The sequence below is a fragment of the Amia ocellicauda genome, chromosome 1 (assembly GCF_036373705.1).
Source record: "Amia ocellicauda isolate fAmiCal2 chromosome 1, fAmiCal2.hap1, whole genome shotgun sequence".
NCBI lineage: Eukaryota > Metazoa > Chordata > Actinopteri > Amiiformes > Amiidae > Amia > Amia ocellicauda.
In genome coordinates, this window is record NC_089850.1 from 20,020,891 (window position 1) to 20,130,755 (window position 109,865).

At 42.2% G+C, this 109,865-nt stretch overlaps 3 protein-coding genes across 3 annotated transcripts in view; 1 reads left to right on the forward strand and 2 right to left on the reverse strand.

Moving 5' to 3' along the window:
- Positions 1-1,088: 1,088 nt before the first annotated feature.
- On the forward strand, positions 1,089-51,868 carry LOC136735044 (tyrosine-protein phosphatase non-receptor type 14). The gene is made up of 19 exons (XM_066698002.1): positions 1,089-1,492; positions 20,607-20,921; positions 28,706-28,875; positions 33,806-33,903; positions 34,140-34,207; positions 35,435-35,505; positions 35,635-35,722; positions 36,064-36,152; positions 36,643-36,730; positions 37,687-37,769; positions 38,551-38,608; positions 40,056-40,134; positions 40,692-42,238; positions 44,067-44,207; positions 45,698-45,916; positions 47,877-48,005; positions 48,118-48,352; positions 48,793-48,956; positions 49,253-51,868. The coding sequence occupies exons 2-19, from the start codon at positions 20,748-20,750 to the stop codon at positions 49,379-49,381; spliced, it is 3,630 nt and encodes a 1,209-aa protein (XP_066554099.1). The 5' UTR covers positions 1,089-1,492; positions 20,607-20,747; the 3' UTR covers positions 49,382-51,868.
- Positions 51,869-53,600: 1,732 nt separating this feature from the next.
- On the reverse strand, positions 53,601-73,684 carry smyd2a (SET and MYND domain containing 2a). Its single transcript, XM_066698017.1, has 12 exons — positions 73,329-73,684; positions 63,854-63,917; positions 62,638-62,748; positions 62,148-62,208; positions 59,494-59,618; positions 58,862-58,929; positions 57,714-57,816; positions 56,592-56,702; positions 56,279-56,399; positions 54,744-54,918; positions 54,462-54,570; positions 53,601-53,816 (listed from the first exon to the last, which is right to left on the reverse strand). Exons 1-12 carry the CDS (start codon positions 73,502-73,504, stop codon positions 53,733-53,735), a joined length of 1,308 nt encoding a protein of 435 aa, XP_066554114.1. The 5' UTR covers positions 73,505-73,684; the 3' UTR covers positions 53,601-53,732.
- A 27,401-nt stretch (positions 73,685-101,085) lies between these two features.
- Positions 101,086-109,865, reverse strand: part of prox1a (prospero homeobox 1a) — a 42,639-nt gene continuing 33,859 nt past the window's right edge. Inside the window, exon 5 of the mRNA XM_066698027.1 lies at positions 101,086-107,147. Coding sequence (XP_066554124.1) covers positions 106,962-107,147 — 186 coding nt within the window. The 3' untranslated portion in view covers positions 101,086-106,961. The remainder of the gene's footprint in view (positions 107,148-109,865) is intronic.

Consider the following 109,865-nt stretch of genomic DNA (forward strand, 5'->3'; position numbering starts at 1 on the left):
TATAGCAAGGTAGCCACAGAGCGCTTCACAGATTGTAACAATTAATACAATCAATCACTCTATTTGTGCCGCCTGACAGAAGGACATCACACTAGATGTAACAAACACAATTTCTCAGTGCCGTGCACAGGAAAGATATTGTCTTAATGTAGGGATATTGAGGTGTGTACAATACGTTCCTTCATTTCTGTTTGTTTGTGCTTCACTTGAACATTTATAGTCTCGGCAGTGCTGTGCTCAGTGTAGGGCTGCTGGTTCAGAATTACTGCTCTGTTAATCACTCTGACTGGGGAGAAAACAAAACTAGAAAAATCAACAACAAAAGGCTTGCAGGTATAGTAGTAAGCTGCTTCTGCAGGACTAAGTGTTGGACAAGCCAAGACTTGCCGCCTTGAAGTTGCGTACATTTCACCCAAGGTGCAAGGCAAGGCTGAGGAATGTCAAATCAAGCAGGTTTTAGAAAGGGGAACACAATCAAAAGCACCTTGAAGCGTTTTTGAAATGGTACATTTATCCTTGGCAATCATGTAGGCCAGACAGTAAACAGAGGCCCCAACCTTTCAGAGCTGAAATCAGACTGGTACTGACTATGAGTTGTTATTTGAGCCATCGCAGCTGTGTTCCCTTCGCAAAGAGCAGGGCGCTATACTCACTGGTGCCCGGGCATCAGTGCATTTATATCTAGGTATTAAATCGTCTCTGAAATGTCAGGTTTTCTAACCCCAAACTTTGAAAAGGTGCTGGTCAGAAAGAGAATGCCACAAAGGGGTAAGAATAGTAAAAACCCTTCAGCTTGAGTGAGACGTGTGCAAATGAATAAAAAGACTCCTGAGCATTAGAAAAGTGACATGTGTCCACATAAGTGGAGTGAAAGAGGCATCTGCTGCAGAATAGACCCAACATAAAACCCCGAAGCTGGAGCTGGGGTGCACAGACAGCTGCCATTGGGGAAAGGTGCTTTTGGGTGTCCTGTAGGCAAAGCTTTACAATAGGAGAGGGCTGCAGCGCTTTGTCTGTCCGTGAAGAAAAGCCGCTCCGTTTGCGTCACATTCCTGGGATTCCTCCGTCCTGATGTCAGGAGGGGCCGGGTCACTCCCTCCGGGCTCCGGGTGGGTTCGTGTGGGAAATTAACATATTGTAAGTTGTGCGGGATCCAGGCAGGAGACACGCAGGCGCTGGGAAGCACCCGCGGACTCCTCGACCTCCGCTCCCCGCACTTGAATGGCACACAGCGGCGCCCATATTGGGTTCGTCCCCGAAAGGCGCTTTGGATCTGGGAAGTAGAGTTGGGTTGTTTTTTTTTGGGGGGGAAAGGCGGCTCCTGGCTTTGCGCCGCCGCAGGAGACGGGCTTGTGTGCGGGTCGGCTCTGGCTGCTCGCCGTCCGGAGGGGCGGGATCCTCCGCGGGGCTCCGGGCTCGCTTTTCCGAGGCTTGGGAGACGCTTGGCGGGATTTGTGCTCCGGAGCCACGCAGGGAGATGTGAGCAGTCCCGGTGAGTGCGGCGGTCACGGCTGTTTCTGTGGAAGTTGTGTGTGTTGGGGAGGGTTTTGTTGTCGTTTTTGTTGTTTTATGAACTGAAAACAAGCGGGATGTTGAGACTGGAAAGCGAAACTCGTCCCCCCGGTGCGTCGTCCTCTGCAGCCCGGGACGGGTGTTGATGCGTCGGGCTGTTTGTGTGCAAAACTCTCCGCAGACACCCCGGCTGTGTAGCGCATCAATAAGGGTATCTGTCCGACTGGAGTTGCACGAAGTTATTTTTATTTTCAGCTTGGTCTCTATATTTATGTGTGATATATATGGTGAGCCACTTTCTTTAACACGCGTTAAATGTCCCACGTTGAAGAAGCCTTTAGATTGGTTTACATTTGTTTTGCCTAAAGTTTCCTCCAAATCATTCTGATTTGGAGGAAACTTTAGGCAAAACAAATGTAAACCAATCTAAATGCCTCTTCATCTTTGAGGATACACTGTGCGTTTTAAGTGTCTTTCTAAAATGCTATATGCTATAATATTTACACTGACTTGAACTTTAAATGTCATGTGTAACCATTATCAGCCGAGTTGTTATTGTTGTGGTTGTTATTGTCTGTGTGTGAGATCATCAGCTCCATGGCTCCCAGGCGGGGGTCTTGTCTCTGCCCTCTTTTGATAGAGCTAATCAAGAGCTGACACCAACAGACAGCACCCCCACTGGGTTTGCATACTTCTGAGAGCCCCTTATTGAGAAGATCCATGATCAAAACATGCACCGGTGTAGCAGAACCATCATGGCCAATTAAAACCAAAACAGTCCGATCTCCTAACAGATCTCAGTTTGTTGTAACGTAGGAGATTGATGTGGTTCATGTCAAAACACTGTAAATGAACCTTTTGGGACTTTTTTTTGGGGGGTGGGGTGGGGTGGGGGGGGGGATCAGTGTGATATTTGCCAGATGGCTCTTTTTTGGCACAGGTTATTTCGGGTGAAGAGTAGAGCCCCGCAGCGTTGTCTGCATGGTGACAAGTTATTTAAGGTCACCAAAGAGCCTTGTGGATACGCTTCCACGACAAGGTCCATCAGGGCGAATAGGACCGAATGCCCGATTGCTTTGTCCAGTTGTTCTCCTCTTGTGTTGGGCTGTTTCGGTTTGCTGCAGTTGGTGTCACTTACACACATGTACACCTTTTGTAAAGAAAATATAAGTAGAAGTGGTTGTAGTTGAGTAACCGAGCGAGTGAACAATACTGGTGGATGTGCTCCTCTGTCTTGTAACGTATCTCCAGTTCTGGTAGGAGTTGGTGTTCACTGTTTTATCCCTGTGAAGAAAGGACGATTTCCACACACGCTGTATGGCACCAGAAGGGTTAAAGTGCAGATCTTATGAACTAGGCAATTATTTCAGAAGGCAAGTTGAACCAGAACCTGTTACATCCTGTCTTTCTGTGTCGATTGCATGTTTAGCACATAACAGTGGGGCCTGCAAAAGCACTGGCGGAGCGCCCACATGTTTCTGAACTCCTAATTGTGTTTTAAGACCCTGTGCTCTGCTTCAGTAATCACTGCTAACACATGTTGGAAAACCCTGAACATTTTCAGTGCAGTTGTGTTATCAAATAATAAAACAAAGCTGCATGTGATGGATTGGAAGTGGACAACCTTAACCTTTACTGTACAGTTAAATATGTATATTTATTCTGTACAAAAAGCTTCCTGCTCCCTGATATTGAATTATTTCCCCCATGTCTTCGCCATTATCAGAAAGCATCCCATTTCAGATGTATGTCCCTCAACCTCCAATGCTCAAACGTGACATTTGATTTGTCTAATGTGAACACAATGGATGTCTGTTATTTTAAACCTGTGATTTCCACTCACTCACTTGTTGTTCCCCGTCCTCGCAGTGCACTTGCTTGGGGTTTGTTCTCCTTTGTTGACGGGTCTAAATGCTTTCCCTCTCTTACAGTATTACACAGAAACCGTTCCTTCTGACAGGACTCCTCAAAGACACGAGTGTGGCTTACAGAAGGCACATGGCCTGTCTTTGAAATATGTAGCCTCTGGGTGTTTTTAATTGCACCTTACCCTTTAATTTGAGCTCTGTGTGTCTCTAATCTTCTGCAGGCGGGGGGGAGGGGGGATTCCATTCCTCAGGTAGAAAACAAAGCACTCGAATTCCCAACCTGTGTCCTTGGGTGTCCCAGTGAGACCCACAATGAGAATAAAGACTGGTCTTGGGTGGCAGTTTGACCTGTACCTTCATTTACAAGCGGCACTAGCTGTACTTATGCAGCAGAAGACTCAACGCCTGTCTTGTCAGTATTGATATTGTAACCCCAGGCGTCTCTCCACAAAGTAAATGAGGCATTTCTAGTATCTTGTAGCCTCTGAAATCCACTTTATATCTTTTGAAGTGGAGATCAACATTTCTGATGTCAGTGTGTAAATTAAGGGGGTCTCTGGGTAGAGAGCGTTCCCTCAAGCAGAAGAGTTTAATATGTTTGCATTATAATAGGCCCCCATTATTGATCAGATCTATTGTTATATTTCTTAGCAGACCCCCTTTTCCAGGGTGACTTACAATTAAATCGCCCTGGATAGCATTTATCCCATTATTTGTATATTTTATAGCTGGGAGTAATCTCGGTACAGTATCTTGCACAAGGATACAAAAGCAGTGTCCCCCACCTGTGATTGAACCCACAACCCTCTGCTCCAGAGCCCAGACCACTGCTCGTCAATAAATACCTACATTAAATGGTGCTGAGAGTGAATCTTGGAAAAGAGCATTGTCTACTTGCTGGCAGATATTGGAGTCTGCTGTGAATCCATTGGAAAAAAGGAATACAAAATGGTGAAGAATCACATAATACTCTCTAATTTAAGTTTAAAAGCATAGATGCTCTTTTTTGTTTTTGTTTGATTCAATAAGGAGAGTTTAAAATGTAAATATGTGCCTCTAAGTGTCAGTATTTGAGCCGTTTTGTTATGAAGCTCACAATCTGTTGGCATGAATAGGCGCCGTGCCTCTGAGCTGCACTAGAAGCCGAGCATAACAGCCCAGACTTTCTGCCCCATATTTCCTGTGATTTGGTGTTATGACCATAAACCCTGACCTCCGCCCTCCCTTTCCTCTCCAAACTAGTAATAGTCTGTGCTTTTTCTCTCTGTCTTGGTTTCTATTTTTGGAAGCTGCTCTGACTCCTTATTCAGAACTCGCTGCTCTACTCCTCGAGCCATCTTTTTATCCCCCGTTTTTTTTGGTGAAGGAGAAGGTCGGGTGAAAGAACTCGCTCTGGAAAAAAACACACACCGCCGTGGTTTTCTGGAACGTTTGTATTTTCCTCCAGCTCTTACATTTTCTTTGAAAAGAAGATGCCAGCTTGTTCTTTCATACCCACACAGGCTGGATAGTGTAGTTAGAAAGTTAATTTACTTCCTCCTACGAATCTTGAGAAAGGAGGCTGAATCCTGGCTCAATCTTACAGAAATTCCAAACTTTCCGGCCGTTAACACCTTTTTTTTTTTTCTCCCCCCCTTCCTCCTTTGTCTTAAGATTCGTGATTCTGCCTGCAAGCTTGTTTTCAGCAGAGTCCTCTTAATTTGCCTAAACTCAGAGCTTCCCCCACACCCTCGCTTCTCTCCTCACATTCTCCAAAGGCGATGTTGAAACCTTCAGAGCGTTTTGGTATTTTGGGACTTTTTTTTTTTTTTTTTTTTTCCTTCCCTTGACTGTAAGCGACAGAAGTTGACTGCACACCGCTGACTGTGCCTGCCATTGTTTCCCACAAGCCCCTCCCCAGCGATCGCTCCTCCAGACGCTGAGCACAGGGGTGCTGTTTACAACAGGATAACCCTCTGAGCGGGCCCTGATTGGAGTGCATCTGTGGTTAGCGCTCATTAACATAACTCCTGGGTCAATGACATGACGTGCATTTTTTGTGTCCGAAGCCATTATTTTCCTAAACATTTATTAAATAAATACATGTAATATATAAAAGGATTGTATGATATCTACTTTATATGGAACCAATTTCATTTTATTTAAATATAATACATTTTGTGAGTTTTGGTGTTCCGAAGCCCCAAAATGTCAGATGGTGCAACCGTCCGAACATATATGCAGAAAACAAATTTGTAGTAAAAAGGTTATTTTACTCAATACAATTCTTAATCAAATAGTGTGGCATAATTGTATGTTAAATTACTTACAAATTATTAAAAGTTGTGAAACACTGCCATGTTAAATGTATTCTGTTTAAAAACAGAACTTTTGTCCGAACAATGTTCATGTCAATTGGCGCAACCCATAAAATAAACATTTGAATGTAATATCACTTTAAGAAAACTATGAACAGGATATGGCATCACAAAAGAAGACCCCAAATGACCCCTGTGCTGCAGATTAGCAATTTTCTCACAAATATTTGATAATTTGACATTTGTGAGCCATGCTGAGGGTGGGTCAAGTTACGTCAGGTGGTATGACCCCTGGAAAACTACAAAACTAAAATAGTTTTGTAGCAATTTATGTTTTATTTAAAAAATGTATACACTTTACTTCAATGCCAAAAGTTAATATAGGTGTCCAAGTTTTTTTAGATTTGAAATGAGTTTGAAAAGTCAGGTGGCGCAACAATAAGTCAAATGGTGCAACCAGAATTACAGTTACACCAATGGAAAAAAGTCATGTTAATTCATGTTTTTGAATATATTAAATACATTTGAATGATCATAATAATCTTTCTGTATGATTTTAAGTTAATTAAGTGCATCTATTGTAATTCATTTTTGTTTCAAAAGAGACACCTGAACTAAATAAATTAACCCAGCATCTCATTGTGAGCCTCCAGTCCACAGTGACAGAGTCATACATGAAAGAATGTTTGATAGTTAATGTATGTAATGCACTGAATTTATGGCCAGGCTTGTGATTTCATACATTTCATATAGCAAACGTATTTTTAAAATATTTTCAAAGGTGTTTTCACTATTTTATGTGTGTTCAGAAAATAATGCCTTTTATATTTCATGAAAATTCAGTGATTTTGATTTATATTTTTGAATTTTGTGGTACAAATTTTGTCAAAACTTTTCCGCATAGGTTAGGTTATTTCAATTGCACATTATTCCATCATTTATTATGCTATTTTCACCCAACAATGTCTACAAATTTCAGTCTGAGTGGTATTTCAACATTACATTTTCATCTCAAAATGTTCCTTACACTTTAATGGAGGAAAAGGTCAAAACTTTCAATTTCAAAAAAGAAAAAATGGGTAGTAGTGTAATATAGTTTATCTGATCATGAACAACTATGCAGACAATTATAGTATATTTGTCTATTTTCATTTGAAAGGTGTCGCATACCTGTATTCCTTATAATGTGCATATTAAAAATGTAATATAAAAAAATATATAAAAACGTAGTCTAAGAAGTTTAAAACAAGCGAAGATGGGGGTGACTTAAAAACCAAAAGAAACCAGAATAGAATCCATGAACTTTGCATGTGATAATCAGTTGTTATTGAGCATGTCAGGTGGCACAACCAGTCATGGTCAGGTGGTGTAACCAGCAAATTTGTATTTTAAAACATCAACTTTTATTGCAACTGCAAAGTTAAGTCATAAATATAGCTTTAACACCTTGTATAATGTATACAAGTCATTTTTACAGTTTTAAAAAGTTTTTCTTTCTCCCTATGGGACATTGGATACTTAAAGACATAAATAAGTGTCCGTTTCTAAGAAATGTGATAAAAAGCCCCATAAATAAAGACTTTAAAGAGAATTTTACTATGTCTTATGTATTTTAGACAGTACAATGATTCATGTGTACTTGTATCCAGTTGTAGGAAATACTTTATTAATTTAAAAACATATAAAAGTTTGAGCCACCTGACATTTCTTGGGTAGTAAAACCAGAAATCTTATAAATAAAAAAAAGCCATCTTAAAAGCTATAAAACAAACAAGAATACACAAAATACATTCTTGTGAACATAAAAATGTATTTTACATTCATTTTGCTGTGCTTTTTTTTTTTCATTTTGAAAACCTTATTTGTGATTGACCCTCCTCTGTACTGACAGCGGCTCACTCTCCTCTCAGTGGAATGTGTAAAGAATAACCTTGAGACGGAGGGCAGGGGGAGCGAATGAAAAATAAAAAAGCTTGAGCAGACATCGAATTGGAGACCGTTGGGCAGTGTGTGTGTGGGCAGTACAGATGATAGCACATGCCTATCTGGAATTCTTTAATAAAATCCTCCTAAGAAGGGATAGCTATATGTTCAGAGGTGATAAAAAAAGTGAATGTCAATTTGGAATGGGAATTTCACAGTGTAGAAATTGTAATTGTCACTCCACTGAAAGTATTGCTCCTTCACTGGAGGGTGCCTGTCGCTCTTATTATTATTTCAGGCAAATTACAATGCATACCTGCCACGAAGCCACAGCTTTGTAGTCCATCTGACAATCTTGGACGTTGGGCAATGTTTACTCTGAATGTGGATTTATAGCCTATATCATTAAAAGGACAGGGGGGAGGGGAGAACAACAACCCAAGAACAGGAAAAAAAAAAATTGTCCACTAATACACTAACTACACTACTACCAAGAGGGTTTGAAACTACAAAAAGTTTTTCTGGGGGGGGGGGGGTTATACCAATACCCTATGCATTTGTTTTTCATTTTCTTTTAATAAGTCATTAATGGAGTGACTGGAAGCGATTTTTTTTTTTTGTGTTCTCTGCTGTGTCTGTTCAATAGAGTTTTATGAAACCGTCCTCATTGCTAATGTGGGAGCTACTGTAGGAAGGCTGGCATTGTCAAACAACCAGGAAACTGAGGCACAAGAGATCTAACCTGCTGGGTTATCTGAGCACACAGGCCTGCCGATTTAAACTGCTCATTTATACTGGGGACTGGACTGGAATGAACTATTGTGCACAGTGCTAGATGCGTCCAGTGCCTCTGCTCTCCGCTGAATACTTTCTTGACTCGGGACGCAGGAGACTGTGAGCGTCTCCCAAAGTGGATCTGTCCTGTTCCTGTAACAGTGGTGAAGCAGACTGGAGTTTCTCCAGCTTGCATGATAATTACTGGCAGCTGGGTAAAGAGAATCACACTCTACCTGCTGCCTCCCCGGAGGATGGATCAGGTTACGGCGAGTGACTACTGGAAGGTAATGCAGGTGATTGTAAAAGTGGAGTGTGAGAGGATTGTCAGAGAGGGTGATTTTATGATTATTGAGCGCTTTAAAAGCCCCGCTTGTCAATGCAGGCGAGTCTCTCCAGGATTCTTTTTCTTTTCTTGAAACCTTTGAAACAAAAATATATACATAAAAAAACCATTCAAGCAAAACATTAATCCATTGTATTTTTTCCCTCTACCTCTCTCTCCTTTCCCCTCCTCTTTTCAGTTTGGTAATTGTATAGTGTACCTTCTTTTCTTTTTTCTTCCACATCCACACAGTAGTGGGAGATTAAATTGCACAATTCAGGGATGTCCTGCTATACGGATCTGCAGACTGAATGGGACTTCTGGCATGCCTCCCCGAGGTTCCCCCCTCCACCTCCCTTGGATTTAGGGGTCCTCAGAAGCTCTGTGTGGCTATTACCCAAAAGGACCCACTCCCCCTGCGGTGATGACATTAGCAGGCCAGGCCGGCGGCCTTTTAAGCCTTCTGCGCTTCTCCCTGCTGTGCTGGAGCTGCTGTTTGGAGGGATTTGTTAAGACACGCTGCTGCTTATTAGCATGGGTGTAAAAAGGAGAAGAAAAGAAAAAACAAAGCAAAGACAAATATCGCATAGCTGCTGGAGGTGTGGAGCAACATCCCCACATCTGCTGGGCTTGGTAACGTCAGTGGCATGCCAGCATAATTATATGGTGCAAAGTGCAAGCAAACGGCAGATGGGCACTGCTTTAAACGGAAGCAGCCAGGGGCGTTGGGATTTGTCAGGTTTCCAGACCCATTGAGTCTCCCCTGAGACTTCAGATGAGAAACCGGGTTCTCTCTCGGTGCTTTAAATCCCAGACCATTGTATGGCATGATTTTATTTATTATGATTTGTTTCTCTGGGCAGAACATGTCTTTTAAGTTACTTATTCAATAATTTCAGCGGAAGGAAGGAAACTCTGTGAAATTAGGAAGCATTGTCTTGCTGTTCAATGCTCCACTTGTCTTCTGTCAAGTTTGTTTGCAGCAGGTTTCAGCATTTAACCCATAAACCACTATTAACCACCACTATGTTGAGCTGTTTTTCTCTCGGACAATCGTGAATCAAGGCTTGTGGTCCCTTTTCTCTTTGCTGATGTTCCCCTGGAGACGGAGCGAACAGTTACTCACCCCTTCCAGTAATTTATTAGTTTCCATTATCAAAATCCAAGGGGAAAACTGTTGGAAAGAATTAGCGTGAGAGCTTTGAAAGCATGTTTTTTTTGTCGCTGGATCCCAGGTAAAGGGTGTTTGCATTTATGACTGCATAAAACCAATGCTACCATATAATTAATTTCCTCAATGTTTCTCAGAAGTTACTGGAAATCTGGATAGAGTTAATAATGGGCTTGCATATTCCAAGCATGTGTAATGCGGTTTGGGCCCTCAGCACCAGATCTAATGTGTCCTTGGCCTTGGCTTGCTTACGTGATGTGTGTGCCGAGTCTCGAGGTTCCTTGTGTGGCAGCTTCAGTCCTCAGTTAGCCCACATCGGTCACATGCTGCTTTAACTTGCAGAACTTCTAAATGTGCATGCCTCATACATATCAGTGCTTCTGGAGCAGTAAAGCTGTGGATATAATCTAGCCCAGAGTTGAGTTAATTTACCCACAAACCAGCCTTCCCATGGAATTCCCCTTTGTGTGTGTGTGTGTATTGTATAAATGTTACTCAACTGCATTTAACCACATTTGATTTAACCATCGCTTAAAAGTAGCAAAGCACTGTGGGCCACCTGCAGTCTTCTCCACAGCTGAGTCACGGCACTTTAAATGATGCATGGTTATACAACACCTGGAGAAGCAGACCAATCACAAGCTTGGCTTCATGCTTTACATTCCAGGGGGAGTGTTGCAGAGGGAAAAAAAGTTGGAAGCAAATCTTGCAGGGATGGATTGTGAAGTGTGTGTGTGTGTGTGTGTGTGTGTGTGTGTGTGTGTGTGTGTGTGTGTGTGTCTGAAAAGGCCTCCCCACTTCCCTCCCCCTCTTTTTATCTGAAAGGATTACTGTGTTATTAGCAGATAACAACAAGGATTGCTCATGGCAGGATATGATGCAAACTCTACAATCAATGTATAAATCATTAGACTCCCGTATAGTAGAGAGCTCTAGGCATTAGAGTCCACCAACACTCTTAAGGTATGCATTTTAGATGCCCAAGGGAGGAGTGTGCAGTCTTTCTGTTCTGTGTTCTTGCGTGTGTGTAAAATGGAGGGTTTAATCAGTATTTTTCAATTAGCATTGGATGATTTAAGACCTGGAATCATACAGGTGTTTTGACTTCAATTAAGTAATTAAGGCCTCAGGTGGGATGAAAAACTGAAACCACTTTGACACATGGGGACTGTAATGAATTTCCCATCCCTGTCAGACCTACACAGAAGACCACATCAACAGGAACAGTGAGGGGTCAGATTTCCCATAGGCAAACCTTGACTATGAAGCTTCATTTGAGAAAGTAAATGCTGCTTGCCTTTGAAAATGGTGAAAGTCATTTAATTTTCCCACTTCAAATAAATTTGAGGGGTTGGGGGGAATATCCTCAATCTGTCTAATAACTGTTTGTATTGGAGGGAATGTCATTGTCCCCTTCCCAGGCCACTTCTCTCCGTGCTTCTGCTGAAATAGGGTTTACAATACCTCCAATCTGCAGTGAGGATTCGGACGTCATGTTGCTTACAAGCAAGTGGTGTTGAACTGAGGAGGCCAATGTTGTCTTCAAAGATGCACATGAGTCTAATTAACCTCTGGTTGCCGCGCCTGTACATCTGTCTCTGGTGCTAAACGTGACATCAGCATGTGCTGCCAATACAGAGAAAATTACAGTTGATTTTTATTTGACAGACCTCAGCGGGGTTAAAAGGGGGTTCTCTAGATATAAAATCTCCCAGCTGGCTTTCGTGTCTGCTGCTGTGTGTACACGAGCAGCTCCGACTGAACAGCGAAGGTCAAGAAATTAGGTTGAAGACATAGGGGTAATTGTCTCTGTGAAAAGAAAAATGCCTTGCACATTACACACTACAGCAGAATATGTACAGACATGGTCTTCTTTCTAAAATTTGTAAACTTTCTTTACCTGATTTCAAGGCCTTGTCGACACTCAGTCCAAACCGTGCACCAACAGTCTGAACTGAAATTTCTTGAACTCCATTTGTTATTCTGTAGTGGCTCATTATTGTATTCATATATTTATTTTTATTTATTTTTTTACTGACGGTGACTAAACTAAATCGCTTTATAAATAATAATAAAAAACAAGAAACTAGAAAAAATGCAGTCAGTGATTTGCATGTTATTTGGGTTACAGATTGAAGTCCTCAATCCTAATTGGATCTGTGCTGGGACTTAGTAGTTCATAGCTTCTGAGGCAGGAGTGGGGATTCAGGGTTTTGAATTGGGGTGGGGGAAGATTGTGAGTGGTGAAGCAGATTTAATGAATGCCAGAATGGGAAACTTTGCATTTCTTTGTGCATTTGCAAGGGCTTCTTTTGGTTTCTACCTCTCCTGCTGCTAAGAAAGTAAAAAAACAAAACAAACAAGAAAAAAAACCTGAAGCTGGAACAACCTGATAACAGCAGAAAGGGCTTCAGTCTGGGATGAGACCTGGATTGATAGTAACTTCCTCATAATGAGCAGGAAGCAAGACTGCAGACTTCCAGCTAGTACTGGTGCTTGGGGGAGGGGGATTTTAACAAAAAAAAAAAAGTATAGTAGTTACAGTACATTGAGGTGCAGGGAAACTGGTCTTTCTGGGGGTACATGAGTATATAATTTGTATAATGTCTTTTGGAACAAACCGCTGAATATCTGCTCACCGTCCTTGCACTGCTTGAGCCGGTGACGGGACTGCACAGGCTGAATTCATCCATGACTCACGGTGCCAGGCCTTTAGAAATTGGTGATTAATTTAGGCACATTTGGTGACTTAGGTGATATATTAAACTATTGTGGGACCAGGGCTGGAGAGCAGAGCTGTATGGCTAAGCAGTTAAAATGTTTTCGGTCGATGTTTATGGTAGGGATGCCCCAGGTGCCTGCCATTTTTATAGGCCTCTTTCTTTAATCCAACACCTGCTTAAGATCCAAGGAAGAGAGCAATTCTGACCAATTAAATACACTTATTAGTCAAACAAAGTGGTTAAAAACTCTGGGGGGACACAATAAACAACACATTGCATTACACACCTCAAGGACTGGATCCTGTGGCTGTTTGTGTCATTGAATTAGGAATTTGTGATTGTACGGTAGACTGTAAACCAAAGTGTTGCACATGTTGGCAGCTGCTTATTTTCCTTCACTGACCACAGTTTTGCACGTCCCTGCAGGGACTGAACTGACACTTCTGTTCAGGCTTACTGCTGCTAAAAGGTATTTCTGTAGTTAAAAGAGCTCCACCCCTTATTATTTCCTCTTTAATGTAAAGGAACTTTGCATGCTAAATTGTCTGTTGGGTGTGACTAATGTATGCGTCCTAATAAAACATCAAACCGGGTAACATGTGGGTCTGTTTACTGTCCCGTTGCCTTGGGTTACACCGCTTGTAAATCTGTGCTATGGCTTGTGACGTACAAACACTGAAAAATATGTAATCAAAGCCAGATACTTTTTTCCCTTTACATATGAGAGAGAGAGAGAGATGGTATTGTGCTGTACCTCTTCCATTGGCCCTACGCATAGCTTCTGCATGCCTCAGAAAGTTCTGGGTGCTGGGTAGACAAGAGGGGTGGGGGTGGGGTTGGTTATTCAACCTTGTAATGGGTGTTTACTTCTTCTCACCTTCTGAATTTAAATCTCCTCACATCTGGCAGATTAAGGAAATCCTCCCATGTCTCAGTCCTGTTACTTACCTAGATTAATACTGGGTTAGCCTGGGTAGTCAGTTCGTGAGTCAGTGGATGATTTACTGTTAAAGTGTAAATTATATTATATGGGGTAGGTTGAACCCTCTTCCATGTGTAGGGGAGTGACATCTCTGTTGCAGGCTTGTGTACACATTGACCCCTGTTACACACACACTCACACACGTCGCACACGTTTGGGTGATGTCTGATGACTCGTTGAATTCCCATGAGTCGGACACTTCAGTCCCCTCGAGTTCATGACACCCTCCCCATTACTGCTCCCAACCAGGGGGACAACTGAGGGAAGAACAGAGAGCAGCAGAATAAGGCAGATGGCAAGCAAAAGGCTTTTGAAGTCCTGCATTTCACAGACTGCAATGAATGAACACAGTGTCACTTCAAAGCAGGCAAGTGGTGTTCAGCTAAAGTTGTAAATCTTGTGTGTGTGTGTGTATTTTGTTTTTTTGTGGGGGTGAATCACCTTCTCTGTTCCCCTACTGATAGAGTGGTCATTTGGGCAAAAGGCCTGTTTCTTTACGTAACAGGTCTTCCCTGAGCAGGATCTGGTGAACTAATGTGTCTCAGCCCAGCATTTATTTTAAGAGTATAGTGACCGCTTATTGCATATATGGGTTTGCGTTCAATGTCCTTGTAATGCAAATGTCTACATAAAAAGCTTGAGCCTTTTATTTTTTCCTTTATTTCCACAATGCTATTAAAAGTTAATGCATTTGTTGTTATTTTTATTTTTGAATAGCTCTGTTGTGTTTCCAGTAGTTGTAAAGTCTTAAAACTTTGTGCCTTTTGTGTGTTTTTGTCTCTTTGCTCTTTAGACAGATGTCTAAATATATAGAGAGATCTAGAGAAATCTCTTCTTTTAATAGCATCCACTTTGCTTTTCATCCCTTCAAACAGAAAAATATCTTGTGCTTTGTCTTCTTTGTGCCTAATGGCAAACTAAGTTCAAACAAGATGTGTTCTGTTCTGTTCTGGACATCCTGTAACAATTCTCTCTGCCAGATGTTCCGGCCCGGCTGTGTGTGGGTGCACAAAGTTGACTTGTTCTTTTATTTATTTCTGCTTAAGTGCAGGACTGAGATTAAATAAAATAGTTCCAGAAATGCATTGAACTTTTTTTTGTCTGCACTGAAGAAATGTACCGTGATGCAATATGGAATACAACGTTGGTATTATTGAAGTTATTAAAGGAGTCTATTATTCAGAGTAAATAAGAATTCCCAAATGAACAGTGAAGAAGGCCTCAGGTCAGAGAGTAGAGCTGGACTGTGGACTGAAGCGTTAATTGACTGTTGCCCTTGCATCCTGGCAGACGGCACACAGTTGTCTGAAGATGGTCTGGGATTGTCTGTCTCTCTATCTTATCTGTATCTGACCTCTGACCTCTGTGTGCCAAGAACTGGAGAGTAAAAGTTTAGATGAATTAGAAATAACACTATGTATATTTATATGTATTTTTAATCTCTGTCTTCAGTGTCAGTCCTCCGTGCAGTGGATTTGACCTGACTCCTTGAATGGCATCTAGCCGTAGTACACAGGTTGCACCAAAATGCATGTTCATTACTGATTTAAACAGGTATTAAAAAAGCAAATGTTGAGTCCAAATATCATTGCACATTTCTCCCACTTCTCCATTGTTCTGCGTGTGGTTTTACAGCCCCTGCGATAATGTTTGTTCTCTGTTTTCCTTTGTCCTGCTGTGACTCCTTTTGTGAGGTTCGTTGTTTGTTTTTCTTTTTAAAAGATGTTCCCCTATTTGAACTTTGCACCTGGCTTTACTCAGTGTTGGGAATTTACTGGGGGGTGGGGGAAGGTAAACAAAGGATTGTGGGGGGTTGCCGTTGCATCTTGAGCAACAAAAAACCCAGGGGCAACAGGGAGGTTCTAACGAACTGAACAGAAGACACTGCCTTAGTACTGAAGGGGGTACAGATGACATTGACATACCGAGCCATACTGAGAAATACAGACGAATAAAAAAAATACATTAAAAAAACTCCCCTTGTATTTTCCACACCACATAATTACAAAGTGCAAATGTATACGCTGTGTTTATGTGAGTTGGAAATAAATCGCACCAGGCAGAAGTGTTGCCTCTATGTAGTCCGGGTGATGGTCGGATGTCTTAACATTTTGCTGGACTGTGGATGGGGTTCTGAGCAGGGGGGTGCAACTGCTGGACCTCTTTAGTCAGTGGCATTACAGGACAATCTACAGTGATGTGCAGGGGATACTAAAAGGCCCGAGTTGACAAACCGGTGGGAACATGGGTGTCTTAGCACCGTCCCAGAGTAGACTTCAAGTCTTCAGGTCCAGGTACAAATCTTCAGTGTTTGGATTGATTTGAAATCAGAATCCAAATTCTGTTTGGTATCCAGAAAGGTCACTCGGAGCAGTAGAATATGCGATGTACGTCTTACAAAATAAATAAATAATCTTCATCAACAAGGTGCTATAAATAACCAATGCAGGTTATTTTAATCATGCAATTTCCTGAAATAATATTTTAACTGTGAAGCTGGGTGACATTCAGACCATGTAGTTAATATTTGCTTTCTATGAAGGTACACTTTTAACACTAGCATTTTAGGTGATGCTAAACACTGTTTGTCTCTGTGAATTGGCTAGCACCTGTCTAGTGTAATGATGTATGGTGTGAATGGCTGGCAGTATTCCTTATTCAGTCTTTTAAATACTAGTAGAAGGCAGCGGCCCTGATGATCGCAGTACTTTTGTGTGCAAGAGGCATGTTTATACATGCTGTATGCAATCATTGTTTAGAGGTAGAGGGGGGTACCTTATCCCAAACAATATTTATAAATGAGCAAGTAAAATAAATAAATGAATAATTGGAGGGGAAAAAAACAATAGGAAGCGTTTATGATGTTTAAGGTTGCTACTGTTTCCACACAAATTAATTTTTTCAGTCTTCGAAAGCAGAGGTTAATTTAGGCCGCTCTCCCCTTTTACACACTACACACTGCAGTCATCGAATGTGTTGTTAGCTGCCATGTTTGTATTTTGTCTACAGGTGAAATGTGAAACCACGACTTTTTCTTTACCAGCAATCCCAGCCATTTTGGAAGTTTAAGTGGTTTACTTCGACTGATGGATACTATTGAATGCTTTAGTAGCACAGTTCCCACTCTGTCGCAGGATCACAGCTGGTTTGATGTGGCAGACCCTCGACACAAGGCCGCGGTTTTGCCAGAAGTGCTACAAAGCAGTACAGAATCACAACCAATAGACAAATGTTTTACATGCACAAAGCTGGCAAAAGCAGCTCATAATGGCTATGTTTGTGTGTTTGTGTTTCTTGCCTTGGGTACCTCTGTAAGCAGGCCTTGGATATTGTACTATCTTAAGAAGCAGAGTAGGTCTCGTGTTTGTGTGAGAACTTTAAAGGGACAGGTTTAAAAGGGCCCGGCTGCTGTTTAGTTATGCCCCGCCTGAGAGGTTAAGTCATTAAGCCCTGTCCTACTTAAGGAAAAAGGTAAACTAACTGTTTTCCATGGAAATGTTTCTTCTAAAATTCCCAGAAAATGCTATTAGGAGACATTGTTAGGAGTCTTTCAAACAGTACTTAGTTGTGAGTTGTAGTGCACTTGTAACTGCATTTCAGGTTTGAAATGGAAGGGAGGGATAATGGACAGCTCTGAGGACAAGAGAGGATGATCCTAAATCAGAGAGAGAGGAGTGTATTGTGGGTGTATGATTGCTTACTTTTTTCACAGTTATGTCTGTGAAACATTTTCCATCACGCTTAAACCTTCAATGTTTCTTTAAATGTTCTGGAAATGCAAGCGTACATTGTGCGTCCAAAAATGCACTGTCCTAAATGACAAGAAAACATGGAGAAATATAGATCTCTATGTGGCACGCATTATAATACAGGTTCAGAGGGACCTGTAGTGTGTACATAGATATGTAGGCCACAGTTGACATTTTCTCCATTGGTATAGTGGTAAGAGAACTTGCATCAGCATCCTTTGTAAAACAAACTTCACTAATTGTTTTAGTATAATACTTGCCATCACAAGGTACTGATTTCAATTCCCTTTGGCACCACTTTGAAGAGGAGCTAAATACTTTTGAAGGGTGGCTTCTAATGTCTTATGTTGGAAAGTTCCTGATGATTTTAATTCTGTTACTGAGCTATAGGTTACATAATTTATTATGTTTTCCATGTACATTTGATGATGGATTTAGTCAGAAAAAAGGCAAGTGAGAATGGATGTTGTTTGTGCCTTTGCACACCCTGTGTTCTGTTGCATTTTTCCATCAGGTGTGTTTGTTTAGCCCTGAAAAGAATCTGGGATGCGGTCCAGAGCCACAGCATTCCCCAACAAGAAGCAACACATTCCCACATTTTTCAAATCCCCTTCTTTTGAATTGCCATGCATTTGTTTACTTAAAAAAATAAAAATGAAAAAAAAAAGACAAGAAACAACATCATTTGGAAAGTCATTTGAGATTAATTCTTGTTATATGGCCCTGTGGGAAAAGGAAGTTTGTTTTTTTTTGTTTTTTTTTTGGTATTATTATTACAATAATGTATATGATTATAGAAGTATGCTATCATCCCAGGTCATTAGATGTTTTTATTTATAGACCTACTGAACCAAAGAAGGTGACTATGTTTGTGCAAGTAATACTACTGTACTTTTGTCATGCTTTAAAACATTTCTTGTGTAAACTGTAAGTCGCCATAGATAATGACTATATAATAATAATAATAATAATAATAATAATAATAATAATAGTAATATTTCTTATGTAAGGAATTCCTGCAAACCAAAGCGACAGGCAACTGTTTTGGTCCACTGTGCTGGTTTGGATGAGGGTAGTTCATTCATGCAAGAATCTCAGATTAGAAAACTACCAATGTAAATGATGAAATAAACAGTTTGTAGGCTGCAAAGCAGAGTGATGGGGTCACAGGCTGTGCGGTTCCATTTTGAATCGGCAAGATTAGATCGCACTGATACACGAGAACCATTGCTTTTGTCCAATTCTGTCTGACTTAAATCTGGTCCATTCCAGTTCCGGTTCTGTAATGCTGACATTGTTCCATTCCAGTTCCGAAAAAGAGCTGGAATGGACCTGAAATCAACTGAAGGAACTCCCCTCTGTGAATCTGAGACCACCGCCAGTAAAGATGATTCACTGTGGATCAGTGCTCGCTTTGGCATTTGTTTCCAGAAAGGATTAAGCTAAAGACCATGCAATTATAGAGAAGCATCTTGCCCGAGTATTCATCTCTCTTAAAAAATAAATAAGTACATAAAAAGTTCTTGGAGCTAGTCATTGCACATCAGCATGTTTTTCTAAGGTCTATGGGTTGTAGAATTCTGGAATACTATGGTGGAGTTACGTAATAAATAAATACATAAAATCATAGTTTTGTTTTTTGCTGTAATGTGTCTTAGATAACAGGATATTTTCCCCATACATCAAAGTGCCCATGGCTCTTATTAACATTTAAAGATTAGTTTGTTGATTAATCCTGTGCCAAAGATCAAAGTATTTGTAGTATTTACAGTAGCCGAGTTTGTTTTTGTTACAGTGTTATGTCTTAAGCAGTTATTATTATTAATTAACTTCTAAACTCACCTCGTTGTGGTGTGTGACGCTTGTATAATTGTGACATTCATCTCATCTATCCATCAAGGTGTTTTGCCCAGCCAGAACGTCAAATGCAACATGGCTACAGACCTTTTTTTTTTTTCCCCCCGTTTCTTTTGGATTTACATCTTCAAAAAAATGTTTTGTGTTGCCTCCTTGTGAACTTCTATGGCCTATGCAGTGTACGTCTCTAGACAGCTACACTACACAGCACACACCTAGCAGGTAATGTCTGACGAGAATCTCAGGTGCTCTTGCGAGTCTCCTGATTGAAAATCATTGATCACTGGTGGTAAAACATCTGCGTTTTCTCACTGGAAACATCAGTTATCTTCAAAGACCGTGGGATAAGGCTGTGGCTCTTGCTTCTAGCTGGGACCCAAACCCGAGGGTCCAGGTAACTGTTCACCCCTGTTAATGACGTATCAAGAGTTTGCAGCCCTTCTTCACTTTGAAGGGTTAAGCAGCAACCCCAGTCTGCGTTACTCTGACAGAGTATGATATGAATATTGAGTTTGTGTTTTGGAACTGATCTCCATTCAAGTTTTTCTTATTGCTGAAATAATGCACCTTCGTGAGGGCACTTCACACAGTGCGCAATCGTGACTGTGTTGGTTAGGCAGAGTGCCCAGCCACAAGGCCCAGCCACAGGGTGATATCTCACCTGCAACGAAACTACTTTCCTGGCCTGTCAATATCCTTTTCTTCACCACAGAGTCAGTTTATAATTAGATCTTGAGATGAGAGGAGATCACCTGTTTAAAACCATGCCTCGACCATAATGAACTGTTTTACAGTAAGAAATTGCTCATGGAAACTGCTCTTCAGTTTGTTTTGAAGATAAGGATGTCAGGAATCCTTACATTTCAAAATATATATTTGTTTCTCCGGTTAAGTGTCCTATCAGATGTGTTCTGTGGATGATTTTTCTATTGTACGGCCATTTCCAGTAGATTAGATCTGCAAAATTTGGCTGCTGACAGGCCTTTGAATAGCGGGAGGAAAGTATAGAGGCGCAGAAGAAGGTCCACAGTGCGGTGCAATAACTTCGCCCATGGGCGCTAAAGCAGGGCATGACTCGACTTTGTTCCTCCACCTCACTCCCTGGCGTAATTAATTGAATTACTGCATCACTGATTTATTTGTTCATTCATTCATCCACCTCTTCATTCCTGCCACAAGGCATTCAGTGTGGCAGCTGGCTTAAAACAACCACAACAACAACCCTGACCAAAGACACAAAGCCACTCTGACTGCAGTTGTGCACTTTAATCCCTGGCTCTTGCTGTTCTCTTGAGGTGTCCGAAAAGTCACCCTGGGTAAGAGCATCTGCTGAGAAAAATAAATTGTAACCAGAGAACTTTCTCTCCTCCTCTCCCCCTCTCTCTCTCTCTCTCTCTCTCTCTCCTCTCTCTCCCTCACTACTAGGCCTGTGGGATCATTGCAGCAGTTGGGAATGGGCTAGTCATTTGGGTCTGCAGGGCGTAACTTGCGAGTGCAGCAGAAGGGCTCGGAGACCGCAGCAGGAGAGTGGGGGGGTGGGGGCGCGTTGCCGCGCTGCCCTCAGCCATGCCTTTCCGCCTGAAGTTGCGGCGCACCCGGCGCTACAATGTCCTGAGCAAGAACTGCTTCGTCACGCGCATCCGCCTGCTGGATGACAACGTGATCGAGTGCACGCTGTCTGTGGAGAGCACCGGTCAGGAGTGCCTGGAGGCCGTGGCCCAGAGGCTGGAGCTGCGAGAGGTGAGGCCTGGAGGAGACCCCCATCCCCAATTTATTTATGATTGATTCTATTATCAATTTGTTCACGATAGCGATGGCTTCAGATATCCCCCAACGCAGAACCCATAGAATTTTTCTGGATCCCATTTAATGATGTTAGACCAATGTAGTAGCTGAGAGCTGAGCTGGAATGAAATCGAGAAGAGACTGCACAAATCTGCTACCCGCGCCCCCCACCTAACAAGGAATTAATTTAGACCCCCTCGGTCTGGTTTCATGAACTTAATAGGATTAATTAAACACTTCTCCCCGTGCCTGAAATCCCACAGATTTCAAGGGATCAGCACTGGAAATGAACAAACAAAACAAACAAGTCTAATTGAGAGAATAATTAAATTAATTAAAGTAATTTGCCAGCCGAGTGCTCCAGTTGAATGATTTTGTTCTTTTGGAATAAACAGATGGTGTATTTTGAATGTATGATCTCATAAATGTGTAAGGAAAACCCATAATCATCAATACAACAAAGTTTTTCAATATCATTTAGAAATAATGCAAAAATAAAGCAAAAAAACAAACAAACAAACAAACAATTATAAAATAAGGGTCTCCTATAGACTCATGGAGGCATCTCTTGCAAGAGGTTTTGCAGGCAATCCAGCTGTGTTGTGACCACATCGGCCCTGGTGGCTTCATGCAGTAACTCGAACTTATAATTCAAATTTAATCCACCCATCATTTTGTTAGCTATTCGTTCAGTCCAAAGCATTTTTTTTAACACAGTATGGTAAAGTGGTAACAAAAGCATTGTGAAGAGAGACAATTCGTGTTTTAAACACTGAAGAAAACGTTTAAACCAGTCTCTGACAGCGCAGCTAAGACAAAGAAAAAAACTAAAAAACATGGATTTATTTTTAATAAGAGTTGGGATTTTTCTTTTATTATATGGTATTTTTCTTCAAAATCTACAATCCAGAAATTACATGCTCTCTCTGTACAGCACTGGTCTCGTTTAAGAACTTAAGCCCTACACAATTCCCTCAGTGATGGATGGCAATTCAACACTTGACAAGTGAAACAGGGTAGTTACTGTGATAACACAAACACAAGGTGCTAAATGGAGCAATTTGAGTTGAAGATTATGTGCACCAGTTCTGTTTTATTTAGGTTGATTTTGTGAAGCTTTGCCCTACAGTTCTCAGAAACCACAGGGGGCTTTAGTATAGGCTGCTGGGAGTCCCATCGCTAATCCCATGGGTCTCTCTGAATTGCTGTGGTTAACACTCCTCTGATGATTAGCTCTCTCTAGCTCTATTTTGTATTCTTTCTATTAAACTTGTTACCAGTTTATTTCAGCTTCTGCCCCAATATAGCTGCTGATCTCTCTTGGTTTAAGTTTGAGTTAGACTTCACAGACTCGGGCCCAAACACTCTTGGGTGGGTTCTTGCTGTTTGCACACCATTTAGGCGAGGACTTCTGGAAGCATAGTATTCCTGGCAGGTTCTGAGAAAGCTGCACAAAGATCATGCAGGAAGAACAGACTAGCCAGTCACTGGCTGCATGTGTAACGGGATGTATGTAAGGACCCTTCATTAACGAGGAACGAGTTACAAGTTAGCAGTGAGTAACAGGGCGTATCTGACTTGAGGTCCCACAGAGTCGTGGTATTTCTTGCTCCCTCTGAACCAGTTAACTCCTTACCTGCTTTAGTCATAGGTCTCATGTTTTCGATGTTACCATAGTGTCCAAGGTATTCTGACTAGGGTTCAGAGTAGGGTTGGGCAATATTAAAAATTACATATCGCTGATAATGGATGTGCAAACATCGTGATATCCGATATTAACAGGGGTTAACTGTTGCATGTTGTGATATTTTGATAGTCGGTGGCAGTAGAATAGACTACGACAACATGTTTAGTCATTAATCCTGTATTTTTTATATGACTGTTATTTGTGTATTTTAATCACATTACATGTTTTATATTTGTTTATTTAGTTTTTTCTTCAATATAAAGCTGTGCTTAATACCCTGTAGCTGCACTAGAAACTACAAGTTGTGGTGTGAGACAGAGGTCAAGGTGTCTGTCAGGGTTACAGCTGTAGCATCAACATTTCCATAGCAATGGTCTCTGTTTGCAGATAATACTCTTGCATTGATGTTTGTTCAGTTAAAAATCTACGTGGGACTACTTCTTATTAAACATATTGAAAGATATATAACATGTATGTGTAAAGCTTTTTCTGTTGAATACACTAACTGAGATGTGTAATTATGGTCTTCCATGAGCAAGAGCTGTGAGAATAAAGTGTCATTATAAGTTTGACTGCTCATAGCCTGTTAAACAGGAAAATACATTTGGACATTTTTTTCCTTTCATAGTCATCACGTTTTGATAATATGATCGGGTATTTGGCTCCATTTAAGATTTTTTTAGCGAACTTAAAGTTCTTGCCACGGTACATCCACACACAACAAAACTGAAAGCGCACTTTTGTTACTTTTTCTTCTTAAGTTACACATCATTCTTTTAAATATGATTTTTATTCCAAAAAGGTGCAGCGCCCCCACCCCCCAAATCTACCCTGGAGATGTATTTTCCCCCCCGCAGCCACACATTGCTCTACTCCCCCCGTAGCCGTGAAGTGCAAATTAAACTGCTGCGGTTATAAGTCTCTCTGCACTAGGGTTATGCTGATAGATGATATTATCGTATATTGATGATGATGACTGTCATTATCGTCAATATATGATAATATCTATTGGCACAACCCTAGTGCAGAGAGACCTATAACCGCAGCAGGGTTGAGGATCTCCAGAAACAGGGCAGCCCTCCTCCATGCCTAAGGTAGTCTCTAATTCAGCTCTATGCTTGAGCTATTCTGGTGTTTGTTGCGTTAACTCCTTCTCCTTTTCAAAAATAAGCTCACAAGAGGCAGGCTTGTATTTTGAAGAGGAGATACAGGGTGTGAGCGAATTCGGCCTTTTTGAAACTCAACCCTCAAAAAGCAGCCCTCAAGTAAACTAGCCTGCTTGTGAGGTATTCTCATTATGGCTGTTTTTAATTTGCTTATTTTTATTTTACAACCACAGTTTAAAGGCCCGCACCGGTTCCTGTGTTATGTGTATTGTAGTTCCGATAAACTGGCCTCACAGATCAAAGAGAACTTCATCGTGTAATACATACACTTCCTGTCCCCCCACCCCCATCGTGTCTTAATCATGTTTCGACTGCACACATTTTCCCATATTTATATGTGTGTGCGTGTGTGTGTGTGGTTTTGACTGCTGTGTGTGTAACCTCTGTCGTGGAGGTGGCTGTGATCTGAGACAGGAACAGTGGCCGTGCAGGAGCTACACTGATGGAAGCAGTGGGCAGTTCAAGTGATATTGTGATGCTCGATTCTGGGGAAGCTGTGTTTACTCGCACCATGTTGTGAAATTTACCAGGCGTCGGCAGCGCAATAAATAAACCCCAACCCCCCCCCCGGCCAGATGCCCGAAAGGCCTCCCCTTCCACACCCTGCCCTGGCCAGGACAGACATGAGATCACCCTCCTGTCTCAGTCGCTCTGAGCTCGCACTGGGCCAATAAGCAGCAGCAGCAGGCAAAAACACCCATATTGCCGAGCCCCCTGGGTTGACTCATTTTAAACTTTGTTTTCTTCCCCATGATGAGACCTGATACCAAAGCCACATGTCACTCAGCAACAAATTAAATACATAAATAAAGATCTAGCTCTATTTTGTATTCTTTCTATTAAACTTGTTACCAGTTTATTTCATGTATTGCTTGCTTCTGCCCCAATATAGCTGCTGATCTCCCTTGGTTTAAGTTTGAGTCTGCGATGGACCGAGAGTTAAAAGCGGGAGTTGGTCCAGGGTCAAGCTACGGCCTCCCAAAAGTGCTGTATCCATGTCAACATGGATGGAGTTGATGGCTTCGCTTCAGAGCAAGAGAGTCAGCTTCACCTCAGGTGCTATTTGGAATGCACTAAGGACATTTGACCAACTCAGTTTGTGTCTTATGGAGTTACAATTGTTACAAGATACCCATTATTTTGTACGTTTTCCCATTTATACAGCTGGTCATTTACTAGAGCAATCTAGGGTACAACACCTGGGATTGAACCCACAACCCTGTGTGCTGGAGTCCAGAGCCCTAAACACCACTCCACACTACTGCCCTGTTCCTGCTGCCGCCACGCTGTCTATACTGTTATGTCCAGCTGTGGCTACTCAGTTGACTAGCCAGCTGTGTGATATTCAGTGGGTCTGTGGCCCCGCTCCTGCAGGATCAGGGGTTCACTGCCACATTAATACGTGGAGGGAGCACAAGTTGCTTGATTGCCTGCCCCATAAATTGTGCAAGTAGATATACAGCCTCACTCCTAGATGCACTAGTAGAGCAGCCGGCCTTGCTATTGTAAGCGGAGGGTGTAAGAGTTGACCTCTGTAGCCCCGCTTTGTATATGCTGATTGCAGACAGTTCCTGGTAGCGTGTGACTGTGGTCCTCGCTCCTGGACAGCCCAGGTTAGTCCCAAGGGGCCTCTGTGGCTCCTGTCTGGAGTTGTGTTTGCCGAGGCCCCCTAGCGGTCACCTCGGGGCAGGCTCCCTTATCTGCTCACAACCTATCGTTTTCAATGCAAACTAAATATCCTGTTGGCCGTCTGCAGTGGTTACTAGACTGTTGATGTTTGTGTCCTATCCCAGTAGACTCAACACAGTAGGCAGTGCTATCAAACAGAGCATGTAGTTCATTCCTGTGCCATGGCTGCAGATGCCTGGCATTTCTGCACAGCTCAGACAGGGCAGGCTAGCCAGCAAGACTCAGAGCAGCACATGAAAGCCATAGATAGACAGATGGATAGACTCATAGATGGATGGATGGATGGATACAGTCTGGAAAACAAGGGCGAAACAAGACGTTGCCACTTGACACCTTTGCATCACAAGCTAATCAGTGTGGCTATAATAAATGCTTGCCAAAATCTGTTCATCCTAAATTTGTGCAAGTGAGAGAGCCTACATGTAAATATTCTTAATAAAAGCTTGATTTTAAATTTGTGGCATTTCATTTAGTGATCTGTATTGATTAACGATGCAAGGGTGACCAACCTTAAAATCTGTATACTTTGAGACAAGTTGCTTTACACTGAAATAAATCAATACCTGAATTTACTGATTAATTGATTTATTTCAGTTTTAGGGCAACTTCTCATTCCTGTCTTGAAGTGTTCATCTTGGGTTGACTGACCCCTTCACAGCATTGAAAGATAGGTTTGATCAAATGGGTGTCTGCAGGTTTTGATTCTGCAGCTAAATAAATCACTAGATTGCTGAGGCTGGGAAGGGAAGGGAAAATTATCAAAACTATTAAATACGTTTTTGTTGAAGTGAAATAATTAAATCCCAGAAACGTGTGTAGCAGCATTTTACCATTGGTTACAGCACCTTGAGGAGTGGCCTGGTTGCGTCACTCTAAACATTGACTGTCTTGCTTAGCTTTGCTTTCCTACTGACTCAGTTCAACTGAATGTAGATTTGTATGGGCCTAGTATGAAATGTGGGAGTTAGCGATGAGCAGTATTTGAATTAAAACCTATATATTTGAAAAAAATCTGCTATAATTACCATCTGTGCATAAAGCCACTTGTGGAATCTAAAAAACGAAAACATGCAATTGACATATGGGGGGGCGAGTCTGGAAAATGTATTTATTCCTCTAGTGGGGGAGGGCACTCACAGAATACCTGGCTTTCAGCTGAAGACCAGCTAAAGCATTTTTTGTGTGGAGATTTATTATATTTAAAAAAAAAAAAAAAAAAAAAAAAAAGTGTGTATGTGTGTGTGTGTGTATATATATACACTCACCTAAAGGATTATTAGGAACACCTGTTCAATTTCTCATTAATGCAATTATCTAACCAACCAATCACATGGCAGTTGCTTCAATGCATTTAGGGGTGTGGTCCTGGTCAAGACAATCTCCTGAACTCCAAACTGAATGTCTGAATGGGAAAGAAAGGTGATTTAAGCCATTTTGAGCGTGGCATGGTTGTTGGTGCCAGACGGGCCGGTCTGAGTATTTCACAATCTGCTCAGTTACTGGGATTTTCACGCACAACCATTTCTAGGGTTTACAAAGAATGGTGTGAAAAGGGAAAAACATCCAGTATGTGGCAGTCCTGTGGGCGAAAATGCCTTGTTGATGCTAGAGGTCAGAGGAGAATGGGCCGACTGATTCAAGCTGATAGAAGAGCAACTTTGACTGAAATAACCACTCGTTACAACCGAGGTATGCAGCAAAGCATTTGTGAAGCCACAACACGTACAACCTTGAGGCGGATGGGCTACAACAGCAGAAGACCCCACCGGGTACCACTCATCTCCACTACAAATAGGAAAAAGAGGCTACAATTTGCACAAGCTCACCAAAATTGGACAGTTGAAGACTGGAAAAATGTTGCCTGGTCTGATGAGTCTCGATTTCTGTTGAGACATTCAGATGGTAGAGTCAGAATTTGGCGTAAACAGAATGAGAACATGGATCCATCGTGCCTTGTTACCACTGTGCAGGCTGGTGGTGGTGGTGTAATGGTGTGGGGGATGTTTTCTTGGCACACTTTAGGCCCCTTAGTGCCAATTGGGCATCGTTTAAATGCATTAAGGCAGTTCTGAAGGCGAAAGGGGGTCAAACACAGTATTAGTATGGTGTTCCTAATAATCCTTTAGGTGAGTGTATACCGACCAGCCATAACATTATGACCACCTGCCTAATATTGTGTAGGTCCCCCTTTTGCCGCCAAAACAGCCCTGACCCGTCGAGGCATGGACTGCACTAGACCTCTGAAGGTGTGCTGTGGTATCTGGCACCAAGACGTTAGCAGCAGATCCTTTAAGTCCTGTAAGTTGCGAGGTGGGGCCTCCATGGATGGGACTTGTTTGTCCAGCACATCCCACAGATGCTCGATTGGATTGAGATCTGGGGAATTTCAAGTCAACACCTTGAACTCGTGATTCATCAGACCAGGCCACCTTCTTCCATTGCTCCGTGGTCCAGTTCTGATGCTCACGTGCCCATTGTAGGCGCTTTCGGCAGTGGACAGGGGTCAGCATGGGCACCCTGACTGGTCTGCGGCTACGCAGCCCCATACGCAACAAACTGCGATGCACTGTGTGTTCTGACACCTTTCTATCAGAACCAGCATTCACTTTTTCAGCAATTTGAGCTACAGTAGCTCGTCTGTTGGATCGGACCACACGGTCCAGCCTTCGCTCCCCACGTGCATCAATGAGCCTTGGCCGCCCATGACCCTGTCGCCGGTTCACCGCTTTTCCTTCCTTGGACCACTTTTGATAGGTACTGACCACTGCAGACCGGGAACACCCCACAAGAGCTGCAGTTTTGGAGATGCTCTGACCCAGTCGTCTAGCCATCACAATGTGGCCCTTGTCAAAGTCGCTCAGATCCTTACGCTGCCCATTTTTCCTGCTTCTGACACCTCAATTTTGAGGACAAAATGTTCACTTACTGCCTAATATATCCCACCCACTGACAGGTGCCATGATAACGAGATTATCAGTGTTATTCACTTCACCTGTCAGTGGTCATAATGTTATGGCTGATCGGTGTATATATGATATATATTCTTAATATTATTATTGGTAGTAGTAATTTTTTTTTGCTGCCCAGTTTTGGAATGCCCAGTCCAGTTCTTAATCAAACCTTACTGCTCACCTTTTTTTTTCTTCCTCACTTGGTTATGTCATTTTAATGTGTTGCTTTGTTTTTTTTTTTTTCAGACAAACTATTTTGGTCTGTGGTTCCACAGCAAATCCCAGCTCCAGCGATGGGTGGAGTTGGAGAAACCCCTGAAGAAGCAGGTGGACAAATTTGGTAACGAGCCCCTGCTTTTCTTCGGCGTGATGCTTTATGTGCCGAACGTTTCCCGACTCGAGCAGGAGGTCACGAGGTACGTCGTTCAATTAAAACCCTTTGATCGTGACTTCATGAACCCTGCATAAATAAAGCAAGGGTACTGTGGTGAGCTAGTCTGGGCTTTATCTTGATTTACTTTACAGTGCTGGGTTCCTGTGCTTTGTTTTTCAGTGCATTACACTCCCATATATTTGTTTATAATATTAACAACCTCTTTTTTCCGGTATGTGTGACAAACTGTAAAAAGATACAAATCTAGCAAATGAATCCATGGATCTAGCGAAGAGAAATATGTATACCCTCCCCCTTTTAAATATAATCCTTATTTGTTTAAATAACTTTTCATTATCTGTGTGAAAAGCGAGGCACCTCATATGGGTATGGGGTGACCGCTTGATAATAGAAAATGGTATTTGTAGCCCAGGTCAAAAATTTATGTTTGTTGTACACCTATGAAATGGCTCTAAAAGATGCAGAATGTGCCATTTAAATTTTCTTTCTTCTCTTTGCCCTCCTTCCTTGCAATAAGGCCTGGAGGGGTTAGACAGGGGTGGAACTGGACTGACTATTCTTAAACGTTGAGCCCAAAACAATAAATAGAAAACTACAAACCGTTACTCGGTGGCGGCTTGCTTTCTTTTTTGGATGCTTCTTTCTTCTGCTCATAAAAAATATCCGCTGGCTATCAAGTACAGGTTTTGTACTTTGCGATTGTCAGGTGGGTCACTGTTTTGAATAAGTCCAACCCTGGTGGCGTTATGGCCCCATATTGGGTTTCATAAGGGTGGATGGATGGATGGTCTCTCATATGCCTGCTGCTCTTGTAGCCTTCTCGTCTGTAGATAACAACATGTTGCCTTAATAAAAATAAAAAGTTAAAAGTTAAGTAACAAAACGGATCCACAGAATAGACAGCCGGCTTTTAAGGAAAAGAAAGTCGCTGGCATCCTCAGGTGCATCTTGGCAAATATTCCTGGAATTCCTGCTCCTGCCAGCGAGCGCGGGACCGAGAGTGGCATGGCGGTGGGAGGACAATCGGGAGCGCTGTGCCGGGAGTTTAAAAGAGGCGTTTGTTTAGAGGCCCTTGTGCGGTTGGAAATCTCAGAAGAATGTCTGGCTCCAGCCTCAGTGTAGGAGGATGCAAAATTCCTGTGTGCTGAAGTGTTATAGCCTTTCCTTCTCTCTCCTATCTCGGCTCCCTCCAGTGCCAGTCCACCGTCTCGGCTCAGCTCAGACAAAGGAGAGAAACTCAATAAAACAAATCCTCCTGGCCTCTTAGAGACCAGAAAAGACCAGGGCAAACCAGGGTCTGTAACACACAATTCTTAGAGGGAGAAGTGGAAGCTTTTTTGTGAAATCCATTTTGCACTTGTCTTCAAATCTATCGGTAGTGCATGGCAAAAAATAAAAGAAGATTCTAAATAAGAGTTGAAGGTATCGATTCATGTACAAATGTGTGATGTATGAAAGTGTATACAGGGCCACTTATTATAATTGTCAATCCATGGCTCTGATTACAATTAATCCAATTATAGGTTGTCAAAAAAAACAAGTCTGGTAAATTACACAAGGCCTGATCCCAGTCATTTGCTAGAGAGTAATTCCTCAAATAGAACTTACCAAAAAAAAAAAAAGTATCAGCTTGCAGCCTGCACCAGAAGCCAACTTTAGTTTTTTTTTTTTTTTTTCCCGTGTTTTTTTTTTTTCCACTTTGGGCTGTTGTCTTTCATCTATTCCTTTTTCCTTCTTTTTCCCCACTTTATTTTTTTTTTTTTTTTTTAAGACTCTTTGAAATCGACCCGAGATTTAGTCGGCATGCCGCCTGTGTTACCGTTGAAGGAATGCGCAGTGAGCAACATGCCTGCCTGCAGGTCTGTACACGACACTGTGTGCAGGTACAGACACGCGCCGCGGCCTGTGATTTGCACAGAATTCGGAGATGTGAAAACAAAGGACAGCTCAGCAATATCATCCATGCGGGGCTTTAAACAGTTGTAATCTGAAAATATTCACACTCTGAAACTGCGCTTCTCTGTGATTTCTTTCAAGAAATACTGTTCGTTAAGGACTCAGTTACCAGTGATCTCCTTTTCAGAGTTTGTTGATTTGTTTGTTTGTTTTCAGACATGGCTTTCTCTTTGTTACAACAAATTCAGAAAAAAACAATTCTTGATTGATGAGCTTGGCCTACCATCTGTAGGAGCAGTAAAAATAAACTTTTAATGAGCTTTTAATTGTGTCTGAAGTGCTGAAGGAGATGTAGGGCCTACCACTGTTTCATTTCTCAACAAATTTGTACCGCCTACTTCAGAATATTTATAATTGTATTTATTTTGCCCTGTATTTTAAGAATGCTGAGCATTCTTAATTATTCTCGTGTTCCTCACACTTCTCCAAAACGCTTTGTGATCTGAGGTTTCCATAACAGTGTAGGATGTTGATATTAACTGAGAAACAAAAGCCAAATGGAAGTCTTGGTTTGTTTGTTTGTTTTCAGTGCTGCTGCATTTCGGCTCCGGTCTTTAACAGCCAGTTCAGCACTGGCACCGCATGCCTGTGGTTTGCGGTTGTCAGACACATTCTGTCAGGCTGTTTGTTTGTTATGCTCTGTTTTCGTGGGTATCAAGTCTGTGCCCGCCACACGGAGGAGCAGTACAAGCGGACACCGCAGGCGGATTGTCCTGGAATGCAGGGTAATTATATCTGCGTTGCTGAGTCTCGAGGTACGCTGACTCGTGCTCCAGACAGCACGCTAGCAGGCATTAAAAGGCCCATGAACCCACAGTTGAGTACCACGCCGTATAGGATATATAGCATCGTGATGAACTAAATATTTTCTCTGCCCCTTTAACATGCTTTTGTAATTTGAAAGAGTATTGGCTTCGGGTCTTCTGTGGCTGGGTGTCTGGAGCTGCTCCTTATCGCTGAATAAATGCTGTTTAGAAATTGCAGACAGACACTTGCTGCCTGTCTAGTTTTGAACGCCGTCCAGAGAAAATTCCTTTCCTGTTGCTTGTTGCTGTATTAATGTACCGCTTACAATTGAAACACTTGGATTCTTGACGCCTGTGTGTGTGTGTGTGTGTGTGTGTGTGTGTTGCATACATATTACCTCTTTGTCAAGGGGGCTCAATTTAACACATTTCTATGTACCTCTGTCTTGTATGTTTACATTCACACACATTTCCAAATTCTTCCGTGTGTTTGCCACCTGTGGCCATCCGCTGTTTAATCGGATACCCTTGACATTGCTGCTTTGTTCAGGCACGTTATCTGGGCTCTACTCCTACGGCTGTACAGATGGTCCCTTTTACACACCCCGCTGATTTAAAAACAAAGAACTTCTCACACTTTTTAACATAATCGGCTCCAGGTCTCAGTCAGGTCCTTTTGGCGGAATCGGGTGTTGCGTGCTGGGAATGGGGAACAATTAAAAGAACACAGGGCGTTAATACAGAACGCAATAAATCTGTCAAGTGACTGAAAACCGTTACATTGTGATTGAATGCGCTTCTTTATTTAGTGACCACTATGACCCAGCCCTCTGCATTTGTATGGTTTATTTGTATTGAATTTCTAAGGGCTATTTTCAAACCATTTTATTATTAAATTACTATTGATGGCGTTAAGCCCAAAGTACCTAAACCTTATTAAAGTGTGTATGTGTGTGTCTAGCATCAACCTTTAAAACACAGGCCACATGACAGAGTTGTTTACGATGCAGTTTTTCATTTGAGTAACTTTTCATTCTTGGAGTGGCTTTCTGACAAATAGACATTCATAGAAATATATATATTTTAAAAATTGCAACAACAAAAAGTTCAATATGATATTTCCTTACGGTTTCTCACGGTTTCCTATTGATATTCTCATCTTTTTATGGGTTCCTATTGATACACCATCTTTGTCCGAGGAAGCCACTATCTTCAGTTGAATCCAGGTGAAATTGGGAGGGAAATCCCTAAACAATGTTTTTAAAGCTGATGTCTACAAGTTCTGTGTCCCGCTTATCTTATCTCTGGTACTCAGGTACTGTACAGGTACTCAGTATTGAGATCTCAGAGCACAGCCAGAAGGAGAAGGATTTATGAGCTCCACAAATAAGATATGAATGACAGTTTGAGTCGCATACATGTGTTCTTCTGAATCTCTGATTCAAGCTGTGGTCGGAGGGCGGCTTCTGATACATGGGAGTGCGTCAGGGTAATGTACATGCACAGTGTCATTTTGTACCAACTTTGGGTTTTTATTTATCTAGTTATTTATTTACATTTTTCTGTTTGTTGTTCCTGATGAGTCCTGGACGTGTGTGATATCTCCACAGCAGAATCCCATAAAGATTTTTATATAACTCCCCCCAATCAGTTGTAACCTTTGATCTTTGTCTGTATTTAACGCTTGTTCCAGATCTGGTTTCATACCATTTCTAAGAGGCATTCAAAGACAATTGATACCTCTCCACCTCTTGTCCAGTACAAATACTGCCGGCTATGTCAGACACACAGCGCGGGGCGTTTTTTTGAGTCACGACAATAAACGGAGGCTGTTGAGGGCATATGACTCAACACAATCCTGCTGGGTTTAAGTGATTTAAGGACTAAACGTTGTCATTAATAGGGAGATTTTCCTTCAAGATCAGGTGGATCCACAAAGCTCCCAAATTGACTCTGTAAATTACACCTTTGTTGTTTTTTACTGATGAGAACAGCTGCCATGTGAACAAGGAGAGTTTCGGGGGAGCAGCTCACAGAAAGTAAAACGCAAAAACAAACAAGGATGATCCACTGTACACTTCTGAACAGAGTTTCTTGATTTTCCATTATATTTTTCCACAATCCCACTTTCTGTGATTGAGAACAGGCTAATGTTAGCAGCAGTTTACAGAGCCCTTGCTATTGGGAAGACACACCCACATTTTCTCTCTGTCTTTGTTAGTAACCCTGTGTGCATTTGTGCTTCTGTAGATATCAGTATTACCTCCAGGTGAAGAAGGAAGTCCTGGACGGGAGGCTACCGTGCACCGTTGAGCAGGGCATCAGGCTTGCTGGACTCGCTGTGCAAGGTAGGCTGGGCCTCAGAGGGAGTAGGCAAAAGCCACTGGTCTCCTTCCTCCAGAGCTGGAGATTTCAACATAGACCTGAACTTATCTGTACACCAGTCAAGAGCCTGTCCTTTAAAAAAAACATACAAAAGAAAAATAACATTGTTTGCTTTTAAGTCCCGTTTCACTGACCCATGATTAACTGTGAATTGATCTTTATTTACTTAATCTTGCATTTTTTTTTTTTTTGCCCTCAGCTGACTTTGGAGACTTCAACCAGTTTCAGTCGCAGGATTTCCTCAGGGAATACGTTCTCTTTCCAGTGGTAAGGACCGCAAACTGACCTAAAAGGGTTTGTTTTCATTTTTGTGACACAGGAAGTGTGTTAATCAATTACAACATGTGGGTTTTTGAGATTGTGAACCAATGATCTTTTACACAATATACCTTTTGTCTCTTATCTCATTCACAAAAACAGGTCGTAAAGGAAAAAATGATTCTCGTAGGTTTTCTGAACAAATGCCTTAGTTTGCAAACTCATCGGCCCCCTGGCTTTCTGCGGCTGTGATGTTCAGAATATTCCTCAGTACAAAAACGCTGCTCAGCTTGATGTACGCGCTGTCTATTCAGTGTCAACATCACGCCCTTGAGCAGGAATACGCACACAGCATATTATTGAAATAGGTTTCTGTTATTTTCTTAATTGTCTATCCATTCCTTAAACTGTGTGCACTTTTCTCTTCCATAAAATGTTAATGTGATGTTCATTTGACTGTTGTTTGAATGCGTATTCACTATACACACACACAAAAGATAAAAGGGATTATTAGTCTGTCTTGTCTGCTGCAGGGGTTTGTGTACTAATACTGTGCCTTCCTTTTATTTTGTGGAGTATTAACGTCTTTCTTTTACAAGGAAGAATTTGAAAATATTTACATCAAAAGTTAATCGACTACACTCAAGGACAGCAGTCATTCGTCAGTCTGGCCTTCTCTGTACATGAAAGACAGAACAGAACGCATACCTCCTAGAAGCAAACTTTTATTAAAGGGACAGATGAATTTTGGGTGGGGGGAAAAACAATATATTTATATTAAGAATGCTTTGTCAGCACATCTCAGGTGTCTTATGACTTAAATTCATGCTAGGAAGGTGAGAAGGGTACACTGTAAAGAGCAGCAGCCCTGTGCTCCAAGTGCGCCATACAGGTGTGTTTCTGCCTCCAGGCACGAATTCTGCCGTCTCTCATTATCTCGCCTCAGACCTTGCATACCTGTCTTGCAGAAACAAACAAGGAGGCCCTGTGCTGGGAGAGGGAGGGGGAGGGGAGTGATTTCATTTTTCATCTCTCAGCAGATGCCCTTACCCTCTAAATAAGTCACTAGATACACACATTTCACAAAACCTATAACAATAAGCGCAATATACTAATATATACAATATATAATTGAAGTTTGTTAAATTAAGGTCAGGTACAAAATACAGAGCCGGGTTGTGTTAAAGGGGTTGGGGCTGTAGAGCCTTTTATACATTTCTCGTGTTTTTGTTTCAGAAATGGACCCAAGATGAAGAAGTTTTAGAAGAGCTGACTCAGAAAGTGGCCGAGGAACACAAGAGTCACTGGTAAAGAAGTTTATTGTCATGCTTGTTATGTTCCTCTGCTACTGCGCTGCTCCAACACTGACACTGAGACCTGGTGTTACCTTTTTGTGCATCATTTTGATGTATTATTTTCTATTTGCCCTCATGCAGTCGGATGCCTCCTGCAGATGCCGAGCTCCTCTACATTAGAGAAGTGGAAAGGCTTGAGGGATTTGGGCAAGAAAGCTTTACTGCCAAGGTATGAACCAGGCCTATTGTGGACCCTGGGGTGTCCTGGGTATCCACACAGATGTACCCACATGGAGATTGCTGATCCTTCTCTCTGGAGTATGACTTCTAAAGTTTGATTGATTGTTGTAATAAAATTATTATATTTCAGTTGGCTTCCGTGTTGTTTTGAAACTGATAGCCACCCCTGCCCGTTTCCTCTTCCTTCGTTCTGGCCAGTGAGGCAGCCCTGCCTATAGTTTCCACGATTTGCCAACAACACATTTCTCTTGCAAACTGTAACCGGGTGAACTTGTGTTCTTTGCTTATGTTCTTGACTTTTATTTATTTATTTATTTTTCCCCACTATAGGATAACTTGGCCAATGACATTTACCTTGGAGTTTCCTTCATGGGAGTGTTTGTCAAGCACAGAAGTGGGAGATCAACCATTGTGTACAGGTAAAGTCACATGGGGCACACATCTATATTGAGAGTAATGTTTTTCACTGCTGCCTCTCTTAAGACTAAAGATGATAGGAGAAGCAGTTGAGTTGTTCCTACCCTTTGACTTAGGCTGCTGCTTGCAAAGTGAATCATGACTATGGGCTGATTAGAAGATTCCCCAAAAGGAAAGGATAACCGATCTCTCCAAAGATTAATGTGAGGTGCGCAGTAAAAGCATAAACCAATGCAGAAGAACAGGCATAGTCTACAAATATATTGAATCAACAAAACTTCCTGTAGATCCCAATATTTATTCTTCTACAACAGGGATCAGAAGTTACCCTTAGTACGCACATTCATGAAACCATGAGAAGCACCCTAGAGGATCCGATCCTTTATAGAAGTTATTCCTGTCTGAGAGCCTTACTTGTGTCACTGGGGTCCTGCTCTCAAGGACATGTGGCTTTCTGGAAGCATGGGAAAAACTGCTGTGCTGTGCTTGTAGGTGGAATGACGTCGGCAACATCACGCACAACAAGTCTGCCATCACCGTGGAGCTCGCAAACAAAGAGGAGACCGTGCTCTTTCACACAGTGAGTGTTTTGTCTAGAGGGCCCGACTCGAACCCATGTTTAGAGACTCTTGTAATCTTGTGGGAAAACTCGGGAGGGGGAGGAGCATATTGGTGGCTTTTGTTCAGTCTGGTTTTGTCAGGAGACGCGTTTCACAATCGGCGTGGTGAGGGGGAAAGTGTTCAGTTAACCTCTACAGCCAGTCTTCTAATATGAAAGAGTTTTTTTTCCTTTTTACTTACTGTTAAAATCAGCCTAGAAAAAAAGTCTGAACAATAAAAACAGTCACTTCCAGAGCTTTATATGTATGAGGAAATCCCACTTTTTGGCTTAAATGTGCCGCCTAGTCCTTCCATCTTTACCTACTCCTGTGTTGTACAGCCACACTCAAGTCTTAAAAATACAGAGTGATGCCATTTTCAGCATCTGGTTAATTTGTCCCTGCGGTTCATGTTTTGACTGAATGTTGCTTTGGGGGAGTCATCATAGTAAGCCGCTTGAAAGAAATAGTGTAAGAACCTTTTGAACTGTTGTCAAGCAGGTGTCACTTATGTGTCATAGTAATTGTTAGTAATGCCCTCTAATCGCTTTTTAGAGTTCTGTGCACCTCGGGAGGAATGCAGAAGTAGCTCAATATTTGTTAATAATTCAAGAAGACACTGAGACCACATTCCTTTCAGACAATTAGGAATCTTAAAGTTTCTGCTGTTGACTCTAGCGTGGCAAAAGTAGAACCAAGGAGGGTGTCAATGAGAGGCCCTAAAATAAAATGAGGTTGAAAAAACTAAAATAATAACATCAAAAGCAACTACCCCTTGATAAATGTTGCTGCTTATGAGAAAAGGAGATGTCTGTGTAAGATATAGGTTTAATGCGAGGGAAGGAAAACTTAACCTGCCTGAAGATATTGTCCAGCAAAAAAAAAAAAAAAGTGCCACAGGGAGTTTTTTTTCATGTTTTTTTTGTTTCCTTTCTAGGATGACATGGAAATGGCCAAATACATTTCCAGGCTGTTTGCTGCCAGACACAAATTCTACAAACAGAACAAAATATGTACAGAGTGAGTGTCCATCATTGCAGTGGCCTTTGTCACTATATAAATAAATCTCTCTGTATATTTGCATCCTATCTGAAACACTTGCTAAACTCCAGGATCTTTTTCAGTGGGTCCAGTGGGAAGATTTATATCAGTGATCAGTGACCAAATGGCTTTTCTTATTTATTTTTGTGTTGCTCCTATGATGGCGCTTGGGCTTTGCGCTTTTCAATCTTTCCCCTCCCAAAGTTTCCGCAGACTTTCTTTTGTGTTTACTTCCTTCCCTCAGCTAACCGCGTTCCCTGTCGCCGTTCCCCTCAGGGTTTAATTTTGGAACAAACATAGTGTTGTAGAAAAACGCAAATATGCAAACCAGTTAGAAACCAACTCGAACTGACTGGTTTTGGTAACGCTTGTGCTGCAACCTAGAAAAGAACCCAACCCTTTAGAGAGAGTGAAAATAAACAAATACACATCATTGCTGTAGTAGTGGTCTTTATAATGTAAGGTGCCATGAAGCCATTCTGCTCCCACAATTTGTTACAGCCTCAAATAAACAGAAGTGTAGTGACAATGGTAACCATCAGAAAACCTCTTTGTGCTTTCCTCACAATGTCCCTGTGCAGCTACAGTGTGTGGCGCTACACTGTGGACTGAGCAATACCTCTTATCCATCCCTGTATCTTCTCTATCTGCCTGCCTGCTTGCCTTGGCTTATCTTATCCTTTTTCTAATGATGATTATAATGATGATTTTTATTATTATTAAGAAAAGGCAGTGTGACGGTTTGTTTTGGTCTCCACAGGCGGCCCCATTCCCCCGCACAGATCAGGAGAAGACCCACATGGAGCCGTTCCTCTCTGGTATGTCTCTCGCAGCTCGTCCCAGGACTGAATATTTCCTGCTCACAATCGCATTAGCGAGCAAGAGCCCGGAGAAGGGGGGGGCAGCTACGTGTTTAATCTTCAGCCAATCGAAGATGCATTGTTTAACTCCTAGTGATACAGAAGCAAGCTGCCCAGTGACTGTCAGTGACTATCAGGTGTGGTCTGCCACTGAGGTATGGATCGCAGATGACAAACGTCTGGTTTTCAAACCGGTCCTGGAGTACCCCTTGCCCTGCTGGTTTTTGTTCCAACTGAGGTCTTAATTGCTTAATTGAATCCTTAATTGACTTAACATACCATTCAATTAAATAAGACCTAGGTTGGAACAAGAAACAGCAGGGCAGGGGGTACTCCAGGATTGGTTTGAAAACACCTGGTCTGCTCTATCACCTTTACATGTATAAGTAGTAGAAAGTGGATTCTGCCAAAAATGTATTCCTGCGACAGGGGAACAGGTTGTGATTGACAGGCGTAAGTCAAAGTTTTGATGTGGTCCAGCCCCTAGTCTTTTTAGGGTTAAGGACTCGTCATTTGGAGCCTGAGGGTACGAGTGAATTACAGTGCATGGATTTCCTTTGGGATATTCAACCCTGAACAACCCTGCAGTTGGCAGCCAAAGTCCTGCGTTGACAAAGGAATCGGTTATTTAGCCTTTCCTCCTACTTTTTTTGTCTTCTTCTGGTCAAACACTGAGAAACAATTGTTCCGTATTTAGAACCAGTTATAACCCAGCCATGGCCCACAATCCTCTTTTGGTGGATAATTTGTTACATTGTTGTTTTTTGTGTTCTTTAACCCTTTAGTTGTTTCCAGATAGACTTTCTTACTGTTCCGTTTGTGAAATAGTGACCAATGAATTTAAACCCTGAACTTGTTTGGTTGGAAAGCATTTATCTACCCCTGTAATTTTGTCCTTGGCACTTGGATATGTTGATAGTGGATGTTTTGTAAGATATTTTTGGTTTGGATTTAACATACATGCTTTTTCTTGTAGGCGTTCCAAAGGCATATTCATTTGGTACCCAAATTACTTTTCTTTCCATTAATACAATATCAGAGGTTGCCTAATACATAGCTAACATTTAGATTTGTATTTTGGTTTTGTGAGCTTTTTAGAGGTGTAGGGTGTGAAGAAGACTGACGAGAGGGGGATGAGTTTCAAGTGACCATGTCAAAGACAGGAGAACAGATAGATGGCTTTTGAAATGTACTTTGCACTGTCAATTTATTTTTAATACGCATTTCAGATTGAGACACGATACAAAACTGTCAGCTCCAGTCTTCTGCAGGATGGTAGTGAGAGAAAGCTGGAGATTTTTTAAATCGTGTGGCCAAATATTTTTTCGGTTGAAACAAAATGAAAATGGGGAAAAAAGACATAAGCAAAGGTTTAATTTTAAATGATGTTCTTTCTGTCTTTCAGCCTAGGCCTCCATCGTACATCCTCCAGCCGATGCATTCCCAGTATGGAGAACATTACCAAGAAACACAGAGTTCTCAAGGTATGTCTCTCCTTTGAATCCGTATCTTCAGCCACTGTGTCGGAATGGCTTCCTCCCTTAGCATCACTCTGATGTAGGTACCCAGTATTTGGGTGTTATTTCCAAAGGGGCTCAGCACTTGCTCCTCACCAGCTCCTCCTTCGAATACTCTGTTCTGTCCTGATTACGTTAACAGTGTGCGGTAGCGCTTGGTGCTTTGGACTCGTGACTGAAGGGTTGTGGGTCCAAACCCCTGGTGAGACGCTGCTATTATGCTCTTGAGAAAGAAACTTTACGCAGATTGCTCCAGTTAAAAACTTGGCTGTATTAATGGGCTCTAGAATTTGTAAATCTCTCTGGATTAAAGTGTCTGCCAAATTAATACAAATAAATACTTTATTTCACAGAGTCATAGATCGTAGGAAAACTGAATTCAAATTAATGTTTTTAGAATAACTACATGCAGCTCAGATGTGTATCACTACTTTGTTCATGAAATTTGCAGCCGTTCTAAAATCTGTGTTGCTTGTTTTGGGTCTGAAATGACAAAACTAAACTTCTTTTCTCCCCCCCACCAGACAGCATATTCATTGACGACATCAACCCGTATTACAAGTCTCAGACGAGCCTGGACAGGTGTCCGGTGGACTATGGCTTCATGAACGGCACGGTGCCCAACGGCAGCGTGTATAGCACCCCCAGCATGAACTCCCTCAACCACTCGGGCTACATGCAGGCGTCGCCCATGTCCTCCTGCCTCAGCATCCCAGGCAGCGAGGGCATCATGAGGCAGGACTACATCCCCAGCCACCGGCACAGCACCATCATCCCGCCCTCGTACCGGCCCACCCCAGAGTACGAGACCGTCATGCGCCAGAAGAGGGGCGTGGTGCCCATGGACTGCCACAGCCAGTCGCTGCGCAACCTCAACATCAGCAACACCTTTGCGTACCGGCAGCCTGAGGGCATGGTGTATAGCCAGCCAGAAATGCGCGAGAGGGCGCAGTACCCCGGCCCCTATGGCCCACCGCTTAGCTACAGCAAACCGGTGCAGGCCTCCGCCCAGGTCAACGCCCCCGGCGGCTCAGCCCCAGCCAACCAGGCGGCCTCCCCCAGCGCCATATCGCACACGGTCAGCACCCCCGAGCTGGCCAACACCAAGCAGCAGGGGGGAGGGCAGGGCTACAGCACGGCGCACATGCTGAGGAACCACTTCTCCCGGCCACCGCCCCCGTACCCCCGCTTCCGCCCGGCTACCAGCACCCCAGACCTGGCCAGTCACCGGCACAAGTACATCAGTGGCAGCAGCCCTGAGCTGGTGACCCGCAAGGTGCAGCTCTCTGTCAAGACCTTCCAGCTGGACAGCTCCCCTGTGGTGCGCCAGTCCCCGCAGGAGGTCAGCGAGCCCCTCACGGCCGCCAAGCACCACTCTGCAGTCAACAAGCGGCACAGCCTGGAGGTGATCAGCAGCATGGTGCGCGGCATGGAGGCCATGGCCATGAAGACGCTGAATGCTCCGCTGCCCCGCAGGAACACGCTGAGGGAGCAGGTGCAGCCGCAGCCCCAGGAAGAGCCCCTGCAGAAGGGCCCGGAGGCCGCGGCCGCCCCCCAGCAGTACCGGCACAAGAAGACGCTGTCTAACGCCACCATGCTGATCCACAGCAGCGACAGCGAGGAGGAGGAGGAGGAGGAGGAGGAGGAAGAGGAGGAGGAGGAAGAGACGCCAGACTATGACGTGCGGATACCGGGGCTCAACGATGACATCAGCGCGCAGCTCCAGGCCGCCCTCGCCAAGCTCCCCAACAAGCCCCCCCCGGAATACCCCGGCCCCCGCAAGTCCGTCAGCAATGGCACCCTGCGGCACGAGAGGGGCCCTCCCGGCCCCCCAGCCCCGGAGGAAGCCGCTGCCAGGGCGAGGCAGAGCAGAGCCGGACACAGTCAGGTCGGCACGCTGTCCCGCTCCGAGCAGGTCCCCCTCAATGGGTCCCTCCTGGGGCCGTCCCTCTCGGAGCCTGACCTCACCAGTGTGAAGGAGCGGGTCAAGAAAGAGCCCGTCAAGGAGAGGCCCGTCTCGGAGATGTTCTCGATAGAAGACAGCATCGTGGAGAGAGAGATCATGCAGAGGGTACGTCCCCTTTGTCTTGTTTCATTAACCCTGTTGATGTTATTTCGATAGTCAAAGAGACCGCAATAAGACATTGAGACAGACGGAGCCATTCCTGATTTTAAGACCTCCAGGGCTCCTGTATATCTGAATATCTGGAGTCAAAATAATATTGGTTTTAAATATGTTTTTATTTATTAGGCATAAAGTGAAGTTCTACCACCATGAATTAACAGGAAGGTCTTCAGTTCAGTACCTGATCTTTACCCTCATTAGTAAATTAGTTCAAATGCAGTCTTTCGTGTGTTACAAAACCACAGAACCACTGACTATTTAAACGTATGCCTTGTGTTATTAAAATGGCGTTCTCTGGAGGCTTTTTGATGTAGAAAGGCCTGGAGGTGATTTTGTGCTGACTGAGGTCAATTGGAGCCTCAGGATCCTGCAAGAAAAAATAAAAATATTGTCCGGCTTTCAAACCAAACTCAAAATAGTGTCTTAAATAGTGTTTTAAACCCGGGGTGTAAAAACAACACGTGCTCAGTGCCTCGGTGATGCAGCTCTCCTGGGGGGAGAGAGGCCTGGTCTGCCAACACCGTGGTCCTTCCCGTGCCCCGGGAATGGCCCAATCTGGCTCAGACTTCTCTGCTGGCTGAGGCCTTCCCTCCCAGATTAGCCTCAGCCCCGTGCTCTGATTGAATTGTTTATTGTGTTCTAACTCAAGCCCTTCCCAAAGGGGGAGATGATTGAATCTTAGTAAAAATTGCCTTGAAATGATTGTGGCAACCTTTATTAGCAGGCTTGGATTTTCTTTTTTTTTTCTTTTCTTTTTTTGCAATAACGAATGATAGTTCCAAAAGCAAGTTATCTCTTTTAAACAGACAGCCTCGTTTTCGGTAATTGAAACCAATCTTCATACAAACCAATTGTGTGTGTGTCCTTCCATTCTTTAAAATGCTAATCAGTCATGTGTCATGTTTATCTGTAAAGGATTTCCTAGTAAGTGAAAAGATTAAGTTACCCATCGGGTCACAGACTCTGATTATCAGTAATCTTGGACTATGACACCTCAGGTACCACTGGTTGTCTAAGATTAGTGCTGATCTGTGTTGAGCCGGGGGATTAGTTGGAGTTGTGAGAATTTAACGTTCTTGAAAGTTGTCATCGGAACAGATCATTTTGACCCTCAGCGATTAATATAAATAACTACAATTAATAGAAAGATACATTTTTTTTATTAGTCTTTTGAGTAACATGCTCCCTGTCGAAGCAACCTGCCTCTTCAAAATAAGTATCTGCGAACAATGAAACTCTTTAAACATGCCTAACATAACCCCCGGTACATGGTCGTCTTTGGAGAGATTCCCTTTGTGAGTAAATTGGGATATTTGCATGCTTTTCTGCTGATAATAGGTGAAAATTAACAGTCCATATGCCTTAGGTGTGAGGAAATGCTTGGCTGTCACTGAAAGTCAGGACGTTTTGGCAGGGGGGGTGCTTTTCTAGCACTAACAACGGTGTCAGCAGCAATTAGGAGCAAATCCATTCTGGCAGACTCTCGGAGGGCTACTTAAAATTAGCAGAGATTACCTTCCATAATCCCACCTGCACCGATGAAGTGGGTCAGCGCTGAATTAAAAACTCGAGTTTCATGCGCTAAACAGCTCAGACGAGGGTGGCAACTCTAGAGGAGCTGAGGTTTGCGTGCCAGTCTTGCTTGTGTGTACAGACTTCTCTGCCGTTGGTTGTGGAAGTCAGATCTGCGGTGCTTGAAGAACAGGCTGAGCGGCTCGTTGCGTTTCACTGTGGTGGCCCGTGATTTCAGATGTCTCTCTTCTTTACCCCGAAGACCATGGAGAAGCAGAAGATGGCCATGGATTCCCTGAAGAGGCCGCTCATGATGGCAGCTCTGAATGGCCTGTATGTGGCAAGGATGCCCTTGCCAGAGACCCAACAGGAAGAAGCCTCCAAAGTGACAACAGACGAGAGGGTAAGGCCTTGGGTTCCGCGTCTCCGTTAGAAGAGTTCTGGCTATTTGTGCCAACGTTCCGCTTCTTTAAAGTTGCATATTATAAATTTTTCAGGTTTAACAATTCAATAGCAGAATGTTTTTATGGCTGTTGTAGATGTCACCCCTGTTCATAGATGCACTGTGTTTTCAAAAGTTTGGAAAGAAACTGCCATGAGTTGGGCTTTGAACATGCTGGATTTAAAATGTTATTTATTAATCTCTGCAGTGTGGCTGTAAGGAGTCTGGCATGTTGAGAAAAGAATTGCAGGAGGGAAACCATTAACCATTACATGAATATTAGATTCAGTCTCGCGAACCCCATACATCTCGATGAAGGGCAGTTAAAAAAGTAAGGATCTGAGAGTATGAACACATTTGTTTTAAGCTGCAGAAGAAGCATTTCTATGAAAGGAATTGCCCGTTATATAGGCGCAGATATTTAAGCAGACTTTTTTTGTTTTCTCCTCTACATCACCTTGACTGTTTCTGAGTTTCAGGAATGCATGGTATTCATGTGGTTATCAAGGAGTGTTTTATTGGTCAAGCATGCAAACATGGCAGTATCTTTTCTGGGCCTGCTGTCTCCTTGAGGGGATTTTTGAAGTTTAAATTTAAAATAAAATATTTTTGCACAGAACTGTGATTTTTGTTTTAAGCAGGTTTAATTGTATTAGCAGTAGCATTATTATTGTTGAATTTTTAGTTTGCGGTGGGCCTGTTTTTAGTTTAGTTTTGTCTTGCCTATCTGTAAGCAGATATTTGTAATTTCTTGTTTTATTATTAATCAAATACAAGCATTTTTTATGTTCAGAATCACTGGCGTAATCCAAGCAGCCAAGGGGCGGCCCTTGACCCACAGTGCTGCATTTCTCCAGCAAAGGGAGGCAGTTTTAAGTACATTTATCTGCAAAACCACATTGTCCTGCTTACTTTACGAGCCATGCCTTGCCTCGGTTATCTATTTCACCGACACCTTGGGACTGTGATAGGTCTGTGATGAATGAACCTGTTAGGGGTGCTGAACATCTCCACCAGCACTGAATGATGTCAGCATTGATAGCTGCTGCTGCACTGCTTTTCTGTTAGACTGAAACAAGTCTGCAGTAGGCTGATGCTGCTGTAATGTATATTTGTATTGTGATCCAGAACTGAATGTGTGCATCCTCAGTATTTGTGATGTCCCTGAAATAGAAGGTCAGTTGAACACCTCATTTAAGAAAAAAAGATAGAGAATGGCTTGGCTGAGCTGCCCTGCCGTGTTCCCTATTTCCCTGCCAGGTCTGGCATTTTAAAACTTCCCAAAAGTTTGTGCCCTCAGAAACCCCCACAGGCTGTGACTGCTTGCAGAGAGACGAGAACTCAGTCAACCAATCGGAGTTCGTGGACATTCTTAGAACTGTGCCCACGTGTCAGTGGACATTCTAAGCATCTTAAGAACTTGTACTTCCTGTCTTTTATCCCCCCCACAGTGTAAGGTTCTGCAGCGGAGGCTGGATGAGGAGAGAGTGTTCACGGAGTACGAGCAGATCCCCAAGAAGAAAGTGGACTGTGTCGTCACCACGGCAACCCTGCCGGAAAACGCAGAGCGCAACCGGTTCCGGGATGTGGTGGCCTACGAGGACAACCGGGTGGAGCTGGTGCCGACCAAGGAGAACAACACGGGCTACATCAACGCCTCTCACATCAAGGTGCGCTGGGTGGGAATGGGCAGGTAGACTAGGAGGGTTAGGCAGGTGCTGAATTAAGACAAGTAGACAAATGCATAATAATATGATACCATAATCTCCCCATCCACAGAGTGGACAAGAACTGATGCTGCTGCTGTTCTTTTCTTGCAAGAAAAATAATATAAATTGACATGACGTGGCCTGACAATAGATGAAGAGATTGTGATTGTGCCAGATAATGTGTTTTCAGTCTGTCCGCTATTCTTGGTTGCAGACGTGTTTCGGACGTGTTTGTGCTCCTTGAGCGCAGTGTGAGTTTCTGCATTCTTACTGCCTGTGTTTATTACGCTGTGCAAATCTACAGCTGAATAATGAACAGTGAAGGGGTCACGTTGCCTTCTCAAGAGGGAACTGACACTAACACAGCAGCAACTGCTAGCCTTTAGGTCCCATTTGTATGTGATTATGTATTCAGATTAATACATACATATATATAAATGACTAATGTAGTAGAACAATTATATTTTTTTGGAAAACTGTTCTCCAGCCTGCTTTTGCAGTTCATGCCTCTTTGCTAGAAGTAAATAAATGAGCCCTGACTCAGCGCACTGATGCATTACTTGGGATCTTGCATAAACCTCTTATTTTTAAATCGGAACAAAAAAATAAAAACATTCAGTTTTTGTTATAGCAGCTGCCTTTGTTTGTGATCACGAGTTCATGGAAGCAAATTACAGTAAGGTACAGTAAGCACAGTAAGGTTCAGTAAGTTGCAGTAAGCACATGTGATTTTGCAGGACAGCTGTAGCCACTAGATTATGGCAACATAAACAAAGGAATTATTTAAACAAAATTATAATAAACGTATTGGAAAGACTCCCACACAACGACATGCAAAACTCTGAATGTCCCATTCTTCTGCACAGCTGAAATAAAAACCTTTCAGTGTGGGAATGTTTCTGTGTTGTTAAATAAATGGACACAATCCAATAAGTGTCCTGCAACAACAAGATGTCATTCTCATCAGACAGCGGTTCTTATTTGCGTACTAGTGAGAGATCCCCTGGGAGAAGGTTGCCGTGCTCTAGGTGGGTGATTTTGACGGTGACTGTGAAGTTTGTTCAGCAGCCAGGAAGCCCTGTTTGCTCACAATGGCAGCTGTATGGTCCTCAGTTGTGTTGTAGCTGGGGATTCATTGCGTGCCGAGACTCGGGTACAGACAGCTGGAGCTTTATGACTGGTTTTAATGACCCTGTTAAATCGACCCCACTGGAGACTAATGGGCTTGAATGGGACCGTGAGCACTGAAGGCTAGTTATATTAACTATAATTGTAATCGTTGTAGTAATGAAGTAATAAATATTTGATAACCAAAACAACAGCAGCAGAAACCTGTTTCCAGTCTCGTTAGAGAGCCCTGTTGATGGGAGGTTTGGTAAAGGTCTGGAATGAAATAAAAAGTTAAAATCCTAATAATAAGTAATTGGAGAGTGTTGCTTTAAAGTGCGGCCAACACAGTCCAGCAGCTTGCGTTGCCTTTATGGAGGCGCCAGGATGCTGCCTGGCTGGTGTCGACTGGCGCGCTGCACCCATTCTTACAGCTGGGGCCCGGGGCATCGAGCTGTGTGACCTGGGCCACAGCAGGGGCCTCGCCGGGGGGTGGGGGGCTTCGTGCTCTCCCTGACAGCCTCAGCCGTCAAGATGGCATTAAGACTGACAAACTACCAGACAGAACAGGACCCTTTTCCTGGTGCTGAGCTTTAGGAGTTGGAAGTTTTTTTTTTTTTTTCGGAGGTGTGCTAAACAGGTAACAAGGCAATCCATACATTTGCACTATCCTGTCATTCAAAAGCAATAGGGGTCTTTGTGGAACAATACAAGATCATGACCCTAAACATACAGCCAGACTGGTAGCAGGCAGTGCTGTGTGAAGGTGTGCTCGCGATTGCTCACATCAGCTGTGCTTTTCTCCTCCTCCCAGATGACCATCAGAGGTGAGGCATGGCACTACATCGCCACTCAGGGGCCGCTGCCAAATACCTGCCAGGATTTCTGGCAGATGATCTGGGAGCAGGGGGTGAATGTCATCGCCATGGTAACTGCGGAAGAGGTATGTGGAGTCTTTCGGAAAAAGGTATCGGAAGCGATGCAAGAAAAAAAAATGTGTGTGTGGATGAAAATCTCGAGTGTTTTACTCGTGCTTGTTGTTTTTTGGATGGCAGGAGGGAGGCCGACCCAAGAGCCACAGGTACTGGCCTAAGCTGGGCTCCAAACACAACTCCGCCACGTACGGCAAGTTCAAAGTGACGACCAAGTTCCGCACGGATTCCGTCTGCTTTGCAACGACGGGGTTGAAGGTCAAGCATCTTCTGTCTGGGCAGGAGAGGACGGTGTGGCACCTGCAGTACACTGACTGGCCTGACCATGGCTCCCCCGAGGATGTGCAGGGATTCCTCTGTAAGATTCACGTCTTTAACAGTTACATAAGAACATAAGAAAGTTTACAATCGAGAGGAGGCCATTCGACCCATCGTGCTCGTTTGGTGTCCATTAATAACTAAGTGATCCAAGGATCCTATCCAGTCTATTTTTAAATGTTCCCAAATTTTCAACTTCAACCACATCGCTGGGGAGTTTGTTCCAGATGTGGCGATTCTCTGTGTAAAGAAGTGTCTCCTGGTTTCTGTCTTCAATGCCTTGTAGCCCAATTTCCATTTGTGTCCCCTGCCCGTGTGTCTGTATGTCTTTCTCTTTTATTGTTTCCACTTACTGTTTTATTTTTTTCCCCTCCACTGTGAGAATTTCTTAATGTTTTTCCTTGCTCACCATTTTGTATCAAACTCCTTAATCCGCAATAATAAAAGTTGATTGACGTGTGTCGTATTTTTGAACCCCAGCCTACCTGGAGGAGATCCAGTCCGTGCGGCGCCACACCAACAGCATGCTGGACACCTCCAAAAGCATAAAGCCCCCCGTTGTGGTGCACTGCAGCGCCGGGGTGGGCCGCACCGGGGTGGTCATCCTCACCGAGCTGATGATCAGCTGCTTGGAGCACAACCAGGTAGGCGTCCCTGATGACATCATCGGAAGCAGCAGCCTAGCATGTGGCCTCTGAGTTGATCAAACACCCCATGAGGTCAAGGAAAAGTAGCAGCTTTCTCAGGAAGGGTCTATTATTAATATTATTATTAATAATACCATTAGATATTGATTAAACAAAGATGCAGCTTGGGGTCAGGAAGTAGACAAGTTGTTGATGTGCTGATGTAATAAAACAAAAATGGACAAGTGTCTGTCTATAGATTTAGATCTAATATATATATAATTGTCATGTTTTTTTTTACCCCTTTCCTGCAGAACCTGGAGGTTCCTGCGATGCTGGGGGCGCTTAGGCAGCAGCGCATGCTCCTGGTCCAGACCGTCTCCCAGTACACGTTCGTCTACCAGGTTCTCATCCAGTTCCTCAAGAACTCCCGGCTGATATAGGCCGGCGAGAGGATTTCATTCCCCTGATGGCTGATGGTCTCACTGTTTTACAGGCCAACCTATAGCTGTGTTCTCAACACAACTTTGAACTTGGGCCAAAGTCTGCATTTTTAAATCATTCAGTTCTTTTCTTCATTATTTTTGTATGCTATGAAAACATTTAGTTTCCTTTTCTAAAACTAGTTCCCCTCTGAAAGTCCATTCTTTATATAGACCATTATATTATAGTCTGTTCTCATCGCCTAGTTCTTTGTTCCACATTTCAAAATATTATTCAAAGATAAAAAAATAAATGTTATTTTTTTAAGAGACATAACTATCACAGCTCCCTTTTAAGCCACTTAAAATCCCAAATTTAAAATCTGAGGTCAACTATATTTGTTTTAGCATTTCAAACGAGACTGCAAAAGAATAAAATCTTGCAACACTTATTCCTAGTACCTGATAGGAAGCAAAGCTAGCCTGTTCAAAATGAACGCAGCTGTGTGTTGTGGATAGGCTTTTGTTCCTGACAACCATTAGACTATCCAGACACTTATTTTGGGACCCTGTTAAACGACAAGAGAAATATATATTTATATTTATTTTATATTACTGTAGGGAACTGGCTTATGAAATTTGTGTTGTAAAAACAGGTAAAGAAATACACAAGTGTTTTAGATGTAAATATTAATTGTGAACAGCAGGGGTCAGTAGAGACCGGCAGTCGGACTCCAGTTCAGCGTGGATTGCAGTGCCTCCACAGACGCCTCCCCGAGATCTTATTTTCCAAACCTTTGAAATCGACTCGCCAAATACAAGTTGTTACATAATAAGCACCTATCAACTGTCACGACATTTCATTGCATTTTTTAAAGTAGCATCGTTTTGTATTTCATAATTTATTTCAGGATCGGAATAGTTAAATGTAACTAAAATTATTATTCCTGATACGAACCTTCTTCTACGAGTGAAGAGTGTAATTTCCACAAGCAGCCGAGCATCCAGAGGTGAAGCATCGATGGGATTGTGTACATAGCTGTCCTTGGCAAGTCTCTAAGCTTTTACGTGTTTTATTGAACTAATCGGGGACATTTTTCTCTATGCTTTGCAGAAAAACAAAATGTAAAGGGTTTTCAGATTTGTATCGTTATTTTAATTATTCTGCATTTCTTTAATCTACTTTAAATTCCACATGTATTAGCAGATCTGCTGGTGGTTTCAAATGCTAAAGTACTAGCATTGAAAGACTGCTTCAGTTTCCAGGCAGCACACGACCCCAGGGCATTACTGTTCAAAGCCATAGCTGTGTTTCAATGTTTTCTCTGCTTAGTTTCTTGTTTTTGCGTTTGGATTTCCTTTAAGCATTCATTTCAAGAGTTAATCCCATCGAGTGGACTATGACGATAACCAGAGCTGGTTGTAAATCTGCCTGTTGGCATCACAGTATTGTTGACCCAAAGCACCCAGCATTGTATTGCTCCATTGCTTGCAGTCAGAACAGACACTGATCCTGAATTCCCCCGTGGACAGGCGCACGGCCGGGACATCTTTCCACCCAGACATGTTTGAGGTCTTGCTTACAAGAAAATATAACCGGTGGAAAAAAAAGTAATCTTGTCCTGGTTTGTTTTGCGGTTTATGGCACACCTGGAGACGATCTGTTTCTCAACAGATATTGAGCTTTCTGCACCGAAAAAAAGGGCCCGGAAAAACGTTATCTGGACCTCCATGAATTAAGAGCTGTGGGCTGGAGAGTGTCAGACTTTAAATGTAATTTTTTGTTTTGTTTTTTGGTAGGAACATGTCCTGCTTGTTGTCAAAAGCATTTCCATTGTGATGCCATTAATTTAAGTGCGTGCTTTGTTTGTTGTGTTTATGTGCAGTATGGATGTCTGAATTTTTCCTGTTTCCAATGAGTGTTGTCGTCCCGTCCCCCCCCTCCCCCAACACACACTTTTTGTTTTCCATTTCTGTTAGCTGTGGGAAAAGAGAGGAGGCTGTTGCAAGGGCTACTGAGTCTAAAAGTACTAGGATTGTGTGTTGATAGATCAGGTAGAAAAACAAGTGCCTAAAACCTTAGAACCTAAAAAGATGATATTGGTCAGGTATCTGTATTTCCAATATGGGTGATGCAATGTTCAATTGGAAAATAGTCCTTGTATTAGATTATATTTTGGACCTAATGGAATTTTTAAGAATGTCTGACTTGTTTTTTCCTCATACTGTACAATTTGTGTAAACTACGCCTGCCTTTTTATACGCGACTGTGTGCTCTGAGCCCAGTGCCGGAGCTCGTGCTTCCCAGTGAGCAGTGACAGTATTTTGTGCAATGCGTTCCACCACACCGGCCTCCCTCCACTTGTACGACACCTGTTCGCTGACCGCCCACTGCTCCTAATTTTGTACATATTCTTTTGTATATGCCTTTCAACCTCCGTAACCCATTTCATCACTGTAAAAATGCTGTCATGATCGCTCTTTATGCAATAAAACATTTTCAAGATTCCTGGGTTTTCCATTTATACCTTCCCTCTCACTTGCTTGTATGTAAATATACATATATATATTTACATACACACACATTTACAATCTGCTACTTGGAAAAACATCTCAGATCTTCCTTGTTCAACATTGTGCCAGTCAAATTGAACCAGTTGTGTCTTTATATGTAGAATTTTATTTTTCCATTTAAAGTTAAATAAACTCTGTAAATAGACACAGGGATGTACAGCACGTCTGCATAATCAAAATCGGTTCACTCACTGAACTATTCTCTGTGGAGAGACGCACATAACCCTTATTGAAAGCAGTGCATTCTGGGTAGCAACTCTTCCTCAGTCCGGTTCATTCAATATCAGGCTCTACTTGCTGTTCTTGCTCCTACTGGAGATGCCTGGTGTCCCACTCACTGTCATGTTGACTCCTGTGTTCATCTCACGCCAGTACAAACAGAAAGTCACACGAGGGAAAATTCACTTCACTTGAAAACTTTACAGTCCTTATGTTTTTTTTTTTTGCATATCCTTGTTTTTAATGGTGGTGCTGATGCATGGCGGTTTAAAAACAACACTCAAAAGGGGAACAAACAAATGACGACTGCATTCCTGTACCCTTCATGCCCAGTGTTGAGTACATTAACATGCACAGCAGTGCTGGGAATAGAGGCTGGCTGCCATTGTTAACTCCGTCCTTCTGTGGACGAGGGCTGGGAGTCGTGGAGCGAGAGCCGTGTCCGGAGGCACATACAGACAGGGTTAAGGCCACAGTGCTCACCGCTCGCACCCTCTCTTCAAAATCAATACACAAATACAAACACGGACTGAAAACTAGTAACATTTTAGATTAAGGTACACAAAGTGCACTTTTTTAACAGCTAGATATATACACATTAAAGATGCACATGAACCTGACAACCTGGGCTCCAGTAATGACTCGTAAATTAACAAGATTTATTGTTCTCACTTCTAAAAAAAGCCCTTTGATAGCACGTGCTAAGTTTAAAAAATGCAGTTTGCATACTTTAAAGTTTCACACATTTTTTTCCAAGCCTTGTGAGAAGTTTTTTATTTGTTTGTTAATTCTCCCCCAAAGAAAACCTTTTATCACTGGTTGTAAACCGACCGACTACTGCCTGTCCTTTCTATCCAGTATTTTCCGTTTAACTGTAATCCATTTCAGTCCGCAAACCAAACCACATTTCTTGACTTCTGTCTCGAGGTTTCCTCTCCGTGTCTCGGCTCAGTTACACTTGTATTAAAAGCGTGATTATTCAATTTTCTCTTCGAAACCCTGAACTGCCCATTCTGAAGACCTATTAAAAACTAAAGCCTATTTAGTCAGAGAAACGAATGTGCAATAAGTGTTGTCAACTAACCTGTAACTGGACAAAGGCCAGACCGAGGTTTGAGGTGTTCTTCCTTCAAGAATGAGAATATGGTGAATGGGGCCAAGAGAGAACAATACACTGATTTAGAGGAATCTGATCTCACAAGTCTGAGCCACACGGATCTATTTATTTCACCATGTTTTCTAATTGACAGAAGCGGTTCTGGGCAAGACACAAGTCTCCTGTAGTCTCAGGCAGGTTCAGAGTTGTGAAATGTGTTAAAAATAAATAAATAAAAATAAATAAAAAATGGTCAACTTTGAAACCAGTGCATGTCTTAGTAATTAGTCATTTCTTGGCAAGTTATTGTTCCTGGGTCATACAGAAATAAAAATGTACTTTACTGAGTCCTTCCTTTATTGTGTTTATTGGTGTAAGCACACCAGTTAAAAATAATTTTGTCACGTTAAAAGCCCCCAACAGAAAGGAAAAAAGCTAACAATTTACCAGCCAGAATTGTAATTACAGCTACAGTTTGGAAAGTTAAGATTGATCCTCAATCTCTTTCTTAATCTCTGCTATGTAATGATGGTCTTTTCCGTGGGCCACTTCCATTATAGCTATTGCCTGCAGACAAAACAAACACAGAATTACATTCTTGTATAAAGTCCCGGATTGTTTTTAAAGATGTTGACTCATCCGTTTATTTCTAACATGACTCAGTGGCACAAATTATGAAGTGTCCAATTCCCACAATTAACACTGTATTGAATCAAAGTCATTTGTAAGTTAAACTGCTGTAGTTAAATTAATCAGTAATATACACGTATTTATCAAGCACAGGGAAGAGTCTGCAATAGTTTGTTTTCCATTTATATTCACATTTCAAAAGCTCAAACCCAGGCTTATTTTTAGTTTGACCCTTTCTTTCATCCTGCTACCGTAATCCTTTTCTCACCCTCTTCTGTTGTGCCGGTAATTTGTCTTGTAGGTACAAGGCATGAACAGAGAGACTGGTCTTGATGCCGGCCTACATATTGCCTTCAAGACATTAATCACAATTCAACTGAATGTTTGTGTGTGTGTGCATGTGCGTGTGCGCTAGAAAATATATATATTTAAAAATAACAGTTAAAATTGATTGGATAGCCTTTTGATCTCTGGAAATAATAACCAAACAGGGAAAAAGAAAGACAAGCTACTCCATTGCCCTAGTGTTTTTATAGACAGCAGAAATAAGCCGGACAGTAAAGAAAGATCACATCGACTCACCTTCTTCAAAGCTTTGACCCCAAGAGTCTTCTTCTCCAATCCAACGTACAACCTGCCCAGCTTCAGCCACATGGACGCCACGTTGAGAGAATAGGCCGGGTAGTGCAAGCTAAGACGGGAACAATAAAACAATAATAATAATTGTTACGTCACCATTAGAGCTCCAAGACTACGCTCCCTAAAACGAAAACATTAGAAGAGTAAGTCAATAAATACAATTACCAAATGAATAAGACAGTGGACATGTTGCAGAGATAGAGGACAAGAGACAGGGACAGCTACCTGTAGGGCTTGATGATCTTCTCCCCGTAGCGCAGAGCGCCGTCCCAGTCCTGCATGTACAGACACACGCCCATGGCCTGGTACATCATGTGCAGCATGTACACGTTGGTTTCCTCGAACACGGCGCCCATCTTGTCCAGGCTGAGCTCACAGATCTCCAGTAGCTCGCTGGGGGGTGCTGTGGAGTCAAGGAAACTTCCACCCCTTCCCCTGGACTCACAGCATCGCTCACCCCGAAACACCGGGGCGGCAAACCAGTCTAAGCCTGGAGGGAACCAGTCCAGTCCAGTTCAAGAAGATTTATAGGTCTCACCAGCACTCTCAGAACTTGGGAAATAGTTATATTGTCTAATTAAGCTGATAAGAAGTTGTTTTAGGGGGTTAATGTCTGAGGCTGGAATGAATGCTTGAAGCTGTAATCTATACTGACTGCCCAGGAAGGCATTTCAAGATGCATTGTCCTCACAGAATAAAGCCACCTAGCGTCTGCTCCTGGCTATTGTCCAGCCCCTTGCGTGGGTATCAATGTGTCCACGAGCAACCTAAAGAACAGAGCAGTCTAGAAGCCAGCAGCTGCATCCAATCAGACGTTAACGAAAGAAAAGTGCAGGAAAAGAAGCCTAAATGGAAAACATTTCTCTGCTGTCCATTGATAAAACTCTAGAGTGTAATTTCCTAGTTTAAACACTGGAATCAATTATCACTTAGCGAGAGGAGCGCGGATGGCACACGGCTCTGCACGCCCACGCTGGAGCGCGTCTCGGCCCCAGGGAACCGCATCGCTCGCATCTTTACAATTGCACAGAAGACTGGTGTACTGAACACAGCTACACTGGAAAACGAACAAAGGATCAGGGCACAATTTCCCTCAACATACTCGTACCGTACAACAGTGGTTCAAGTGATTTGGGGTAGAGCTAAACTACAAATCCTTTTACAGGGAAGATTTTTCCCTAGATAACCCATGCCACAGTCTACAACTCTTCAGTGTGCACAGCAGCAGCCCCTGTTTGGAGTCTGGTTTTGTTTTCCCCACAGCGTGGCAGGAAGTGAGTCACTCGCCTTTCTTCATTTTCCCAATTTCCACAGGGTCGGTCTAATCGGTTATGACAGTGAATTCGTCTTGCCTTTCAGTCTGCGGCTGCGGGACACGAAAAGCCGGGGGACGCGGACCACGATGATCCATTATTGATGGTCCTACTAGCAGAGACTCCGGCGCACAGCGGATATTTAATTGCAGGGCCAGCTCTTCCCGGTGCATCAAATGCTCAGTTACAGCAAAACCTGCCTCTCTAATTTCTTATACAACCACTCTCCTTTTCATTCAGGACTGATTCGCCCTGCATGCATGTATATATATTTGAGTGTGAGTGTGTATCTACTGATGATGTTGTTTAGATTTGTGTTTTTTTCTTTCCATTTGTGGGATTTCCTAGCTCCCCGCGGAGGCGTCATGAAACCATTTTGAAACTATGAGATGAATAGAATTGATCGTAAGGTGCAGAGAGGGTCGGTGGAAGAGGACAAAAGGATATTTTTGTAGTGTTTGGCTCTCCTGAACTCTTCAATGACATTGCGGGCGTATTTCACCGTGTCTCTGATCACCTCTGGCTTAGGAGGGTCACTCAACTTTCGGATTTCCACTTTTGCCTTATCCTGGGCAGAGAGTGACCAAATAAAAGACAGATAGTTAAACATTTCTGCCCGATGCACATTGCAAACAGACCTTTTGTTCATTTGCTTAATGATGACAATGAGAAAAGAACTAGAGTCCTAATGACGACTACGTACAGTGGTCACACGTCTAATACCACAACCCCCTCCCCCAAAAATGCATGCAAGCTACACCTTGGATTTGGTGCTACACTCTTTACAGTCACAGTTAAAGAAGTAGGAGTCCCTCAGCCGGTCGTTTCGGTCCTCTGATGGATACAGGAGATCAATGTAGCTGGTGAACACCTGGAGAGAAAGACAAGCAGCTGAGCTTCAAGACATTGGTAGGCAGGATTGTCATTTCCACTCATCAATAAAAAGGAAGTAAATAAGTAGAATGCAACCCAGAAAGGATCTGTAAAGACACGTAAGCAGGGATTTCTTTCATCTTCGCATCTTCATTGAGGAGTTGTTCTAGACTGCAAGTTAAACAGAGGAACATCTGGGATATTGACAGAGATGCATCTTAACTTCAACCAGTTAAAGGTTTAAAGTAGAATCCAGGAAAACAAACTGAAGAGTCAAGGCCTAGTCAAGCTGCATCAGACAACCAAGCTTACAAGACCTACAAGACCATCACATCTCCTGGGCCCACCAAGCCACAGGAATCTGCCTGCACAGCATTGTGGGAAGGCTGGTTATCCGATTAAACCCACATGGTGCATTATTTAATAGCATATCAAGTAAATTAGGTTCAGATCTTGTAAAGGTGAAGGTTCGGTCTCTTTTGTTGTATACTTCCCTCTTTGCTGAACAGAAAGTGCACAATATAATCCCTGCACGTCTGCGAGGATAGTGGGTCTTCCTTCTGCAGTGAATGCCAGCTTTGATTTAAAGTCATTTGGTAGCTTAATTTTATTACATTTACTTCAGTACACAAGACTCCACTTCCAGTACACTGGATATATTTATCCCTGTATTTCCTCATGATTCTGAGTCTACGGTACCAGAACATATCAATTTTCTGCTGACCGCAGCATTCTGCATTACTACATTGTGTGGAAAATGTTTGACCATGTAGGTTACATTCAGCAGTTCTGTTTTAGTTGCGTTGTACAAGATAGTTTGGAATAATCAGCACTACCTCTTACTGAAGGCAACTTGGTTACACTGTGGGAATTTTCTGTAGAACTCATATAAAACATTAAAAAAACATCCCCAAATCTCCCACCTGTGATGCCAGAAAGAACGGAGCATTTGGTGCCCAGTGCAGAACATCTCATCTCCTGACCACACCCACCCTCCTGCGTTTCTCACCTCGTCGCCTGGGCCGATCTCCTGCACAGCCCGGATCTCGGCCACCGTGCCCTTGTAGGTGACAATGACATTTGGGCAGCAGCTGTGGTTCATCAGGGCGACGCTGCAGGCAGGGGAACAAGAGTCCAGTAAGAGCCAATCATGGTACTGTACGGCCGGGAGGGGGGGTTGGGTGGCGGAAGCGGCCACAGCAGCATGGAAACATGCAGCACAGCAGGCAGAGAAACATGTGAAATATCTCTCCTCTGGACAGGCCCAGGCTGCACTCGAGAGAGAGAGAGAGAGCGTGTGAATAGCGCCCTTTCCCCACCCACCAAGAGCTGTAATGAGTTCCTGTGCACGGACAGGCCTGCGTCTGATCTGACGAGAGTGCAGTCACGCACCAACTCACACATGACTGAGGAATTACAGCAGACTCGTCTCCAGCACAGACACGAGATAACCAGGCAATGATGAACACTACAGCAAGCAACCACTGTTCTACTGTATTGTATTATTATTTTGTGAATGAAGAGTCCTTGAATAACATGGAAACGGCATTAAATGATCAGTAAAACAGAAAAAAAAAAACATGGTTACCCTTTTACAAATTATTATTCTTGTAGACTCTATGAATTATAATCTCACAGGGAGTACACACTTCAAAGTGTTATTCATTAATATCCACTTGATACAAGTTCTCCACCAGCAGTTCTGATCCACAACCCCACCCCCCATCATCATCCGAGACACATGGCCAGGCTGACACGGGGAGAGTGGCAGCAGCTAGTTCAGGGAGGAGGGCAGTTCATTCCCAGACCTTCCAGCTAAAAAAATGCTCCACTGTCTCAGACTAATTGAGCCCAGTGCTGTTTTGCACACAGGAGCCTTTGTTCTTAAACATAGTCATACTTCTTTTGTTTGTCTCTCAAAACAGAACTGCAGTTTTGGTTCTACTTTTAGTTCTAAGAAGTTTCCTTTCAAATATCTAGATTATATTTATGATAAACAACATCTCCCCCGTCTCTGCCTCTCCTAGCAATGTGAGATCATGGTAGAGCATGGAGAGGTGTAGAATAGTAGGCCAATGACACAGACCAGGGAATGTCATGGACAAATAACTGGGCAAATCATCAGAAATGAAGGAAAAGCTGGAAACTAGCTCTTACTCTGGGAAGACAGCAGAGCCCAAATGGGACAGTTCTTCGTCCTCTATGGTGAATCCATTGCAGTTGACCTAAGGGGGGAATGAAAAGCAGAATGAGAACTGTATTTTTAATTTTGTTTCGAGTTTAGTTTACCTTTCCTTTTTTAATGACAGAAACCATGTCTTAACCCAGTGCTGTTCATGGCAACACCATCCCAGCTTATTGACTAACAAAGGAACAGGGAATAAAAAATAAAAAAAGCAAAGACACACAAGGCTGCAGACCGGTTTCATCAGCTGCTCCCTTAAAGCATAGCCCAACTCCTTCTATGGGGCTCTGAGGCCCTGTCTGACACAGCAACTGGCAGCACTAAACCCAGCTGATTAAGTACAGCCACTTCCTGGAGGCCAGTGAGGGCCCTGGGAGGGACAGAGTGGCCAGGGCAGGAGAGCTCCCACAGGCTACTCAGGTCCTCTCTCGTAAGGCCTGCTGTAAATGAGTTCTGTGGAGCCCAGTGATGAGACTGACATTCCCCTGGATGATTACCAGCATCAGGCACTGTATCTCTACATCCAGCAGGAACCTGATTTCCACATGACAGGCCCCTGCTGTAGGAAATCCCGTCAGACAAATCTCAGACTTTTCCGACTCACCTGTGCGAAAAGCTCCACCAGGGCGGCGTTGTCAGCGTACTCCAGGTGTTTGGAGTAGAAATGGTGGAGGGCAGCTATGTCACTCTCAATCATTTCCCTCTTCTCATTGTCCAGCTTATCAAGATCTGAACAGCACAGAGACAAAGAGGCGTCACACAGGAACCTGGCCTCTTGATAACCGGAATTAAACCAACAAAGTCACATGCTCCACTTTCTCACTCGGTATTCTCCACCTCTAAGGGCCTTGTTTTTACACTGAAAACCAAGTCGAGTTGTTTTTGTTTTTGAGCTGAATGCCAATCGGAGGACAGGAAGCAAAGCTCACCAGTGACACCCTTTAACCAACATGACAAGTCAGGACTAACCCAAGCCCACCAGCCCCCGCCAATCACAGGACACACGGAGACCGAGAGAAGCTGCGGTCTTTTCATGCCAGAGATCCACGCTGTCAGGCCACTACACTTCTTAAACAGGTGCTGGTTTGTTTCTCTCTTTGTACTGTGTACTGTTCTCTCCTGCCAAGACCGTGCAGAATACATTAAACACAAACAAGAAAATCAGACTGATTGAGGACTGAGCTTTGAAGAGCACCATTTGCAGCACAGAGCTGCAGACAGAACAGGGCTTTCAAAGCCTTGCAGCTGAGGGGGCACGGAGAAATGCAGGCCTCTAAACTATTAGAAGCTACTTTACCTTTGATCTCCCAAAAATTAAACTCCTGCTGGAGCGCTACGAACTGTGGATGATGAGTGAAACCAAAGGCATGAGGAACCTCGAGGTAACATTTAAATGACACGCATTCTCGACTCAAACACAGAAAAGACCATGTTGACCTCATTCACTTGTCAGTCTAACATCCACCGAGTCTGCAGCGCTCCACAGATTAAAGCAACCTTTCATCTTGGCCAGCTTCTGCAAACCGAGAGGGATACTCTGACGGCTGCGGTCGGTGGGGTTCTGGACTGATAGATGAGAAGGTTTACACAGACACTGAATAAATACATGCATCCCACATTGTGTTGCATTACTGACTTCAGTTAAGTTGACATGTTAACGGTTACTACATTCCTGGCTTTGTCATTTTTCCCCTCTCCGTTTGCTTTATTTGTGCGTTTAACATTTGTGCACATCCTGTAATGGGGACAGAATTTCTCTCAATCGAACTCTCTGGGTTTCATCCATTAACTAAACCCACCAACAAACACAACCGAAGAGACTTGGATCTGACGTTTCAGATGAAGTAGCATTTATCAAGGAGGTCTCATGGAAAACAGCCAACAGGCTATTAGGAGCAAATGTGGTCGAATTGGCCCGTGCACAATACAAACGAGAAGAAAACTGCCAAAAAAAATGTACAACTTCATCCATCAAATGTGATGATAAGGAGTCCCCACCTCTGCTTATCCTCCCTGATTGAATTAATGTCCAATTATTTCCCATCCATGCCACAAATTGGGCCATGCTTCTGGGCAGACACTCCAGTAAGGTTAACAGGGCCTATCTTAGCAGAGCATCTCTCGCCCTGACAGCAATGGGGCCGTTGAGTTGAAAGCACTCACCCCTTCTTGTGAAGCAATGTGAATCGGAGATTAATTTATTTAATAAAAATGTGTTTTTTTAAACTATACATATTCATCACCAACGGGTTTTCCGATTGTCTGCTCATCCTTTCAGCCAGGAGAAGATTGTATAGACACCAATTGCTCAAAGTGAGTGATTCTGTCCTGGATGGGTAGACTTTGGACTGCCTCTCCACTGATGTCTGTCTTTAGAGTTTTCTCTGGGTTGAATCAGAGTTCAACAAACTCTGCAGTTGTATAATTGAGACATAAGGATAATTTCAAATCAACAATATTCATTAAACAAAATTAATCGCCAAATATTGTTTCAGAGGAAGGGGAGGGAGTATTTCCAACAGCGCTGCAACTACATCTTGTATTCATCCCAAAGAACAAATGGGATTTCAGCCAGGAGGAGGTCTGTTGAACCGCACTGCACCACTGCATTTCCAGGTCAGTGATTTCGTGTTACAAAGCTATTTAAACAAGAGAGGAACAGGGATATAAACGTGACCTTAACCCAAGATTAAATTGCTTAAACCCCTCCCGAAAGCAAGAGTCTCAGTACTGTAAATGGTCAGGGAATTGGAAACTCGGAGTGGAACGGTGGATGTGACAAGCCGTGCTAAATGCCAAGCAGTCTCGCCTGTATTAGGGTTTAGCAGCAGTGACCTACATCTGAAGCGAATTTATCAAACACATCTCTGCAGGTATAAAAGTTGCAGATGCATGCTGTGGTTGGGGACTTCTTTTGCAGTCTTTTGTATGTTTCTTAACCAAATATTTACCCTGAAAATATGTAGAGGGTAATATTTATGTAGGGTTTACTTTTGGTTGGTTTTCTTAGTCTTGAGTAATGGTATTATATACAGTCAATTCCACATGTTAATCTTGTCCCAGCACCAGGCTGAAGCTTTACACCCATTTTAAGTTTATTAAAGTATTTAAGGTTGCGTCTGCCAGCAAGAGCTTAGTGTAGTACATTCATAACCATTCAAAGCTTATTACATTAAATTGTAGATTGTTCATATATTTGCATTTACATGCCCCTTCCAACCCTGACTTCCAAGACTCCATCCCAGAACGCGTACTTACGAGATTCAAACTCCGTCACGGACAACAACCTCTCCGAGGCCGTGCGCTCTCTCTGCGTTTTCTGCAGAAAAAAAGAAAAAAAAAAAAGTCTATTCGTATATAATGAATCTTTTAATCCCTCCACAGATTTAAAGACTAGCGCTGCTACCAGCTGCAAATGATTCTTTGTTTTTGATCCAAGTGTATTGAAAAAATAAAAATAAATAAATAAATGAGATAGAGATATTTAAAAAAATGACACTTGGTTGCTTCTCTCTCTCTGTCTCATCAGCCGTGTGATCACTGCGAAATTTGAAAAGTCCCCGTCTCCTGTGATAGGAAGTGATTTTCAAAAGGCATCTGTGAGCGGCTGAAATTGCACAAAGAGAGGTGTAATTTTCTCAGATTGGCACCGACTTCCCTTTACTTCACTGCCTTTGTCTGATGATGACAGGCTGACAGCTTCTTTGCTTTTTCCTTCCTCCAATCTCCACCCACCACCACCGCTCACCTGCTTGGCGATGATTCTGGCGGTGAGTCTGACAGTTTCCGACGGGTTCCAGTTCTCCCCAAACGCGCACATGGACGAGCACTCCAGCTTGTGCATGGGCCAGTCCCCTTTCTGCGCAAAAATAAACAGTAATAATTACAGTAGGTCTACAATGACATCTGGCCTCCCAGAGAAAGGTCGTGCCCCAGCGCCCCAGCCAGTCCAGAAACACCCCAGATGTCTATTTAAACTTGAAGTTGTTAAAGAAAGATCAATTAAGTGGATGTCCCATGTGAGACTTTTGTTTTTCCTCTGCTGTAACCACTCAAGCCAGAATGATCTCAGAATCACTTCAGCTGCAGTAATGCGTATTCACAAATATTCACAATTTTAATGTTTATCACATACTAAATTTCCCACACAGTCGAAGAGCGCTATCCGACAGTGCCACACGTCTTTTGCTCACCTTGCAAATCAGTGTGGAAAAAGCTGACAGGCTGGTGACATGATGTGACTGAATGAAAACAATAATCTGTGTTACTACTCTCACTGCATTAGTCAAGATGAGAGTGATGAGATCGCCCATCTGTTTGGAATAAGCCTTGGACGTTTCTCACTCGCGTGTCCCGCTGTTTGAATGAGGAGCAGCATTCGATTTCCTTTCAGCGCGTTTCCTTGTGCGTTTAATCAATCTATCAGCTGAGCTACACACAATAAGCAATGCATAGTTAATAGTATTATTTTATATTTTCTTGCATCTTTTAAATGCAAGACAACAAGGAACTTACTAAGACAGACATGGAAACTGGAAAGGGATACATATACAGTTGTTAATATGCACTGCCCCCCTTATGACTGAAAATAGAACATTTTATATATAGAATATATATAAATCCATATTCTTGGCAAAGTAAAGAGCGATTCATCCACCATGACAGAAGACTGCGCATTGTCATAGCAACTGCAAGAACAACAAGAGAGGTATGGCTCAGAGAGGGACCACATGACCTGGACCCCACTGTTCTCCCGCGTCGCCGACACATTTATTACTTCAGCTATTGACGTATTGACAACACTTACAATCAGGTCAAACTAAATCAGGATTTATGCAAGTTATTTGTTATAAGACAGCTCGCTCAATCATGTTGTTTTCCCTCCTCATTAAGACTACTGCCAGCCTGTCCAGTAGACCCACGGCACGCCAGGCACCGTGTGAGCCGAACGTCTGTTCTCTTACCTGGCAGTCCACATTGCAGTAGAAGGCTTGCTTGCACTTCCCGCACTTGGACAGTCCCTCCTTCCTGTGGAGCACAAGAAACAGAGGCAGTGAGAACAGGGGCAGCTCTTCTCAGCAAATACACACACACAGGAGGCTCAGAAATGGCCGGGAGATGGAGCAAACCTTCACCTACTGGCCCCAATGCACTAAGCAAACTACAGTACCAAAAACTAAATGCACAGAAGATATTTCTATACCAGCATACAGACATGTGACAAATGAAAGGAAAAACTAACAAGGTGTCCCAGGAAGGTGTTGGGCCACCATGAGCTGCCAGAACAGCTTCAATGCTCTTGGCACAGATTCTACGAGTCTCTGGACTCTACTGGAGGGATGAACACCATTCTTCCAAAAGATATTCCCTCATTTGCTGTTTTGACGATGGAGGTGGAGAGCGCTTTCTAACACGTCAGTCCAAAATCTCCTATAGGTGTTCAATTGGGTCGAGATCTGGTGACTGCGAAGGCCATAGCATATGATTCACATCATTTTCATACTCATCACACCATTCAGTGCCCCCTCGTGCCCTGTGGATGGAGGCATTGTCATCCTGGAAGAGACCACTCCCATCAGGATAGAAATGTTTCACCACAGGATAAAGGTGATCACTCAGAATAACCTGGTAATGATTTGCAGTGACACTTCCCTCTAAGGGGACAAGTGGACCCAAACCATGCCAGGAAAATGCCCCCACAGCATAACAGAGCCTCCGGACCCCCTCACTGAAGGGGTCAAGCAGTCAGGCCTGTCCCGTTCTCTTGGTGTCCCACACATGCACTCGCCCACTTGTCCAGAACACGAGCCAGTTGAGCATCTGTGTGACTGAAGCTCCTGCCATTCATGCCCCAATAATGACTCCTCTTTCAAAGTCACTTAGATCCTTTCCTCTTGCCATCTTGATCCAAAATCAAGGTCAGCTGGGCCTGTTCAGCATTTGTATACATGCCACAGAGCATGATAGGATGTTAATTGCTTAATTGTATCATGCAGTGCACCTGTTTGGAGGCATCTGCATTCCTTATGTTCCTCCACTCATTTATTCAGGTTTTTCCTTTAATTTGTCACCCATCTGTATGTAGTTAGTCTTTGCAAATGAGCTATGATATAAAATCCACCTGTTAAGATGCGAGTTTCAATTATGTACCTGTGGAGAGAACAATGGCCGTTAAAATATGTACAAATGGGGTTGCCGAATCACAGAAAGATCCTCATCTCAGAAGAAAGGCGAGGTTTATAACTTTTCCTCCTTGATTTTATGTTCTTTGTGAAGTGGCACTGAGATGTACGACTATGATGCCCAAGTCTAAATGCAGAATGACAGCATTACAAAAAAATATATTTGACTGTACTTGCAATTTGCATCCCTAGAACGACAGTGTCCTTGCCCCAGGCTGCTTTTCACTTGCTTCACTCATTTATCCCCCCCCACCCCCAAGATTTGGCATTATATAAAGTACTAACTTGTCCACACATTCAAGATGAACATGATTCATATATTATATACAACTCTATGACCTGAAGATCTGAACAGAAAAGGTTTCAATTTTCAGTTTATATTGGAAATAAAAAAAATCAAAAACACATTTCACACTGAAAGCAGAGTTTATCCCAAATGAGTGCCAATCATAACTCAAGGACTTCCTAAAATCTAGCCCACACTATAAACGATTAATGCTCAATGAGCAAGTCAATCCATGCGAGTTCACCCGGCAGAAACGAAGGCTGCTCTTAATGGAAGTCTGAGTTTCCTGGGAAACTTTACACCTAAACCTCACGCAAAGCCAGAGTCCAGCCAAGTCTGACTCCTGAACAGCATCAATGAGATCAGAGAGGACAGCTGAGGCTTCATTTTACATTTTCAGTCAAACCAATGCCAGAGTTGGATACAATTCCAAATTAAAACCTGGAATTGGAATCAACAGGACTGAATTCTGGTAAAACTGGAATTGAACATAAGGAATCAACACCATCTCTGTATTGGTCTCACCAGCAGACGTTCATATCATTATGCATTTTATTAGCTGCACCTTGGAGGTTAACTTCAACACCCTGAAGACTCGTGGACGGCCTGAACACAGCAGTGTAAAACATTTAATCACAGAAGAAAAAGGGTTTAGATTGTATGGATAAACTGGAAAAACCTACGGGCTACTCAATAAAAACAAATATACCCATGCAGAGTGAAACATTAATTATAAACAGACAAATTCAGGACAGCCAGGACAGCAAAAATGTTGAATATGCTGTATTTCAAACCATAAAGCTATTAATAACATCACCCACACACAAGCTCCACTGAACACACACCAAAGAGATGAGAAGGAGCTAAATATGAACGTGGGTTATATAATATCCTGCACAGTTCTGTGAAAGTTGTGGTATGAACTGTTAGTCTGCGCACTTACATGAAGGGCTGTTAAAACCTTAATAAAGCAAATACTAAAAACACTTCACCTCAGCCCACATATACCAACATGTTACTCAATCCCGGATTCACTTCAAGCATTTCATAGATCAAGAATAACAAGCTCTGATTGTTCCCATACTCAGGTACTGCGGGCACCACTGTATTTATTAGCAATTACGGAATATTATAAAGCTATTGCCACCCAACAAAATCCACTCCTCTGAAAACACAAGTCAGTTCTGAGGGAGGCAAATGGGAGCGCAGTCAACAAGAAAACTGCCCTGAATGCTAGTCTTCACTGCATTTATTTAGTGGTGTGCTGTATGGATTGTGAGATGTCTATGCCGCGCTTCAGAAAGTTGTTGTTGTTGTTGTTGCTGCTGAAAGTAACCCGTTAATTACAGGTTTAAAATGAGCAAAGCCATTGCCTCAGCATTTTGGAGGAGTGCGTTAAGACCGACACACACGCCCGCCTACATGTTGCGCTCTACTGCAGAAGCCTTTTAAACTGCCGTTTGGTTTCCCCACAAGGACACATTATGCGAAGTGAATGTGCTTATTATCATTTCAAACTGCCGAATTAAAAGATGGTCACCAAGATTCTAGTTTAAACTGAGGTTATATTTTTTCCATCATTATTTTAACCATGACAGCAGAAAACAGGCCCAGTACTTACACTGGCAAATCTAAATCAAATGATTTGCACTTGCCATCACGGTACCTAATGAGCAGACTTGTCCACTGAAGTTTCACCAGACGACTATTCACACCTTTCCATTTCTTGGAAGAGAACTATACATTAACAATAAATCTACACATTTAGCATTTTAAAGTTTTATAGGATTGACATAATTTATATCTACATAATAGCAATCCCTGCAGTTTCTCCACTTGGCTGATTAATAAAATTACATGCAAACGACAGGAACTTTCCTCAAACAAAGGCTTTCTGATCTCATGTCCCAATTCGACCCGACTACCATGCTTTTGGTCACAGCCGCACACAGGGCCAATGTGGGGCAGAAGAAGTGTCAACAGCTGTCGTTCTGCAGTCAGAGGTGTGTCTTGTGTCGGGGGGCTGCATTAACTCAATCCTAACATACGGCTTTAATTGCAGTATCAGTGTAGACAGTAGTAGTGCCTTGTGCAGCAAAAGCCTTATTAAACCGAGAAAAGTTGAGCTAAATGGGGTCATGCCACAGTATCTCTCTGCCATAGCTTGATTTCCTTGGGACTTAAATTAAACACATTCTGCCAAAGATCCCGAGCTCAGAGTTCACTGCCAGACGTCTGAGCTGCAATGACTCTGCTTGGGAAACCAGAGGTAAAATAACCTGCTTTAACCCCATTTAGACTCCAATCGATCAGCAATCTGTTGAACAAACTCTTAAACGACAGCACTGAGAAATAAGTAGAGTGGGCAACGAACTTCATTTCTGTGAACAAAAGGAAATCGCCCAATTGGCTATAAGTGCAGACCTTTCATATGCAACAGTTTGCTCGGCCGATTACTGGTCCATTATCGGCTCTCTAGAAACTATCAAGGCTGTTCTCCCCCCGGTTTCAGCCAGCGCCGACTCCACCAGTTCAAAATCCTAGTTTAACTAACAGTGTTAACTAAATGACTTAGCGAAGGACACCCCTCAACTGAATACTTTTGCTTACAGCTACAGAAGTCAGCTCAGCGTGAAAATCCTCATCAATGCATTCTTGTCCTTTTCTGCACTCCCCCCGTGTTGGAGACTGTGGTATGCAGGGCCCATGGGGAGCATCAGCTGTTTTTCCCCTGGCAGGTGTCTCCGGCAGCTTCTCCTTTAACCGGGGTTGGGAGAGAACGCAAAAGAAGAGTCTCCAAAAGAGTACATGAAACTACACAGCAAGGTAACAGCTCTGAGACTTCTTGAGGCTGGTTTACCCACTGACTTGGGAAGCATGCATTGAAATGAGTGGCTTGTTGGTTTATTTTTATGCATTTTAGCCTCATCAGCAGCAGTCTCAATAGAGCAGGGGGTGCAGCTTGCATAAAAGAGAAAACTGGGATTTGGCATTAAGGTCTGGCACATTAAGGTTTGGTTTGTTTGCTTTTTAAATATGTCCCCACTGCCATCTCCACATCTTTATCTCTTTTCATCACGTCGGCTCGCCGTCTCTCCAGGGGGAAACGGACTCTCCACAGGTTTTTCTATGTTTTTATTCCCATCTCCAAAGGAATGAGGAAAGCTCACTGTGTGGGCCTTTCAGCTGCAGTCTCCTGCACCTTCGCATCCAAGCGCTGTGCCTTCCTAGCCTCAGGTTTCTACTCTCATACATAATGATTATATTCCAAGAACGTCTCAGGCGAGCTGCATTTAAAAAGGTCATAAAACTGAGATGTGGCGCTGATGCAATGCACAATAAACAGAGAACATTTATTCATCTTATTTTATACTGTGTGCAGATCAGATTTTATCTGCACATACTTTAAAAGACTTAGCAGTCGTTGACAGCACAATGTGAACCTAGAGATTTTAATGGGTACTCTGGTATTGAAGCTGCAGGACTTCGATCTTGATTTTTGATTCAGAGGCAAACAAATGAAAATGTCAAGACCAGACTTCACTGGCTCTCCACGCTGATCTTGGGCACAAGCTGGGCAATACTATTCATGGTGGGTTATTACTCAAGTGGATAAGTATCGGTTACTTAATTCACTACTTTGGGGTTCCTCGGGCTGTAAATTTATAACCGCCCCCCCCCCCCCGCCATAACTTAAAAAACAAAAAGCAAGCCGATAATGTAGGCATTTTCATACAACATTTGCATAGTTACTTGACGGCTACACACAGGACGCTACACACGAATGGAAAGGCACACGCTGAGCTCAGAGGCATGTAAACAACATGCGTCACCTGAATATCTAACCCACAGTCAAGATGAGCGAAACTGCAGAAACCCAGCAGATCTGATCCTTAATTACATTGTCCAACTCTTTTCCTGACCTAAGAAAATGCAGATGGGATGTCACATTGACACATTTACCCATGTACAGATTTGATTTGCCAACCATAGAGACACAGCAAAGAGAAGTGTAGCTTCTGGGAAGAATAATCTCTCTGAACTGAAAGGTACCGTGTCTCTAGAGGCCCAAGTTTCATTAAGCTAGAGGGCTCAGTAGGTAACAGATGTCAAACCTGCCTGGAATAAATTAGACTGTGACAAAGCTCGGAGAAAAGCAGACTGTATACATTACAGATGTAATAAAAGTACCAGCCTCACGCTGCCATGAAAGCTTTTAATCCAGATTCAAATGGGTAATTAGATCAGCGCTCACACTCTGAGAAGTTGTTTTTGTTTGTTTGTTTGTTGTCTTTTTTAGTCCATTTAGTTGTCATAGCAGCAGAAACGCAGATTAAATGGTCCCTTTTCTTCTGTGTGCGCCTGGCTCATCTCCTCTCGCTGCATGAGCACATGATGGAAGCGGTTCCCATGTTGGGTGAAGGGAATTAAAAGGACAGTGATGGACACAGACGCTGAATCACACCAACAGACAGGATGGACCGAGAGGCCATCCACTGTACGTACAGAAATGTAATAATCAAGGACTGGAATCTGATTTTAAGTACAAATCAGATCTGACAATCTGCCAACAGCAGGGAGAAACGCAGTGAAAAGCAGTGGGTCCAAGCAGAAACTGTGCCAGACTGGTATTAGAGTTCACTATAAATCACAGGACGATCGCAGGAGCGTGTAGGAGAGCCAGGTGAAATTACGGTAGAGCACATAGGGGCATTTAGCATATAATAAACCATGACACAAACCATGGAAAGCCACAGCAGTGCAAAGGACATGTATGGTAAAACAATGGTAATACTGTGCCGAGTAACTGAGGTAGACTTCCTTATGGGGAGTTTCATGAATACGAGCCAAAGAAGAAACTCAGCTTGCAAAATATTCCTGGGGAGGGGAATGGTACAGGATACATGCAAGATTTGTTATTTAAGAATGTAACTCCAACCCCAACAATCACCAAATATTCATTCCACTTGTCTTCTCCAGATTGCCTTTGTAATGAAGGTGATTTCAGAAGTCGCTTCAGATGTCCACGAGGAAGTGAGTTATTTCTTCAGCATCCAATGTCACGTTGGGAAGGGGGGGTTATGACTATGCATGCTAAAAATGATTTGGAAAGAATCGTTTGCACAGAGGCTGCACACCTCTCAGGGGAAGCTCAGGTATGATCAAAATCTGAACTGGAAGACTAACCAGTTTACCTGCATTGGTACATATTCATATACATTCACATAAGCAATGTTGTAAACACTGATGAGTACTAACTGGGTGAGAACGTTTTATGAAGAACAATAGCACAGCTGGCTGGCCTGTCATGCCCCTACCAGCAGGCTGCTGAGAAGAGGAAACTGGGTACCTCTGCAATGCAGTAAATCTGAACTCTTTACATAGACCCGAGACGCTCTCCTCTCTCAGTAACAAGACGGAAACTTAACAGCACTTAGGGGGCTTGGCTCTTCCGGAGTTGCGGCTCTAGTTTACAGACTTAAATGCCAAATAGAAAAACCTTTTCAGGCTGTGCATACGGCCAAATGGCCTCTCTCATTAGCAGGTGTATGTAATATTAAACTGAGCTGCAGGTCTGCCCAATACTGAGCTCTGGTGCAGTGGGTTAGCAACATGGGTCTTTAGGGACGCCAGCTCAGACAAGCATGCAGAGGAGGACTTTGTGGAGCGGCACGGTGCCACTGGGCAATCAGAAGCCCAAACTCCCAACATCCTCAGGGCTCTTGGTCCACCCTGTCTCTCAATCAATAACCTGTGTATTATTTTATTATTAAGAGACAATCCTTGCTATATTGAAGACCGCTTCACATTCTTCCACAATCACAGCTCTTACAAATGTCTTCAAAGCCTGGCCTTTTCCCAGTGTCACGCTGAGGTACTTGAACACAAATGATAAGCGATGTGTGAAGAGAGGAGAAACACGTACGCAAACACAGCAGCGAGTGTCTGCTCTCCGCATTCGGATTCAACAGTATCCCATGGGAAGGTTCAGTAACATTAAGCGAGATGGAAAATCTGACGCACTAGTCTTAACTCGTTGCAGACACAGCCTGGGTCATATCCTTGAGGACCAAACCAAAACACAGGTTTAGTGACAGGGCACTAGAAAGATGAAGATACATTATTTTTTCATTCAGGACCAGGGCAGTCACAGACAGCACATGTATAATTCCTTCAGGGGTGGGCAGTCAAGATCTGAGTTAATTGACGATGCTCTTACTCCCATTTCGTCTGCCATACACCTGCTCCCGATGACAGCAACTACTAAATCAAGTCAGGCCGGAGGCACCGCGGCTCTGCGCTGCTTTGGAGCACGCGGCCCTTTGGATTACACGACTCAGGACGACACGCACATTTACTCCAAGAGCCCACACTCTTGGCTGTCAGGCTCGGGACGCTCAAGAAAGTGGTGCCATGTTGTAATGGGAGGGCACTGGGGGCCACACTGCCATGCTTATCCATCACAAGTAACTTTATCATTATGTGCATTGTGTCTGTGTTGGGGGGCGGGGGGTTAATGTATACCTATCAAACACTTGTCAACCAATCAAGCAATTCCTTGGAGATCTCAGCAATCATCACAAGCAATCTGATCACACCGTAACCTGATTTGAATTCTTTTTTTTTTAACTAGGTCTGGGAAATTCTTTGAGCAGCTGCTGAACTTGAGTCACAACCCCCCACCAGTCATGCTCCAGTAACGGAGGTCTGCTATGAGTCTTGTCACTACAAATCATGAAAGGTCCTAACTTATCAACTTCAACTAGATGTTTGTTGCGTTTTTCATGATCAATTCAACTGCCTTTCTGACTAACTTTTAAAGCCTGTCGATAATCTTCAGGACATTTGTACATTACTTTTCTGGAAAGCGAGAATAACAATTCTGTAACTATGAAAAGCCTCATTGTAAAACTAAACTGCCCTGTGAAAGATCTGAACAGGGGGTGAGTTACAGCACTGGCACTGACATCAATCACGTGATAAACAGCTGTCAATGGGGTTAAACTGGATCAAATTTAAAGATTCAGAACTGAATTCCTTATTCTCACAAGTAACTTATATTATCACCATGTCCACCTAATGTGTGCAGTCTTCAGGATTAATTATCTGAACTTTTCAGCAGGACAAGGGATAAATGAAACCACAACTGCAGTGCCACACAAACTAATTCCAAACCCTTCATTCAATCTTAACACATGACACCTACAGCAACTGATTTTGGTGTAAAGCATTAACGTTCACATGTGGCCCACCCTACAGACACAGTGCAGTGCCATGTCTCTGCCCTAGATCAGCGCGTTTGACATCAGACACACAACTGTCCCCCTGAAAGACGGAAGCGCTGCGACACCGCGCTCTCACTGCAGGCTCAGAAATCAATGCCTCGCCGAGTGCACACTTCGCAATGGAGGGCAGCTACTCCTCACAACACGGACGCAGCTGGTTGTTGCAGAAGTAGTAAAGCAAATAAAACAATCTGAATCCAGATGCATATTAAATCGCATGCATTCGACACACTAGTGTAACTGCGTGGCATTGCATGATCGTGTGCCCTGCGACACGTGACGGCCGCACGCAGGAGCAGGTCACTCCGCATCTGTCAGGCTGTAGGCGCATGCAGTATTTATTTGACATGTTAACGGTGTCGTTTTAGCGCGTCCCGGCCGTCGCGGGGTCACTCTCCCGATGCAGACGCATGCATTGGAGACGCTGCGCAGGGAGTCCGTCCTGCAACCCGGCAGCACCGTGCAGCGCACTCCCCCGCAGCTCTGCGCGCCTCCACCAATGGGATCGCCGGGACTGTGCAGCTCTGCGCGCCTCCACCAATGGGATCGCCGGGACTGTGCAGCTCTGCGGGGATCTGCGCTACAACCACAACGACGCGAGCACCGCGCGAAGCGGCGGGCAGCGGACCGGCGGCGGCTCGGCGGCTCGGCGGCTCGGCGGCTCGGCGGCTCGGCGGCTCGGTACCTGGTGAAGCAGGACTCGCAGTGGTTGCCCCTCTCGTTGACAGTCAGCACGTATGTGTACGCCGGGCACGTAAACAGCAAGTCCCCAACTTTGAACGCTCTGGCCGCCCGCAGTCCCCTGCCTTTGCCCGGACTGATGAACCGCTCCACTCCTTCTGGCGAGCCGTCCGTCTTCATCTTGCGCGCAGTCTCTCTCTCTCTCTCTCTCGCTGGCCTCTTGCGCTGCTCCCCGCGGATGCCTGTGAAGCCCGCAGCGGCAGCGTGGTTCGCAGCGGGAGGAGGCGGGCCTGTGCCGGCAGTGGCTGCTATTAATGGAGCCGCGTCCCTCCCTCCGTCTCGGCCGAGATACTTACATGGCAGCGCGGATGGAGTCGGTGCGCCGCGCTGCTGCTGCAGGAGCCCGGGTGGTCCTAAACACCGCCGGTTCTGCGTACAACCCCATGCGCGCAGTTATGTGCTTCGAAGATCATAGGGGTAAAATACATACATGAATACATTGCTATGGAGTCAAACATATACACACTCTTTATAATATAAGTCCAATCATCTGGGATGTTTATGGTCTTCCTAGGCTGAACTAGTGTTCAACAAGTTATACTATACTATACTATGCTTGCACTTGCTTTCCTCTACTAACTGTGGATTTTAACTAGAGTATACTGCAGCTGGTCACCACTCACAAAGTCCATTTTTAGTTTATGGTACTTAATCTCCTTGTGCTCTGTCCTTTGGCTGAGATGTAAACTCTTTTAAGTCAGTTTGCATCATATGTTGTTAATACAGCCGTCTTCATTTTATTTTATTTTAGAATTTTTAATTTAAGCTTTATTTTACCTTGCAAGTTAATTGGGAACAAATTCTTATTTACAATAATGGCTTGGCAGGAGGCAAAACGTGTCTCCTGTAGGGAATGGGTAAAAAAAAGGCAACACAGTACAATACAAAACAAGCATAAAACATTATAACCAATCACATAGAAAGACTACACCTACAACATAGACCTAGCAGCAGACAATAAAAACAATACTTTAGGACACTAATGTGTGCAACAGAGACAAAAACAGAATAGCACAGCAGGACTACAGTAAACCGGCACATCAAATAAAGCAATCACAAGCTGACAGCAACACAAATGCACCAAATAGAAACGCTGAACAATAACAAGAATAGCATGAAATCTACCAGTGTCAGCTGACACAAATACTCAAGCAACTCTGCAGGCTTATTTCTGTTTTATCTGTCATGTCTTCCTCAAATACAAGATTTTGGTTATCAGACACAGCAGTGCATTTTCAGACATCCACCCTGCTTATGCATCCAAGTGAGACAGCACCATGCAGAGCTGTGAAATATGAAGTGCAAGTGCAGCTGATACCTGAAAAGACCACACAGACAGAGGATTAAATCAATAATGATAATAACATGTTTCCCCCTGACCACACACTAGGAAGCACATATAGGACATAGGAAGCTGTAACAATACCAGCAATGTAAACTGTTTCTCACAGCAATATTCACGGTGATTAATTTAGTTTAATAGACATGTATGATTATTTATCAATCATATCTTTCCATAACTCCATTTCAGCTGAGAGAAAAATATGAAGATCCCAGCTGGAGGAACAGAGTTAAGACAGTGGGCATGTTTTATTGTTAATTTATTCATTTATGTTATCTTGAAGTGAAATATTCAATATGGAGGAATGTTAATTCCACTGGTGTCCAGTCAGTGCTTTGAGGCAATGTAAAGACACCCTAACCACCTGTATCTGAAGCTCAGTTGTGACATTTAATCACAATAAACCCATGCAAATTCCTTTTGCTGTGTTATTTTATTCCTTACTTGTTGCATTTCCTGCACGTTACATTAGTGCTGTTGCTGCTTCAGTTTTCAGGAAGGACTATGAGACGATAATTAATCAAACCTTCTTCCTCTTTAAGACCAGATAGAGGAAAATAAGGTCCAATGTGATTATGAGGCAAGATTTTCCCAGCTCTTCCCGATAAGAGATCTCCACAGCTACACTCATCTCAACCTCATCCAGAGCCACAGGTGCCCTGCCACTGCACTCAGCAATTAAAGAATCAAAGGTGACTTCCCTTATTAAACTGCCACGAGCACAGCACAGCCATTGTACTGTTCATGAATGGGGATATTCAGCATGAATCTGAATTGCCTTTCTGCCTGAATATTATTTTCATGTCTTTATTTATGTATTTAACTGCAGGCACTCCAAAAGGTAACAATAATGACTTTGTAATTATGGGAAGCATCATTGCGTGACTAAACCAACCTGTCAGAGATTTCAATGTGGGGTCAATGATAACACTTGCACCGTCATCATTGAAATTACAAACCACTGTCGATGGCCCTTTAGCACAGACACGGGGAAGCACAGACCCTGTTAGTTGTCTCTCTCTGTCTCATTAAATATATACATATATATATATATATATATATATATATATATATATACACACTCATCTAAAGGATTATTAGGAACACCATACTAATACTGTGTTTGACCCCCTTTCGCCTTTAGAACTGCCTTAATTCTACATGGCATTGATTCAACAAGGTGCTGAAAGCATTCTTTAGAAATGTTGGCCCATATTGATAGGATAGCATCTTGCAGTTGATGGAGATTTGTGGGATGCACATCCAGGGCACGAAGCTCCCGTTCCACCACATCCCAAAGATGCTCTATTGGGTTGAGATCTGGTGACTGTGGGGGCCAGTTTAGTACAGTGAACTCATGTCATGTTCAAGAAACCAATTTGAAATGATTCGACCTTTGTGACATGGTGCATTATCCTGCTGGAAGTAGCCATCAGAGGATGGGTACATGGTTGTCATAAAGGGATGGACATGGTCAGAAACAATGCTCAGGTAGGCCGTGGCATTTAAACGATGCCCAATTGGCACTAAGGGGCCTAAAGTGTGCCAAGAAAACATCCCCCACACCATTACACCACCACCACCAGCCTGCACAGTGGTAACAAGGCATGATGGATCCATGTTCTCATTCTGTTTACGCCAAATTCTGACTCTACCATCTGAATGTCTCAACAGAAATCGAGACTCATCAGACCAGGCAACATTTTTCCAGTCTTCAACTGTCCAATTTTGGTGAGCTTGTGCAAATTGTAGCCTCTTTTTCCTATTTGTAGTGGAGATGAGTGGTACCCGGTGGGGTCTTCTGCTGTTGTAGCCCATCCGCCTCAAGGTTGTACGTGTTGTGGCTTCACAAATGCTTTGCTGCATACCTCGGTTGTAACGAGTGGTTATTTCAGTCAAAGTTGCTCTTCTATCAGCTTGAATCAGTCGGCCCATTCTCCTCTGACCTCTAGCATCAACAAGGCATTTTCGCCCACAGGACTGCCGCATACTGGATGTTTTTCCCTTTTCACACCATTCTTTGTAAACCCTAGAAATGGTTGTGCGTGAAAATCCCAGTAACTGAGCAGATTGTGAAATACTCAGACCGGCCCGTCTGGCACCAACAACCATGCCACGCTCAAAATTGCTTAAATCACCTTTCTTTCCCATTCAGACATTCAGTTTGGAGTTCAGGAGATTGTCTTGACCAGGACCACACCCCTAAATGTATTGAAGCAACTGCCATGTGATTGGTTGGTTAGATAATTGCATTAATGAGAAATTGAACAGGTGTTCCTAATAATCCTTTAGGTGAGTGTATATATATATATATATATATATATATATATATATATATATATATATGAATATGGATTTCAGGACCCTTAGCACAAACTCCATCTGATCTAATTAACAGTCAATTAAAAAAACAGAAAGGAATGTCTCCTAGCACATCCCACAGTTTACACCAGAAGTGAGGAATACAAAAGGCAAGAGGTGTGAGTTCTCCAGTCACCACACTGTGCACGAAAACATAACCAAAGAAAAGCCAGGCTGCTGTGATTTTAGTGATGGAAATTGTAATGACATGACGTCAAACTCATAGTATATGGTGCATGTCTGGGATCCAGTACAATTCTTGTTGTTGTTCTGAATGATTATTATTCTCCTAATATGATAGAATTGAACAGAACAATCACAGATACTTTACTCATACAAACCAGTTATCCTCTAAGTAATTTATCAGGGGCTCACACACTAATCAGAACGAGACATTCAGCTCTGTTCAGCGTCTCCATCTTCCCTCCTCCCTTTCTCTGCAGACCCATTTTTACCTGCAGTCGTCTGTGCTGAAGCTCATTGCTTTTCTGGACCTTCATTACCTTCATTACCACAGAGTAATTGCTTCCATGACACCCTTGTGCTATTGTGGAGCAGCAGAGCTTAAATCGCTTGTCCTCTATGGTTTGGAGGAAAGAAATAGAAACATATGGCAGACTGAATTAAACTTGACATTTAAGGGGGTTTTCAAAGAGGAGATTTTCAGCTTTCCTTTAGCTTTTTTTCCTCAGCTACTTCCATCTACCCACAGAAGCCCTGGTCACTGCTCTATAGTAGATAAAGCATTTTCCTAAAACAGAGAAAGTGGTAATTATTCCCACAATAATTCATACATTGATAATGACTGTGTTATTCTCAATAACGTTAAGAGGAAGCATTTGAACTTAATGTATGCTAATCTGGATTATTTTATACACAACCTATTAAATCCTTTTCTTCCGGTATCTTGCCATCTTACAGAGTTATGCTCTAGCTTGTCCGGGAAAACAAACTTGAAAAAAGAAAAGAAAGAACGAAAGATACCAAAAGGAGAGAACTGAACAATCCCAGCAGCCCCATCCTCTCACCCTGTTGTCCATTTCGTAAGTGTGCTTCGTCTCCTGTTGTTGTTTATAGAGTTAAAAGAAAAAAGAAAGAAAGAAAGAAAAAGTTTCAATAACATGAAGGCAGCAGTGTGGCGTATCGGTCAGGGCTCTGGAGTGGAGGGTTGTTGTTCAATCCCAGGAGGGGGACACTGCTGCTGTACCCTTGAATGAGATACTGTACTGAGATTTGCTCCAGTACGAACACAGCTGTATGAATGGGTAATTGTATGTAAAAAATAATGTGATATAGTGTAACAATTGTAAGTTGCCCTAGAATTACTAAGAAATATAATAATCATAATAATAATAATGTACAGTCAGCCCCTGCATCTGAAGCTGCGGGAGACTGTTGTGAAGAGGGCTGTTGTGTGGTGAAACACTGTTGCAATACTGTGCTGCTGATTGCTCAAGCTCTGCTCTTGACAGGGCTCACTGATCCCACCTGCTGTTCCCAAAGTGCCATTGAAGTGCCTGCCTACATCACAGTCCTGCTGCCCGGCCTGCACAGCACAGGAGTCAATACAGTGCCCAGAACTGTGCCGCTGTGACGGGGGTTGTAGCGACAGTACAGTCCAATAGTCCTGCTGTAAAAGGAGCTGCAATGTCACTGGCACTGCAGTGTCGGCTGTTTACCATTGTATATGTACAGGGTCCACACTTCCTGCGCAGTCATGTTTAAATAAAAAAAACAGGACAAATTAAAAGTATAAATATACAGTATGTGTATATATTAGCCCATATGTCTACAGCATGCATTACAAAATGAAGCAAAGGAGATGACATGACATCCAATACAAAACAAAAGTATATCACACGTCTCACCGTCAGACCAGAATGTACAGATTACAGATTTATTTATCTTTGGATCATTTGTTCTCCAGCAGTCCCATCTAGTGGTGATATTTTGAAATGCAGCCACTTGTACGGTGCGTGAAAGCTGTTTTTTATTACGGGTTCTACTACATATTCTGACTGGTCTGGTGAACATAAATAATCATGGTGGTTATTATTAATTATGTATTATTAATTATAATAATAATAATAACAACTACAATTTTAAGTATCTGAAATACTTAGTCTGCATGTGCTTTTTACATGCTATATTATTGGATATTTATTATTTGTATGGCAGTATGCAGGTTATATCAGTGATAGATTGTAACAAAAGCAGTAGTATAATTCAGGTTAGGGGTAGTGTGCATCAGTAATAGTATGTAAACATAAGTAGGTTAGTATCTGTAATATAACAGCAGATAGTTTCATTTTCATTATATCAAGTTAGTATATGTTATTATTATAAGAGTAGCAGCAGCATATATGATTAGATACACATCGACCTTGTGTTCTTGCCAGCCATGCTGAGTCGTAGGCAGTTGTTAACCGTGCATCAGTGACAGTGTGTAACAGGGCAGTGGTACTATGTTAGCGGGCAGCTTAGTGTCTGTGCTGCTGTGTAAATGAGCACTATATAAGTACATGCACCTCTAATGGGAGATGGGTTACAGTATGAAGTTTAGTAAGAGTAGACTATATATGTAACAGTCTGAAATTGTGTGTGTCATTCAGTCATTAAAGTGGCATAAAGTGCAATGGTGTGTCACAGGGGACAGAGGTGTGTTGTAGGGCAGTGGTTCTCAGTCCTGGTCCTGGGGACCCACTACCCTGATGGTTTTTGTTCCAACTGAGCTCTCAATTACTTAACTGAACCCTAAACTGAAGTAACAAACTGCTTAAATTGGACTTTTTAAATTGTGTAATAAAAAGTTGGTTCTTTAATAAGTTCTTTATACAATTCTGTAATTCACTTAAAACTCCTACTGTTTAAAATAAATAAAAGGCTCTGATTTAGGAAATTATTAGTCAATTAAGGTTCAATTAAGTAATTGAGAGCTCGTTTGAAACAAAAAACAGCAGGGTAGGGGCTCCTCAGGACCAGGGTTGGGAACCACTGTTGTAGGGGACAGGGGTGTGTTGCATGGGACAATTTTTGGCTGTTCTGTGCCACACTTTGTCTGTCTTCCCCTAATTGGTATTCGTTTATTAAAGGGATTATGATCCATGAGACATTTACCATGGTATACTATAGTATGTACTCTAACATAGTAGAGAGTGGTACATATAATTCTTAAAATAGTACAAATATTTAGTAAATATAAATGGTAAATATGATTAACATAAGTGTATACAAAACACACTTGATGTTTGCATTCATGTTTCATAATATTTTACAGACTTAAGGTATGTGTAGTTTGTAATGTATTTGGATCACTTTTTGATCACACTCACTCTATGTGTCACAATCTCTCCGAATGTAATACAGATTGCAAGTCTTCTGCATCAAGCCATCGGTCTTGTGTTGCAGCAGGATAAACGCTGTCCTGGTGAGGCTGTGCAGAGTGGGCACACTGAGGTGCACCTGAAAGATCTCAGGCACAGGGAGAACAGGCAAACCCCACACGGGCAAACACCCAACCCAGGTGCAGCACTAACAAGAAGGAAGAAATCTCTCTCTCTCTCTCTCTCTCTCTGTCTCTCTCTGTCTCTCTCTCTTTTAATGAGTAAGACCATATGATACTCAAGAGCCTGCAAGAAAAGCTTAAACCTCACATTTTAAGGTCTGTTGCTGTCAAAGTACAAGGCTTAGTTAGTCAAAGAAATGCAAAGAGAATCCAGTGGTATAATCCCCACAGCAATGTAATGTAATTCAGAATATATTTCACCTGCATAAGGAACATAAACCTATTCTGTTTAGGTTAATGTCTTCAAATATATTTTCTATGGAACCTGTCGAACTGAAGGGAGATGTTTGCAGCCTGGCATAGCAGCTTTTAAACAAGCCATACACTCATTAACATTCAAATACCTACAAATGCAAATATAAAATAAAATAAATAAATACATACAAAAATAGCCTATTATTTTGGGATTAAAACCAGCAAATATGTCTTTTAAGAAGATCTGAGTGCTGATTATTTCTCAGCTAAAACTTTAAATTCACGCCTGAGAGAATCAGTATGAGCAAACACACATGTAATACCACTCTAATGTGCTCTTACTGCAAAACAAATCTTCAATTATTCTTGAAAAATGCAGATTTCGATAGAAAAGTTGTATATATTTTTATCAAACTGGAATTTAGGTGACAGAGACTACTTAAAAAAAACTCTGATTCAAGTCTTCATGATCCTGACAAAGTCAACGTGCAGGAGTGAATCAGTCTCAGCAACGAGACGAGGACAAGAGAGTTGATTAAAGATTTAAAAATTCTTAGCAAAGCAAAGACACTGGGATCCGCAAACAAACTACACAGCTGTATAATTGAATGAAAAATTTGATATTAAATCGTTTCATGTTCTACACCACCACCTAGTGGCCAAACTATCCCATTGTATTTAATTCATACACTGTTCCAGGCCGCTGGTTTCTACATTTTTGTATATATGTATGTATGTAAGATCACATTACTTTTAGCCAGATCAGCTTTGTTTTCAGTTTTGATTTATTTTCTTTCTACCAAGTACAGTAAAAATAATTACAGTGCCCAAGCTTCTTAAAGATGATGATTCTCAAAATAAGCATCAGGGCTTCAAATTGGGACCAAACGTTAACAATCTGGAATGAAGCAATGCTGTCATGTATGTTATCTGCATGTTCATGTCTTTCCATTTGAAGGCCACTTTAGGATCCTGTCCTGTCTTATACTGCCACCCGGTCCTATTCATGGGATTTCAAAGCATTTACACGCTCTGCCAGGACTCATATCCTGAGAGCAAGTCATTTTTTAATATACAGCAATAACTTTTAAATCTGAACTGAGCCAGGGACCTTGGATTCTGTACCAGGTAGCAAACCACGCAGAAATACATAATTAAAATATGCTGTTCCTAAAATAGGTTTATTGAAACAGATCATTGAAAATGGGCTTTTTTTTTATTCTATCCACATAAACAAGGAAGAGAAAGAGAAAAGAGAAATGGCTATATGTTTAACGAGGGGCAGTAGGTCAGGTGTGTAATGAAATAATGACAATAAGCGCGGCAGGGCTGTGCTTCACGCTGCTTCCATTAACCCTTCCTGTCACAGACCAGGCAGAGTCAGGGCGAGTTTACACGTCTTTGTCTCGGCTCCTCTGTGGGGGGGCATGCCATTTAGGCCGAAGTGATCTTTAGGGATTTCATTAATGAAGGTGGCGAGATTTGTAGGTCCTGTGAGGATGAATGTGAAACGTGAGATTGTTGCCCTTGATTTTTAACCATCCACTCTCTCAGTGTCTAGTGCCTTCCCTAAATGATGTGTCCCAGTCTTTCTGTCTGCAGTGTCCCCTGTTTCCCTCACCCCACCCCAAGCTTCCCAGTAACTAAATAACAAACCAATCAACCAACCAACCAACCACCAAAATAACAAACTAAACAAACAAACAGTACAAGTAAAACGGAAAGGTTTGTGAGATGAGGAAATGTTGAGTGTAACTGACTAAAATGACTCTGCACATTTATTTCTATTATTATTATGTAAGAGGAACCCACATTCCTATAGCATTATATATATATATATATATATATATATATATATATATATATATATATATATATATATATATATATATATATACATACACAAACATATATACATAAATATTTTATATCATTTTCTGTGTATGTGGAGAAGCCGTTCCACTGCTCTCTCACAATATTTATTTATTTATTTATTAATTTAAGACCTCATGTAACAGAAAGCTCTCATCTCCGGTATATCTTCCCCCCCCCCACCCCCTCTTGAATATTATATTTCATAATGCTCTTTCCAAATAAATACAAAGATTTGCCTCACAGCTGCAACTGAAGGCTTTATCAGACCTCTTGTCCTAGATGCACTATTTAATTCAATTTTTTCAATCTTTCCAATCTGAAGATTTATCTTTTTTTTTTTTTTTTAATACTCTCAGGCCAAAGATGGGGCGGGTATTTGCTTTAATGATTATTGCTGTCCTTATTATTGCATTATTATTTACTTGATTAATTAGCAAAAAAATAAAACCCTTCTCCTTGGGACCTGCTGCCCAACGACGTCCACCTTGCATTCCCACAGACCCCTCCCAGAAAACTGAATTTTGGACGAGAAAAATATTACGGAGAGAGATGGATTAGATGTTCCAGATTGTCATTTTGTATTAAAGAAAATGATAAGGAATCAAAAACCCTAAGGAGATTTATTTCTGAAGGAGACTTGGTTATGATAAAAACATTGCAATCTGTGCTGATGACATCCTCGCTGAGTGCATTTCCACACACTTAAATCTCCCCCGACGGAAAACATGTACAGCTTAACTCTGGGGGGAAAGCTCATTAAAATTGGACCTTGAGTTCAGCTGCAGTCTTATTCATCTTATTGTTTTTTTATTTTATTTGACATATTGTACAATCTCTCTCTCTCTGTATAGATACAGTATATTTATGTTTCACTACATTCCACATTACCAATTAATTACCACCCCCACCCCCAGCCCTGTGAACCAGCATTAACCACTTCACTGGACTGAGATAGCTTTCTGCCAGGGTCTCAGCTTTTCATGAACTTGTTTCTTGGTGTTCATTGGTGGGCAGGTATGAAGAGGTATGATGAGGTATGAAGGGGCTCCTGCCACAAGGGGGCAGTCGGACAGACGTTGTGTGGGGTGTGAAATACAAATACACTTACCTCTCATCACTTAGTCTGAGCATTGGGTTTCACAACAGAGAAACCTAATGAACCGCAGAGACGATTCTTCACACTGTGTGGCAGCAGAAAGGTGATTGAAGATAAACAGGGCCAAGGAGAGGACTGCGGGGACAAGAACGGTCAAGTTCACCAAGGTCAAGATTGTGCTAGCAATATCCTCTTGTTTATTTACAAAAACATTCCTTATTATTTTTATTTTTTTTATTGTTTGTTAATAAAGACAAAAAGGACCAATTAACCTGGACCCATAAATGGCAACCATATTTACTGCTCAGAATAATGTTGCAATATTTACCCTGCAGCTGTATTTTAGAAAGTGCCGGGAAGTTTTGTCTTGGCCGTACAGTGTGGTAATCGAGGAGTTATTTGGTTTTTGATTTGTCTTCAGTCTCGCAGATAGAGACAGACACACAGTAGTGCAGTATCGGCCTGTGTCACTCTTATAAGCTCTGCTTTCACCACGGGGCTTTACACTCAGGCCCAGCGATTCATGTGAAGAGACAGCTGCAACACTGTTTGCTAAAGTTAGACCTGACAACAGTTGCTGGGCGATTGCGAGGCTTAAACCAGCAGCAATCAAAGCTCAGACCATCCTCTGCATCAAACTGGAAACTGTATGTAATGTTATTCTGTTGGTTTTGCCACCTATCGTACCGATCATTTTTTAACGGTTACCCCAAATCAGAGTAAACCGTGTCAGGGGAGGAGAGCTGTGAAGCAGAGTGCTGCCGATGGCCAGGACATGCATGGGGTCCACTGAGAGACACACAGGGCTCTCTTGTGTTCCAACCCATTCCCAGAATTCCTGCACAGATCTGAGTGTGCAGAGCTGCCCAGAGAGACAGATTTGGGCCGGAAGCCTCTTGTGTCTGCCATCCATTCACAGGTCCTTTCTGTGCATGGGAGCTTACAATGCATCGCTGATTTCCTTTTTTCCCCCATTTAAAAATAGCCTCCTTCATTCTTCTTCCCCCTCCTGTAATGACAGAGCAATCACAGGAATTTCGGCTGCCAAAGTTTTTTTTCTTGTTCCTTTTGAAGAAATGTATACATAGCCGCCGTGGCAGAGACGTTCCAAATTCGGAGGGAGGTGGTGTCATTTATAGCTGCATAATTGGTGTTCGCTTCACTGCCATGAAACGTGGAGAAGCATGGCAGAGGGAAGCATGTGTGTGGTAAAACTGTGGAAAATCCCAGGGATACAGCCATGAAAAGTACAGTGGTAAATTTTCACCAGTGTCATCCTTTGTCATCCCAATCAGGATTCTGTCTACCTGTTGGCTAAAATACACACACACACACACACACACACACACACATATGGGTAGAAGTCTGTGTATAAGAGAGGAGAATCAATTAAAACTCTCAAGGAAGAATGAGCTTGGGTTGCTTAAAATTATGACTTAATTTCATCTCCAGCTGCACTTTGCATGAACGGAGAGCCTTCTCCAAAAGAGCAAATGCAAATCATTTGTAATCCTTCGCATTTGCAGTTCACATGTATAAAGTCTATAAGAGAGCCCTGTTTCTCTGACACAGAGTGAAATAAACATATACCTTTGGTTTATCAGAGAAGAAACTGGAACAAGACTGTTGCGAATCATTTTCGTCTTCTTTCTCTCCTTTACAAATGAATTCTATGAATAAAATGGTTGAGTAACAGCCCCTCTGTACACAACAGATATAACTGGAAAGTCAAGGCAAATGTTAAACTCTATTGCTCCTTTCCCCCACAGTGGATCGCATTGTCTTAAGTGGCACAAAAATAAAGAAAACAATGTTATTTAATTTCACTGTGGCAATTATTGTATTAATGTGGATAAAATGGGACATCTGGGCCTTTGAGCGATAACCTTTATGTGCTCTAAGCAGATGTGGTTTTATTGTGGTTTACAGATGTTGCGCCATTTTAATTCATATGGATGAAGGCAGTTCTTCTTGTACAAAATAAATAAATAAGATGATGATGCCACCATACATGCTGTTTTGATGAAAGCAGAAGCAACCGTAAATTGCTCCGGCATATTCTAGTGGCAACGCTTTCCCACAAAAGTATTTTTCAATATGCTAATGTGAGTAAATCCACTTGTATCATGCCATGTTTTCATTTCTTCTAAAAATGCATTAGGTTTATGACCTAAAATTCACAAATTACCTTTTTTGTGCTTTTTAAAAGTCAGAATAATACCTATTTTTGCACACAACAGACATCTAGGCTATTATATATATTATAAAAAATAACAACAATGTTTTCAGTCAAACAAATTCTATTGTACATCTAATCATGGTCACAAGGCTGCAGGGTATAGATTTGATAAACATAACAGCGTGTTCTTGCTTGCTTATCCTTTGATGTAATAACTGAGATGAGATTGCTGATGTACAGTAAAATACTGCAAGATCAATAAGAGAGTTCCTTGGGATTAAATGCGCGGGTCAAGCCTCATCACTCCGGATTAAGTTTATGAAATATCCTTGTCATATTTCTGGAAGCTGCCTGTAACTCACGTATTGTTATTTCAGAGAATTCCTTTGAATCTGTGGCTTACATTTGATTGCAACCCCCTTCATATAATCATAGCTCTCCCCTTTTTCCCTTATCGGTCGTATTTCACTGCACTAATTTCACACAGCAGCACCGATTTGGACAGAGCTGCTCCTTGGTGTTTGATGCAGAGATGAGGACTCCTGCACAGTGTGTGCTGAAGTGTGCAATTCGGGACTTGCTTTATGCGGCAGGGAAGAAATCCACCGGTAACAGAATCAGGGATCAGGCCGGCAGAGACGACTGAGGAAATCAAAAGCTGCAAGAGAAGAGGAGGAAGCATAAAAAAAAAAGCAGATGCAAAAGTTCAGAGAGAGAGAGAGGGCTTTCAGCAAAAACGCAACACTGAGATCCACATCCCCACATTGTGGAGTTTTGTTTCTCTTTGGAGAGGCTGTCGTTCACATTGCAGGACAATAACTGCCCAAGCACATCCGCCCCAGGATAACACAATAATCAGACTGAGCACATACATCAGCTGGGCCCTTTAACCCTTTCAATGCTTCCTGTATCCAGATCAGCAATCTTCTGGTTAAGGCTATAGTCTCAGAGAAAGTCGAGACCCAAAATATGCTTTTGAGGGAGCTGCCATTAAAGTAAATTATTTTGCATCTCAAAATCTACATCTAAAAATGTGATCCACAGCGTTGGAAAGAGGTTAATCTTTGTTTTCTTTCTAGAATTAGTTTGCTTATTTAATTGGATATCAAGGGACTTAACGACTATGTATATAGATACCAACTAAAAAGAAAACAAACAAAAAAAATGCATGGGAGAAAAAAAATCTTCTTAATAATAATAATAATAATAATAATAATATCTTCTGTGTCAATCAGATTTATAAAGGTATAATACAAGACACAAAGCATATTCCTATCATAGAGTAATTGATGCATTAGCACCGTGCTGAGACAGTCAGTCATGTCTCTTTCTGCTTCTCTGCTTTAATACTGTCAACAAGAGAGGCTCTCCCTGCCATTAAAAGTAGTGGCTATTACAATAGGATGGACACTTAAAAAACAAAACAGAACAAAGAAAACGAAATAAATCAAACAAACAGAAAACAACAACCATCAACACCTACAACAACATTTAATAATAATAATAATAATAATAATAATAATAATAATAATAATAATAATAATAATGAACATACTTTAAAATATAGCGTCTGCCTTTTAAGAAGCTCCAGAAGTAAAGAGGCTTTTATAATAAAACATGCAACATATTGTGTAGAGACAGAAGCCTGCTTGATTAATGTGCATGATTATCATCTCTGCAAATCACTTTCACTTATTAAGTCTTGTTTAATATCCTAATGAAGCTTTCCCGAGCAGATTTGGTAATTCCAGGGAAAGTGACTGAACTGATGCCCTTTCAGCCCTGCGAGGAGGAGCTCGTTTACTGTAATTCCCTCTAAATGTGCTCTGTCCGCCTCCCCCCAGCAGCAGCCCCGCAATTAACCTCTTCAGCCCCGCTAACCATCTCAAATCGCCCCCAGCTGTGAAGACACTCGCATGCCTTGTACAATGTCAATCGAGTTAACCCCCTGCCTGGCTGCCGAGAGGGCAACGACTAGTTGGAGGGATCCCCACTCAGGTTTATGAACTACAGCACATGATAGGAGGTCAATGCTATTTTCCAATACCTAATGATCCCCTCTTGATCTGGAATAAGGTGTCAGCAAGCAAATACTTTAAGGGTTTGATTTAGATTCAACCCCTCAGGACCTCGGGAGGAAGGGATACCACACGACACTGGCGACACCCAAAGATACCCACCGCGGTGCAGCTCTGCCCCCCGAAACACTGTCACACCAAATCAGCCTGGCTGTGCTGGCTTTTCAAACCGCTGCACTAAGACATCACCCGCTGTGTCTGCACCCAGAGGCAGCAGCCCCGGAGCAGCCCAGTACCTAGTAATTGATTCCATTAGCAATTAAGCCGACTTGTCAATGGCTAGTAATTGGCCTAATTGACCTAAAGTGACTGTCAGGGAGAGAAAGGAGCTGAGTGGCAGCCTGGCGAAATAAACAACAAACAACTGAAAAAGGTTCAGCTAAAGGGAAAAACAAAGATCAGATTACCAAATTATCTTATCTAATTATTATTATTATTATTATTATTATTATTATTATTATTATTATTATTATTATTATTATTATTAGTAGTAGTAGTAGTAGTAGTAGTAGTAGTATTATAATCCCATGGGTTAACCCAATAGAGTTTTCTGTGCTTTTCACAACTTGTTTTGTGACTCAGAAGACTATTGAATAGATCATCTGAAATGTTTACCTCAATTTATACTGTATCTGTGTATCTGTGTGTATGTTTTTTGTTATGGTGGGAGAGTGGGGGAGGGGATTGCTTGTTTGTCCCTTATCAAAATCTAAAATCTAACATCACCCAATTGTCAGCCAAATACACCACTGTCAATTTCACCTTCTTGCAGTTTTTGTATCACCGAATCACCAGACAGGTCATTCCAGTCACTGAGGCGTCTCAGGAGCACACTTTAGGGATGTCAAACAGGCCCTGCAAGTGAAGAAAACTATTAAAACTGGTCAAGCAATTGCATTTTATCTGGGATCAAGGGGGAGCTCTTTGTCGTGCGTGTAAGTGTGAACTGAGGCCGATTTTCTCAAATAGAGTGGACTGTCCAAGGGGTCATTTGTTTGGTGTGGCGGTGGCCGTAATTACCTCCCTGATATTTTCCGTATCATTTTTGAATGACAGATGGCGAACCACCGCCATTGGCCTCCTGTGCTAAGCTCCTCGCATGATGCTTAACGTTCAACAAGAGGAAATGACAAGCAGATTAGGCAGAACATTCACAGTTGAAAACCATCCCCTCTTCTCCCTCTCTCTCTCCCTCTCTCTCTCTCTCCCTTAAAGATACCCTTCTGACGGTCATACCTCACAAAGAGTCCTAGTTATTTTTGTCAAATATCAAGAAGACAAGTTCTGGGCACGGTGTCCATTTCACGACCAGCGGGATTCTTTGGTCCTGGCAGTAACAATGGGCTGGCAGCGCTCGACGGCTTAAAGTGCAGAATTTGCTGTGTGCAGCTGTCAGGGATGTCACTCCTTCTATTGTGTCACTCTACCCCTGGTCTCTGCACGGATACGAGCCCAGACCCCTCAGAGAATTGTACACCACAAGACCCACCACGCCTTATGTGCTTTATTAATAATTATATCAAGAAAAAATGTAGCTGATCCCATTTTCTGTGTAACGATGAACCCCAAATTCCCAACAAGTACATACCTTTGTGTAGTGTTTAGCTTAAAGTGCATATTTTAGAAACTGTATATATGTATGAGCAAATAACTATTTGAAAAACACTGCTTGAACCAATTTAAGGGATCCATTTCACCATGGCCTGACAGGACAAAGTCAGAAGCAGAGACAGCCCTCAGCAGCCTTCAAAGATTATACAGATGAGGTTTGTTAAATCAGTTTGGACTGGTTGGATAAGCTCTCCAGTTAGGTACTGGTTGAACCAGGTACTGGTTCAACACTCCAGGGACAACAAACACACACCAGAGCACAGCAGCCAGCACACATACACACTTTATCAGAGGTATCTGGTGATCTGACCGGAGAGGACGATCAGAGCTGTGTTTACAGGGCCTGTTTATTTCAAACCTCTCCATCCACTATCCCTCTTCACAGCACCTCATTCAGAGGAAAAAAAAAAAGATTTGCTACTTCTATGAAATGAATTAAAAAATTGTACAGAACATGGCAGTTTTTGGGTAATATTTTTCCGGCAGGGACACTTTTAATCATCAAATAAGAAACCCAGACCAGGGATTTCTTTTAATATGCATTTTGCCTTATGTCTGTGAGATTACAGTTTGTGTGTTAAACACCTCCTGTCCATTTAAGTAATTATATTAGAATTACCAGGGATTATAAACTGATTTAGTATTAAGCCTGAGCCTAGTGAACAGACTTATTGCCAAACTGGTCAATAATAAGTAGTAATTTCAGATGTGGGGGTTGGTGTCAATTTAAAGTGATACGTGTCACATTGACTGCTTTCCTCATGAGGTTGGGGATGTACGTTGTTGGAAAACGTGAATTCCAAGTCTAAGTAAGGAAGGGAAACCGGCCATACTGATTCAAATTACTCACTTCATAGTAATACAGTTACATGTCTGTGGATATGACTGACGTAGGAAAGAGGTATGTTTAAAACAGTGAAGAGACTTCTGGTGTTGCTGTGAAGACTGTAGGATTGTTTCTTGCATGTGTATGAGGGTTTTGGTAGATGTTTTGCGCTTGGTGAGATTAACGTGAGATGCAGCTAAACCATACCTTGCCTGCTAAATATATCGTGGGATCCCAGAACGACCCCTGCTCCGGTTTACCTGGCATCTCAAAGCCGTTTAAAACTTGAGTTTGACCATGCCCCCAAAGGGACGTGCTCTTTGTAGCATCGCCAGGTGTGTGTGCATCAGCATCACCTGAACTTGTTGTGTGGCTGTTATTCCTGGAACAACATTACAAAGATGGTGAAGGTTAGGATTAGAGTTAGGGCCAGGTTATATTGTTCCAGGAATAACAGCCACAAAATCAGGTTGTGCGTGTGCTTTGAGCTCATCAACTATTCGCATGGTGGTTTTTCTGCGAGGGGAAGAGTATAGGTTAACATTGATTGAAGCGAATGATTCATCTGAAGAATTTCAATGTTCCGTCTTTAAACCATAACTGAGACCAAAGGCTGAGGGCCAACAGTGCTGTCCATATGAATGAAGCTTTGAACAAAACTGATGCACCTTCTCTGTTCTTAAAGGTGAAACAGCTTTTGTAGAATGCCAGTTATACTGCCTGAATTTGTGGGAAATAAGGGGAGGTGATTAAGGGATATAAATGGTATAATTTGTGGAGAGATACAGGCTGCAACATAAAGAATACACTTTAAATCCAGCTGACACATGCTCCGAAATATTTAGTGGGACAATAAAGCTCTCTCAATACAAGCTCACAAGCTGTCCATGCCATTACTGGCCTGTAATAAGGGGATATACCTATTGAAGCATCACACGTACATAAGAGGAGGAAATACAAGCAAATCTGCCTTTGCTACACATATCGAATCACAACATCGATATAACCCTGCAGATTATTTACATACACAATATATATACACAATATGGCGATGCTAGTGAATCAAAACACTAGAGAAAAATTGCAGTACCAGCAGTGCAGTAACTGAAACATATATATATATAAGCATATATTCTTAAAGGTCTGCTGAACAGTATTTCCTGTATAAAATCATATTAATATTAGGATTACGCATCACTTGTTTATGATATCGCATCTGTGGAGCTCAATTTTGTGATGATTAAGAAACTTACAAATGTAAAAAATGTAAAGGTCAGTTGCTCTAAGCTGCTTTTGCGAGGAATCTGAGTGATGTCACTATCAGGAGGCCCCTCCCCTTTTTCACCTCTGACCCTGTAGTGTGGACAGAGAGAGAGAGTGAGAGTGAGAGATACTTCCTACGATTTACTTCATAAAATGTGCTCTGCATAAATAACTACAAGCAAGCGAACAAGGGACCACGTCAGGCATCATTATATATATATATATATATATATATATATATATATATATATATATATATATATATATATATATATAATGAAATACTGCTCTGTGGTGGTACTGCTGCTTTATTTTATTTTCTCTGAACGGACACAAAACTGGGCAGAGAGACACAGTCAATTAATGTAAATAAATGCAAAGTATTAATCCTGGCACTACAGACTTGCAGTGCCTTTGCAATTATCCACGGAGCGCTACTGACCCAGAACAAGACCCAGGTGTTGTGGAGTAGTGAGTGCCTTTGACAAGACAAGTGTGGGGAAGTGATAAATTAAAAATAAGGCAAAAGAGAGGAACTGGGCACATACAATAAAGCATGTTGAATTTGCATGGCTCTGCTAAAACAATACGACTCTTTGGAATTCACAGCGAAACACACACCGCTGGCTTTGAAACAGCCCAGACGGGCAGAGGGGCTACCTACAGTAATCCGAGCACTGTAATGTATGTAATACCCAAACAGGTTAGAAGAATTTAATCTTTTTAGCCTGGATCAAAGAAGATTTCAGGGAGATTTGATTGAGGTATTGGAAATCCCGAAGGAGATTGTCAAAGTCAATCGCAGCTCTGTTTCAAGCTCAGAGTCCAGCCCAGGAGCAGAGAGCACACCTGGTCATACAGAACATGGTATTCAGGACTCGGATGTGGAGGCAGTGTGTTATTATGTGTTATAAATCGCATCTGAGAACACAAATCTACACACAGCCCTGTTAGTGATTGTGAGTTGTCTTTTCATTTTGATTGACGCTGAGAGGAAAAGCGTTGAAGAAAATGTTGCCAGCAAGGATAATTAGGACATGGAGAAGCAGGGGAGTGACAGCTGTCCTTGACTGCTCTTCTGTCTTCATTAACTCATCTCACTGTCTCTTAGGCAGAGACCAGATCAGAACTTTGACCCACCAGGAAATCGCAAATGACAAACTGGTACCTTATCCATTATCAGAAGCCACTTTCTACTACTTTGTTGTACAAGTTTGTCATGTATTAATTTGCAGGTAGCACCAAGTTTTGATTTGGTCTAGGCCTGTTCCAAACCATTCAAGATGGCAAAGGACGAGTCCAGTGTGTTAATATAATGAAAAATCATATTGTCATAGTTTTGGACTTGATTTTTGCAGGATTTATAATAAGATAATTGATCTAAACGTGGTTGTTTGTTATTGTGTAAGATAACAGATTCACTCTTGTAGACCTCTTGCTCTGGCTGTGCAAGACAGCATCCTTTACGCAACAAGAGACACCAACTTGAACAACATCTTTGCCGAGAAAGTGTGGGAGTGTGTGTGTGTGTGTGCGTGTGTGCTGTGGTCCTGAGTGTCGGGTTAGCAAAATGTTGGGATAAAGAGTCTGTTTTTACTCTCCTCAGCAGACGCAGGTCAGGAGGAAGGGAGCTCAGGGGACATGGCTAGTCTGACTGTTACCTGGGTTGCTGTGAAGGAAAAGGTTCACGAACCCCCCAAAGTGGGGCTTAGACTGAATATCATATCCTTCTATTTGAAATTTCCATACATGAATACTCTTTTGCCCATTTAATCTTAAATATGTAAATCCTCAATTTATCTGGAATTACTCTGTGAAAGGCTGATGTGTGAGTGTGCTAGATTATATTCCATCCTCTCCCCTGATCCTCTTTACCTCTTATTTTTTTCATAGCAGATAAAAAAAAAAGACCGAACATGTGCCGTAAGAATGTATTATTTTAAAAGACTCAAAAAATTGATTTCCTTGATGAGAAAAGAAGCCTCCTTGTGTCATAGAGGGTAACCTGTTAATCTCCGTGCTATACAGCCAAAGGATTTTTATTTTATTTTATTTTATTTCTTTTTGGCAAAGATGATCTTTTTCATTGATTTAGTTTTTGGTAAAGATTTTTGTGTCAAATTCATTGCCATGGGAGTGAACAGCTAAAGTCGGAAAGGCCGGGATGCCATTTGGAGGAAAACACTGATCTTATAATTCCTCAAGGAAAGTCCAGTTCATCACTGACCCCTGGGGCTCGCCCTACTGAAACCGAATGAAGAGAGATGACCAGTAAAGACCCGCAGTCACTTACTGGAATCAGTACTGGGGAGATGGAGGCTGGGAAAGCATTGTTAACAACACTTTTCCAAGGCCCACAACACTGTTTCCCCCAGGGTAATTCACTTATCCCGGAGCAAAGCTAAAGTGAACATCTGCAAGGTTCCCTTTTCTAATCACTGATGTTGGGGTTTACCAAAGGGAAACATGGACAGCAGGGTGGAGCGGACACCACGACGCCCTGTCTGTTAAATAGCGATCAGGACTGTCCTTTTCTTCAGTGTTAGATCACTGTGCCATGAGCCCAGTGTCTCCATGTCACATAAAACTGACCACACGATTAAACATTGCAAATCTTTCCTTGTTTTGTGTTTCATCGCAATGCAAATAGGCGTCTTGTGGTGTCAGGCAGTGTGAAGCCCTGGTTTAGAGGCCCAGTAGATTGGGTTGAAAGTATTTTTATATCTTTAGATGTTAAGCACGGGATGGCAACTCCAAAACCTTAAACTTTACACACAGAGGTTTGTTGGCCATGACTTACTATATATAATTATAATTGTAATGGACAGTACCTGAAATGTGTGAAACATAGTATGTACAGTGAGGGAAAAAAGTATTTGATCCCCTGCTGATTTTGTACGTTTGCCCACTGAGAAAGAAATGATCAGTCTATAATTTTAATGGTAGGTGTATTTTAACAGTGAGAGACAGAATAACAACAACAAAATCCAGAAAAACGCATTTCAAAAAAGTTATACATTGATTTGCATGTTAATGAGGGAAATAAGTAGTTGACCCCTTCGACTTAGTACTTGGTGGCAAAACCCTTGTTGGCAATCACAGAGGTCAGACGTTTCTTGTAGTTGGCCACCAGGTTTGCACACATCTCAGGAGGGATTTTGTCCCACTGCTCTTTGCAGATCCTCTCCAAGTCATTAAGGTTTCGAGGCTGACGTTTGGCAACTCGAACCTTCAGCTCCCTCCACAGATTTTCTATGGGATTAAGGTCTGGAGACTGGCTAGGCCACTCCAGGACCTTAATGTGCTTCTTCTTGAGCCACTCCTTTGTTGCCTTGGCTGTGTGTTGTGGGTCAATGTCATGCTGGAATACCCATCCACGACCCATTTTCAATGCCCTGGCTGAGGGAAGGAGGTTCTCACCCAAGATTTGACGGTACATGGCCCCGTCCATCGTCCCTTTGATGCGGTGCAGTTGTCCTGTCCCCTTAGCAGAAAAACACCCCCAAAGCATAATGTTTCCACCTCCATGTTTGACGGTGGGGATGGTGTTCTTGGGGTCATTCCTCCTCCTCCAAACACGGCGAGTTGAGTTGATGCCAAAGAGCTCGATTTTGGTCTCATCTGACCACAACACTTTCACCCAGTTCTCCTCTGAATCATTCAGATGTTCATTGGCAAACTTCAGACGGGCCTGTACATGTGCTTTCTTGAGCAGGGGGACCTTGCGTCACGAGGGAGACTGACAGTTATTTTTTGTTTCTTCCATTTGCGAATAATCGCACCAACTGTTGTCACCTTCTCACCAAGCTGCTTGGCGATGGTCTTGTAGCCCATTCCAGCCTTGTGTAGGTCTACAATCTTGTCCCTGACATCCTTGGACAGCTCTTTGGTCTTGGCCATGGTGGAGAGTTTGGAATCTGATTGATTGATTGCTTCTGTGGACAGGTGTCTTTTATACAGGTAACGAGCTGAGATTAGGAGCACTCCCTTTAAGAGAGTGCTCCTAATCTCAGCTCGTTACCTGTATAAAAGACACCTGGGAGCCAGAAATCTTGCTGATTGATAGGGGATCAAATACTTATTTCCCTCATTAACATGCAAATCAATGTATAACTTTTTTGAAATGCGTTTTTCTGGATTATGTTGTTGTTATTCTGTCTCTCACTGTTAAAATACACCTACCATTAAAATTATAGACTGATCATTTCTTTGTCAGTGGGCAAACGTACAAAATCAGCAGGGGATCAAATACTTTTTTCCCTCACTGTACGTGCACTGTTTTTATTTCTTATTTAATCTGAATCAATGTTCTTTGTGACCTGCTGAAAATGTTAGGTACTACTATGTCCACTGTATGTATGTGTGTGTGTGTGTGTTTATATAATATGTGCGTGTACTGATATAAATTGGATGCTTTCATGAACATACAAAATATGCATCAAAAAAGTGAATGAACTTACCTGCATCCTTCCAGGAATTCAAGCAATACTTAAAATTAAATATTAACTTGTTTTCGCACAATTTTAAGACAGAAAATGTCAGTTGGAAGCACCGAATTAAGATGGATTAAAATTACATGAAAGGAATTCAAACAATACCTCTCCTGGTCCTCAGACTCCTTTTTAATTATGATTTTTATTTTATTATTATTTCTGAATCCTTATGAAGTCGTGACTTAGAAAACGTCGCCATGATATTCCCTGTGCCTGCAGCCTGGGGCCCCCGAGACCCCCGCGCACGGTCTGCCCACTCCTCTCCTCCTCTAGCCTGTCACAGACTCCCTTCAAAAAGCCAAGCTGCTACATTTGCATTGTTCTACAGTTTCCCAGGCCATGTTTGTGTGACACTCGCATCCTCACATCAAGATGAAGGCGGGGGGAGCAGACCTGCGAGGCGCAATATGAAACACGAATAGGTGTGGTGTCTGTGTACGAAGACATGCTGTGCTGGGCTGAAATGCAAATTTTAAAGGACTTGGAAACAGAACAGAAGCAAGTTGAAAGGGAACAGCTCATGGCTATTTTCCCTGACTTTTTTTTTTTTTTTTTAAAGGTCTGTGCTTGTGTTGGCAAGCTGGAAACCCAAACAGACTTGAAAGGCTCTATTGACTTTTTAATGGTCTTACTCGGGTGGTTAATTAGAGAGGGGTCCTTGTGGTCTAACCATCACAGCAAATGTGGTAGAAAGTGAGAATACTGCGTGTCAGTGGCGCGGCCCGCTCCCTCCACTGGGTGGCGCTCAGTCATTTAAGACACACTGAATAATGAATGCTTGCTGTAATTCCCCATCTGCCCGGGAATGCTTTCCATGGTTTAAAGGTACCTTTGGTAACAGCACTCAGATATTCGAGCCCCTCTTTTGTTGAACTTAATGTGACCATCTTTGCAGTGGACACTGGGTTCCTGTCTGCAAGTGAAGGATCTGAAATAGACAGTCTGTCCTCCTCCTGTGATTCAAAGAAATGAACCTGCCAAGCACACAGCAAATTAAATAACCTCTGTGTGTGTGAGTGTGTGTTTATATATCCATTAATCTCTGCTGCAAAGTAACTACATCGTGCATTAACACCTTTCTGGGCTCTTAAACACAGTCATCAAATTCATCAAAGTCTCGATTTGATATCTAGCTTTGCGTAAACAGAAAGCTGGTCAAACAGACTGCTCCAGAGCAGATCTAAAATGGACTGACGTTCGTTATTAATTGAGAACTATGTGTTAGAATGTATAGGGGGCAACCAGGAGTTTGATGGCAATGAACAGTACAGTCTGAGAAGCAATATGAAATCTTGGTGCTCCTTAGCAATGGAGTTTTGGGCCGTGTGGAACTGAAAGCTCAGTGAGCCATTTTAAATTTAGTATAAACTGCTGCTCTTGTGAGAAGATCAACCTGCAGTAAAGCTGAGAAGTTCTGCAGGCAAACGAGAATGTGACACCTTCTGTTTTGGCAGCAAAAACTACTCAGTAACTTGGTAGACCTTACAGTAAACTGCACTGTTAGATCAGGGCATATTGTGGGGTGGGGGTGTCTGTGTCTTATTTACAACTGATAGTGCATCACAAAAAAGAGGCCTTGGAGAAGGGCAGGTACATGAAAAAGGTTGTTTTTTCACTCCAAGAGACGCGCTGTGTTTGTATACTCTGGTGTCCGTATATATAACCTGCCATCTGCAAAGAGTCACTTTGCTGTCAGGAAGCCCATCGCCCACTTAAATAATAAATGCACGCTAACGGTCGCCTCTCAAAGCTTTAATTTAGACGGCGGTTCAATTAAAATGGATGGCAGGCGACAGCAACCCGTCTGTGCGTCGTTTCGCACTCATCCAGTGAGTGATCATACCGTAGGAGACACGGTGCTGACAGTTTGGTGCCGACGGTGCTGACAGGGCCTACAGAGGGAGAATCGGCAGAGCTTCACCTGGTCCAAGGTAAATAAACCTGCTACGCAACAAGACAGGATCATCATTTAGACCATTAAGGGAAAAATACATGTATTTCTGCTTCAAGTCAACACCTGCAAACATTGGCCGATAAAAGGGAAGGTCTTAAAGCAGTGACAACTTCACACGGTGATCAGCTTCAGGGCTTTCTTATTGGTTAATGCCTCATCTGATGAAAAAGAAGAAGTTCCTACCTAACCATGGTTCGATTGTTACTTGTTTAAATTTTTTGTTCTGCAAATATTTTGGCCTTGAACAGAAATAATTAACTTTAAAGAGAGAGAGAGAGAGAGAGAGAGAGAGAGAGAGAGAGAGAGAGAGAGAGAGAGAGAGAGAGAGACTATGCATTGCAGCTGAAACACCTTGGTCTCCCAATTCATTGTACAGCGAGAGTCTGAAACCGAGCATAAGGACTTGGTTGCTTGACACTCTGTAATGCGTGTAACACACAGCCCGGCCTGCCCCCCTCCCCTACCCCTTAATTCCTTTTTTCATTTTTTTTAATATCAAATAAATGCATTTTCAAAAATTGGACAAAGGGACATTTAAACAGCCTCTTCCCAACTGTTGTGCTGTCACAGACTTTGCCAATCTTAGTTTTAATGTCCTGCCACTGATGTCTGTTGCAAGCATACTGGCCAACATCTGGTGTTGGATTGGACAGAAGTTCTGTAAGACTGCACTTCAAAATTCGAAAGCATGTGTGAAGTAACAGCATATCTGTCCTCTGGAGAACCCGCGATTTAACTTTGCCATTTGTTCAAACACACTTCTGAGGCATATCAGGCGAGCGGTTGATTCTCCCCTTGGTTGCAATTCTATCTGTAGTGTCATTTAGAGTAATAGGGCTATAGTGGATGATCAACTTTCAGGTCTCCTCATTGGCAGAAGGAAGACGGTATTGGCACTGGCAAGTTATTTGCTTGATTTTTTATTTTTTCCCCCTCTGTCCTCAGCGCCCGAGCAAGTATCGTTCCTTTGCACTTGGTTACTCATGCCAGGCCAATTAGTACTTAAGGAACAAAAAAATAATCGCAACAGAAGCACCCTAACAGCTCCCAGCCTGGGGATCACAATTCCATAAAAAGTGTCCGAAAGACGTATTAAAGGTAGTAAATATATACATCTAGTCAGTGAGCTGTGAAAGTTGTGAATTGGTTTTTAAAGCTTTGTTAAGACCAGAAAGCACAGATGTTAAAAACAGGTTCAGATGTAGCGACAGATGGTACTTGATTATGAAGCAGACTGTTCGTATAATACAAAGATGCTGTTTCAGCCTTATGCAAGGAGCAGCCGGATGCATGCTTGGGATACTGGAGAATTACAGGCGCTTCCAGAGGTTGTGTTCTTTTCCCACAACTTTCGAGAGCATTAGTGGCCGCGGGAGAGAGACTCACCATCCCAGCTCGGATCACTCGGAGAAGATTTTTTTTCCCCCCTCCCCTCTGCTTAAAAAAAGAGAAAGGAAAAAAAAGAAAGCAGCAAACCTCGCAGACAAGTGCATGCTCCCAAATGCTGATAGTTGTGTTGAAACAGATGTACCGGCATCTGCAATCGCATGTGATGCCTTTAGGATGATGAGGTTGTCGTCTTGCTTTGCGGGGACAAGGTCAAACACGACGGCATTATTACCGTTTTCATTATGATTAGAGAGAGAGAGAGAGCTGATCGGGCGAGGAACGCTGCGCAAATCCGACGAGTTTCCCAACAGCAGGTTTGCAAGGACTATGTGCACCCCTCTCTCTCCCAAACACACACCACAAAGATACAAAGACAGTCATGTCACACCTGTCATTGACACGGGAAGCGACTGCCCCGAATTGAGCTGCACTCCTTCGTGTTACAAAAGACTACAAAATGGTTTCTACATTATCTGCACCATCTAGTATATCTGGTCACCAATCTTGAACTTGAAAATAAAGTAAATCTTCTGCTGGACTGTCTGGCAGGAGATTAGGAGGGGACCGTGGGTGTGTGCTAGGTTTTACAGCGCACTTTCAAAATATAATACTACAAATGCCCTCCCTAATATCTTCTTCTTTATTATGATTATTTTTTTAAAGCACTGTAAAGCAAAGACGGTTCAGAATAATGCCAGTGTTATCTGGTTCTGGCAGGGAGGGGGGGGGGGGGGTGGTAAAATTTCAACAATGATTCAGCCAACACAAACACAGCTGTTTTATTGTTATGCTGTTAAGAAGTGGTTTTTCAAAGGGTTGCGATGAAATCAAACAGAAGGGGGGATGACAACCAATACAGCTAATCATTATGAGCAAGACTGACCCCACCTCCTGTTCCCCGCTGACGGCAACTGGGCCTGGCTGCGTCTTCTTCTGAATTACGCTTTCCAGCCAGCGATCCCCCAAAAAACAGAGGACGACGAACTTTTTATTTGTTCTTTTTCTCATGATTATTTTAAATATGAGGCAAAAGCCGGGCTAGTTGACCAGTTGGATTTATTGGCTGCACAATTTTTGCCTCAGAATTCACGATGAACCTCAGTTCAGTTTCAGAGGCACGTGTTACGAATAGACTCAATAAAGCCAGGCTGAGATGAGTAAAGGCAGAGTTTAGACCCACAGTTAGACCAGTGGATGAGTGGAAGAATCCTTTTGAAGTCCCAGGTGCAGAAGAAACAGAGAAAGTTGCACCTTGACTTCTAAGAAAGCAAGAGAAATTCTTAAACATGAATCGTTAATGACTCGGTGTTCCTGGTTTTCGCTTGGTCTGTGGTAAACATTGATTAAAGCTCATATTTTCAATATTATTCTTCTGTGAACAGCACTTTGGCTATGAAGAAAAAGTGCTTCACCTTGTTTTCACTTCTGCACTTATTTACATATGCCATGTTGACAAAGAAATGGCAAAGACAAACCATTTGGAATTTGTTTTTATTTTGCACAAGCTTGCATATATACTGCACATACATTCAGTTCAGAGAAGATGGAAGGCACACAAGGCAATTGAACTACTGTATCTTGTAGGTGGTACAAAGCAAAGGTAAAAGTCTGGATAGTATACAAAAAGCTTAAAACACACAAAATAAAATAATTTTATCTTCCAAACAAAACCATCATAGTATATTTTCAGTTTCTTTAATTGAGTAGCTGCCAAGCTTATCTTGAAGCAAGAATTTCTGAAATTCTGTTGGCTACTTGCACTGAAGTCCCCCTCCCTCTCTTTTGTCTTTCAGGAATCAGCAAGGGCTCCTTATTGTTTGATTCTACCAATTAATATTACAGTACATCCTTAGTTATAAAAAAATTGTACACCTTCATCAAATAAATTAGGATAAATTAAACCAATAAATTATGCAAAATCCTCATAACAAATTGACAACAACAAAAATCCACAATCAAAATGGCTAGCTATGTATATGTATGAATGTGTTTAATATTTTATATATATATATATATATATATATATATAAAACTTATGAATAAACTGAGACATTGTCAGTTGGAATTACTGCACTAGAATCAAATAAGAGTTCTTTAATACAAAATAAGCGTAATAATGCCATTTACAACATATTGCTAAATCATATGAAGGCAGTGTTCTCTCACTTTAATATTTACATACACGTCAGGGCAAGTGGAAAAACCGCGTTCCCCTTTATATTTCTTTAAAACCTTCACTGATTTTTTTTTGTCTCCCCATCCCCCCAAAGTTTATATCCATCTTTACTTCTTTCTTTTTCCTCTTTCTTCCCACTCACAAATCCTGTAGAATTCCACCTCTACAAAGTAAGAGATTGGCGAATGCAAAACCACTGGATATTTAATTTTTCCTTCCTGCCCACCCCCCTCCTCTCACAGAAATACAATAATTTACAGCATTTTGTTAAAAAAAAAAAAAAAAAAAAACCTGGAAAAAAAAAATACCAACAACATCATCAACAACAAATGCTATCTAGGTTTCAAGCAGTTTAGATCATTCAAGTCATTTGAGATCATGTCACCACTGGTTCAGAGGTTTCAGGAGAAAGATGCACAGTTGAAAGTTTGCCATAGTTCCAGCCCTTTAGTAAAAGAATCGTCAGCTTAAATTACCAGCAGGCATCAGACAAAAATCCCGTTGAAGACAGCAACTGAGTTCTTTCAACTGAACATATAAGTGCAATACACAGTAGTCTGTCCTGGTTTCCACTCATTCCCGAGGGAGGCTTTTCTATGACAACAGTTTAGAATCTGTCACAGGAGGTTTGCCCAGTTTGGGGCAGTTACAGAACACAGAAAAAACATAAACAAAACAAAGAAAAAAAAAAAAAAGAGAGAGAACGGCTGGTTACAATCTCACTATGCAGAATCTGCTGTGCTGTGCTTTTTCCTCCCCTGTTGATTGTGACAACAAGGATGGTCTACTTCAGTTTGTAGTGTGGTTGTGTAATAAAATCAAATCTCCACCTCCACAGGGTAACTTGAAATGATGTTCACAGTCAACCAGCCCAAACGTTTGATTTTCTTTCAACAAAAAGCATATTTTTCTTTAAAGGTATGACTAAACGGATGTATTTGTTGCCAACGCGTATTTCTGTCCTGGGCACAGAGTGTGGGTGGAACTACAGTCTTCTCCTGGCCGGTGTGAGCTCAGTGCAGTATATATTGCATTGGCGAGTCTCCCCTGTCTATAATGAAAACACAGTAGTCTGACAGCAGCAGCTAAACAGGTATGAAGTGGTAGTGGTTACAAGAGTTCCCTCCTCCCAACTGGTCTCGTGTCACGTTCTCCCACAGACGGCTACCGAACCCCACCATAGCTGTTCACACTCCGAGGCACAAACCGCTGTAGTCACAGTAACTGTGCCAAACAGCCACCGATCCCTTCTTACAGACACCCCAGCATCACGCTTTCATTTTCCCCATTTCAAATCTGACCAATAGAATATAATATAGTATAATATAATATCATATAAAAAATGCAAATAAAATCAACCTCTTCACAAAACATAAGCAATTAATCTAAAATAGAAAACAGCATAAATCTAAAGTGGAAAAAAAATGTAATCACTTCACACATGTATGTGTAAGTACATGCATGTATGTATGTATATATCTTTATGTATGTGTGTGTGTGTGTGTATGTATATACACACATATACACATACATACATGCATATCTACACACACACACACACACACACACACATATATACATATATATATATGTATGTGTATCAAGAAATATTGCTTCTATGCTACTCTTCAAAAGGCTAAGAAAACACAATTTTTGCACCACAGTTACAAAAAATTGGCTCCTACAAGTATTTTCAAAACTCGAGTGCTGCTCAAACAATTAAGGAAAAATAATTTGCTTTATCAAATGGTTTCTACAAATTTTTGAAACTCCTCAAAAAGGTTTTCACCGTACTATTTTTTTCATATATTTTTAAAATTATTTAGAAAGACACAGTATATGCATAGCTATCACAATTATGTTAAAAAGCAAAAAAGAAAAAACATTAAACCCATAACATCTAAGTTGTTTATTGCAGTTGTAGTATTATTATTACTATTATTATTATTATTATTATTATTATTATTATTAATAATAATAATAATAATAATAATAATAATAATAATATAAAAAGAAAGGGAAACAAAGAGGATGCAGTTTGTCAGCCACAGAAGGCACAAGAACAATTGTACTTGTTGGGGATGAAAAAAGCATTTTACTATTATTTTAAAATTATTTTCTTGAAGGCAATTCAAATCCTTCTGCTGGTGCTTTTCAGTTCTAGGCACAGGCTGTTACCTCAAGATTAAATGCAGAATTGAATTTGCTTTGCAGGAAAAAGAAAAAATGTAACTGCTTGCAACTTTGAATTCAATGTGCCTCTTGCCTTTTAGCCAGTATGTGGTTAATTGTGCACAAGTGGAAAGTTTATAGTCTGAGCATCTCAGTTGTATTAATCTCATAATAACACAGAGAGGCACAAAGGCAATATGGCTCTAAAAGAAGCAATGCCCAGTTCATGCACAGGTACAAGTGGAGATTAAATTTAAATTAATATAAATTCTAAGCCCCCCCCAACACCTTTGAAGAGCTCTCTGTTCTCTCTCAACCCTACAATACTGCAGCTCACTGACCTTCACCACAGATTTCGACACCCAAAATAGATTTGGTTAGGAGTGACAGGCCTTTTCTTCTTTTGCTTTGCCAGAGATGTCATGAAGCATTATGTAAAGTGGAATTAACTTTAAGATCGGTCTGATTATTTAGTGTATTAATATGGCATAAGTAAAACAGCATGGTGGTGACACATAATTGTCCTTGCCAAAAAGAAAAAGGAGGAGAAGTAACCAGTCGATAGAGTCGAAATAGGTTCCATTAGGTTAAAGTTTTTATATTATTATTATTATTATTATTATTATTATTATTATTATTAATTGACTAAGTGTGTATTATGCTAAACAAAAATCTAAATAGTAATACAATGCAAAATTATTTTACAATCTCACTTTGAGAGAAGGGTGAGATTAAGGACAAGGTTTTTTTTTTTTTTTTTTTTTTTTTCCTATCTTTAGATTATTATTATTTTTTTAATGCATAGTGAAAATGTTGGCACTTCATTCATGATATTGTCTGCTTTGTCCAAAGTCTGCAGATCCTGCCAGGGCTTGAAAATAATGACAGGCCATCACCGGCAGTGTGCTGTTTAATTTAAAAGTCAGCAGGTTTTTAAGGCATTGTGCTGACAATAATTGCGGTCCAGCATTTCAGTTCATCAGCTGTATTTCTAAATGCAAAAACCATAGTGGGTAAGGAGATCACATGACCTGCCTTTCACTCCCCAAAGTCATCTGGAGTTTAAGAACAAACAACCGCAGAGAGAATGACCACAACAGAAAAACAAACAAACATCTAATGGAGATGGTCAAAGAGAAGGCCTCTTTGCAGCTGTCTTTATTAGACCGTTTTTTTTTTCTTTCATTTTCTGTCCTTTCAAATATTTGCCAAACCTGTTTGCTAACAAAGGCAGCAAAATCTATGCAAGACACCAAACTAGTTTTATTTGAGATGGGATACAAGTTCAGTGCATTAACTGCTGCAGAGATGACTGCATGCATCATGTACTACAGACTGCCAAGTTGAGGAGGATTATTTATCTCTGCATCTGTTTGGCCAGGTTCACATGTTTATTGTCATTTTGTTTGATCATGTCAAATGTATAACTTACACTTTTTTTTTCTAACCCAATCTTTTCAGAGATGAAGCTTGATCTCTTCTATAATTAAATAACTGCATAGTATTGCATTGCTTCTGTGGGCTTTTATATACAAAAGCCTTATACATTTTTAACTTGCCAAATCAGGAAGTCATTCACAAATGTAACATGTACTTCATAATTTTAAGATAAATACAGAGTTTAATTTGTACAAGAAGAAAAAAAAAATTAAACAAAATGCTAAATCTCTTTCTTACCGAGACATTCAATTAGTTGCATCTTTTTGCTGTCTGAACAAATCTCAATCACAGAGAATTTAAAGGGAAATTCAAGGGATGTTCACGAAAATAATATCCAATGATTATGATCTTAAGTGTCTGCACAATTTTGGCTTTGAACAAGGTTGGAAATTAAACAATTATAATTTAGAATATAAATTTTGTCTGTGGGCAAATTGGAAGAAAAAAAAAAGTGCAAATAACAGTGGATGAGCAAGACAGGTGAACGCTGGCCACGTGTTGGTTTGAGTTTATGCTTGTGCATAGGTGTGCGTTTGTGCATGAGTGGGAACTGTTTGATTTCAGGAGCTAGAAAAGTCTCTCGTGAGAAAGCTTCCATCTTTTGTGCAAAAAAAACTGTCTGGCTTCGGTGAGAAATGACAATGTTGCTTAGCTACGGCTAAAGGTTGCTGTGTCAAGGAAAATGGCAAAGAGAGCTGCATCCCCGCACCCTAGGAGTATTTTACGCTAAGGAAACTATAGGGTCTAGATTAAAGCACAAGTGAACCACCTGCGCATCGCAAACTACACACCTGGACTTGATAGCCAGCGGATATATTAATGAGTAGAGCAAAGAAGGATCTGACACTAAATAGAGCCGACAACCCCAGACTAGGAATCGCAAGAAGCTTTGGACCCTTTCCAAACATCATCATCATCATCATCATATAATTATTTGTGGTACTCCAAAAAAACAGCTATTACAGTCTCGAAACGTCAGAATCAATTGTATTTTAGAGAATTTCCACATCTCTATTTCAAAATAATAATACATTTATTTTTGTAGTGTTGTCATCATGAGACAAAACAAAATAGAATGACCATGTGTCCACTGTAGCAAGCAATAACATGAATACTAATAATAATAATATTAATAATAATAATAATTATTAAATCTTTACAATCTAGAAATGTAATGCCCTAATCTGCAAAACCTTCACACACTACAAGCGTCTGCACGTGGAACAGAGCCCTCATAGTAACCAAATAGGGAATTTCAGGTTAACAGTACAAATACCCATCAGGCTGTGGGAAGAGTTGTGTTTCCCTTGGGCAGGAAAGGCAGAAGGGGGTGGGGGGGGGTCCCCACAGGCTAAACACCCAGTGGGTTTAAAGTCTTTTGAGAAGAGAGACAGAGAGAGAGACGGGGAGGGGAGAAAAAAAAAACCACAAAGGAGAAAAGAGGAACAGCTTGGCCATCCCAAAATAGATAGCTGGGGCTTGAAAATAGGAATGCTACTTCATACTTCATACATTCAAAGAAAAAAAAAAAAAAAAAAAAAAAAAAAAAGCAATGGAAATCTTTACTCATGCAGGAGCTCTTGCAGACAATTGGGGGATTTGAAAATCTCGGGGACTTCACTGTCCAGCTTGCAGATGACCTTGTATATGGCCTTCTTCCAGGAAGGATCAACATCTTTGCCTGCAACAATGGCATTGAAAAACTCCCGTAATGTGATCTGAGCCACTTCCAGGAACCGCTCCGGAACCTGCTGACACACAAGGAGACAATGACATTAATAAAAGTTTTAAATTTCAATCCCAAGTCTCTGATTCACCAAAGGAGGCTGCCGTGAGCTCCTGGTAGACTGTGCGCCCGGCTCCAAAAATCTCAGGCCCACTTGACAGATTCTAAATACAGCAGTGGGGAGAAATCTCGGTGTCACGATGTGGAGAGGGGAGAGCAACGAGACACACCCTGGAGATTATGTAAGAAACCATTAGACAAAGTTATATTGTACTCCTGAATATACTCTGAGTAGTGTCTGAAAAGAAACAGGTGAGCGGCATTTAAAAATATATATATATTTTTTTTACAAACACACACAAAAACAGGACAGATCGTAGCAGGTGAAGTGCAAAGATGTGTTGTATAATCTCAAATTCCCGATAAAAGTCATGAGAACTTCTTTACTCAGACATCGGACACTTGACAACAGACGTCCGGAAGAAGTGGCAACTCTTAAGATGCCCTCTGATTCTGCCAGAACGCAGCACTTACATTCCAAGACAAGGGGGAAGAGCCCGCACATGTGTGTATATACTGTCTGTCATAAAGTGGACAGGAAAAACAATCGCAAAATAGGAGCCAATTGTAAATAAACTCTGAGGCACTTGTTGCTGACGGTTTACAGTCTCGCACTGTTGTCACACTCGGGTGTTTCCGAGTCAGTGGATCGCAACAGGGCTGTACAGTGCTTCAGTGCGAGGCCTCCTGGAGCCCCGGAGCCCCGGAGCCCCGGAGCCCCTCTGCGGTCCTGTCACAATGTCTCTATCTAACATCTGAAGAGTCTGGTGCATTTAGTCAAGGTGCTTCTGGCAATGACAGATGTAACAAGCTATTGACTGCAGCCACCTAACACGAGCTGACTTGACAACACTGCAAGAAAAATGCCCCCGTCAGAAACAGAGCTACCCATCCCACTCCACTCCACTCCACTCCACTCCTCTCCTCTCCTCTCCGCCTTCCTTGGTATCAGCAGTTCCTGGAACAAACACCCCGTACGATCCTTAGCATCAGGTGGCAACAGCCAATCAAGTTCACATGTTTCAGGGCTGCCGAGCTGCTCTTCCCAACCTCCTTTTTTTGTTTGGATATTTATTTATTTATTACATTTTTAATCACTGGATTTAAAACCTCTCCCAAGTGCTTTTTTTGGCCACCCAAAGATATCCTGCGAGATCACACTCTGACTCAACGCACTGATAGCGGCAGGTCCACAGGCCTGCTTTTAAAACTATCCTCTGATCTCGTTACTGCCCTCGACAGCTTTCCTCTAGAACACAGTGCAGATTAGCTCTGCCAAGAACTGCAAACTGCCTCCCACAGCCCCCCAAGCAGGGCAAGATACTTAAAAATACCCTTCCCAGTGCAGTCCACCTGAGTGTACAAATACACAAACAAACAAATTGTTAAATAGCCAACTGCACATCCATACACAGCGACGTGCAGAAGGTACGCGATGACCTTTGACGTCTCACGACAACAGGTGCGAATGGAAGCATAAGCCTGCTGGATCCAGGAGCTGCACCCCCACGTAGAGGTGTATGATGCCATGTTCCCTTGGGGGGGAAGACCTTACAGTTTTACTCTTTCATTGACAATACTGCGAGGTCAGACCACCTGGGAAACAGGTCTTTTAACCCCGCCTCAACACATTAAACCTCCTTAGAGCATGTCTGGGATGTTATTGGGAGTCTGTCTTCCCCATGTTGGGCTTCTGTCATAGCTCTTATTACAGTTCCTTCCAAAATGTCCAAAAGTAATGGTTCCTTTGGTTGTTGATAGTTGGAAAAAAAAAACTCCCAAAAACATACCTCTGCTTCCTGGGTTTTGAGGACTATTTCCCAGCTAAGACGCTGTTGTTCCTTGTATACTAAGGGGAATGTGGACTACTTACATACTGTGTTAATCATGAATCCCAAATGGAGAAATCACTGTGACAAGAAAGTGTTGTGTCAATAATCATTGGCATATAGATGTTAAAAATGTTCTGTTCAGAAAAGAGTGTTTTCTTCATACAATTCATTTCAGTGCTAAAACTTTCCCTCACCAGTTACAAAACAAAACAGACATTCAAGATGTCTCTTCTCGTAAAACTGTTGTAGGCTTTCCTTTCTGCCCTCTCAACACTGGATGCTTTATTAAGAGAGCAATAAAAGACAATTGAATGTACTGCTTTTAAGAAAACTTTGCCTTGCAGTACACAGCCACTAGTCACGTACAATCTAGTACGAAATACAATCTGTTAGAGGTGTGTGGGAAGGCTTTATTAAATCAACCTACTGAAGCAAAACAGGAGCACTTATTTTCAAGAACAAGCTGCTTGAGAAAGAACACACAAAGCGCAGGCTATCAGGCCCTGTATCTGTGTGCCTCTGTCATGTGACCATAAAGCCATGGTGTGTTGAGGAAGAACAGGAGCCCAGTTTGACAATGCACTGGAGCCACTTTCTGTCCCGAGTGAGTTCATTCTGCACTGAAACCTGTTCTGCTGCTGCTTTAATTCACAAAATTCCTCAATCGCAGCTGCATTGGATCCCAATTTAAACTTGCATCTGTGCGCCCTGGTGTGGTAATACCTTCTTACCATCTTCAAGTGTAACTAAAAAAAGATTGATCTTCCACAATACAAATTAATATAGGTAACAATGTGCTCAAAGGTTAATTCTGTCCTTAAGAAAATCACTGTCCTGCTATAATGCCC

What these genes read in the sequence shown, in the direction of transcription:
- LOC136735044 (XM_066698002.1), top strand. Translation starts at nt 20,748, where the DNA reads ATGCCTTTCCGCCTGAAGTTGCGGCGCACCCGGCGCTACAATGTCCTG. An exon ending in GAGGAACACAAGAGTCACTG is followed by an intron (nt 35,506 to 35,634) that starts GTAAAGAAGTTT and finishes GCCCTCATGCAG; the next exon opens with TCGGATGCCTCCTGCAGATG. An exon ending in AGAAACACAGAGTTCTCAAG is followed by an intron (nt 40,135 to 40,691) that starts GTATGTCTCTCC and finishes CCCCCCCACCAG; the next exon opens with ACAGCATATTCATTGACGAC.
- smyd2a (XM_066698017.1), bottom strand. Translation starts at nt 73,504, where the DNA reads ATGAAGACGGACGGCTCGCCAGAAGGAGTGGAGCGGTTCATCAGTCCG. An exon ending in ACTGCAATGTGGACTGCCAG is followed by an intron (nt 62,749 to 63,853) that starts GTAAGAGAACAG and finishes ATTTTTGCGCAG; the next exon opens with AAAGGGGACTGGCCCATGCA. An exon ending in GGCTCTGCTGTCTTCCCAGA is followed by an intron (nt 57,817 to 58,861) that starts GTAAGAGCTAGT and finishes CCCTGCCTGCAG; the next exon opens with CGTCGCCCTGATGAACCACA.